This window comes from Perca flavescens, chromosome 19 (assembly GCF_004354835.1).
Source record: "Perca flavescens isolate YP-PL-M2 chromosome 19, PFLA_1.0, whole genome shotgun sequence".
Taxonomy (NCBI): Eukaryota; Metazoa; Chordata; class Actinopteri; order Perciformes; family Percidae; genus Perca; species Perca flavescens.
The window spans coordinates 22,953,180-23,075,075 of NC_041349.1; the positions used below are offsets into that span (position 1 = coordinate 22,953,180).

At 41.2% G+C, this 121,896-nt stretch overlaps 2 protein-coding genes across 3 annotated transcripts; one reads left to right on the plus strand and one right to left on the minus strand.

The window, feature by feature from the left end:
- Positions 1-29,054: 29,054 nt before the first annotated feature.
- On the minus strand, positions 29,055-40,581 carry LOC114546057 (B-cell scaffold protein with ankyrin repeats). The gene is made up of 9 exons (XM_028564713.1): positions 40,529-40,581; positions 40,063-40,278; positions 38,275-38,337; positions 35,716-35,897; positions 30,096-30,159; positions 29,863-29,892; positions 29,542-29,621; positions 29,330-29,364; positions 29,055-29,217 (listed from the first exon to the last, which is right to left on the minus strand). The coding sequence occupies exons 1-8, from the start codon at positions 40,542-40,544 to the stop codon at positions 29,332-29,334; spliced, it is 684 nt and encodes a 227-aa protein (XP_028420514.1). The 5' UTR covers positions 40,545-40,581; the 3' UTR covers positions 29,055-29,217; positions 29,330-29,331.
- Positions 40,582-56,741: 16,160 nt separating this feature from the next.
- Positions 56,742-121,332, plus strand: LOC114545488 (serine/threonine-protein phosphatase 2B catalytic subunit alpha isoform). Of its 2 annotated transcripts, XM_028563774.1 has the most exons (14): positions 56,742-57,033; positions 84,843-85,043; positions 95,644-95,768; positions 96,322-96,433; positions 96,893-97,038; positions 97,894-98,033; positions 101,497-101,574; positions 102,622-102,716; positions 110,429-110,554; positions 111,114-111,185; positions 112,713-112,739; positions 113,766-113,850; positions 114,272-114,369; positions 121,033-121,332. In XM_028563774.1, exons 1-14 carry the CDS (start codon positions 56,973-56,975, stop codon positions 121,233-121,235), a joined length of 1,569 nt encoding a protein of 522 aa, XP_028419575.1. In that variant the 5' UTR covers positions 56,742-56,972; the 3' UTR covers positions 121,236-121,332. The 2 variants fall into 2 exon arrangements, with proteins under 2 accessions (XP_028419575.1, XP_028419577.1); XM_028563776.1 differs by lacking the exon at positions 112,713-112,739.
- The last annotated feature ends 564 nt before the right edge of the window (positions 121,333-121,896 follow it).

The following is a 121,896-nucleotide window of genomic DNA, read 5'->3' on the forward strand; positions in this document are numbered from 1 at the left end:
GTCTCAAAATAAAATAACCATGTACGTGTAAACGGGGCATCAGACAAAGCTTGGAAAAAGGCACTCCCTCACCCCCACTAAGTCCTGCGTGCCTATAGAATCATGCTAATGTTATTTGATCCAATAGACAATGAACAATTGAGGAAGATATCATATTGCTGTTTGACATAACTTCAGACTACACCAAATACATTAAAAAAAGGTCTGTCCTAAGGCCTTTCTGACGCTGGGAAAGTGGAAAAAAAACCATACTTTATCTCTGAACTATCTTTAACCAAATAACACATATAACATAACACATAATATATAGGCTATTCCATGTGATCTTCTTTTGACATAATGTGATATCTTTTCAATTCCTTTCACTGAGCCTCCCCCTGAAACCATTTGGAGCACCTCTGGGGAGGCCCGCCTCCCACTTTAAAAACCTCTGCACTACGGCCCCATGTCTGAGAAATAAACCTTCATTTTGGCATCCGAATATTTCAAGGCAAATGTAACAACATATCTAAAATTCTTAAAATAAGTGTTATTCCGCTTTTTATCTGACTCTTCACATATGTGCTCCCCATGTTTCCCAACACTGGGAGGGAACATTGTTTAGGATTTACCTACCATAGCATTAATTAATCATCGCACATCTGCAAGTGTGTATGCCCATTTTGGTGCCTGTTATGTTTGTTGACTTGTGTGTGTTACATTGGTACTGTGGCACTTTGGCACCTGCGCTACATTATAAACCTAAAGGCTTGGATAATAAGCTGCAGGTGCACTCCTGGCAAACAGAGAGGAGATGCAAGGGGTGGCAGTGGTGGAGTGGTGGAGTGTGAGTGTGTGTGTTCTTGTGGTCGCCTGCTGTTGCCGGTTGGCACTCTATATTAGCAAGTATATGACATCACCCTGGCTCCTATACTTCGCTCTAAACAGCGCGTCTACTGGACTTTTTTTTCAAACAGCGGAAACTACTCTTCTTCCAGGAAATTGGCTTCAAAGCCCTCAACAAAGAAACCAACTCTTTTGTCCATCATTGCCTCCAGTATGTGGCACTGTCAATTATTGATGTTAATTACCGCGATGATTAGGGTAATTTCTTCATAGCTGTGTTGGCAGGTATGCAAAGTAAAGATGGGCTGATAGAACAGACCACAGAAGGGGCTTCTCTCATTGACAGCATTGAGTCAAAGTGACACCCAATAAGGAGGCAATCTACTTCGTGAAATATCTAATTACATGATGAATGGTGCAACGTATAGACTCTGGCACAGTAATATTGCACTCCCACCTGTGAAAACACTACTGAAATAATTGTTTATGTTTGGGGGGGGGAAGCTACTTTATGTATATAATGCAGGCAGGGTTGTGTCAGTATCTTCAGTATGGTATCCATAAACATCTGCCTCATGTAACCAAGCTAGATTGTAACCGCTGCATATATTGTATTCCCTAAAGATATGGCTCCTGCAGCACATTTCTCTTAACATTTTAAAAGTGACAAAAGATGTTTTCCAGTGTGTGAGATTTAAAACAAATAGTGCCAAGCTTGAAAATAACGTTGCTGACTTCACAAAATATTTTTTCCAGCTTTTATTCTGTCGGAGATTGATGAGTAAAATTTGCATCATTATAGCTTTTGAATCCCTCACCTGCTTAACATTTACTGTACTTTCTGCTGAAGCGCTGCTATACTCTGTTAATGGCTTCCAGACTTCATCTTGGCTGAAGCATGTCGATGTGATTGAGCGAGAATTCTCCTCTGGAGCTGGAAACTGTGACTGTCTTCTAGTAAGAAATGTTTGTATGTTTAATGTGAGAGTGATACCATAAGAGTGTTCTTGGTTTAAACCTTACTTAAGGCTTTTATCTTCAAGGTTAAGGTTGCATCTCTCAGGGTTTTAATCCTACACGCCCCAACTGTTGTCTGCATTGCATTTTGGTTTTAAAATGTATTAGCGCTGCAACTGTTACCAGCTTAACGTTAACAAAGACCGTCAAGCCCACCTGAAACAGGCTGTCTGGTTGTGAAGCATATCAAAATGACAAATTTAAAAATCCTTGGTTTAGAAGTAAGGTAGCGAGACAGCACACAACATATGGCACCGCGTGTTCAAACCTGGCAACAGGCAACGGATTAACAATGAAGAATGCCTCTAAATGAAACAAAAACCCATGAAAAAAGGACCGTCATTAAAAGGGCTGCAAGTGTAACCTTCACTTTCATGTGCCCATGGGAGCAAGCGTGACAAGAGAGGGAGACTTTTTGATTCTTTCGGCTGCATTTGGAGGGAGACGGAACATGAACTGAGCTCTCGGATCTTCTCATCCACACTTTCCCATATGGCATATGGATCTGGGGGTAGATGGAAGGATAAGACGGGAAAAAAAGAAGAAAAATAAGGGAAAAAAAAAAGAGTCCCATATGTGTGTCTGTTTCTCTTCATTAGCTCCCAGCCAAACAGAAGTACCTCCTCAGCAGCTTGATTGAAATTAATGTTGTTAAAAATGTCAAGACGGACGCAGTTCATTTACAAGGACTTGACATCACAACACAAAGGTTCTCAGAGATTTTAACATTACTTTGAAAACATTTGCCTTAAATTCATAAAATATACAATGTTTAGGTTGCGTTTAAATCATTCCCCTTGATACACCTTCTGTCTAACAATGCTGTTGGTAAGTGAAGAAACAACATGGCTTCCAGTCATACTGGAGGTGAGCAAGGGGGTAAGCTTCGCTTTAGAACTCGAACCTCCTATGGCGCCATTTTGACGCTACAAAGATTAGCATTAGCATTCCACTGACTAGCATACATTTTGGCGCCACTTTGACAGTCAATAACTTTACATCTGAAGCATTTAAAGACTATTTGTCCATAGTTTATTTCTAAAGAAACACGACAATGTATAAAAGGCTCCATTACCTTGTACCTCACGTTATGGCTCCGTAGCAGACGTTTTTGTAAAAATAGGCTAACGATTGTGTCATAACCAAGTGACTTACTGTCGCACAGTAGAGGAATTACCGTATCGTACAGGAGAAGCTCGCAGGCAGTTTGGACTTACGTTAGCTGTTTAGGTTTAATTACTAATGCTAACTAGCATGTTAGTGATCAATAATTAGCCTGTGCCTATGTTCTCTCCTTACATAGCCTATACCTACGCTCTCCATCTCTGTAAGATTGGGAATGATTGATATTTCTCTTGGCACAGCTACCAGAAGACTTTCAGACACGTTGCTCACGTCACATTTACGTTGTCTCTGTCAGTTGGAGGCTGCGCAGTAAAGCAAGAGATCACCGGAAGAGTGCTTCTAATATCCTTCACTGGTCTCCGTCCAGAGCAACGGGGTCTGTTGGTCCATTTTATATATGTCAATGGAGGTGAGCAGCCTTCAGAGATAACCTGACATGACCCTGACGTGATTTGTACTGCAAGATACATCTTGATACAGATTATTTAATGGAATTCATTGAATCATTTTAGTTTTTTATCATGCAACCTTAAACCTTTGGCCACTTGGGGGCAGCACAACAAGCTCCTAAACCAAAACCAATGAGCTGAAAGACGTTAAAATGCTCTGTAGAGCTGAGGGGAACTGCAGAGCTGTGTGGTAGTTTTCTATGAGTTCTTCACTACGAGTGAAACCTTATACAGTACAGTCATTGATCCATTGTTTTTGTAAAGATATTGATTAGTGCAGCTGTGAGGCACATGATATGCCAACACGTCACATTTTCATACATAATTCTACAATACAAGAGCCATTCTCTGGATGTAAGTAATAAAAACCCGGCTGTGGTTTGTATGATTGAAGCCCCCAAAACTTGAGGATTCCAGGCCAACTACTTAAGTTCAATCCATTAATGCCGCAGCTCCATTCCCACCGCAGTGACCCCTCCCTCCGCTGGCTACCAAGCCTAGACAAAGTACCCATTGTGCCACTGCCCTCATTCTTCCTGCAACTCAACCAACACCCTTTTAAGAATTTCCCTATCCCCACCCCTAGGAACCTAAACCTAAATTTAGTCATATAGACCCAGATTTTTGATTCATTATACATAATGGCTTGCCAAAACACCACTTATCTGAGTCATACATTGGGCCTGACGTCATTATCTGGATAAAGCACTTAACAGTTACCTTTAATGTTAATGCTCTGTACTTTCCAATCAATGCCCAGTCCTGTGACTTCTTTCTCCTTGGGTTTTCAGTTGATGAAGATTCTGGAAGTAATGCATTTTTTCTTATTTTTTTTCTCTCCTGTGCAGTTTTGTTTTTCTTTTTTTAAACAGAACCTTGTCACTTGAGGTTTGAGGGGACAACTAGTGTTAGATTGGGTTGCTGTCTGTCTAGCAGGCATCTTTCTTCACAGATGATTCAGTGAATTAGACCCACGACCCCTCTAGGGGCTCAACAGGAAATTCCAGCATCCTAAACCAATCCAGTCCTGACAGCCTTCCTCTGTGTTGAAAAGCCCAATATTTCTTGTCACACAGACACCATCAATTTGCACATGGCCTCCCCCTTGACACTTTTTGCCCACATCCCTAGCGGAATGGGGATAAATCTGCTGTTACCTTGAAGAAGGTGTTGACACTGGGCCCGGACACCAATGAATTGCACCGTTGCCTCAATTAGCTACTCGGGATCTTGTGTCAGAGCCGTGAGGACAATGGGGCGATGTGATACTCTGCAGCAAGGCTCTGTCGCTTACCTGGTGGCCCCATAGTGTGTTTTACCATATGATATGCCTGTGCACGCAAACGCGAACACGCTCCCAGCTCTTTTTACATAGATTCGGCAGAAACACAGCCACAGGGGCTTCTGCAGGTCCGTGACTCCTCCTTGGGCCAGGAATGCACCTCTCTAACCCGGGCCAGGTCTGATAGGGAATAAGTTACAACTGATCGGATGTAAGATATTCTCTGGAAACTGGTAGCTGCCAGCAGGATTAAGGTTAAGCAGCATTCCAGCGCTAGATCAGCGCTTAGGGGCATCTTGTAGCTCGGAGGAAGTAGTGCCGGCAGAAGGGGGCGAGTGTACCTCCCTGTTACCCCCTAGCCACCCTCCTCCAACTGCCATCTGATGTGAGGTAACATGTGAGGGCGAGCTTCCATCTGTCCACGGTATACGCTAGCAGAAGGTGCAGCTAATGAGGCTTGATTTGCTGCTGCACCTGCCTCCAATCTGGGGGGTGATGGTGGTGGTTGTGTGTGTGTGTGTGTGTGTGTGTGTGTGTGTACTGGGGATGCTCACCAGCCTCTCCTCCTCCTCTTCATCTACCCGCCCCCTCTCCCCCTCAAGGTGTAATCATTGGTAGCTTGTATGGGAGCGCCTGCAGGTTGATGGACCCTGGGAATTCATTAGGAAGTAGGTGAGGACTTGGGTGGAAGGGCCTTTTGACCTGCCTCCAAACACCCTCACATTACAAAGCAGACGACGACTCAAAGGGAGAGACTCAGCCAGCCAACTTGTCGATGGGTCTTCACTGCTAGCACAATACTCTGCCTGTTGTTAAAAGGGAACATTTCGATGCTCATAGTGTAGCTGCAGCAGCCTCTTTTGTTGCAGCAATTAGTTAAGATACTAGCAACTAGCTGTTGCATCAGAGTCTGTAACTAATACATTTATGAAAGGCAACCAAACCAAAATATTTATTTTAGTAGTGGAAAATGAAGTTGTTCTCCTCCAGATGGTGTGAGGGGGAGGTGTTATGTCCACATGTTAAATGCAGCATGTTTATCCCCCTTCTCTGTTCCCTGTCACAGATACCATTTGACACAAGAGCTCTTCAGGGGCCAGTTATTCCAGGCCATTGAATCCAGATCAAAACCAGCCCTGTGTTTTTGTGACTCAGTGTTCAGCTCCCCTTTTTCTTCACAATCAGTAGCTCACTCCTTCTGGAGCTGAGAGGGGAAGGCAAATCCTCACCGCAGCTCTGCATTAGAAGCCACAAATATGACCAGCTCTCTCTAGAGGCAGGGGCTGCTGCAGAACATGACATCCTAACAGTGTGTGTTCAGGTCCAAAACAATATTTTGTCGCTCACATTCTTGTGAAAATGTTGCATTTGAGCACTAAAGAAAAGCCCAGACCATGTGGTTCGGTGTAAGAATTTTGCTGGAGAAAAAGAAAAGACGGAAAAGAAAACAAAAGAGAAAGGACTCCTTGCCTCCACGGCAGCACTCATAACTAGTAGTGAACATATCGTTGGGAAACCTTCTTTGCCAGCAGCGTGAATAATCCATAGGGTGACGTCGTCATCGCCGACAAAAGCTGTGTGCCACTCTAGATTATGTTCAAATTAGCTGCTCCATTCAGAAAAGACTCTCTGTGACTATATGTGGAGGCCCAAATTAGAGCTTGCATATTAATGAGTGGCCTGGGCAGACTGGTAACACATTCACATTATATCTAGAGAATATGGTTTGAACTAAACTGGACGCCTCTCCATCAACAAACTCTGTGGATGTTAACTTCATAAAAATAGCATTTTTAGTTTTATCATGTCTAATATCGGCATGCTACAGAGTCACTGAACATACTGTACGCTTGACCATGTTATTCATCAGCATCTGGAAGGAAAACCATATCCTTGATTTGCATTCCAGACACCCCACATGCTACAGCTCATGATTTCATGAATACTTTATGGCTCAAGTTTGTCCAAATGGCTCACATTTCAAATGAGTTGAACATACTATAGTATCTGACCTGACAGTAAAATGATACAATATCACACTCTCAACATCTATAAATAATGTGAGCTCCTCACAGCTCTACAGACACTCCCTAAATTGCATTTTATTCTCACCCTGTCTCCTCTTTTGGATTTTCTTTTTAAAAAAGACGTCAAATCTGAGAGCTGCTGTAAACCAGTGCTTCGTCACTAATTTGAATCAAACGCAGAGAGATAAATCTGAGGCCTGTGTTGAAATTATGAGCCAGCTCCATGGGAAAAGAGTTTATGCTGCGAATCTGAGAATGCTGATCCCATCTGGCTCATTTGTTTACTTTCAAATTCCCTCTTTTGTGTGGTTTGGAAATGGAGCAATGTTTGTGCTTGCTTTGGCCAAGGGGGGAATCACTTGAGATGCGATTTAAGAAAATGGATACTGCCCTCTTCTGGCGGACAAAATGATCACTTCTCTATGAATCTATAGCAATTACACAATTACTACAGCAATCAGAGCAATGCTAAACCACAAGTGTACAATAGATCATTTAAAATCTTGATTTGAGCTGTTTTTACCCATCAGTTTGCACAGGAAGATTCCATTCTCCTGTCATTCTATTTTTTTCTCCGTGTGTGTGTGTGTGTGTGTGTGTGTGTGTGTGTGTGTGTGTGTGTGTGTGTGTGTGTGTGTGTGTGTGTGTGTGCACGCTAGCTCCAGCATGGGAGAGAGGGGAGATAATTCAAGCCTAGATCCTGAAACAAATGCAAAATTAACAATTGTTAACCAATTTACCAGGCAGGCCATCGTGCTCTAACCAGGTAATTGTCCGAAGCTTTTAATGACCACAGCAAATCATTCATTAAAGCGACGTATAAATCCCATATGTTTCCTGCGCTGTTCTCTTGTGTATAATGGTGCTCCATTCTCGTTGCTGACGTGGGTCAGATCTTCAGGCAGGTGGCTGGGAGATTGAGGCAGATGGGCCGAGCACGCCACCACTGAATCTGTGAAGTTCTCTCTTCAGTTTCAAGCTGCACCGATGGGCCCTTGAATTATTACCGGGCCCCCCATTCATAATTAGCCCAGGCCTGGTAGGGACCAAAGCCCCACTAATGATGCCTTTGTTGATGCTGATCCACGCTGCACAATCACTGGGACTGGGAGAAGCAGTCCCACATTGAGCGATAACGTGCCTTTAGGGCAGCCTCTCTAAAACAATCACGCACGGTTGCAGCTCTCCCCTCGTTAAAGATGAGTGTTCACATGGGGCGTGAGACTGACTGAGTGTGTGTGTGTGTGTGTGTGTGTGTGTGTGTGTGTGTGTGTGTGTGTGTGTGTGTGTGTGTGTGTGGGAAAAAGAGAAGCTTGTAGGTCTTCAGATATGCCAGTTCCCACAGGCAATATATAGCTATTTAATTTCATAAGCCATCCAACAGCAGGCATTGTATGTTTAAGATGTCTCCATCATGTCTTCAAATTTTTTTCTTAGATGTATGTGCTATATATATATATATATATATATATATATATATATATATATATATATATATATATATATATATATATATATATATATTAACTTTCTTCATAACAATGGTAATCCACATGATACAGATTTAATCAAGTTTGAATTGTTTTTATTCTTGATCTAAATCAAATGTCTTTCTTGTTATAAAAGACATGACTAGCCATGAATATTTTTTTAACTTTACTTGGAAGACATGCCATTAGACAATATATATGTATTAAAATTAGGTTGCATTCAGCATTTTCCTCCGATCCTGCAATAGCAAAATATAAGGAAATAATTTGACATTACAGCCTCAAAACAACAGCTGAGTTGCTGACACAATTCTGATCAAATTCAGAGCACTACAGTTAGTGTTGCCTCTAGATTTTCATTTAGATGAGATGAAGAAAGGCATTACTATTTTAAACTATAGACAGGATGATATGTGCAGCATTATAATATAAATGTTATATATATTCTTAATTAAAACTTCGCAAGCACATTTTAAGGCAAAAAGTTCAAAATAGAATTGCAGGAACAGCTCAACTGCCATCTCATTGGCCAGAGGACATGTGGCCCTACCTGGATGATCCGAATCCTGTTGAAGTCATTCTTCAGCAGAGATGAAAAACGTATTGAGATAGCTTCCTACCAATAAAAGTATCAATATCACAAATGTAAAAATGCCCCATTACAACTAAAAGCCCAGAACTGACAATGTTAGTTAGTAGAGATTCAAGAGCAGCTAAATTCACTAGTAATAGAAAAGTACTGATTAAACAGCAAATATTATAGTATTGGATTATTGAGACATCAACATGTAAGCAGCATTTTAATACCACAGCTTGTCAAGGTAATGTTAATTTTTATATATTGCTGGATTTTTTTAAATCTATGACAATACCTAATATTTTTAGATGACAATGAGCTGGTGATTTATATTTAAAATGTCAAATAAAGAAAATAAAAGTGTTAATTTTTCCTCTTGGTCACAACAACTTGAAGAAAAGTGACAGGAAGAAACAGGAGAGAAAATGAATCCCAGGTGTTGTGAATTATTTCATCTATGTCCACATTAATGTTCCAATTATTTTACATATGAGACATTTCCTTGATAGGATGCACTTGAACATCACGTGAGCTTCCTCTACTGAAGGAGACTGAATATGTTGGCAGCTCCTGTCATCTTCACTGCCATTGGGAGAGCTGGCAACATGTCGGTGGCAACGACATCTGTCAGGAGCTAGATGAGGCAAAGGATTCATTTTGCACTTTTGGGATAAAGCAACAAAATGCTGGTCAAATATGCAGCTTCTAATGGTTCCTGATGTAGTTTAGAGATGACGGCAAAAATAATGTTTGGTACCACAATGCAGATCCAGGAGGAGCTTTTTGGTTAGTTAAAGTGTGCGGGTGCAGTGAATGCAGCAGAGGAGGTGCACATCTATCCAAGAGGGGGTGGATCCCAAAGTCCAGAAACTTGGCCCTTTTTCAAATGAAAGTGTATTTGTGCATTCATTACTCTGCATTGACAGGCTGTGTTAAACGATTGCTCTCCACCCACTGGTTAAGTCCAACTTTAAAGTTAGAAGAACAAATTGGAATACACTCTCACTGATTGAGTTCACTTTCATTCTTTCTCCTCTGAGTCAAACGTGAGTGATGTTGTTGGCTTTTACAAGGAATTCAAAGGAAATTAGTTTTAGGTACAGTATGTACACAGAGTACATCTAGTACAAATTCAGTTTAATTAAGTTGAACTTCTTAAATTTAGATGAAAGTCGAGAGGCATCTATATTTTTTCAATTTTCAATAGCCCAACACATTCTATTTATTTAAAGAAACAGTTTGACATATTGAGAAATAAGCTTACTGGCATTCTTTTTGAGACTCAGATGAGAAGATCAATATCACTTTAATGCCTATAAACTAAATAAGTTACACCCAGCAGCTAGTTAGCTTAGCTTAGCATAAAGACTGTAAAAAGGGAAACCGCTAGGCTGGCTCTGTATAAAGGTAACAAAATGTGCCACCTCTAAAGCTCACTTAACATGTTATATATTGTTTGATTAATCCACACAAAAACCAAAGTGTAACGGGGGGGGGGTTAATGTGTCAGACTGTTTCCTCGGCGGGCATAGTCTTTATGCTAAGCTAACATAACTAGCTGCTGGCTGTGGCCCTTTATTTAGTGTACAGGCTTGAGAGCAGTATCAATCTCCTGCTGTAACTTTTGTCAAGGAAGTGCCAATGAAATGTCAAACTATTCCTACCTTTTAATTATTATAAAGGTTTTTGAGCAGAAGGAAAGTCTCGGGGCACATACATACATACTATCTTCAGCATGCATCCCATATTGCTAATTGAATATTATATTATATATTGAGACATTTTTTTTTAGCCTTACCAGGGTCCACTGTAATTTGAGTTATGCCCAGAAATGTGAGCTTTTAAAACATTTTTTTTAACTAAGGTCTTTTTTTTGGATTGTTTCATAAATGTCTTAATGTCAGCCTGGCATGCTTTCCAAGATCTAATAATTCAACCTTTGGCACACAACTCTTTTGAAACATGATTGTTAAGATGTCACAGTTGTCTGAACCTTGTGAATTAACAATGTCTGAGCAGCGTGACACACTGATTACATTGAGACTAAGATGCAGGTAGTCAGCTGTGGAGAAGCCCTTTATGGTTTTTGGCATGCTAGAGAGACTGTTTGCAGCCAATTGTTGAAAACTCTGTTGTTTAACAGATCTGAGCAAAGAGTAGTCAGTGATGCAATGAACTGATAAAAAGAGCACCATAGGTGTAAGCATAGTTGTAAAGTACAATAAGTGAAATCTCAAAAGTAGCAGTATTATGACTCTGTAGAGAAAAAAAAAAGATTTCTCCCAACTTTTGATAAATCACATGTTTCTGTTTATCACATGGCTAAGTTAAACACCCCGTGGTACTATTTTAGAAAGAGCTTGCAATCAGACCAGAAGCTAACCGTTTCCAGATAAAATCCTTCCTTTTACCGACCCAATACTTTAAGTCCCCCCACTGACCTTCCTGTCAGTAACACATAACATTTACATGGTCAACAGTGTAAGGCTTCTTAAAGAAATCTGAAAATCCATAATGTGAAATGTGATTTCCTCTTGTTTCCGGACATACTTTCGGGGGGGGGGGCGGGGGAGAAACAGGGCAGACAGCCACAACTGTACCTAGTAGATTAGACTTCTCCACTTCTTCCTGTTTCATTCCATCCAGGTGCATACTGGGAACGCTGCCATGTATATCCCTCAGTGCACAACAGTACAGCGCAGCTGTGGAAGCCACCTAAATTTGATTCCTCTCGTTGTAGCCTAGCAACGGTGGGTATTAGCGCACACAAGCTGGATGGGTGCAGTTCTGGTGCCAGAGGCAGGATGGGCGCCTGGTTGCAGCTCATTGGCAGATGACATTGAGTGAAAGCTGGCATTCTGAGATTAGGGGATCAGATGCTCACAGTGCTCTATGCAGGAAGTAGTATGAAATGTAAAATCAATGCCAGGGGGGCTTGACAGGTTCTTAACACTTGACGTACAGATGTACACAGATACACCATCCATTATGTTGTTATACACCACATAAACCCACATTACATTAACTCTGTTTTAATTTGTTGGGATACTGTGATAAGCTTTTTGTAACAATCCAGCATCGCGTCTAAAAACGCAATATTTGCTGATGTAAAACAAACAAAAAAAGACCATTTTAAAAATCTGCTATCAGGTCTTGGCTCCCGTGGCAGATAAGAAAAGTGGCCCAGGATTTGAGCAGATGTACTGGCATCTTTCCAGCAAGCACAAATTCCTAATGTCACCTTTGCTATTGGTTTACTTTGAATAAATAAACTACTGTTTGGACTTCTTGTGGTAGGAACTTAGCACAGGGGGACGTCCTGGCAGCTTGCTGGTCTCAAATGTGTGTACCATGTAAACATGAATCCCTGGTTTGAAACCAGCCCAGGACCTTTGTCACATGGCTGTCTTGTGTCTCTACTACTCTTGTTTCAGGCTAAACCCCCCCTCCCACAAAAATAACCTTAGGACAACGCAGCCAAACAACACACCTCTTGTGGATTTAAAACACAAGCCAGTAGCATTTCCACTGGCTTGAGGCCGCTGAGCGGGGGAGGCAACTCTCCCCTGAAAGCGTTGGCAGCTACGCTAGCTTCTGTTTGCTAGAATACCAGATGCCTCACGCCACATGCTTCAACCACTTTGATTTCATCTCTGTGCAGTTGTTGATCAGATCTGTCTCTGTTTGACGCAACCTGCCTCCCGTCTCCCTCATAACTTTCATCTTTTCCAAGCCGGGCAGGCAGGCGGCCGCGGCTGTCTTGAGATGTCACCCGGTGACGTGCAGTGTCCATCTGGTATACGTTGTAATGGGCCTGGATGAATGAATGGCCAGCCACTTCACTGCTCCCTTTATGATTCTCAGCAGTGGCGCTGTCCAACTTTGATTCCCCAGTTATTAGGGAATCGAATTCCCCACTGAGGCGACGCCCAGAGGAGAGGAAAAGAAAGAGACACACAAAAAGAGTGTGAAATCCGTGGTAGTGCTACAGAACATACTGTACAGCCCACCACTGCTCTCTTCCTGGAGCCTCTTCTTTCTTTGTGTTTCTCTGTAAACATGTCAGCGCCACAGTCGGCACTCTCAAACTGGAATGTTGGTAAAGATGTAGCAGCAAACCAATGTGTAGCATAAGATTCGTAATCTGAGGTGTTGAATTGTATGAATCTAGGTCTTTTGGTGAAGTGAAATTTTAGGCTTGTTTAAAGAGCAGCAGATCAGAAAAAAATCAAGCACCCTACGCCAGAGACGGACTACATTTGGTAGAGAACTCTCTGGGGATTTCCTTCATCTTAAAAACTATCGACTGTTTCCCTCTGAATTTAAAGGGCTCCTACTGGATCCCATCACAAGGGGATTAAAGAGGAAAAGGGCAACTGGGATCACTTGGAGAGCAGACCCCTTCCACTTGAGCCAACACTCAAGCAGGGATGAAGTGGAGGCGTAGAGACGACCCAGAGGGAGAGAGCGCAGAGGGAAGGGAGAGACTGGGAGGTGGCATAGTTTGGATTCCCAATATGTGTCCGGGGATTCCGAAGTGAGGCCAGATGGCACAGGCCTGCCGGTCTTTGGGAATCACAGCATACGGCAGCGGGATGCGTGGCAGAAGGTAGCGGGAAACAGTGCCGGGGTCAGCTCTTGATGTTGGACGCTCCCCGCAGCGGTTCCTTCCATCCCTTTGAACAAGAGAGCATCTCCTCACAACTGTGCCGCTCCTCTGCTTAATGCGTCAGTTGACTTCAAACGCCGCGCAATTCCCTCCTGCCCTAAGCCTCCTGAGTTCTAAACATATGTTATCAGACCTGATGAAAACACTGTGCCAATAACATGCCACTGAGCGCCACACATGGACATATGTGTTCTGTTTTCGCCGCAACTTTCATCTCGTAGCCTACAATTTCATTTGACTCATTTGTGAAACCGCCATGTGGGAGCTACGTCACGAAGAGGCAGCAACGCTTGTGAACGCCTGTCATGCCAGTGTGCTTTGCTATAGAGCGAAGCGCGAGATGATGGCAGCCAATTATACCAGTCAGCTTTCTGAGGCAGATGTCCCTTATAACCTGGTTAGTGCTAATAGGCAGATTTTTAAACAAGAGTAATTATTCATCACTCACAGACCAGTAAAAGAGACGGATGCTAATATCTGATGCTGAATGTGTGTGACAGGTGTTAGCACCATGTTCCCTCAGTGTCCTGTGGCAGCACGCGCTATGAAAACATCTTAAAACACGTCTGCATCCACATTGTAGTGATCTCACACATTTTTAACACATACTCTTTGACTTTGGAGGAAAAAAAACAATTCTGCATGTGCATACTGATTGTCTTCCTTTATTTCTGTCTAAATAACAGGTTTTTTTTGGAAGCCAAGTATGGTGTTATGATTGTTGTTGCATCTCCATATCCGTGTATAGACTAAGATCCCCTCGTTATTCTCATTAATGGTCCATCTGTCATCTTGGCAGAAGCCCACTGGTATATAGTTAGCTATGATTAACATTTAATCTATATGGTTTTCTAATGAAAGCGGGGTGTCACACTCAGTAATGATTGATTTGTTCCCTTTCTTTAAAAATGGCTCCAATTGTTGAGGGAGATGTTCAACTGTGTGCTGATTATGATACCATTGTTTTCTGACTTTCACACAGGGATACTTCTTAATATGAATTTGTCAACTGTTGAGGGGTGCAGTTATTATTGTTGACGTACACACTGCAGGGAAGATGAAATCACTGTTACTCAACCATAACTTTTAATAATCTTCATTTCTCATCGTTAGAATAATTGTATTGTATGTAGTTTGCTCATTCTGTGTGTATGTGTAAGCGCCGAACAGTCAAAGCTCGTTTGGCTGAATATATATCTGAATATGGCTGAATACATCTAGTGCATGCTGGGATGCATTCCAACCTTGTGACCTCAAAGAGGAATAAGCAAGTGAAGAAAATTAGATAACACGCGTTTCCTTTTTGCAACATTTAAATGAGTGCTTTTTTAAAAACATTCCATTAGGACTGAAACGTATGATTATTTCCATTATCAATTAGGCACGTGATTATTTTGTGATTAGTTAATTATCTGTTTAGTCTACAAAATGTCAAATAATAATCAAACATAGTCAAGTCAAATCAAGTCAATTTTCTTTGTATAGCTCAAAATCAAATTTGCCTCAGAGTGCTTCACAATCTGTACAGTACACAATACCCTTAATTCTTACACTCTTGATTTGAATACGGAAAAACTCCCTCCAAAAAGCCTTTTAATTGGGAAAAAAAAGAAGAAACCTCAGGAAGGGCAAAAGAGGAGGGATCCTTTTTTTCCGGGATGGAAAGACATGCAGAAGATGGAGTATGTATAGAGTAGACAGAAATAACAATAGTAAAACAGCATGACAATATTAGGGTAGAAAAACATATGAAGAATACGGTCCAGGGGGAAGCCATTGAGCAACTACTATGTGCTGCCAAAACAGGACCTGGGTCAGACAACCTCATCTCTACCACCCACCCAAAAATCGCCATCACAATTTACAGGAACCCATGATGATACATTCTTTGTTTTGTCTAACCAACAGATAAAAACCCAAAGATATTCAAATGAAAACAACATAAACAAGAACAATGGCACATCTTGACATTTGAGAAGCTGGAGCCAGCAAATATTAATATATTTAAATATTAAGTGCTAAAATCAGTGGGATGCTACTGTAAGAAAAAGGATAATAAATGATGAGAACATAGTGGTTCGCAGGTGTTTACTGTCTTACTCTTCTAACTCCTACTAAAAAACGATATTTTCAGATTAAATGAACTGAAAAGTCCACCATATCAATACCAAAATAATAAAATACCTCCACTCCTCACACACTGCAGATGCCTCAAGACAGACTTGCGTTGCAGTTGTTGTATGAACAACATAGATCTGTAACCTTCCATAGGCTCACCGAGACATCTGCCATACATGGCAACATGAATGGAGCTGTTGGCTTGAGTTCAAGCTTTCGAGAGTGCCTTTTGTCTGCGAACGGCCCATTATGGAAGGATAGGAGGATGGTGTTTACGGTCGCCACTACCTCCGTGGCCCCCATGAGGACAATAATGAGATACAGTTGTTATCAGTGACAGCCGGGGGAAACGAGGAGTTGTATCGGCCTGGTGTCTTCGTTCTGATCCTCCCATGGTGAGAGGGAAGATTGGGATGACACTAATGTTGAGTTGCTCCTTAGTAGAAACCACACATCATAGCTGTTATATATATATATATATATATGCTGTTTCAGATTGTAATTAATCAGATGGTCCAGTTGGTGAGGGGAATTTAAAGGGACTTACAATACTCTGTTGACTGGATAATGTAAAATGTAAGCTGTGTTGAAAAAGTAAATTACTAAAAGTAATAATTTTACAAATTACTTAGCAGCAAGAGTAATTAGTTACATTACTTTTGTTATTCAGGCCAGCGCTGTCAAATGGGCCTTCAAACAAGCACAAAGACTCCACACGCACATATTCTGTTTACCCGGATGGTCGGCCCATAGAGAAACGGGCACTAGAGACCTCCACCGGCTGAGCCGGCTACCACCGGTTTTGAGCTCCGCTAACTTGAATGGGGATTTAATGATTTAGTTGTGCGGCTCTTCAAGACTTTCCAAATGTTATTGGACCGAATGGATCATATTCTAATAGTGAAACGAGTCATTTTGTGGGGGTTATGATGCTCAAAAATATGTATCCACTGAGTTACAGTTTTCTTTCGCCATGTATGTCTGTTGGAAAATGTCTTTTTGGGCCAGAGTGAATAACGTGACAACCCGGAAGTTGCAATTTCACCGCTTGGCCGCTATGTTCAATTTGCTTTAAAGCCCGACGCACTTCCTGGCACTTACTGAAGGTTTACCAACCAAATGTAGCTAACGCTACAGAAGCTTGCAGCTAACTCAAAAGTTATCTTGTAAATAAGACAACTTGTGAGTCACTGAGAGGTGCATTTTTCCTCTCTTAGGCTTCCATAGACCTCCAGCCCCTGTGCCAAGTTAACACGCCCGACAAGTTAATATCAACCCTCCTTCAAACTCGAGATAACAAACAAGCCAACCCGAAAAATCTTGAAGTATTGGAGCATCACTAAGTTGAATTTAAAATTGTTATCTTTCACTACTCGTTGCTGGAAAAAAAGCATTTGCATTACTGAAGTGTGTTAACGTGTTACTGTCCAACACTGACAAATTTGGATCTGCAATATACCTTTGTTTGAACTTTGACCTTTCTGTTACCCAACCAACCTCCCCCTACACATATATGCTATTCATTCTTATCTCACTGCTCAGACCAAACATAAAAGTGAATCAGTGGTGGGGCACATTATCCAATATCCATGCTGGATGTGGCACAACATCTTAATTGATTTGTTCCAAAACCAGATGAAGTGAGTCACAAAAATCTGCTCTATATGCCCCCAGATAAGTGCAAAGAAACACCATTTTTGCTTTGAAGAGTATCCAGCAATTATGTGTTGTATTTGCGGACAAACACTAGTGTTCATGGAATTTAGGGTCGAAGCTGAGGCCCTTACAGATGATTTATGTATTCAGCTGGGGATGGGGGTGGATAAAATGGGCAAATTTCATCTGGCTGTAGAAAGCTCCAGCCCAGCGGGCCTAGAGAAGGCTTAAACATAAGCAGGACGGGTGCCAGGTCCTCTTCTCGGCCATTGTGCTTTAATTAACCTACATAGGAGCTGACTGCTTAAATGTGCAGTGATAGATAAGGCCCCTTGGATGATTGATTTATTTACTGCACATGCTAGTGATTTCCATAACATTACTACCCCCAATTACTAGCCATATGAGGCACAAAAGTCATTAACAACCAGCCTCAATGTATGTATGGGCATGAGTGTACTGAGGTACAGTAAAACATCTATTACAGTGGATATTAGCTACTGAAAACATGACAACGCTTCATGAAAGTGAAATCAGGAAGAAAAATCTCTCTGCATCAAGATCAGCCATGGTCAGGGATGTTTTGGTGAAGGACAGCGAGGGACAGTTACATTAAATGATTAAGAGATGGTGGTGGAGACATTGTTTTACTGGGTCTGGCTTTGTCAAGTGAAGTCTGGCATGGGCCCAGCAGCAGTCTGAGGCTGTGATTGCAGCAGGACGTCTCCATCAGAGAGCACTAAAAGGTAACGGTGGGATTAAAATGGGCACTGCTGGCACATACAGGCGGGCAGAGTGTTTCTTTCTTTTTGCTAGGCCATTGTTCCATATGTGCTCCACCTGCGCCTCTCAGAGCCTCGCGCCAAACACACGGCCGGCAGGCTCCACCATCCTTGCTGATTGGAAGTTGCCATGGTGACGCTGGAAGCCGGCACTGAAAATGGGGGGGGTGCGCTGTAAATCTCAACATGGTATTTTTTTAATTTAGGAAATTGGCAAAGGAAGTGTAGTAAATGAATCGTCGTTAATAATAATTCACATATGGGACAAAACACAATTAGTCTGTTTTTGGCTACAGGCAAAGAGCAGGCAGCTCCCTCTAAAATGTGATCTCATCTCATCAAAGGCACTTCAGCTCTCCCAGTAGTCCTGAGTGAGGAGATAGTAAGTCTTGATCTCATAATGATGTTTATGGAAATAATATCAGTCAAGATTATCATTGGACACAGAGAGCAGCGAGATGTAGACATCAGTCATGTAATAATGTCCCATATATTGATTCCTTATCAGTGCATTCGAATGGATGGTGAGAGTGATTCAGTGCATTGGCGTATTAGGCAACTCACAGAAAAGTCATATTTATTTTTTTCCCCCTGGGAAGCTTACCCACGACCCAACGCTGTTTTGTTTCTAAGTGTTGGAGTGCAGAGGAGTGTCGAGCAGCAAAGCTCACCCGTAGCTTTTAATAACACGATGGCCACCATCCAGCATCAGACGAGTGCTGGGATTGGCTGATCCCTTCACACCCTGGCACCTGGAGCAGCCAGGAGAGAGAAAGAGAAAGAGAGAGAGAGAGAGAGAGAGAGAGAGAGAGAGAGTGTGAGAGAGAGAGAGAAGGGAGAGGTCGAGGGAGACTGTCATTGGTGGCTGCACTATTGGAGGCGTGACATAACGAGAATCAAAGGCCCTCACCTGCAACCGAGTGAGAAGAAAAATCATTAAAATGGTTTCCGGCCAATAGCCTTTGCATAAAATCCAGAAACTTTTAGTTTAAAAAACACTTTCTCCTTGGTGTTAAATTCCAAGTTCAAAGTACATTCAAGTAAATTCTTGGCTTGGGTTTTGGTATTTGCAGCCGGTGTCTAAGGAAATATGTGAGGAGAAAAGAACCTCCCCGTTTAAAATCTGCAGGGCTTGAGTTTGTATGAGACAGACAAGGCTGCATTGATGCTCACCGCTCGCCATGGTGACCCACGTATTTGCCTGTGATTAGCAGCCCCTGCTGAAAACGGCTGCGCAAATATGTACATTTGTGTGTTTGTTGTCATTCATTTGACCATTAATCCATAATCCAAATTAAACTGGTGGTACACAGCATTGTGTGGATGTGTCTTTGATTGTTCAGCTGTGGTTTGCAGGTTCATCCAGTGGGTTTTAATGTGCAAAATACGAGCTTCGATAAAACAACATTGATAAAGATGAATTCAACAAATTCTGCCCTTTCCTGGCACAAGCTTTGACAGAGAAAGTAAAAAATGTTACCAATTTTGATCTCAAGATGTCTTTTTAAGTTGGTGCTGCCTGTGGGGCTCTTGCACAGGCTTATCCAGTGCGGATGTGACCTTTCTGAGTCATTGAAAATGCAGAGTAGCCACAGACAAACTGACCTGCAGAGGAATTAGCCGCTGCTCCTTTCGTCTCCTGCAAACCCAACAGCTTGAACACGCCTGGGCGCTGCCTCACAAAGGCGCTCTACAGAGGAGGCCTATTAATCTTCCCAAAGCCTCAAAAAGCGGAGGAGCCAGCATGGGCCCCTGAGTCTGGTGCCTGGGGCCCACAGACAGGGGCCCTTGGCAGGCTCGGCGGGGTCACTCTTGGCCCCCGATCAAATAGGCGGGGGCGGGACAAGGGCACAGGACGGTGTACCTGTGCCCTTTAGCAGATGCCAGGCTGAGGCGTGCTCCGGGGAGAGGTGAGAGGATCAGTCCTGGTGCTGCTGGCCTTCACCAACATCAATCAGGATGTAGCTGCTGTTTCTCCATCATTAAAGAGGAGATAGATGGAAGGTAATCTGAAAGCAGTGGAGCTTTTCTCTGGTGGTCAAGGCCCAACGTGGAACTCGAGTCAATAAGCAACTCCTGTGGCATCACTTTTGCCGTGACTGTTGTCTTTGTTGTTCAAATGATCATGCAGAAACTAGGGATGGAGGGGAAAACATGATACAGCATAGCATTGCAATGTTTTTCGTGGCAATACTGTATCGATACACAGACGACAAGTGTCAACCTATTATTATGTGTGTTGGTCAGTTTGTCTACTTGACAATCACATTTTGCAGCAATAAAATTAAAGTGAGATGAACAAACAGAGAAATGTATCTTTTTAGATCAAACAGATGTTGACAAAGTTTTCCTTTTGGGGACATAATTTGAAGTTGGAAAAAGGGTAATAAATTGCAATATATCGCAGAATATTGCAATGTGTTTAAAATCACAATAATATTATATTGTGACATAAGTATCGGGATGATATCGTATCGGGAGGCCTCTGGTGATTCCCACCCCTAGTAGAGACATGTTTGATCTTTTGATACAAGAAGCGATAATACCTGACAGCACAACACATACATTGTGGGTGTTTGCTTATGTTAGTAAATGAGAACATTTTCAAGCACAAAATGGACAAAATGATCACTTCCCAACAGAGTATTGTATTACATAATGTAATGAAATGAACAGCCCTATTGCCTTTATGGGTAGCAGTTGTACAATTATCTTAAGGATAATTTGGGTAAACATAATAGGATAGTATATGTGTTCATCTGCTACACACTGGTGACAGGCTTTCACTGAAATGTGAAGTCGTGTCTGGTATTCATATTCTTCATTTTTTTATTGTCAACAAATCCAAGAAAAAGACCAAAACCAACAATGAATTGATGCTACTAAAAAGTATTGTATATGTCTTGAAAGCCTGATATATCTTATTTCTCTGTGACATGTCCCTTAGTGGCATAGTGGTTGGTCAGACAAAAAAAGTGTCCCTACAATGAATGTCCAAAACTATTAAAAACATATCAATGAGCCACTGTGTTGCACTGAGTAACACCTTCCTTTATTATAATGAACAGGGGCACTTCAGTTTATGCGTCAATCGAACGTACACCGGCCTGCTGCAAGAAATGCTCACAAGCACACCAAATGTATTAATCCACAGCTGAAAATAGTCCCCAAAAATGCACTTTACTCCTGTTCAGTAATGTTTGCTAAAAATGACAGTGCCCAGCAACTAAATAAAGGAAACTATACAGTTGTGAGACGTTTTTTTAGGAACCAGTTGGCCAGGGAGTCAAAGTATTTAGAAACAGGCGCATTCATGGGATTTCTTGACAATAAGAAAAATATAGAATGATACCAACCTTATTCTTTGAAATTAAATTCATAATTCTTTTTTTTTAACTTATAATTCATATTTTATCACAAAAAGGAGCAGGTAGATTGAGTTGCAGCCTTCAACAATAAATGACACTGTCAATAAATGACGCAGAAACATAACAAAATGTCCTCAACATGTGCAATCTGGAGCAGAGAAGCATTTTTATGCTCTGTGAAAAGTACAACAACACCATCTGGACACAATTCACCCAGAATGCACAGAACCTCAGAATTATTGGAGGCTCCAGGAAATTTTAATGTTGCTTCCTTTAATGCAATGATATTAATACATATGCATGGTTCAAAAGGTGTATTTTAAAATATAACTCATCGCATAAACCTATTACTCTCCTCCTACCATGTTCAGTAACATAATAGTAATGTAATCTGATTATTCCCAAGCCCTGACACATGCATTCTCATGGGGAGTCTGGGACTAATACCAGTTTCCTACCAGTCACAGGGGTGCAGTTTTGAATCCTAAACTTTGATCTTTGCTGAGGAGGTTACGGGAAACCAGCGTTTCACCTCGGAGATAAAAAAAAAAAAAGATTCACATTGTTAATATTATCTACATCCATTAACCATTTCAAAGCGATGTGTGTAAAAAGGAGTCACTGTAGGAAATATAGGCAAGGTGCTGCCCTCTTTGAGAGAGATTTCCAAACTTGCTGCATAAATCACAATTAAAAGAAGGGAGAAGACTGCAACTCTGTGCTCTCAAGTCATTTATCAACAGAAAACTGTGATTTAAAATCTTGTGTTTCAATATTTTACTCCCAGGATGTGAACAACGGTTTGCTCTTATCTCGCCAGAATACATTTTTCCTTAGTCACAAGTCAACATTTATAAAATCAAAAACAATAATCAAGTTTCCACAGTTATTAATGCTCAAACAGCAAGCAGGAAACTTTCTATTTAACTTGATTACCTACACATCGTCCAAAAAGCAAAACCACAAAATGATCCTGGTACTGTGTTAAAGCTTCAGCATCCTTCCCCCGGGTCTATTGCCTGTTAAACAAATAGAGCTTGCTCGGGCTTTTCAGTGTGTGTAAGGACTTGTCAGAATAGATGTACCCTGCAGTGGCTGCTGCTCTTTTCACCCCACAGCCTGCGAGGACCAAACAGAGCTCTACTGTGCCTCAGCGGACATTGAAAATTCCCCCAGCGTTTGTACAGTGAATTCCATTTCCTTGCCTTTTGATTCATACTTTTTTTCTCTCCATTTTTTTTTTTTTTTTTTTTTTTTTTGCTGTGAAGTACCTTTTTGTCCTCTGTTTGAACTTCATTGAAGAATTAATCTTCAAATGGAGGTTGGGGTCAGACAAAATGGATGAAATGAATTACTTGAGAAGGGGGAAAACTTTGAAGAATAATGGCATGCAATGACTTAAAAAAAAAGTCTCTAAAACAAGGGCTACTCCTGTCAAGGCTGTGACGAGGAGTGGGCTGTTTACACAAGTGCAAAATGGAATTCACACTTCCTAATGTAACTTGAAATGATTTAAAGGTCCAATATGTAATATTTGTACTGTAATCAATCCACAAATGACACCAATGCCTCATCAGATATTAAGCAAACATGTTAAACTGAAATACTATCTTTTCTGACAACAATGCTAATTTCAGTATTTTTTCTTTTTGAAATTTACATTCCGTGACGGAATTTATGTTTATGTTTTGGTCTGTGTGTTGTTATCAACGGCTCAGTTTGACAGACAGGCCGGGTTGCCAGATATACCTGTAAAAACGTAAACCCAGCACGCTACAGCTGTAACGGTGGTACAGCCATGAAAGCAGCAAACAAACGAACAGGATCAACGGAGATAGATTCTACATGACATAAAAAAAAGAAAACAGCATGTTTCTAACAGTTGCGTGACCAGAGACGTAACAACCCCCTGGTAAATATTGGAGATGTATTTGAAAGATGGAGACAGCTTAGATCCCAAAAGGACGCAGAGTTGGCTTATTTTCTCCTGAACAGGTAAGCATTAGCTACAGGCTAATTTATCACAGCTACTAGGGACGGGCATTTTTTGTCTTTTCAACATTTGTGTATTCACACTGAATTATATAGCTAGAGTAACCAAGTTGGTTACTCGCAAAAACAATTGAGACATAGCCAGAAAAGTGATCCCGACTGGTCCTGGCTAACGCCGCCATGCTAACCCTGCTAACTGTTAACGTTACCAGGAGGACCAGGCAAGCAGCCCATGGCTGTTTACAGCGTGTAGCCTCTTAAGCGGCTGGAGCCGACAACGGTGAGTTATTTTAAACCACGAGAGGGGGGCTGTAAATCGGAAAGAGAGGACTGTGAGTTTGCAGTGTGTTTAGCGATTGTTGCCGTAATTCTAAGCCAATGAAGTGTGTTCCGTCGGCAAGGTAGTGGTATTTTCAGCGTTTCGTATTGTAATTCTAAGCCAAGGAAGTGTGCCTTACTGGCGTGTGGAGAGGACAGTGAGGTTGTTGTGTTTTTAGCGGTTCATACTGTAATTTTAAGCCGAAAAAGTGTGTCTGTCAGTTGGTTACAGAGCTCCGCGTGAGCACGGGCTTTTATGACTGTCAATATAGCCATCATCTACCGTTAGCTACTCCGCTGTGCTGTGGAGTAATGTCTGGCTATGTGAGACTAGCATCTAACGTTAGCTACTCCGCTGTGCTGTGGAGTAATGTCTGGCTATGTGAGACTAGCATCTACCGTTAGCTACTCTGTTGTGCTGTGGAGTAACGTCTGGCTATGTGAGACTAGCATCTACCGTTAGCTACTCTGCTGTGCTGTGGAGTAACGTCTGGTTATGTGAGACTAACATCTACCGTTAGCTACTCTGCTGTGCTGTGGAGTAACGTCTGGCTATGTGAGACTAGCATCTACCGTTAGCTACTCTGCTGTGCTGTGGAGTAATGTCTGGCTATGTGAGACTAGCATCTACCGTTAGCTACTCTGCTGTGCTGTGGAGTAACGTCTGGCTATGTGAGAAAAGCGTCTAGCAACATTGTTGTGAATGCTGCGGTCTCAGCCTGGCAACCCCCGTGAACTTTGAGTCTGGGCAGGAGGGGGCGGGGGAAATGACTCTCCAGTATTTTGAATTGGTAGTGCAGTAACTATTTTAACCGCTAGCTGCCAGTATTACACACAATATTACATATTGCACCTTTTAAATGTGCAATCAATGAGTCGTGGAATTTAGTTTTTATTGACATTCTGAAAATCCAACCTATTAGTTGAATCTCAGATACCATTATTCACAAAAACACTTTATTTTTTTACTTTACTTCTGCATTAGCTGTGATCCTTGCTTGCAAGACTGATGGCTGTTGATCAACACATAATTAATTTATTAGTGGTTTAAAAAGCAAGTGGAAGTCAACATGCTGCATTGGACCGGGCACTTCTTTCTGCACCCTACAGCTGGGCTGCTCAATGTCTCTATAGCCAATCGAAGGTGTCCACATTGACCAAGGGGGTCAGCTCAGAACAGCTTGTTCTCATCGCAGTGAGGCTCATCTATACTGTATGCGGGGTGTGGATTAGGGGATGAAAGAATGCCACTGACTGTGAAATTGCCTGATTTTTATCAGGGATGTTGGGGAGCAGCTGTGCACAATCCTCTGCCCTAATCCTGGGGTCTGAGAGAGGACTGAGCAAGAAGGGGAGGTGTGTACGTGTGTTTTTGCCTCCCTGTGTTTGTTGCATGCATGCCAAGGTGTATAATGGGGAAGTTCCGTAAGGTTGTGTTTATCCATGCTCCTTCAGTAGACTAGTTATCCCTGATAACGTATCCCAGTGTTTGTACTCTCGTGAGTGTTTTTGCAGCAGTGTGGAACCAGCGGCGTCACTGGGATGCAGGACGGATTCAGCAGATGACTGAGGCGACAGCTAGGCTTTTCATGTTTCAATTGGTAGAGGCCATCACCAGTTAAGAACTGTGTCATAACAATATTATTGATGCGTTGACGGTATAAGCCTGTCTCTCCACTATCTGAACAAGCCTGCTGCTGGAAAAGAGAGGAAGAGGAAATCCAATTAAGAAGTTTGTTGAATTTTCAATTCTTCCATTCCCTGCAGAAGGGAAACTTAAAGCGGCACTATTTTTTATATTAACAATGTATCAAATGATTGAATGATGTGTAATGTGAAATGAGTCGGTTATAGTGAAAAACCCACAGATAATTATCACTCAACTCTGCAGTTTCCCTCAGATCTATAGAGCGTTTTAGCATCTTTCAGCTCATTGTTTTGGTTTAAACGGCCTACAACTTTACTGCTTTGAGCAGGGAGCTGTTTTCAGCAACAACGCTGATAAACTGTAGCCTGACAAGCCAGACCCACATCTAGATGTTGGGTCTGGGAACTCACCAATGGCAGGGCTCAACTGGGATAAACTGTTGTCTTTCAAATTCCCTCTGCACTCGTAGCCAACCAAATAAAAACGCTAGTTGATAGACTCAACTCTTGCCGTATCTGGTCAGCAAAACTCCGAACACATCTTCCTTTTTTAAGAATGACTTCAGTGCTTAACTCCAAGTCTTCCAGAGTCGCAGCCAAAGCCGATTCGAAAGGCCACTGTTCGCCAGCAGCATCAGCCATCTTCTTTGTTTTCAAGTAGCAGGGAATTCACACGGAACCATCGCAACTCTGCCGTCTTTATGTTAAGCCTGCCCACGATGTGATTGGCCTAACCAGAATTGGGTTTTTCTAGCTCGCAAGCCAACGGAGAGTTGCTAGACTGACCCTGGCTGCAAATTACATTTGCTGCTGCTAGGGTGCGTCTAGATTTCTAGGCTAGATAAACTGATAAACACACTGATCGGCAGACAACAAAGTTAGCAACCTGCTCGCGAACATGGTGGGGCATTTACCTGCTAGAGCCATATATTTGTCTCAGGAGTCGGTGGAGACCAAACAACTAAGCTAAAAAGAGAGTGAATATTGGACTTTCTTTCATCTGGTTAACAAGCCCAACTTTGAATGAATGTAAATGTTTTGCCCCTGGATGTGTAAATGGGCAACTCCTCGCCATATCAACATTATATGCTGACATGATAAGTAAATATTTCATTTATAACTTGTTCCGCTGCTGTAAAGGTGCCAAAAAGTCAGTAAACACTGCTCTGTCATTTTATTTTACCAGCCTGGTCGCACAGAATTCCGTGAAATGATCACGAATTGTTAACAGCGCATTACGTGTTGGTGGCACAGAATGTTTGAAAAATCCGTGTGGCCACCACAGAAAACAATGCCAATGCAAAGTCAATGAGAAGATGAAGGTAGCAAGTAGTATGTAAGGCCAAAATTCCGCGTAAAGAGGTTGGTTGGGGTGGCGGATGGGTCAAACACAGGACTTTCACCCAGGAGACCGGGGTTTGTGTCCCGCATGTCAAGTTTCCTAAAGTCGCTTTCTTCTTTTCCGTCCCATTCTTCCCGCGTGTCCGGAACCGTAAGCCCACCCACAACCTTTTCCTAAACCCAACTGTCCCGTTCTTCTTGCATGTCACGGAAATGTAAGCCCACCCATGACCTTTTCCTTAACTTAAGAAAATCTTCCATGGGCCCATCACGGAATTTCCGGCGATACGTGTTCATTTCACGGAAGTCTGTGAGATCAGGATGCAATATTTCATTTACAGCTTGTTCCGTTGCCGTAAAGGTGCCAAAAAGTCAGTAAACACTGCCGTGTCATTTTATTTTAAAATATGAAATCAAAAGTTGATTTAACTCAGAACTAAAGTGAGTCATCCATACAGGTTCATACAGTAGATGGTGGAACGTTTTAAAAATGTTTACTAAAGATAAAGTTACAATACCATAATGGCATACACCATTAAAAGTAAATTGTACGTAATCAAAATAAAATGAACCTTTCACATGACCTATCATAACCCTTTAAGATGTATTAGTTGTAAAGTGTTAGAAAATATAAATGTTGAATAGAAAAAAAGTCTCCCAAAATGGAAAAAAAAAACTTGTAAAATTGTACCTAAATAAAGTACTTGAATAAATGCACTTTGTTGTAAAAACACATTTACAGGATGGAAAGACCAAATGATATCATAATGAGAGTTTGGTTGTGGATACACAGCTCAGGGTTTTGAAAAGCAGTGAATCTTTGATCCCTTGTCTTTGATGTAACGCTGCCCACATATTGAAGCATGTTTGGTGTGGGCGACACATGCCGCTGAAGCTCTCTATCTGCTCGTCTCTCTGCGACTGGGGAATCATTCCTTGGTGCGGGGCTCAGATGTTTGTATACACGACAAATCAAGGCCTATCTCGGTGACCATGCCTGACGCACAGACTGAAATATACTCAGCAGGTGACAGGCAAACATATGCCTCAAATGCCATGGGGTCCTGAAGCCGGATCATCTCCAAAGGCTAACTGGCAGGTCTAAGTAGGGACGGCATTAATACATATTATTCACAAAGAGCATGATTGAACAAAAAAATGTGCCCGGCGTGTACCCAGCTGCTTTGTTGGCACACAGCTCAGCCTCTGCCTGGGTTTCAAGACTGAGCTTGGATTTAGCCATGCATTCACTGAATTCCCCATGCAGCTCTTATTCATTCATTCAGGCCCGGGCTGGGCTGTACCAACAAACTGGTATCTGTGTGTGTGAGACAGACCGTGTGCATTTGTGCCAACTCCTGAATAGTTTTGTAAATCACAGCAAATTCTGATTTTTGACAAGTAGATAGAGGAAATGTTTATTATTCCGAAATTCAATGAATGCGATTTAAGAAGGCCTCTTTAAGCTTTTATTTATCAAATGATTGTGAAGCAGTTTGTCACACGCAGATGCTTGCACTATACGGCGGCGGAACAGAATGAGTTTTTCCAGGAAAGTTAAGCCTTTGACCTTTAATTTTACACTCACTTGCTGTTACAGCACCCCTTCTGTGGACATTTCTATTCACCTCAGTGAGCTGAGTTATAATAGTCCTTTCATTTTATTTAAATTATTCCTAATTAGTAGACTCGATTTTGACATGTCTCGGCTGATGCAAACCAAAGATTAAACACGTTTCCTGTTTGTAACCAGGCACAGTGAGAAGCACTGCATTGCTGTTCTCATCTGCTGCATGAGTATTTTAACATTCCGTTCACATTCATAAACATGTATGGATACTTATTTATTTATTTTTTTACCAGAGCTTGCCTTCAAGCCATCAGGAGGTCAGCAGGTGCTTCTGGGCTTGCCAGATGTCTTTGGTTGCTTCACACGGTGAGTGTGATGAATATATCTAGTGATACAGCGCCCTCTAGAGGTAAAGATGTAAAGGTTTTTCAGGCAAAAAAAATTATTCCCTTTCCCTGGAACACAGACCCATGGAAAGATATTACACATTTTAGCTGTTGATTACTTACATTTTTTCACTGTTCATGAATGTATTACAATTTCAGTATTGCCAATAGTGTTGCATTGAATTCAATGTACAAGAAATAGCTTTTATATTTAGTTTACTTTTCAGAATTAACATGGTAGTTGTTGCCATAGAAACTTTCATGAGAGACACAAAATGAAGATAAAATGATACCGATGATGTAGATTTGTTTTCAAAAGTAAAATTAGACATATTATACATTATATTTGTGACACTTTCATACTTAAACCAGTATTTACTTCCATAATATCTTAAAAGAGGCAATAAAAGCTAGGCAAGCAGTAGGATATACATTTAAAAAAATCAGTAATTTCACTTCTTATTACTTTGACATACAAAACTTTGTTAATAATACAAAAAAATGACAGACCATGTATTCAAACAGATTAAACCGGATATAATTGGTGGAAGAATAGAGTCTTTGTAGATTCATGGAGCCTGTAAATATGGAAAATGTGACACAATTTATGGGCTTGAATAGATCTGAAAATTAAGTGCAGTAGAAATTATTAATAGAAAACTAGATTAGATTGATTGATTGATGTCTTACCTTCACCGTTTGTCAGCTTTGGAGAAGAAACCTGACTGCAAAACAAGTCAGAGGGATGCTTGTTACAGGTGTGTTTGGCCTTTATGTTCGTTTACTGGAAGTTCACGTCAACTCCAATAATATATCCTGATCAAATATCATGTAAACGTTATATCACCACATATATGCTAACTTCTGCCAAGCTTTCCTTTTGTGAAGTAAAGTAAACTCACATGATGTCCTTTAAATGGCTTGCTGTAAAAATCAGACTCCACTGCTTTGCTTCCTCTTCGACTTTCACTCACTGCAACACCTGGAGGGAAATGAGTCAATATGCTCAGCTGAACAGAGATATGCTCAGTAAAAGAAAATAAAAGGCTCCCATTTAGTGCAAGTGAAACTCACTTCATCAAAACAGGGCACTGGGGATTTGATTAAATAACACTTCCCCGAGGATTAATTCCCCACCACTGCAACTGGGACTGGAGAAACTACAAAGGCATGCTAACACAGGGTTTCTCTCTGCACACTGAGATACGTTTTTAAAGACTCACTTGGCGTGTGATGAACGATGTTGATTTTATCTGGTGGGGAGAGAAGAGTTTCTAAGTCATTTACAGTACACAGTTTGATACAGTCATTTGTAAGGTGTCTACTCACTCCAACTTTAACTGCCCTGCATACTATTTATTTTAAAGTTGAAATTCCAGGAAAGCTGAGCTCTGTGGAGCCTCTCTGTGATGACAGCAAAGCTTAACCCTCATATCCAGGATGGAGGAATATTTACCATAGACACAGTCATCATCCTCTCTGTTGTTGACGATACTGGCTCTGAGCTGACTCAACTTTTCCTGCAGAGTCAAGATCAGTGCTTGAATATTAGACACACAGAAAATTGCCATTTATTTACAAATTATGAGATTTCCATAAAGCTGTCTTTTGTTTCCACAAGCTGAAAAAAGGAACAGATTATATGTTTGCTAGTTCGGGCATAAATCTTTTGGTACCTTCATGGAGGTCGGCTGGAAAACTGACTGCAAATAATGTCTAAAATATGCAGCAACCACAGAAGCATGACAGAGTGAAGGTAATTCCACTGATGTTTTTGATCAATAGACTCACTCGGTGCTAACAAGTACATTTACTCAAATACTGTACGAACGTACAATTTTGACATACTTGTATTTTAACTGAGTATTTCCTTTACCGTTTCCTACTCCATTACATTTCAGAGGGAAATGTGCATTTTACTCCACTAATTTTGTACAGCTATAGTAACTTGTTACTTTTCCAATTTCACATGTCAAGTCAAGTCACCTAGGCTGAACAAAGTGCTGTACAAAGTTATGTTATAAAAACAAAGGAAGACAATACAAATATAGACACAATGAACATCATACAAACAACACACTTCTATACAAATGTCCCTAAACTAAATCATACGCCAAAGAATAAAAATGTGCTTTAAGACGAGACTTAAAGATCTCGGCAGTAGAGGAGGACCTAATATGAATGGAAAGTTTGTTCCAGAGTCTTTGGGCCACAACGGAGAAGGCGCAATCACCCTTTGTTTTCATCCGAGACTGTGGAATAGCTAAAAGGAACTGATTGGACAATCTTAGGTTCCTGGAGGAGTGATGTAGGGTAAGGAGATCGGCAATATATAAAAGGGCCAATCCATGTAATGCCATAAAAACAAGTAACATTACCTTAATATCAATTCTATATTTGACCGGTAACCAGTGAAGAGAAGCCAATATTGGGGAGATATGATCCCTCCTTCTGGTACTAGTCAACAATCTAGCAGCCGCATTCTGGACAAGCTTCAGGCGTGATAAAGATGATTGGCAAATCCCAGAATACAAGGAATTGCAGTAGTCAATACAAGACAAAATAAGAGTATGAATAACAGTCTCCAAGTCCTTACAACAGAGTAAGGATTTTAGTTTAGCAATAGTTCTGAGATGAAAAAAGCTACATTTGACAACAAAACTAATTTGTTTGTCAAATTTTAATGCGGGGTCAAAGATTCAACCTAGATTTCTGGCAAAAGAGCGCACACTTGATGCTAAAGTCCCCAAATTTTTCGGAAGTTCGTCAACTGAATTTGGGGGACCAAACATCACTTCCGTCTTACTCTCATTAAGTTGGAGAAAGTTGTTAGCCATCCAGCACTTAATGTCTTTCAGGCAGTGAAAAAGGGACCTTAAAGAGTTGGTATCACCTGTTTATAGAGGCAGGTACAGCTGTGTGTCATCAGCATAACAGTGATAAGATATGTTATGTTATGTAAAATTGGCCATAAAATCTAACCTTGAGGTACACCGCATGTAATCGCTGCCGAAGAGGAGATATTTCCAATTTCAACAGAAAAGGATCTATTTTTTAAATAAGAATTGAACCACTGTAGAGCAACAGCCTGGATCCCTACCTTATGCTGAAAGCGAACCAACAAGATGACATGATCAACAGTGTCAAATGCAGCACTAAGGTCCAGCAAGAGTAAAATAGCACAATTTCCTCCGTCACCGAACCGCAACAAATCATTTAGCACTTTAAGAAGTGCTGTTTCTGTGCTATGGTGCACTCTGAAACCAGACTGAAAATTGTCCAAGATATTATTTTCACTTAAAAATAAAGAGAGCTGAGCAAGAACAACCTTCTCCAAAATCTTTGACATAAACGATAATTTAGAAATAGGCCTAAAGCTGTTAAAATCAGTAGGGTCAAGGTTGGGTTTTTTAATTAGAGGCTGAACCACAGCATGTTTAAAGCTAGATGGGACTGTGTCATTCATAAGAGAGCTATTTATTACAGACAAGAGGCTGGGACCAATAGTATCAAATACCTCATTAAAAGACGGGAGGGGACAATATCTGAAGATGAATAGGTAGGTTTCATGTGTGATACAATATCCATCAATGCTGACAGGGCCACAGGCATAAAATAATTCAGAGAAGCAGGGCACAGGATTGATTTAAAAGGGTCATGGTCAGTAAGTGAAATACAAGATCTGATAGTGACAACCTTGATAAAAAAGCTCAAAAAGTGTTCTGTGATTTCAAACGTAGCATCAGGGAGTGTAATAGCATGATTTAGTGCAGTATTAATTGCACTAAACAACATTTTATGGCTATATGCATTTTTAGCTATGATATCAGAAAAATGCTTTGCTTTAGATGCTTTGACAAGGATACCTGGTGATCTCTCAGTATCTCATAGGACACTTGCAGTTTATCTTTTTTTCCATTTCATCTCTGCTTTTCTACACTTTTGTCTAAGGGCACGAGTGTCACTGTTAAGCCAAGGTTGGGCTTTGACTTTGGGTCGCTTCAGTTTAAAAGGGGCAACAATATCAAGAATATCTGTGACAGTGGTAGTAAACCAAGTAACTAGCTCATCTGTAGACAGAGAGGCAGAGGTTATCTCTGCAGGGCTAGCAAAAAGACAAGCTATGAAAGCATCAGAAAATTGCCTTGGAGTGGACGGGTTCAGTGCTTGGATAGCGATCTGGCAAGCAAGGTTTAGGTAATGGATTAGAAAGTGATGCATTAAAAAATCACAGGTTCATGGTCAGATAGACTAGCAACATCCAGCTCAATATTTAAAACAGGAAAACCTAATGAGAAAACAAGATCCAGTGTATGACCGTGTTTGTGTGGGTCAGATTGAATGAGTCCACAAGTGTATTAATTAAGTGTCAATAAGCTATTAACTTTTGTTAAAGATGAAACCAGTGAAGTTTGGCTTGTGACACATGTCTAGTTGGTGCTCCTTGCTGCATTTTAGATATCTGGACCAAATTGGATTAAACTACCAAACACATAAAGTAGTGAAAATCTCACCTCTACCATCTACAGAAGTAGAATACCAATACACTGATAAATGTATGATATATAAAAAACATATTAGACTGCTTCTTTTACAAGCATAAAAGCCTCAACCTTTGACACCTTCTTCCCAACCAAAAGATTTGACTTGTCATACCAATAACATTAACAATGGAGCAGCTAAATGGAATTCAGCCATCATTAATTGTACTATTCAAACTTGGGTTTTTCTTAAAAACAAATGTGTTCCATTAAAAAAATGCCTATTAGGACAGCTGGAATCCCAGGACTTAAATGCAAATTCACAAGCACTGTTTAGTTTATTTTTGTACCTTTTTGTGCCATTAGCCATATCTGACTGTTCTAACAACTCCTGTCATTCTCTCCACACCCAGCAGGTGTACTCAGCTCTTCCCACCATTCCCCAACCACCTGATCGTCCCTTGCCTGCACACCTGTCCCTCATTCCCCTAATTCGCCACTTTGTTTATATACTGGCCTACTTTTAGATTGATCTTGTTTTTAAAGAGCCCCTATTATGCTCCTTTTCAGCATCATATTTGTACTCTTGGGGTGTACTAGAATACGTTTACCTCTTTGGTGTTAAAAAAACATGCATTTCTCATACTGCCCATTGCGGCAGCTCATCTGCCTGAAACACTCGGGCTGCGATTGAATAGTCAAGTATGCTTGGGAAGGTTCCTAATGGAGTGAAATGACCCGGAAGTAGTTAAGTGGCTGCCGTGATAAGAGCCGTTCGAATTGTCTAAGTGATAAAGAAAAGGTGCTTTAATGCTTCCTTTATCATCTCCTTTAGCATAAGATACACTGGACCATCCTTTGCGAAAGGACAGGACATGATGCCATCCCACACATCACCATTTGGCCGTTCATATTTTAAGCAACTTTGAGTCTATGAAAAGCGCTATATAAATTCAATTTATTATTATTATTATTATTATAATCAGAATATTAAAGTGCGCAGTGACGCCAGCAGCCAGAATCCTGTACACACCGTGCGTACATTGTATTTTCTGTGAGACATTGCAACCCATAATATAATTATGATAATGTACTTGGTGGCACTGTTTGAGTGGTTTAATAAACTGGTTAATGCGAGAACTTTACTCTCGTCTCACTCTGACGCATAACAATTACAGTGAGCATGCATACAGAACTGTGAATGAATGGATCGCTGAATCCAAAGTTACACAGCACACTGAATATTGGTTTATTTTTAACTGAGAGCAGTGTCTGAAACAAGTTCAACTGTTCGCCCCTCAGTGGCTTTTTTCAATATATGTTTTGTTGAAAGTCACTACAGATATGACTACATTATTTTGACCATGTGTGAAAGTATGAATATTATGTAAGAATGCACAGATCAGCTCTGACGGTATCCGAATCAATTACCTTAAATCATCCACCCACACCCAGCCAAATAAGTTATTTTCACTTCCTCTATTAAGTCCCTGTAGGCTATTGCTTTTTAAATTATGTATTGTATTGATTTATGAGTGTTTTCTTTAAAGATTTACTTAGATGATTAGAGAGGCTGTTTTCAGTAACTGTAAACATTTCCAAGCATGCAGTAATGTCACTGCAGCTGATATTGTGGGACATTTAAACAGCAAAACTAAAAACTGTAGTTAGAAACTTGACAGAGAAGGCACAACTCAACTTTTTGTTTCTGGAATAATCAATGAAGTAACGCTGTTGACTGCTGTCCTCGTGCATAAATGTGCACAGCAGCAGCGGACAGCTCTGCTCTGTTTACAGTTTAGAGAATATTGTCCTCATTAATAATGTATTTCTTTCACCCACCTGCAACCATCTCACCCTTATGTACAATAGATTTGTAGGCCTAATACGTTCTGCTTATCTTAACAATTATTTTAATACAATAATCAGGATTCATGTAGATAAATATGAGTAGGCAGGAAAGTGAGCCTGAGCAGCCAAGGTTAAGGAAAAGTGATTGGTAAAAGACTTTTTAACTTTTCGACCACAGCTCTTGGCCCCCCTTCCTGAAGAGCCCAGTCTGCTCTGATTGGTCAGCTGGCCCCTCTCTGTTGTGATTGGTCACACAGGCCACCATAGGTGCTCAGGCAGCACTAATGGGCAGCACATGTGAAAAACTGGGTTGGCATTCTCAATCAGTGACATCACTAATTGAGGAATTTCAATCAGGAATGTGGACAAGGCGTTTCAGGCGGTTGACAAAAAGTGCTGTCCGTGGGAGATAAAGCTCCATTTGGAGTGACATGTGTTTGTTTTTTTAACTTCATACATGTATTACATACACAAAACAACGACATAACACATTGAAAGATGGGGAAATCCCAAAAAAGCACAATTGGGGTTCTATAAAGCAGCTAGGTGTTTTAATAAATAGCCATTTCCTTTCCACTAAGGTAGATGCTTTCTTTTACCTTCATGCTCTGCTGTGAGTAGATTGATTTGCAGCTTGGCATAGCATGAGCAACAGATGGTTCTAGTTTTATTAGGTTTAGGTCCTGCATGCTTTTTTCATTCCAAGTCCAGTGTGAGTGCGATCACAGTGTGTGATAGTCCTACCTGCTGGACGCCATCCATGCCCTTCTGAACCCGCTGCCAGTCACTGAAGCGCTCCAGGGCCCCGTCCACAGTGAGTGAACCTGCCTTCACCCTCTGCTGGAGCTCAATGAGCTGCTGGAGCCCGTTTATCTGGTTTGGCACAAAGGTTTCATAGGTGCAAGAGATGTTTTCTCGCCCGTGTGCTGCAATGAACAACAACTCAATAAAAACATTTGAAATAAATCGGACCAAAAAGTAGAAACAAAACATAGAATAATCACCACACATGTGAGGGCAAGTTAACAAGCTGGATTTCATCACCAACGTCATAAATTAAACTGTTAATTTCTGTGACGGAAATAAGACAAGACAGGGTATAAAGCCACTCCAGATGGCATTCATAGAGGGGATTGGTTGGTTATGTGATTTTGCTCAGCACATCTGTAATGTCAGTGAGTCATGAAGATGGTAAAGTAATTTTCTGGGTGACTGTGATGATCTTTGCACCTGTCACTCAGTGTCACCAACAGTACAGCAAAGCAGGAAAATGGCTTTGTATCTTCGTAGGTGTTCAATAGCAGCAGCAGCTCTTTCACACTATGATTTTTTTTAACATCATCTTGGCACCCAAATGTGTTTAAATCCTTCTTTTTTTTATTGCTTTTGGGTTTGTGTGCCTGTTACTGCCGCAATAACTTACTTCCCCATGGTGATCACTACAATTTTAATTAATTTAACAAAGCAACACAAATGATCTAAGAATGTCAACATTAACTACTATGTAATTCCATCAGGTAATCAATCACGAGAGAAGTCAGCAAAAACCATTGGCACAGTTACTGTCCTGCTGTTATGAGTTAAAAAATTACAATCTGCAGATCCCAAAGTAATAATACAAATTCTGCCCAGAAAGGGGAAATAAAGACATGAAAATGGAGACAGTGCAAGCAGAAATAAATGACAACTGCCTATTGTAGCTGAAGGGGCCAGAGTGTACCTCACATTGTGTTATTTTTGCTCCAGAATTGATGGCTGCATCTGTCTTTTTGTGAATGATTGATAAAGCCAGCCCCCCCCAGACTAGAGCAGAGTGATAATTAAAGCTTCAGTGCATTAATATGCAGATGGAAACTCTCAAGTCTAAGAAAGTGATGGTATCCTGGTGGCCCACCGTTTAAGATTTCTGCAATGTCCCCCAGTTTGGTTCTGACCGGGACCTTTTGTTGCATGTCACCCCATTCTATTTCATGTATGCTTCTCTACTGTATCCTCTAAAGGCATTTATTATAACTCCACGGCCTCTTGCTAGTACCGGGTTGGACTCCCCTTTGCCTTCAGAATTGCCTTAAGTTTTGTGGCATAAATTCAACAAGGTGCTGGAAACATTCCTCTGAGATTTTGGTCCATACTGATATGACGCAGTTGCTGCAGATTTGTCAGCTACACAACCATTTTGCAAATCTCCCGTTCCACCACATCCCAAAGGTGCTCTATTGGATTAGATCTGGGGACTGTGGAGGTCATTTGAGGACAGTGAACTCCATGTTCAAGACACCAGTTTGAGATGACTTGAGCTTTGTGACATCTCACATGGCGCATTATCCTGCTGGAAGTAGCCATTAGAAGATGGGTACACTTAACCTGACTCCACCAGATGGATTGCTTTGCGCTCGCGAGATCAGGACGGTCTCACGAAGCTAGGGTACACTGTGCTCATTAAGAAAAGGGATGGACATGGTCAACAACAATTTTTACGTAGGCTGTGGCATTTAAATGATGCTCAATTGGTACTGAGGGGCCCCAAGTGTGCCAGGAAAAAAATCCCCCACACCATCACACCATCACACCACCACCACAGCTGTCTGAATTGGTGACACAAGACAGGATGGATGCATGCTTTTTATGTTATTTACGCCAAATTCTGACCCGACCATCTGAATGTTGCAGAAACATTTGAGAGTCATCAGACCAGGCTACATTTTCCCAATCTTCTGTTGTCCAATTCTGGAGAGCTCGTGTCAGTTGTAGCCTCAGTTTCCTGTTCTTAAGTGACAAGAGTGGCACGTGGTGTGGTCTTCTGCTGCTGCAGCCCATCTGCTTCAAGGTTCAACGTGCTGTGCGTTCAGAGATGCTCCTCTGCATAACATGGTTGTAATGAGTGGTTATTTCAGTTACTGTTGGGGGGTTAGGGTAGTCTTGTATTGCCAGACCTATCTCCACAGTACTGTGTCAGCTCCGGAGTAGGGTCTGGCTGCACCGCCTATCTATTCTGGGATAGGGGAAAAAACACTTTGGTATGTTTGTATTTTTTATTCCTCAGGGATAACACGCTTTATCACAGCACTCTACATCTGTTGAGCCAGACTAGGATTAGGTTAGATGCTATTGAGCAATTTTGAAGCTATATCCATTTTAGGGACTACAAGTCAAGATATGTCGGCCTCTGCTGCTTAGATATCAATCATTCTTTTTGTAATCGGTCTCTTGTGAGTTCTCCAACTATATGGAAGTGCAATACTAAATGGCTGGAGTGATGCTTTAAGTGTGAATCAACCTGAGATCACGTCACCTGACACTCACCTTGTTTAGTGGGAAGTGAATACAGATCAGCATTGTGCTGTGGTGTCTTCTTCTTCTGGAACACTGTAAACACAGAGGAGTTTACAATAACATTAAATAGCCTATTGATCTTGCATTTTTACAATTCCTCCACAAGATGGCGCCATACCCTAAACTTAACAAACTGACTGGAAAGCTAAAGATGAATAGCCTGCAGAAACAAACATCCAATTTATTATTTCAGAAAAATACTAATATAATTGAATCTAAATATCTGTAAAATAACAGCTATCCTGGTTTGTTTTGGCAGAGCTTAAATCTGTGTTTCTCTCAGAGAAAGACATATTGTACACATTCAGCTCTGGATTGAATTAAACACCATGAATGATGCTTTTGGTTTGGTAGTGAACGCTCAGAATGAAAGGCAACACTGTTTAGCTGTCAGAGGCAGTGGAGCTGTGGCTGTGTGACCAACACTGGATTGAAATTCAACATCCACACCCTGCAAGATAATCCCACCTCTGACCATTTCCTCCATGACAGCGTCTCTCTTTTCCACTTCATGTTCAAACACAGCTTGCTCATAATACAAGCCTGGCTTTATGGCTTAACTCAAAATAAAATTGTGAGTTGTACAGCTCAGGGGCAGATCCACATGAATGTAGCTTTGCCTTGCTTTACATTTCCCTCCATGTAGTTTACATGCATATTAATTCCACTCCGTAAGATTGGATTTCATTTACATTACAGCATTTCAGTGTCATTGAGCTCGAGACGCTGCTGCTAACAAAAGAAAACTCCTCATTATTTCCACTTGTGCAGTGGACTCCAATAACTGGCTCCTCGCCTAATCCTCCACCAAGCCTCATCTCTCCTCTCACATCTTTTACTGCGGCAGTGGGAGTGAGGAGCAAAATGTGATCCTTGTGTGGTTTTGAAGCTCCACTGTCTCAGTAGATGGAAACCTCAAAATCCCTCTCCTTTCTCTTGTGCGCTCTGGGGACAAGGACGATGGAAAACATGTGTAATGACTTATTCTGGCTGTCTTGGCCTTGGTCTGGCCAAGATTGGTTGCAGATGGCAGCCTGGTGGTTCCCTCTCTGTTACTGAGAGGATGGTTAGGATGCAGAGAGTTCAGTGGTGCACTCAATTTCTTTTTTTGCTTTGTAGGTCCCATTGGGCAGAGAGTTAGCTTACTGGATACAAGCAAGCTCAATAAAAAGCTGCATAATGGAGATGGGCGCCTGTTGCACACTTATAATCATTTGTGTGTGTTTTGAATGCGCAAGTGATGGTTAGCAAGGGACGAGTGTAATATTATCGGTGGGAATAACAATTAATTGCGGATGCATGTGTGCATGTTTGCATTTGCAAGATGAAAAAGAGAAGTCACAGCCACTTTAATGATTTAAAAGCCTTAATAATACCAGTCACTTTTGAATGTTTCATCTACATAAAATATTCACGCAGCTGAAATTGAACAGTTAGCGACTGTGGGCTCTGGATGCAGGCAAACGGGGCTTTCTCTTTCTGCACTTTTGTGTTTTGCAGTGGAGGGAGCGACCATGTTCGTGTGGTTTATGGGATCAAAACAAACTGCATTGCAAAAAGCATCTCGGCTCTATTCAGCAGCACTCCACTGACAATGGCAATTGCACATTCCAGGCTTTTCCTCCCTCCCACATGATCTCCCAAATTCCCTTTCAATACTGTGCCTCACTGTGTTGTTTTTACTCCAAATCAGCTCTATCATATCTTTGCTTTGGAAGAAAAGGGAGTAAAGTATGCAACAAAAGGTTCATAAATTACCTTGGGTGATGTAAGGGGTTCCGCTCTCCATCCCTTGGGTGATCTCAGGCCGTGGTGTGGGTGCTGGCGGCCGATTAGCAATAACCACTGCTTTTGTTGAGTTCAGGATGGTGTCATATTCATCATTCACCCTCAGTGGTGCATAGATATCCTCCTCCTCCCCCTCTTCATCCCTTCCTTGTTGCTCTCTCTCTTCATGTTTGGTGGAAGGAGTCCCTAGTGCACAAAGTGTTTACTGCACTATTGCTTGAGTGTCATGATGAAGTTCTGCATGTTGCTTTTTGCTACCATCATTTCACAGCTAATCGGAAGCATTGCTACATGCTGTGCCCATCAGCAAGGGGAAAATATTCAGTGGTTGGAAATGAACAGCGACCCAGCATAATGATGTGCTGGGGGGAAAAAAACAATTCCATTACCGGCTTTCCTTTGTCCTCCTTCCACTTCCCATCAGTCCTTCACTCACCTGCAGTGCACATCATTTCGTACACACTGGCATCACCATTGTCCTTGCCTGAGTTGAACGTATTCTGCAACAACAGAGCGTGGAGAGATGTGTTTTATGCCTCACTCAAACCACAAAGAAGCAGCTCAATAGAGGCAATTTAGAATTCAAGGGAAGAAATGTTTTATCTAGTTATTTTCAAGCCAGGGGTTTACTATGTAAGAGTGGATTTTTTTTTCTCACTATTCATGCATGTTTGACAAATCTTGATACAATACAGGCTGATTTTTGTAAGAATATGAATCTGTCCTCGGCTGGCTCACTACATCCGTCGGCTCATTTTCTCACCTGTATCCTCCTTCCAAGGCACAATAATAAAACATAAAAGCAAAGATGACTATCAACTAAGCACCCTTTAAGCTCTGTTACAATATAGGCTCATAGCTTACTGAATGCCATGGTTTAATTTTCAGTGTTTGCATGTCAGATGTGACAAAAGATTGAGATTCTTGATTGAGGGTTCTCATCACATCTGCTAGGACTGCAGAAAGCAGTTTTCCCTCTGACAGCAAAGCTGCTGCAGAGTTGGCCTATTTGCTAATAGCATGGTGAGGGGTATGATCAGGGTAATTATGAAATCAGACGATCTTCCCCTTTCAGTCCAAACATATCATTTAGTGAGCAATTCAAGACCCTTGGCTTGATATCTAGACAGATCCGCAATTAGATTGAGATCAGATTGAGATACGGACATTAATTTACTGCCATATTTCAGCTTCTGATAGAGATATGAAGAACTGAAGAGTTGCATGCATCATTCATTTGGAAATGACTTCTTGTGAAAATCTGCTTCTTAGAGTAGTTATTTTGACAGGGAAGCAAGAAAGGGAAAAGCAACAAAAGAAAATCCTGTTTGACGATGTACATAGATGTTTTCTGAAATTTGCGCAAACCACTTTATATTTTAAATCAAAATGTATTTACTATGTATTAAAGCAGACGCTGAGCTGTATTGTAGATTTTGCCTTCAAAAAGATTATGGCAACAACATACTCTATTATAATACTAATGCCTTATGATTACATTTTATTCTTTTATCAGTTTAAAAGATATATTCTGAAATCAATAACAGAAAGCCCAGTCAGTTATATAAATCTTTGCAGAATATATGAGATACAGCTCACTTTGATCACAATATCCTCTATATAACCCGCCACGCTCTGTGTGCAGTTTCCAAGCAACACAGCCACTCATGATGACTCAATTACAATATTACACTGTTCCTAGTAGCCTACTGAAAATTACTTATTGGTTGCCATGAATGCATTACTTAACAGCGCAGGTTCATAACAACCCTAACGGGTAGAAAGGACGGGTTAATTACCACCGCAGCTTGAACATTGAATTATAATAGTTGGATGCTGTGCTTAAGCACAGTGTGGTATTTTCAGAGGTAATTTCTGTACAGGAGAGGGGAATTTATTTACTAACCGCGAATGCTAAATCATTTTACAGATGTCTGAAACTACAGGAGCCCCCGGGCATTCCAGACAAATTCAGTTTCACCGCTGCAATCCAAGCAGCAGTGCTTCAGATGAAAACAGCAGGCATGATTTTGTAGAGGGATTGCAAATCTTAAAGTGAATCTAGTATAAGATAAGGAGTGTAAATCTGTTTTTTAAACAGCTGATATGGTCAGTTCACAGGCCGGCTTGCCTCGACTCTTAGTGCCAGCGTGATGAGTCTCTTCTGACAGTGGTTTCAGGATAATACTGTAGTGTTCGATGCATGGCAGATTGTTTTTTTTTTGGGCATAAAAGCCCAAATTTGGTGGCCTCTGGCACATTTTAATGCCACTATTCCATCATATACACTGATCTTAATTATTGCATATTTTAATGAGTTTTCCTCGCTGATTGTAAATGTGGTGAATTATTGTAAAGGAAAATTAGGCTTCTTGTGTGTTTCAGCCCACACAGTTTGTAAATAGCTATATTTCAAAACACGCTTATTCCTGACTGATCAGACCTTTTGTGATAAGAATCATTAGATCAGATTTATAGCATCTAATATTAGCAAAATGTATTGTTTTATATAGGTATAATACACATTTATCAAAAATAAAAAAAATATGCCCCAAACGAGTCCACTGAACAGCAGTGCTCAAAGTGCATACTGTACACATGCAGTAGATTGCAGAAATTGAGCCTCAGCATCTATATCACTAAATCATAATGCCATGTAAGGTAAGTGTTTTATTATTAGCATGCCTTACAGTTTTAAGAAAAAAAAAAAAAAAAAAAAAAACATTACCACTTGTCTTTTGGTTTTCATATTAAACATGTACCTTGGCCTCTTGTGCTCCGCGGAGATCCGCTCTACAGTCTTCTATTTGTTTATTCTTTTTTACGTTGAAACACAAGAGCAGAGGATATTAATGATAGTGTAGTCTCGCTTTGCCAGACCTTCCTCCACAGCGCTGCGGAGGAGGGTCTGGCTAGTTGGCATTTCTTTAAACCAATCACAATTGTCATGGGTGGTGCTAAGCGCTGCACAGAGCAATGGCACCTCTGCAAAATAGCCTCGGAAGGGAACTTGTTTTGGTGGAACATGTGTACGTTCAAAAGTTGTTTGAGTTGTGCAACAGAAAAGTCAGATTGGACAGATAGTCTAGCTAGCTGTCTGGATTTACCCTGCAGAGATCTGAAGAACAGTTAACCATAGTCCTCAGAAATCCACCGGAGTTTAGAATGCCAACACAAAGAAAGCGGAAGGTAACGGATATCCGGCCTAAATGAGTGAAATCCGGCAGAATTTCTGTCAGCAGCGGAGAAATCCCGGAAGTGGAACGTCGTGGATATAGACTAATGATCGTGTGAATCACGCTCATAATTCTGCAGCAACGGTGCGCACATAGCCTGTGATGGAAGTTTTATAACTCTGTCTGTCAAGGGAGAAAGTCTAATGCAATGATAGGGTTAGTATGTTACCTTTGCCTAAAATAGCGGCCTTTTCTTATATACGGCTGGTTCTGTGATGTTGGCAATTCTAATCAGATGCATGCAGTGCGCAATAGAATCAAATGAGGCACGTCAGTTATCGCTTTCAGTGCGTTTATGCCTTCATCAGCGTGAGAAATAGAAAGTGTGGCATGTGAGCGTGTGAACTGGTTGAAATGCGTGTGTCTCATGGTGAATGCGTGAGACTTGAGAGCCCTGTTTCCCAGGTAGAGTGTTACCCACGCCGACTAATATTTTAGCATCTTAGCATGCTAGCATTTGCTGATTAGCACTGAACACAAAGTACAGCTGAACCACAAATGTCAACCTAGTGGCACAAGAAAAGTCAGAAAATCACCAAAGTCAGCAGGATTCTATCCATTGACTAGATGTTGAGATTTTTTCACTGGATTTTGCCCAGTTGGTGGCACTAGATAAGAAGTCAGGCGATCAGTAAACTCAGTAGGCTTCGGGCCCTATTTTAATGAGCTAAGCGCATTGCGTGAAGCGCCTGGCACGGGTGTGTTTAGGGCATGTACAAATCCACATTTGCTAGTTTAACAGCGGAAAAAAGGGTCCGTGCGCCAGGCACATGGTTCAAAAGGGTTGTACTTAGTGTCTTAATTAATCATATGTGTGTTTTGGGCGTAACATGCAATCAACCAATCAGAGTGTCATCTCCCATTCCCTTTAAAAGCCAGGCGCGTTTGTACCTTGGCGCATTGCTAATATGATGGAGGATTTGCTGAGCAGGAAGGAGAGATTTTCAGGAGAAGAAACTGATCTGCTTGCACGTGAAGTGAAAGTGCGCAAGCAGATCATATCACAATACTATTTCACTTTGTAATATTTTTATTTTTAATCTTCTGCATGTTTGTGTGCTGCTCTGTGTCCCTGTGTGTGTAACAAGCATAGTGTGCGCGCGTTGTGCACGAGCCTAGGCGCATATTACTAATGCGCTGGACGGGAAATTGACAACTGCGCCAGTCTTAAACTAGCAAAGACGCTTGTGGCAGGCTTTGCGGCAGGCTTTGCGTCAGGCTTTGCGCTGCGCCGGGTGCAAATCTGGCCCAAAATCTTCTGGAGAACATTGAAATACCAATCCATCCGACAGTTGTTAAGATATTTTAGTCTGGAACAAAGTGGTGGACGTCACATTGCCACCACAAAAATATTGCTGAAGACAGACTCAAAATGAACCATATTTCAGTAGTCCTGCAATACAGACGTAACATATACCACTGAGGGATTTTAAAAAATGCGGATGGCCCTATAATTCAAATGACAAACAAATCTCCAAACAAACAAACCAGTGGAATCAACAAATCCCTGGATTTGAGTGACAGGCGTCCACGTCACCTAATTTGGCTCTCTTGCATTTGGATAGGAGTTTCCTTTACACGAACACGTCATGCAGCACATAAAAACTCTTTATAGTCTTTGGAGGACCATACATGCAAGCTGTATTTATTGAGCCCTGCTCTGTTCTATCTGTGGGCACATGATGGAATCTTGGTAGGGGCACAGAGTCCATCTAAATGCCGAGTGACACTCAGCCAAATTTGTGACCCTAAATTAAAATATTAAATAAGGACAATGTGTTTGTGTTAGTAATTGCGATGATAAGGCACAATATTGCAGTCTGAGGACATTAACATGGTAGATACCAGTGGAGCATTTTCTATATTTGTATTCTAGTTATGCTCTCCCTGAATAATTTAGTTTTCCCCTCTGGAGCAGTTCACAGCTAATTAACAAAGAAGTGTGGTGCCAGGGCAGACTAGTGGATCTGACGCAGGCCCTGTGAGTGATTCAGTCTGTGCATGAAGCAGGGGACCCATCCATCTAGGATTTATTGACAGAGTGTTGCTACACTGACGCCCAAATCACTGATGCATCATGGCTTGATTAATTGGAGGTGGGGGAAACACTGCAGATAAGTAAATGGAACTGCAGTGCAAAAAAAGGAGCAAGAACAAAACCCCACCCCACATACTTCCTCTTTTATACTTCCTTTAAAGTGGCCATATTGTGCTCATTTCAGGTTCGTAATTGTATTTTGAGGTTTCATTTTCAAAAAACACCATATTTTTGTTGTACTGCACATTGCTGCAGCTCCTCTTTTCACCCTGTGTGTTCAGGTCTCTGTTTTAGCTACAGTGAGGCATCGCACTTCTGTCCCATCTTTGTTGGGAGGCGCACATGCACAGTAGCTAGGTAAGGATCCCATCAGATAGCTGTTCGTTTCTACAACTTCAGTTAGTAGAAGGCAGGATTAGCTGGGAGAATTCTTCTAAACAAGGGCACACTTCCAACTTTGCGTGGAATACCTGCAGAACAGGGATATTGTAGGTAGTTCTTTTGTAGATTATGGTGAACTAGTGTGTGTTGTAGCAGTGTTTTGCCATTCAGAATGAGTTAGCCACCTCGTTTCGGCTAGTGACGTAGAAAGCCCTGCCGATTTTGAACAGCTCACCGGAAGACTGAAGGCAGGATACATTCAGAAACCCGTATATCACTCAAAACATCATGGATGGTTTTTTTTTCAAGTTTGTATGCGTGTGGAAGCACCACAGACACAAAATAACACCCCAAATCCCAGAAAAAGTGATTTTTTTCATAATATGGGCACTTAGTTTTAGCTTTTAATTGCCCTCCATGAAAACCGAAAATGTCAGTTGCTTGCGCATGTCGAATCTGTCTGTTATGTTACATGTATAAGCTTGTTGAAGTCCCTGTGGGGAGACCTCTGTTTGACTCTACTGCTCCCCTGTCAGCTCAGCCGACTCACTGCAGATTCACAGCGGGCACTTCGACTCACTAGAGCAGTCTTATCAAACCTTGCTCCATCTGCAGTCACTCTCAATTAGCAGTGTTGCTAGGGGGATAGATACATTTGCAACAGCTGTTGGAATGTCTAAATTTCCCTCGAGGGGGAATTCTCTATAGGTTGATCCAAGCCATCAAGTTAAAGGTTGTCAGTATTATAAGGGAAGACGGGAGATAAGAGCAGAGCGTTTCATGAATGAAAGAGCATTATGCTACTTGTAATTTCTACCTGCCAAATGGACTACAGATGGAAATTAGCCTTTGGGCTACAATCTGGCACTTTTACGTGTACTGCTGTACATGTTCATTAAATGTGCATTGGATGCTACAAATTCATGGAACTCAAAAGGGGATTTTAACTGCTGATACAAGCTTGAAAGGGTGGCCCTAAAACAATGGAGGTTAATGGAATTGCTTGTGCTCACAACATTGAAGAATTACATTGAAAAACTTCTGCACTTGAGTGCAATTGCAAGGTACTTATTTCAGAGGTACTTTTAAACTTCTCAAAAGCATGTAAAGTAGTTAAAAATAGCTCCACATTAACCTCCTAATACATACAAATGCTGTTTTTATGTTAGCAAGCTATAGAACCTGCAGCCGCTTAGCATAAAAAAATCAAACAGGGGGAAACAGTTAGCCTGGTTCTGTCCAAAAATAATAATGTCTACACTAACTAATTAACATGTTATATACCAGTAACTTTGTGACGTTTCCCCTAGTTGCCTGGCAACCTCACACTGACAACAAGACTCCAGGAAGTTATTGCACCTGGCAAAGAAATAGTCTGGCCATGGATGTATATTTTACATTTCAGTGTTTGAATAAATTAAACAAATGAGAACGTGGAGAAGGTTGATTTCTTTTGCACTTTTTTAAACCATTGTACAGAGCCAGGGTAGCTTTTTTGCTCTATTCAAATACAAACTGAGGAACTGTCAGTATTCTTTTTTTTCCATAAAAAAGGGATCATGTGCATCTGCAATATGTGGTTAAGTATTTGGAAGACACTTTAGAAATGATATGGTGTTTTCAGCCTGCCATTTTGGCTAATGTTATACCACTGGGCCGCAACATGTCTTTCTTTTAATGATAATGTCCTCACTGCCTAAGGAAATTAGCATCGGAAAATAGCATTGGAAAATACACGTTCATCGTTGTGTCTCTAGATTTATCAAATAAAAGGATGTGCATGCATGAAATGGATCTATTAAATTTGTATTGCAGCAAATGTGCTGCTCCTGTGTTACTCCACAATGAAATGGGAGGTTGATCAGGAAGAGTCTCTTCCTTTTTAACATGGGGAAATGGCAGCCATTACGCAAGAAAATCTCAACATTAGTGGCTGAATTAAGTGGCTGAATGTATGCTGACGACCTGCGCTCTGAGTCATTGTGCATGCATGAACAAACACAGCCTTTCTCGTCTTTGTGGGTCTGTTTCATTAGGAACCTCACAGGCCAAACATATTCAGGATGAGAGGAGGGGAGCGTTAACAGGAACCCACTATAACTGTGCCCTGAGCTGGATGTAAAGACACTAGTTAGTAGAGAGTGAGGTCGCCCTTGACGTACAGGTCACTCTCTCCCTGCTTTCCATCTTTCTATCCTCTCTATTCTGTTCATTATTGATCAAGCACTACTTAGTCACTCATAGTCCTAACGCTGTATTGGTGTAAGTAAGAGTATTCCTGAATGCTGCACTGCATCCCCTGGCTGTCAGATCTCAAGAGCCAAGGTGCATTGGGTTGTTTTCCTCAGCTGTCAGCAGGTAACTGAAAACTATGGGATTCCATGAGGTGACATTGCATCCAGCCAGGTGTAGATAGACAAATAATGTCATTGGGTGGATTTAATTAGCTCACAAAGCAATGAACATGAGAAGCTGTCATCAGATATTGACATTTTGTCCATTGTATGGACGGTCAATAAAGCTAATACAATATTTTCTAGGACAAATAACAACTGGAGCACAGTGAAAATGATGAGAGTTGCAAATAGTTAATATGGAAGTAGTTACCAGTGTTTCCTTCAATAAGATGTGAAGCTCTGTATGGCCATGGCTCTTGGCAATCTGGATGGGAGTCTGTCCATGGCGGTTGGCGGTGTGCAGTGCTCGCTCAGCACCTGGACACTGCAGGAGCAGGCTGGCGACGCTCTTGAATCCATACTGGGCAGCAAAGTGGAGGAGCGATGGTGCATCTGTATGGTGAAGCTCTGATGTGGATATTTACCAGTTGAGTCAAAAATTAAAATTGACAGTACGAACAAGTCCAGTTGGGCCTAAAATTTAGCATTTGTACACATTATTTCCTCTTACAGCAAATATTTCACCACTCACCAATTACTTCCTTCGCAGGTGATAACTTGAACCCTGGTGTAAGCAATCTAACACAATCAGGAGAGTAAAAGAAAGACGGCTTGGAGGCACTTATTGACCTGTTTGTCATGGAAATATTTCCCTATGCTCTTTTAACAGAGTTAAAGATCAATCTCAGTACCTGATGAAGTCATTAATCTCCCACATAATGAGCCAAGAAATGGTGGAAGGCTTTCTTTTCATGGTGGATTATGTGTATCATGCAACAGGAAAGCATTCCAACTGTGAGCCTTATGTTCTAACCACATTGTTGCATAATGTTTGCAGGTAAAGGAGTGAATTAAATGGTAAGGTATTTACATAAATGATGCTATAATGTCTTGTATTTAAAACAACGCATAATTTCAATTAAGCATCATCTGTAACAACATGTAAATGATAATTACTTAAGGGTAGATTGCAGTAAGTGTTTCATCATAATTGGGGATTGTATAACTACTCTGCTTTGAGTACCTACTGCAATGATTTTACAGAATTCCTGTCAAGTACAAATAATTTGTGATATAATATACTGTCGGCTATATAGTTTGAAATATTTGATTATGTATCCCTGAACGTCCAGATATAATTTAAAGAAACTTTGGATTTTTCTTTCAGTGTGATTACTCAGCAGATGTTTTTCAATGTAAAGGTCTGAGTAAGCAGTCCTACAGTGCTGTACCTCTTTCAGGTATGTTTTCACACTGCAGTCCCCGAAATCCTCCTGTGGGCATGCCCTCCAAAAACATGGAGGACAACTTCTGATCCAGCTTCTCCACAGAGGACTCCTGAAGAGCCTGAAATCCAGAGAGACAGAAACTTCACAAGCAGAACACATTTTAAAATAATAATGTTGAGGCAAGGAAAGTCCGCACAAGAACAATACATACAGCTTAAAGTTAAATTTGATGAGCAAATCCAAGCAGCACCTAAAGACTGTGTGTATTTCATGGTGAAATAAAGTGTCCACATGTCAAGCTGTGTCAGTCCAGACTTTTAGTTTGAAACGCTCTTGGCAAATTCTTCTTTTGGCACTGCCCAAGTTTGCCTCATCAGCAAAAGTGACCTAATCTAATCAAGTGTTCGTGTCACAAGGAAGGCTGAAACCTGCCGTCGCTTCACTTCCAGAGAGGACAAACATCAGCAGAAATACGCTGATTCAATTAATTTTCTGTTTTTTTGCGTCTTTCTAATGGCTTGAAGTGGATCAATAATAAGCAATGTTTTTGGGGCAGCAATTGACTAATTTCTATAACTGAGTTGCATAACCATGAGTCATTAAGTAACAGACGACGTTCAAAGTGCCTCAGACGTTATATAGGCGTGTGTGTGTGTGTGTGTGTGTGTGTGTGTGTGTGTGTGTGTGTGTGTGTGTGTGTGTGTGTGTGTGTGTGTGTGTGTGTGTGTGTGTGTGTGTGTGTGTGTGTGTGTGTGTGTGTGTGTGTGTGTGTGTGTGTGTGTGTGTAAGAACTTTAAAGTTTGAGGTATGCTCACTGCTTGCTCTATACAAACAATATTCTATTTACTTTTTTTACCGAAAGTAACATTACATAAATAAAGTTTAGAAATATGAATGTACATCTTTATTACGATGTTGCTGTTGAAAAGTTTGGCTGTGTTGCCAGTTAGTCTGCAACTGCAGTAGCTTGAAAAACACTCAGTCCTACATTTTCCATAATGCAACTCCATAGCATTTATTTGTTAGTCCCTAGTCTCGGTGATAGGTCTGGCTACACTGCCTATCTATTCTGGATAGGGGAAGAGCCGATGAGAGACGATGTCTCTATAAACCGATAGCTGCATGTAAATGCAAATACTTTTTTTTTTTTTTAAGTTAATAAAAAACTAAATTGTTGTCAGATGATAGCCGATGGGTTCTGAGATTGCATTTCGGCCAATGCATTCCGCCTCTTTTGCTCTTCAAATGGATAGTTACCTGCATTCAGCCAAAGCCTGCTCAAACTTGATTGGTCAATTTTACTTAGACTACAAACGGACTACAGTACAAATGGAAACCAGAGTGCTTCCAATACCAAAATCGTGTCCCGTTGCCTACAGAATCTGCATTCATATGCAAACATCTGTTTATAAAGATTAGTGAGACCCTCCCTGCCTGGTAAATACTCATTTGAAACAGCCCTTTAATGGCTTTACCTGACACATGAAATCTACAGGGTCTGCTGCCTTTGCCAGAAGGCAGGTTATTTCCTCCATGTTGCTGTAGTACTGCAGCTGTGTCTTGATCAGTGGCACCCCATTGCTATACACAGTCACTCTTACATATCCTGCTGGAAAATCTGCAATAGAAAACATACAGAAACCGTACGCAGACAGGGCTAAGAAAGAATATTGGTGACTAAAGATTATCATAATAAGTAATTTAATCATACATGCATTATTTTGTTATTATTTTGTTCACCTGGTGCATTGACACATAGGATCCGCTCATTCCAGCAGACAGGCTTCAGTCTCAGCGTGTGATTCTCACCAGTGAACTCCAGCTCAGTGTCGCTGCCAGCCGACTCATTTTTCAAAAGAATGAACACTTCCATAGAGCTCTGCCAAAGAGACAGTACAGTAAGTGTTAGGGATGCTTTATTTAAAAAAAAAAAAAAAAAAAAGAAAAGAAATGGCTTACTACTAACTGAGTGACTCACCCCACATGGAACTCTGGAGGGAATGGCCACAATGCTGGATCTGACACTGTGGGCTCCAGTTGACTGCATTTGTTCCACCTTTTGCTGTGATCCCAATAGTTTACGTGTGAAGGGGTTGACATTTGCCGCTGAGGCTAACGCACCTACAACAGATGGGAGATTGAACCTCATACTTAATTATGCACCAGTGATATCTACAAAATGGGTTTCAGAAACCATGAGATGTCCAGGGGCATTTTTTTTAAAATGGCAATGTTGGTCAGTTGGTTCAAACAGTAGGCCTAATATCTCGCCAACTAAAAGATGTATTGCCAAGAAATTTGACATTTATGGTCCCAAGGGGATGGATCCTACATACTTTGGTAATCTTTTACTTTACCACCACCAACAACCGCTATACAATTGCTATACAATTTGATGTCCCTCTCAGGATAAAGGGTAATCCTTAATCTTTTTTACTGAGCACCATTAACAGGTCAACAATTCAGTGAACTAAATACCTGTAAAACTATTGACATTCCCATTAGCCTTTGCTGTACTACTTTGTGATTAATGAAAATAAGCAATATAGATAAGAAATGTTAACACCTGCCTAGCACAATAACATTGTCAATGATTTTACATGCTAGTGAGCATGTTAGCATTAGCTGAACACACAACTGTTGCTCAGTAGCCTCACAGTAGCATGGCTGTAAAGAATCTTCTTGAGAATCGGTCTTGTTATTTAAAACTGAATTAGGTGGAAAAACTCTGGTGTGTATATATATATATATATATATATATATATATATATATATATATATATATATATATATATATATACACACCAGAGCTACGCAAAGAGAAAATAGAAATATAAACGATCTTGTCATTTTCATCACTGTTGATTTAACTTCTTCAGTTACCAGAGAAACCAGTCATGGAGTGCACTTTCTTCACCTGTTTACATGGAAACCCCGTCTGTTGCATGTGCTAACAAACAAAAAGCATAATCATGTATGAATAGGGCAGCCAGGTACTTGTGGGTTAAAATATAACTGTTTGTGGGATCCTGGCCTGAAGCACTTCATTGTATCAGTGCAATGAAGTGATGCAGAGTGCACTTGAATTTGCATGGCTCACGAAGAGTAGTCAGTGGTGGCCGAAGAGGAAAGACTGGCTATTTGCATCAGATGTTCCTCCTGCACACACACCTGTTTAAATACAAGCCCCCCTCTTCTGCTTTATAATTTTATACAAATAGTGCAATTAGGAAACACAGTGAAGGAGGCAGAGGATAATTGGCCGGGCCAATGAGGACATGCTACAGATACACACAGTTTCACCAGAGCAGTCTCTGCAGCTGGTACTGTTGAATATTGCACGTCAATCTTTAGCACACACAATTCGCGGGGAAAAAAAGTCAGTAAACAGGTTTCCAAGCTGCTGCTCAGGCATTCTCACCAATAATGAGCATTCTTTTCCCCTCGCGTTCATGGCAGGGGAACAGCAAGGCCATGTGAAATTTTTCCTGAAGGAAGGGCATGCTGAGGAGGGTGATTGTGTTCTGGGTGTGCAAGACTAGGATGCACACTGTGAATACATTGCAGTCTGTTTTACTGTCATGCATTAGGACAGTTCAATTAATTATTCATGAATTAGTTTTATTACAAGGATCATTGTATTAGAGTTTAAGTGGGCGAAATAATAATGTTGGAAACTGCAGCATTCAGATTGGAATAACACTTTTCAGATTAGAATGTATTGAATATAAGTACAACATACTGGAGTTGTGGGGAAACTGAGGTGGGATTTCATAGCTCACTGGTTTCTGAAATCAGGGCAGGGACCTCCAGGATTCTTTGTGGGCATCCTAGGAGGCCCCCAATAAATTGTAATAATTAAAAAAAAATTATTTGATTTTACTATAAATTAACTGATTCTGCAGAGGTTGGTAGAGGTCGAATAATGTGAAAGAAAGAGCATTTATTTTGCACTTTGAACTTGCTTTCTATAGCCACAGCCAATACTAAATCATATCTAAAGCCAAAATCCTCTCAAATGGTGCTCAAGACAAAATGTTTTCACACACAGATTGTCAGGGATATTTGGTGGTCAACAGAAACACCACAATAAAAAGCTTTTAGGAGCCAATGCCCTACCTTTTCTCACAATATCAGTCACAGTGGACAGGTACTCATGAGCATCTTGTTCACTGGAGACCTTCAGGCACTCGTCACCGTTCAGGGGCACCAGCTCCAGCAGTGGGGTCAGACTCTCCACCCCACACAGCAGCACCACCACATGAGATGCAGGACGCAATACACGGGCCAGGAAGAAGCGCCGCTTCTGGCACAGACCCTCCAGCATGCCCTTGGAAAGGATCAGGAGCTTGCAGGTGTAATGGGCCAGCCTGAGGAAGTCGTCCTGCCGGCTGGACACTGCGGCGATGTCATAGCAGCAGATCCCAGTCTCTGAGATTGGACCGGTGAAGACTGAATGCAAATAGGTGGCCCATTGTTCTGCCTCCGATTCATAGATAATTAACAGCTCCTCAGCTGCAAGAAAAAGTATTCACATATTCGATGAAAGAAACTCCATATTCCTCCTACCTGAACATCGCATCGGTGTTGCTTAGGTTATATTTATAGCAAAAGAGTCTCCAAACCTTTCTTCAACTGACCCACATAAAAAAATGTACTCTTTGCTGTCACTTTCAGTGTTGCATCTTAAAAAGTAACCTACTGTTTGTAGAGGATTCAGTAAAATGGCTTAACTGTAACACAAATCTAGATGCTGTTAATGTTGCTTCAACATTGACTCATACAAAACTTTTTACTACATTTTTCAATATTGTCCCAAGATATATATTAAATACTGATCAAAATGTTGCTCTGAGCATTGCAAACAATCACATATCAGCAAGACTCATATTTCAAATCAAAAATGTAATGGATACATAGACCAATAATGCAAAGGGACAGCTTACCTGAATGGCTCATGGCTACAGTGCTGTTTGTCTGAAGCTCTGACTTCACAGTGACATGGAAAACAGCACTGCTATTGTCAAGAGGAGCTCAGATAAGAGGGAGTTTCCTGCTCCACCAAAATGGACAAAGAAATTAAACTATGTCGTTGTTTTTAAAGTGGACATAAAGCCTGTTCTCTGGTCTGGTGAGAAAGAACACGTTTGGATGTGGGGGTTTTCACAAACAAAAATTTACCACAGCACTAGTTCCATGGCAGCCATTCTAAGTAATTTAATCAGTGGACTTAAATGTATTCCATGTGATTTTAATGTGATGGAAAGTTCCCAAAACTGATTCTGTGGTTTGGATATGAAAAGCCTGTCATCCAAGTTTAGCTTTGCTGTCAACATTTTTACTGGTACTGGCACTACCAAACCTGGCTGGTACATAACATGGGTAGTTATAAATGTGTAGTCATAAAAAGCCAATGACTTGATAACATTTATTCACTAAAGAGGGCGGCACAGTAAGATGACAAAATGGTCACTGTTTGCATAGTTATAATATTTTGAAAGTGAATTTCTGAGTGATATATACAGTATTTGTATATATCTTTATGTCATAAAAAAACACCAAAGCTACTGTACAGTGGAAGTAGTCTAAGCTTAAAAACATACAAAATAACAAATAATAAAATGATATGCCATTAAAAAGACAGAAACAAATCTGCAAATAATAAACACAAAGGTCGCTGTCAAGCAGATCAGAAAGAAAAACTTGAGTCACAGACTTGACCAGAGTTTAATTAGGTCTGCCATGGGTGCCAAAGCAGAGCACTAGAACCAAAGGTGTAGCCTGACAAGCCAGGCCCACATCAAGATGTTGAAAATTACATTTGCTGCCGCTAGGGTGCGTCTAGATTTCTAGGCTACCTAAGGTGTGTTTGAACTAATTATCTGGTGTGAATGTCACCACTACAGGCAAAGATAAAAAGGCTGTGGGATGTTCTGACCTACTATGCACAAACAACAAACAAACACACACACACACACACACACACACACACCAACACACACACATACACACAGTCCCAGAGAAATGTTAAACTCAGGGCTTCATTAACTGCCTCCTCCTGCCACATAACTAACTCATACCACAACAGTGTCTCACTAATAGCAGTTTGCCTCCATTTATTTCCTTTGAGCAGCAGTGGGTTAACTGAAATGCACAACTGTTGCATAAAAATGAGCAGGTGAAAGCTAAGGTGTCCTTCAGACAAATCGCCAGTACCATGTACCTGATGATGACTCACCATTTCCCATGCATGCAGATCCACACTCTTCCACTCACTCACATTTTCTGTATGCCTCTGATCTGAGCACAAAGACAGGATGTTCAACTCTCTTCTGGATCAGTAGTGAATTCAACTGAGCAGGACAAGTCCTCTATAGCACACAAAAAAACAATCAAAACCAGCTACTTTTCTGTACCTTGTGACATGGAGACAAATAAAATGGCAGATTAGTCATGACCTCAATACAGTAAGCAATGTTATTACCAGTGTAAACAAACAAGACTGAAGCTGCTAATCTTGTCCTGAGGGTGGCACTAGAGGAAAAGTATTTAACTAACTAGAAAGATCAGCAGTTCACCAAAACTATCAGGATTCATCCTCTGGGAACTATGAAAATCCACAGCTAATTTGAAAGGAAATGTGGCCTTTAGGTAGAGTTTGAGATATCTTTCTACTGCTATTGTTGTGTTGACTAAAAGTGGATACAAATAAAAATGATAGAGATGATTATATTTTTGAATGGCCCTGATATATGGAACACCAATTTGGTCCAATAAAAAAAGTAGGAAAAGTTTGTGATGACAAAAATAAAAATAAACATATTATTTACTATTTGATCATTTTGACTGACAAATTCATAATGTTTAATTTACTGTCTGATAATTTTGACTTTGTATCTAATGATTTTGACTTCTATCTAAATTTGACTCTTCATCTCATAATCTTTTACTTAAAAAATGTTTGACTTCTTAATGTCATAATGAGTGACTTACTTTCTCATAATAATTTTTATTGGAAACTTTTTATCCATTTCTTCTTCTTTTTTTGGTGGGAATAGGCTTCCATATTGAGAATATATTTCCACAATTCATTCAAATACAGTCCAAATACATTTTCAATAGATAGATGATTTTGTGTGTGTGTGTGTGTGTGTGTGTGTGTGTATGTGTTCAATGTAATATATTATCTGCTTTTGTTAACAAATATTAGGTAAAAAAAAACTATTCATACCAGGCCACATTGACACAGAAACAGCCCTTTGATAAAAGTGAATGTACAGGCAGAGTGGCAGCCTGCCGCTCTCCACCTATAGAAAGAGTCGCTGTGAGTTGGGGGCGGGCCCTGTGGGTTAGCATGTTTGACTGCACACTGCGCTCAGACAACTTGATACAGAGTAACAGTAAATCAGACAGAGCAGCTCCTACAGCACCAGCAGTGAAATTGTAACCCCGTTGCAAGTATTTTTGGCCGCTGATAGGACCGAGTGAGATCACTGCGGTCTCTTTTCTCGGATAGACTCAAGAGTTGTTCGGCAAGAGCAACGTAGGGACCGTTTTTAGTCTCATTTCTGCTATATCTCAATATTATATCACACTGGAAATGTCCGAAAACAAGCCGAATGATGAACCGAAGTTATCTACGACGGACAGAGTGGTGAAATGTAAGTGTAATTTTTCATGCCACGCTGAGCGAGACGCTACCACAGCTCTCTCTGTGACCAGCAGCAGCAGCACACTTTGAAGAATTCTCTTTCGTAGCAGCAGCAGCAAATGTAGACGCAAATTGTTTGCTTGCTATGGAGGAAGAAGGGTGTTAGCCGAGCTATGACAGCAACAGTAAACTAGGAAGTGAGGGTAACTCCAGTTTGTAGACCGGGGCAAGAATATTTCTAGAAATGTATCACATTGTGCCTGTGAGGCGTGATATAGCCGCTTGCATGTATATGCATCGTTTTCACAACAGCCAGCAGTGTGCGAGATGCATGATCAGTTTAATCATATAGCAGGATACACAGTGCACAGCTTTACAGTAGGCTATGCATGCAGATATTGTACAAGCAGTGCATTCAACCCAAGGGCGGTTTTCCCTCATTTTGCATGCATCACCAAGCATAGTTTTACCAAGGCTTCTTTTCTTTTTCCTTTTTTTTTTTTTTTACCATTGCATAATACTGCTTGATGTGTATGTTTTGTAATCTCTCATTTGAGTGTGTTCATCGTGTGCCTTTTAGTGTTCATGCCATATGGGGTGGTTCTTCCTGCCTTGTGTTTACAGGTCTGACATTCCACCTTTGCAGTCTACCATAAGAATGCCATAAAGATCATATCAAGTCGACCTACCCCGGTTTGAACAGGGAATAGGAGCAATGTAGCCTACCCAGTTTCATTTTTGACTTTTAATGTTGACTCAACGGCAGCACTTCACTTAGATTGCAGCGTTATAGACAGTTTCTGTTAGAATATGAGCCCTTTGTGGTATTCTAAGTGAAATGTCCCATGTTGGAAGACAAACCCAAAGCCTTTCCTCAGAAGTGAGATGACAGAATGTGTTTATTTGTGCTGGTTGGTTGTGATCCAGCACTAGCACAACCATTATCCTTTCCAGCTCCAGCACATCACACCGGGCATGTGCAGCGATCACATTGTGCGCAATCACAGGAGGGAACCGTTGAGTAATTTTATTCAGGAATTTCCCCAGTGTGGGATTAATAACGTCTATCTTATCTCAGTTGCAAGGGTTCAACCGGTTGAAATGATTAGATCAGTGAATGATCAGTGACCATTAAACATTAAGATTTTGTTGTGAGAGGAGGAAAGGCAATGCTGCAGTGTTCAAAAGACCATGACTAGAATCATTGACTATATTAAAGGCAAGCCCGAGCTCAAGCTCGCCAAGCTCTATCGCAAATCTGCTTGATTGCTTTCTCAGGCTTAGCTTGTGCCATTTGAAACGTGGAAGAAGAAAACAAGTTTAACAAAGTCTTTCATGTACCAAGTCAAGAGCTAACCAGTTGTTTTCTGGCTACATTTTGCTCAGAAAATGGGGTTCGGTGTTAAAAGAGAGTCACACAGCATGTCTTGGGTGCTTTTGTGATGAATATTTCAAGAGATCATCCCCCTACAGTCTCCACCAACTTGAAGGGCAATGAAAAATAGATATGTCAAGTATGGGTTTGAAAGAGATTTAACATTATCACAGGGAGACATGGCCGGTCTCGTTTAAATACAGATCTGAAGCTATAGGCTACTTTTGGCCTTTGTCACGCTGTGGGGATGCCATCCCATTGCATCGTACTGCTCTGCGTTAGTGAAGCTTTGCTATGGGCTTAATCATGTTAAAATGTATTGATTAGTCATTAGAGAGAATTTCAGGGAATCTGAGAGCCCAGCTTCTACTAGGGCTCACTCTTGAACCTGATGTCAAGATCAGCAAAATAATTGAACTCATTATTCATTCAAGTTTGGTGAAGTCAATGTTTTGGTAATGCATCAGTATTATGACAACACAGACGCTGGCTGTGTACAAAGCACCTCTCCAAAATAACTGCAGGCTATAGGTGTGAAGTCATTTTCAGGTGCCGAGTTTGCCCTGCTACAAGGTGTCAGTCCAACTTATCGTAAGTGCTTTGCATCCACCGGTTTTCAAAATGCATTTCCATAATGCTCCTGAAAGCCAATGGTGCCGCATAGTAATTACTCATAAGAGTTTAATCAGCTGAGGCAGGTGAAGTTGCATAATGATAATCATGTACATTTTGTGCCAGACAGAAAGAAACGGAAATATATGAGCCACTTTCAGCATTTAACTATCCCATTGAATGAGCTCTGTCACTTTTCTACGTGAGTGAGTTGTTTGGTATTGCTGTTGTGTATAGTTCCTGCTCGCTGGTTGAGTGTTGCAGCTGTTTTTAAGTTTACCTTAAGCAAAATTTGAGTAAGTAATTATGTTGTGACTCAAGTCACAATCCTGATTATTTGGTCGTGATTTTGTTACTAGTTATTAGCCAAACGGCATCAACTATCGGCTATTTTCGTGATTAATAAACCTGTCGATTAGTCTCTGGTCCATGAAATGTCAGAAAATACTAAAAGAAAATGAGGAAAAAAAATCTGAATTTTCCACAACCCAAATTTACATACTGAAGTTGCTTGTTGTGTCCAGCCAACAGTCTAAAACCCAAAGACGTTTACCTTATCATCATATAGAATTTGGATGAAAATGAAAATATTCACATAAGGCAACCTGGAACCAGTGAATTCTCTGCACTTTTGCTTAAAAAATACAAATCAAGCAATTTCTTAAACTCAAATGAGCAATTATTGTGCATCATTCATTGAAGTTGTATCTCAAATCAACATCAGTTGCAGCTACTACAGTCTTTTGAATATATCATTATTGCCAATAAACTATTCCTGCTATTGAATGTGGAAACAAAATATTGCTCTACAGTTGTATACTGAATGATAGTTTGTACAAGAACTACCCTCAGTTAGATATAAAATAAATAAATAAATAAAGAGTTAGTAATATGGTCGTCATGGTGCAATCATGACAACCACCACGCTCCAAAGCAAAAGGAGCTCAGTAATGGTGTTTTTCCGTCACCAGCTAAGAAGCAGGGCCTCCGAGCCCCCGATGGTGGGTCCTTCTCTGTGAGTGGGGATGGATAACATCTGACATTTGACTTTTGAGGAGAGGCCCCCATGCTCAGACATGCGTGGGCTGGAGAGGTGGTGGTGGTGACAGCGGCGCAATGCCAGCCACTGATCCCAGCTGGATAGCCGAGTCATTTATAGAACAGAACATTAAGTAATGCCACATACTTGATCCTTGCCTTACATGTGATCACCTGCATATGATTTTGCTTCTTGTTCATAATCTGGCATGTGTGCAATCACAGTGTTTCTTACAAATGCAGTGTAAATACAGAGTTATGAAATGACCATTTGTCACGAATTTCCCTTGGGGTGTTGTCATTCGCTGTGATGTTTTTTTCATTAGCATGCAAAAACATAATCATTAGCTTTATTTGCAATAAGATTTAGATTATAAAGTATATAAAGTTAAGTGATTTATAATAACTGCTGCAGCTGTGATTTGAATCCTGCTCTGTTGGTAATTTGTAAAGTTAAAGTTTCCGTAGAAATAGCCTGCCATGTTTTTGAGAAGTCAGATGTTCATTGGTGTTACTAATCCTGGGTGACTCAAATTGTCAGTAACTACATCCTTATGTTTTTTTCCACATAATTTTATACTTTTGCAAGACCATCCGTTTTAATAAAGAGTGAAACATGATGTGCGTGTGCTGCTCTGTGGGACGGAGACAAAGCACAGTGACACTAGATGACATCAGACTGTCTCTTTATGCAGCTGGCTTGCCAATATTCTTGGGTGGTTGCAAATAATGTGCCTGGCTGCTCAAAAAAAGTGTTTATTGTGAGGACACAAAGCTACTGATCATTGAAGCGCAGCTCTATTAAGTTTCTTTTCCTCTAATGGATTTGAATTGATCTCCTCTCTAGAGAGTTGTCTAAGAATCATAAGCTCATTCATTAATGGTAGATGCTTTAGCGTTTACTTTCTTCTAGAAACTGTGAAAGGGAAAAAAAGGCACAATCAAGCCAAAAAATAATGAGGGTAATATTATAAATAAATATTCCAGTTATTAATCCATCTTTGGGAACAGAATTGTTTTATTTGAGCAGAACGTAATACTAGAGCTGAAACGACAGAAAATGTATTTGCAACAGATTTGATGATTGGACAAAAGAAGCAATTTAAAGATGTCTGATTGGGCTTTAGGAAATTGTGACGGGCATTTTCTGAAAATGTTATAAACGGATCTCCTTAATTATTACTTATATAACAATGATCAATCTCCAGATTAATTGATAATACAAGTAATCATAGATTGCTGCACTCAAAAATATGAATACTGCTAATAAATATTATTATGCTTCCACAGCAGCAGCTAAATGGATTTAGCGGTCTATCCATGCAGGTGAAAGCCTGTTTAAGAGGCAGAGTGGTTAATTAGAGCCTGTGATTGGTCAGACAGTTGACCTGGGAACAGATCTGCTGCACCAGAGTCCTTAATTAGCAAACTGTCAATACCATACCCAATCAAGTAAAATTTATTTGCAGGAAGAAAAATCATGATCACAATTATGGTGCGTTCTTTTTGTCCACCGAAGTCAATTTACGAGTCGTTTTGCGGAGTTACGAACCGGAAGTTGCAAAAAGAACGCCCCCGAGGTCGTATATACGACTCGTCAAGTCGTCTGAACTCAGAGGACCACGAGTTCACTTTCAAAGATGGCTACATCGTGCATCACACGTAGTAAACATTGTGGTTTTCTACAATTTTAAGCACTTTTGTCTTTGTTGTAACCAAATGAAGAAGTCGTACACATAGCACTGTATACTGCTACCTATAGGCATGTTACTACAGTCTTATTACGAGTTAAAAACTGCCTAATTACTTATTTTGTAGCTTGTGCAGCTGAAATTGGCTAGAGACGCTCGGTTGCTATATGACAACAACGGCTTTAAGCCGAGTCTTGAGCAGAAAGCAGAGCAGTAGCCTAACATTAACGTTAATCAAAACGTAATTTTCATGTATCAAACTGTGAAATATATTTGTGTAATATGTTAATAACTGGGTGAATAGAATCCTAAATGTTACAAAAATCCATCTTTTCTCCGACTCGTAGTATTGTGTGACAAAAAGAACGCAACAACCCGCAGTTATTCGTTTTTCAACATGAATGTGACGTCACACTCAAGCTACTAGTCGCGATTACAAGACAAAAAGAACGCACCATCATTATTAATTGTGCAGCATAGTGTGCTGTTTGGTCTAGCTTTCAGCTCCTGGCCTCAATTTATTTCCAGTGTTTTCTTTCCAGGCTGCAACCTTGCCATGAACAATGAGCGTGCAAGATTTAGGTTGGTTGTGTTGCTCTGTGGGTGTTATTTTCTGAATAAAAAAACAACAAGTTAGTGTAATAAGTCTTCGGGGACTGCTGTCATGTCTCCTTTGCATGTGAAGATGCTTCCTCAGCATCTTTTGACAGCAGACCACTCAACCAGCTCGACCTGGAAATGTCGCCTACAGCAGAAACTGTAAGTTACGTTAAGATAAACCAACAAGCGATCGAGTCGTGTACAGGATCTGCTTGCCTAGACTGCTGTGATGCAAGAGACTCTTTCGGAGATTTTTGACAATAATGTATTGCGTCATGGCATGGCACTGTAGGGAAGACCTGAACTACCTCTGTTGTGATGTGATGCTGAGATACACAGTCCGTGGTATTCTGAACCTGAGTAAGTGCACCTTTACCGCTCATTAGATTAAAGAGGAATTAGGCTCTGTTGTGGATTTAGGGCACAGCAAAGCGGCGGATTTGGACAGATTAAGCTCCATATTGGGGGGATAAAGGCGGCTCTGCTCAGAGGTTGTAATCTGACTCCATGCATTAGCTGCTGCTCTTGCTAATTCGTGTGAACAAATGGATGTTGGGTCTTGATAAAGCAATATGTGGAGAAAAACTGTTTACCTACCTTGGCATTTTTAGGTTGTTGCTAAGCCTATGAGTACGGTTCAGGGATTTTTGCCAGCCTTTAAACTCACACTGTTGATACGTTTGGACCAGTACAGTTAGTTCATCAGCAGTTCTGTAGCTTCTGTGTCAAGGGATGGAGTTTTAATTCAGCTTTGTACTATTGTGTCATAGGTACCTTACATGTGCCACATTTTTCTCTTCAATCAGAGGACCAAATTGAAAATTACCGCTCCTGATTGCCTGTACCCACAGTGGCATCCATCGGACATGGATCATAAAGTTGCGCTATCGTATGTGGTCAAACTCGGCCTTTGTATAAACAAACTTTTCGCATTTCCCATTTTACGGCTGGCAGACACCAACACATGGTCCTTTTGTCAGCTACAGTGGCTAACAAAAGCGTTTTGGAACAAGGACAGGATTCGTGTGTCATTAGATGCCTCTCTGGAGCCAGTCACAGCACAGTCCCAAATCAATCAATACAGTGTCTACAACACGTGTAACTACATCCCAGTGAACTGGGAGCAACTGGGTTGCTGGGTTACATTAGAGGCCAGTAGAGTAGTAAATCACCTCAAGTCCCAAGAAATGGGATTTTGAGGGTTGAGTATACACACTCATGTATAAATGAATGCCCATGAGCTACATCATGGGTCACTTTTTGTTCATTTAGGAAGTGGGTTTTCTTCAAAATTCAAATATAGAAAACCATCTGTCACAGGATTGTTGCCAAATGCTGTTAAAAGCTAAAACTGAGAGCAAATGCTTTGTCAAGGGCTGTGAATCATTGGCTTAACAGAGACTCAATTCAATTACCAACTCAGTGGATGATGATTTGGGTCAGGAGCGATTTGTGATTTATTTATTTGTGCATAATTTGATTCATTATTTTGCATGGTGAATCGGAAAAAGACAGCAGAATTATATTGAAAACGTCGTTGGCAAGGGGAATAAATGTGTTTAAAAAGTTAGTTGGCATTTACAAAGCACTGAACATTTCAGCTGAACTTTTCCCTTGGTAATAGTACCACTAATAGTAGTCGTGACAGTACCAATTTCACCTTAGTAGAGGGGGAGGGAGCAGGTTGGGGAGTGAAAGCCAATGAATGCGGCTGAGGGGGTGCTGTGGATGACCAAGTGGTTATGAAGGCAGACTACTACTGCTCCAGCATCAGAAGTTAGCCAGTGGAAATACTGTGCCACCTTTACAGATAAACATGCATAGATTTTTAGCAGGAGCTTTTCATTAGCTTTGCAAAGTTGACCTGTCCCATTCCTTTCAGGGACAGGAAAGGCTGGGGATCTCTAACTTTAGGCATCTTTCGGTAGTTTTGTTCATCTGCAGTGCTTGTCTGTCATTTTTAATAATAACTATGGTGATGTATTGACACCCAGGATGAAGTTGACCCAACGAGAGAGTAAATGTATGGTGCTGAAGCCACATTGATTCATTCTTTAGCAGATTGATGCATCATTTAAAATCAATGCATCGTTGTAATGAACCAATCCTTAAAGTACATCCATAGCTTCACCATTAACAAAAGAATTGCAGTCTGTTTACATTTTGAATTGCCTGAACATTTATTTAACCGCAGCCCACAGGTATGCACACACACTTCAAACCGCATGCTAAATGTAAAACTTTTTTAGCGGAACTGAATAATGTTTTTGTGCCGTAGAGTACAACAGCAATTTTTTTACATCAAGGACAAAACTTCCTCAGTTTGGGCGTCCGTTTTCCTGCTATACTAGACTTACTACTCTATTAGAAGGAGGAGGAGGTTCCTTGTAGTGCAAACATACCTGTATGCAAAATGGGAGACTTGTCTTCGTGGGTTGGGACAAGCCCCTGCAGGCTGCTGTGTGACATATGCAAACATAGACACACTCCTGTGTTGTGCCAGGCGATGGTTTGTATTTAAATATGGGTAAAATGAGTAAAGCCATATGCGGGCTGCCTGTAAATGGTAGATTAGTAAGCAGAGAAAAGTCACCGCAGCGGGAGGGATGTTGTAACTCTTGTGTGAGATCATCGACTCAGTGCATGTATAGGGGGGAATCGCATAGGGGTGTGCAATATCTCCTGGCAACGGTCGAGTCGAGATTGCCTCTTCTCTGCTATCATGTAGGCAGGTGGGTACTACACACACACACACACACACACACACACACACACACACACACACACACTCTGAATCGGATGCAAATGCAACCTGATGAATATGCAGATTTCTTTCATTTTCAGTATGTGGGCATGTGTGTGTGGGAGCACACAAGAAACGCAGGCAATATACAACCTGAACATTTTATCGGGCACTATGGGTGGACAAGTAAAGTCAAACCTTAGCTATGAGGGAGTTTGTTATGATGACCTTACTGTGTCTTTTTGGGGAATGACCGCCAGTGAGGCCTAATTTTCTCATTTCAGCCCAATGTTGTCTAATCATTACTCTCAATTGTTTTCTTTTTATTTTTTTTAGGGTGTTTGAGCAGAACAGTTATATTCAAGTTGTAGCGCTTCGGTCCACTGCAGCTTTATTTTGGCGGGGGTTCGGTTTGACCGATCACTGAAGCACAGGCGCAGAGAACGGCATCAGCCAACATGGCATCAGCGCTGTGCAGTCAGACGATGTGCCCGGTGGTTTCTGGCCAGCGACGGGCTTCAGGCCGTGAAATGCAGGATGACATATTTCAGGGCATTTTCAGCGCTGGCAGCTTTTCACTATAAAGCAGGAGACCTTTTTGAAGTGAAGTATGTGTGGGAATTATAGTTAATGTCGTGTGTACCAGCTTGCCGGTTGTTTGCGGCACTATGAAAGAAGGCAGCGGAGGGTTAACTCCACTTCCTCACCTTTTTATTTACCACTTCATCATTTCAGCTGCGGCTCGAGAAATTTATCTTATTATCAGACATGGAGAGAGATCGTGTTGTATGCACTGTTCCTTTTTAATTATCAGACCAATCAATACTTTTAATGAAGTGTTAATGGAATACTTAATTAAAGCCCTGAGTAACCGTGGGGCCAAGAATAAGAGACCTTTAACCACTGGCTGTCTTGTATGATGTGATTTAGTATTATTAGGGCATTTAAGAAAAGAAATGTATTCTCACTCTCAACTGTGCAAAGCACAGGCTATTCTCAGGTTCTGGGTGGAGCCTTTTTTAACCGTTTTTAGTTCTCAGCTCCATTAAGCAAATTAGCTTAATTGAGGAAAGCCCTTAATTACATTTGGGTAAATAAGCGTATTATATGCCACGTTGTTTTTCTGTTGTTCACTCACTGTTGATCCTGCTCTGTTAAAAGACAGCCCGGGTGTATTTTTCCTTTCTTTCAGGTGTTGTTAACTAACTAGCTAAAGTACCCAGTGTGTGGACGAGAGAGAAACTCCAGCTATACAAATACAGCTGGAGGTTAGTCGAGGCCCCAAGGTTTATTTACACTCATTCACACACGTTAATTATAGACCACCTGGCTGAAAATGAACCCTTTTATTCCACGTGGTGGTGAATTGGGTTGGTGTCTGCTTGTCTACCATAGGAAAAAAAAATTATATTTCATTGGATATCAGCTTGTTCTGTAATTGACTTGACAGGATGTTGTTTGGGCATTTGTGTTACTAGAGGAAACACTACTTACTGGTGTTGGCTAACATGTTTCTCATCCATATATTTATTTCCAGAATTTTAGTCAATCAGGACCTCATTTAAAAAATTGTACTTGCAAGTCTGGATTATGATTTTTTTTTATTATTTATTTTTCCGTATGTGAATGTTGCATGAATTTACAATCAAGCCTTTTTTGAGTTGGCTAAAACCTTAGCTTATGGATCTCTCAAAATGTGTCATGAGAAAACCAGGCAAGCAGGGGTTAAATTTGCCCCAGAGCTGATGATGGCAGGCCTCTCAGTCACAGAGGAGAGGAGAGGAGAGGACAGGACAGGACAGGACAGGACAGGACAGGACAGGACAGGGACCGGACGGACCGGACCAGCCCATTGCCTGGGCCCACTCACTCAAAACACACTTGTGTGTGTGTGTGTGTGTGTGTGTGTGTGTGTGTGTGTGTGTGTGTGTGTGTGTGTGTGTGTGTGTGTGTGTGTGTGTGTGTGTGTGTGTGTGTGTGTGTGTGTGTGTGTGTGTGTGTGTGTGTGTGTGTGTGCCTTTTCTGTCTGTTGAAACAGGCCCTAAGGGTCAACTCCAAAAGGACCACCAGGTGACATTTCATTCCTGGTAATAGGCCCTGAGCAATACATTTTCTCTGGGAACGGTCTGCTAGTGTTTGCAAGTTAAAGTTATCTTGGTGAAAGTCAGATTTAATTGTCAATAGAGGGTTGTCCCCGATAGACTGTAGTTTGCCAACACGAGGTTGGTCACAGACAGTCACAATCCCCTGCAAGTAAAGCCAAGTCGGAGTTGGCCTCCACAGTTGCCAGGCCAAGGGGAGCGCGATGATAGTGCAAACTGATATCTCATCAGTCTGAGCTCACAGTGTGCCTCTGTTAGCCATATTGTGGAGAGGTTAGTGTGGCCCAAGGCTCTGATTGATTTTGTGCCTGTCTAAACCGCACCGGAGAGCCTTAACTTACAATGATCAATCATTTGAGCGTTAATGCCGTCCAGCTCCCAATCGGACCATTAGGAGGAGAGGGAGGGCTCATGGACTCCTATTGTATCTTTTTGCTGTCAAGTGGGCCTGCCACTTATGAGCGGTTGCATTTTGCTTCATTGATTGCATGCAGAGAATTCCTGTTTCTCAGTAGACAGTGGTTGAGTGATGCACTAGTTCATTGTTGTGCATGTTCATACATGCATCCGTGTAGTTTCATATGTGTGGTGATGACTCTAAAGAATGTGTCAAACTCAATGAAGCAGTAGGAGCCTCCCATTCCTCTCATTTACACACACACACACACACACACACACACACACACACACACACACACACACACACACACACACCCCGGACATGACAACTAACGAGCTGTAATGTTTTTTGGCATATCATGCAAGCCTTTAATAGTGGCCCAGCCCCCACAGAAACTGGCAAGGTTGAGAAGTGACACACAAGCTTACTGGTGTTACCGCTGTGAACACAAGTATGGGTATGTCCATGACACACTGTCTCAAGAAGACTAAAGACTACAATGTCTTTGACAGCTTTTCTACCGGGGCTCGACAGTTACTAGTCGACAGTTTTTTTTCTGTCAAAACTTTGAGACCCTACGAGGCTGATTTTCTTTTTCTTTTTATTTTTTTCACTGGATCAACTATTTTCTGTCTCTCTGTCATGTATTCCAGTCAGCCTCCAACAACATATTTCTTGACTTTTTCCTCTGTTTAGTTTTAGCTTCGGTTCTGTCAGACCCATGTTGTAAGACCAAAACACCCATAATGCTTCGGGCCCGTCTCCCTGTACAGAACGTAATCCAATCCCCCTGGAGGAATGTGGCAAGCCTCGGGGACGCCAAATCGAGGTACAAATCTGCCAGTCAGCCGGCAGATAGTGTATCTCCGAGTGATTTTAAGCCAACACTTCGGCAGCTATTGGCAAGAATCAAATCAATTTAGCATTCCACCTCTACCAGACCAAATTCATTTTTTTTCCAAACACTTGACAGTAACGTTGGCAGGCAGTAGTTGTAAGCTGTGTTAAACATTTGTTGAGTACTGTCTGTTTTGTAGACTGCCGTTAAGAGGGCAGGGACTTCTTTTCAGCCTAACAGATGGTGTGTGTGTGTATATAGTACAGAGCTACGCACTTTCACAGTATTAGGCTGCCGCCCTGCATGGGATGTCTTTATAAAGCCTATTTTCTTTTGATGAAAGCAAATATAGTGTTTTAGAATCAGAAAACTGCCAGGATATATGGCAGCGTATGCTTTTGTGCTTCCGTTTGCATTTGGTGAAAGAAATTATTATTATTATTAATGTAAAATACAGTTGTTTAATACAACTTGTCCTGCATGTTCAGTCTTTTAATATACGTGTAATGGTCATGTAATAGTAATAAATGAGAGACACCAACTGAGGCTAAGGGTAGCTCTGCAGAGGATCATACTAGGGCTGTGCTCGATTGAAGAAATTATTAGTCAACTAACACTCATTCAATTGTATCAATTAGTTGATTTAATCGACAGATCTGTAAATCTGAGTTTCTCTGCAAATAGTCATGCAAAAGCACCACTTTAATTCTTGTGTTTACCAGAGATCTGCTCGTACATTTCTTGGAAATAAGTCATTCAGCATGAAAAAAGCATAAAACATGACTAATGGACTAAAGAAATCTAAGTTGACTAAGACCAAAACGACCGATTAGTCGACTAATCGACTAAGAGGGAGCAGCCCTAGATCATACCAAGTGGGAATGTCTTTAAAAGTTTAGAATTAAAGCCAGTGAAAAAAGCTGAGCTACTGTATCTGGTCTGTACATGTAAAAAGATATGCATGAACAGCAAAGGCCTTTGACCACAGCAGAGGAGAGTCTGGGAGTCTCCCTTCAGGCAGTCAAGCTGTCAAGTGTTCCTTTCTGAGTCCTGAATTTACTCACTGACATGATCCTCAACGACACATGACCTTTGTGGCAGTTCTGTTTGGCCCAGAGGGATCAGGGCCACGACCTAGGCAGTCCTCTACAGCTTGACCCACACTACCCAGCACTACCCAGCCCCTTACTTACATCTCTTATCTTTGATCGGATGTTGACTGCAGAGATGGCTTTCGAAAGTGATGCTTTAACTGCCTTTAATCTCACGTCCGCTAGTAAAGCCTGCACAGATGGGGCCTTCAGCATAATACTCCACGAGTGAATTTTGAAAGTGCTTTCTCTGCAGTATGGAGGTCAGGCTGGCGGCAGGGAAGGATGATTTACGTTACAGTCACTTTTAGCCCAGAAGGGTTGCATAATAGCAGCTACTTCAGGGGTTCCGTCACAGCGTCTCCTGATATATAGAGCTCATCGTGTGTGTGTGTGTGTGTGTGTGTGTGTGTGTGTGTGTGTGTGTGTGTGTGTGTGTGTGTGTGTGTGTGTGTGTGTGTGTGTGTGTGTGTGTGCTGACTCAGAATTCCTTTGTTCATTAGAGAAGTAATTCCTCCGTTTCCCTCCCTCCATCCTAGCCCAGCACAGTGTCATTTTCTTGCTTTTCATTCTTGGCAGTAAGGTGCCCCTGCTGGCAGGAGAACCCACCACACCCGCACAGTCATGGCCTAGAGGTGGGCGTAGGCAAGAGGGGGAAAGGAAGCAATGGCAAAGGAAAGGGGACTCTTAGGGGCCTTGTTGTCTTGGCAAGAGGTGGGAGGAGGTGGCTGGCTGTGCCATCCCATTGCCTTACCACCTGTCCCTCAGAAAAACCACAGTCAGGCTGCCAAAAATTAAAACTCAACCATGGATCTCTTGGACACAAACATTTGATGCCAGAAAGATGCTTGTTACAATATTAGATATTTCTTATTTATACTTCAATGCTAATCCCTCAGTACAGTTTCAACTGAGCTGTTTTAGCTTTATTTATTTGATTTGTGCTTGCCATTTCTGACCCTCCCTTGTCCTTTTTGACACAGCATTGAGGAATGCCCCTTCACATATGTGATGGGGCTATTCTAGTATGGTTGGGAGGGTTTGCCCCAGTTTACAGATCATTGTGATAGTGGCAGAGAGGTATTCACTTTCAAGTCTAGCAGGTAACCTCCCCAGCTGAGAGGAGTAAGGGAGGGGGGTTAATTAATAATGAGGAATGTTCAGTTCAGGCATTTTTTTTTTTTTTTTTTTTTTTTTTTTTTGAGTCAGCCTCAAGTCTTGTATGCTCCGTTTACCAAGTGTGGGTGAAAATATAGACTGGCCTCAACCCCTCTGTATGCGTCTAGTAATTGCATTCTAGAAATGCCAACATCTCGGCTGCCAACGAGCCCTCCTTGGGAGGTGTGATCACGCCTGTTGAGGCATATTATCTCAGAGGCAAGCTGTGAATGACTACAGAAAACACTGAAAGCCAGTTGGAGTTTCTGCAACGTAACAAAATGTTCCTATTGATGTGCATATGTATGTTGACTGTAGCAGGCAGTGAAATTGATAAAAACATTCAGTAGCAACGTTTAACAGCAAATCCCAGGTGCAACATGTAGAACTAATTCACTTTTGGAACTGACCATTTTGCAAATGTTGCTTCAAAGCTGTCCAGTTTAATTGTGGTAGCGTACTTTGTTGTAATGGTATCATTATAGTATTGAGTTTCACATGTTAAACTTAGTAGTGAAGCTTTCGAAGTCAAATCTTTGGTTTTGTGACAACTGCAACCCTAGCTGAACTGCACACAGCGGATCTGTATCGTGTCCAGCCACCCGTCTGTATGTCACTACACACTCATAGAACAAGCAACCAACAACAACGCTTTGTAAAGTGGCTGTCTGCGCTCTGGCGAAGCTCTCTAGGGTTAGTGGGGACATATGTTCTCGATAGACCTGTTTCGTCAGTCTTTCCCAATACAAGCGCCAGTTGACAGCATGATGGAGAGTGGTAAAGGACTCACACAAAGGTGGTTCTGTGCACGAGTAGGGACAGGATTTTGTCCAGACTGGAATCCAAATGCACCTCCCAATCCTTTCTTAGCTGCCTGACCTTTCTGTTTACCATCTGAAGAAAAGGTTGAAATTGTAGCCTTGAAGCCTCGCAGAAAGATGCCATCATTGAGGCCAAGACCAGACACGTGATAGCATAGACCTTATGGGGTACCCTGATTTACTTTAATTTGATTTATGAATGACAATTTAGAGTTGTGATCAGTTGTCAAATTTGAGAACACTGAATTTTTGACTCTCACTTTGTGCAGTTCCACAAAAAAAAAGACTTAAGCCAACAGCCAGTTGACCCAGTGAGCATACGTTCTGCACATTGCTTTGCTTTGCATCAGTGTTAGCTCATGGTCTTGCTTGCAATCTCAGATTCACTTGTCCAAACAACAACACGCATATAGCTTTCTCTCTTATTGTCTGTAGACTGCCAATAATGGTCAGAAAATGTTAACAGCAGCTGACTGTCTGCTTGTTGTGCGAGGGCCTTAAAATGACAAGTCAAGGAATTAGCATGTTGAATTTGTGGTGTGTTTGTCATGATAGCAGTCTTTTAGGTGTAGTACATAACACTGGGGAATATGCAGATAAGTGTGGCTAGGAAGCTGTCTGGCTGTAATGTGCCACTGGTTCCATTTGTGGGAATAGCTTGCATACACCCGAGCATGCACCCATAGCACCCCGTCTTCCAGATCCTTTCAGCCTCCTCCATTGTTCCGTCTCTGCTATGCTCCAAAGCTGATTACAACGCCTTCTCTAATGAAAGCTAATCCTGTGTCACGGCATTGTGGAGTAGGAGGAGGGGGGGCAGGCCTCAGCGTGGCAAAGCTAGCAGGGAATATCTTCTTCAGTGCCTGTCAGAGTGGCTTTCAGAGGAAATGCCAGAGAGTGTTAACATCTCCACAAACCTGAAAAGCTGCAGTGTTTTTACATTGAGATTGAGCATTTTTTGTGCTGGCCTGTCGGCCTCGAACACCTTTTTACACAGTACGGCCCAAACTTTAAATGGCCTGCATAATTCACTTTAACTATGTTAAGTCCAGCCATTCATCATAGCTTCTTAGTACAGTAGTTGGAACTGACATGTCTAAATTACTTCTCTTCAGCTCTGTCTGACCTGTGTTGTGCCTTTACCTGTACTGAAATCTGAACCCTTTCTTTCAAACACTTCCTATGTACTTGGTCTAATTACACAGAAATATTTACACATCGGCCCAGTTTCGGTGATTCAAGGTGATTCTTTGGAAAAATGTATTTAGCCTAGGATAAGGCTTCACACTAGTCAGGAAAGCCAGCATTGCAATCATACCAATCGCACTTCTTGCTATAGATTGCTTGCACTTTTGTTTCCATGAGGTAAAAAAGAAATCCCATCCTATTTACAATCATTTGAATTTGCCAAAGTCTTTATATATTTGTCTGTATAAGTGCAGTTTGTCTTCTAGAGATGTTTTTGAATTTTATTTTGATGTATGTGGCAACTTGTATAGAAATTGCGGTGGTGTAGACATTATAATGGCAAAAACTCAATGTCACAATTCTCTTGACCGTGTGTGAATGCATTTTTATTTCATCGACTGATCCTTTCACTCTCCCTGACTCATGCACCTCCCCCACTTCAGCTCCAAATCACCAAAGTCATTTGCCAGCCGTGATCCAGGGCCCTGCCGGCCTCTCGCTGTGTCATTGATCGGCTGCTACACTGATGGCTCGCCACCCCCAGAAAACTAGTGTAGGAACGTCCCTTTAAAAAATGCCCATCCACCCCCCGCCAAATCATCCGCCGCCCACTCCCATCTATCCATCCTTACATACATACCCGTACATTTATCCATCCCTCCATTCACCCACGCCAGCCTCCCACGCTTCAGCCCTAACCTCACTAATTAATCAGGGACTTACTGTAGTCCGAGTGCTGTCTGTGCAGCGGTGCATTTTGATCACCTGCTGCTGCTAACGCTTTCTACATCTCTCATGTAAAATCTGTTGAGCCAGCAGCAGGATTAACGTTTGCTTGTCACTCACTCTCAAATTGCTGTTGCCCGGGTCTCTAAAACTCTGCCATGGGCTATTGTCTGTCAGTGTTTGATGGTCTTTGATAACCCTGACAGCCATGGCAGGATGGATGCAGTTCTTGGGTGTATTGTTGGCTTTTTTAGTGTTCGACCTGTCTATCTTAATAACGAGGATCCCGTCATTGATGGGAACCTCTGTGGAGACCGCCACATGTTGTTGCAGTGAACAGCTGTAGTTTCAGATGCACCATCACACTTCTTATGTTTGTATTCCTCACCTTCTGCTATACAACAGTGGAATATGTATGATAAGGCTTCTGCTCCGATTTCCAGCCTTGGATCACGACGGCGCAGGTTCTAACATGCTGCCGGCGACTCATTTTTAAGCCAATAGTTTGATTGACGAAAGATTCAAACTGAGACTCTTCAGTGCTGTTTCCCTGGCAACCCTTTTTACTCACTTGTATCTAATATCTCTCCTGTTTGTTTATGCGATGTAAAAGCTTATACCGCTGCAGCAGATGATGATGGTCAGCAACTCCAGTCCACTGGTAGCATTTAATGAAAGTTATGGTCATTACAGCTACAATTAGCTATGACATTGACCACAGACTATTGATTATATTGAAAATGTGCAGTATACACGCTTTTAAAGCTTACTATGTGTTATGTACATACCAGTACAAACAAATATTTCTTGTCTTTCTTAAATGTGAAGTAGTTTAGGGTAATGTAGATTGAAAGATATTAAATATCCAAGTTGCAGCAAGTATAAGGGGTGAAATTTAGATCATTTGCATACACGTATAAATATAAGCACACATATAGGTATAAGTAGCCTCAAATTGAGAATTTGCGAACATGAATTTACAGAACAGAAACTTATTCCACAAAATAAAAAGTGGGGTGACAAAGATAAAAGCGTTGTGTTAATACCTGAAATAGATCGCCCTTTTTTTTCTTCTTTTTTTGCAAAATCTGAATTAAACTATTAAACCCAAGTGGCCCATTTGTGCATTACACAGCAGCGTCGGTTCTCCATGTAACCAAAGCTGAGCAGCAAACCGTGCAAGGAGGAATGCTACACCATCCAATGTATAAACCCCATTTCCAATGACGTTGGGACGTTGTGTAAAACGTAAATAAAGAATGCAATGATTTGCAAATCCTTCTCAACCTATAATCAATTAACTACACTTTATTTTTTTGTTTTTTTTTGCAAATATTAACTCATTTTGAATTTGATGCCTGCAACATGTTCCAAAAAGCTGGGACAGGGGCAACTAAAGATTATGAAAGTTGAGGAATGCTCAAAAAACACCTGATGGGAAGATTCCACAGGTGAACAGGTTAATTGGAAACAGATGAGTGTCAAGATTGGGTATAAAAGGAGCATCCCCAAAAGGCTCAAGGATGTGGCGAGGTTCACCACTTTGTGAACAACTGCGTGAGCAAATAGTCCACAGTTTAAGAACGTTTCTCAGCGTTTCATCATCTACATTCCATAATATCAAAAGATTCAGAGAATCTGGAGAAATCTCGTAAGCCAACATTGAATGCCCGTGACTTTCGATCCCTCAGGCGGCACTGCATTAAAAACCGACATCATTATGTAAAGGATATTACCATGTGGGCTCGGGAACACTGCGCAGAAAACTATTGTCCGTTAACACCATTCATCGCTACTACAAGTGCAAGTTAAAACTCTACCATGCAAAGCGAAAGCCTTATATCAACAACACCCAGAAACGCCGCCGGCTTCTCTGGGCCCGAGCTCATCTGATATGGACTGACGCAAAGTGGAAAAGTGTGCCGTGGTCTGACGAGTCCACGTTTCAAATTGGTTTTGGAAATCCTGGACATCATGTCCTCCAGGCCAAAGAGCAAAAGGACCATCCAGATTGTTATCAGCGCAGACTTCAAAAGCAAGCATCTGTGATGGTATGGGGGTGTGTTAAGGCCGTTTTATGCTTCCTCGTCAAATCGACAGCGTACCCCCGCAGACCCCTCTGCGTCTACGCCAGACCCTACGCCGTAGTCTGACGTGCACCTCTTGAAAATGTAACTTCACGTCGCAGCGACCACATCCCTCGGCAGTGGCTGGGTAGCGTTGGCCTGGCTCCGCCCTTCTACGTACTTACGCTCAATTTTAATTTTTTGCATTTTCTGCTTCAAAATCTTTTACGGTCCAATCAGCGAACAGAGGGAGCGGCTGAGAACGATGACGTTGAGAGGACGTGCACTAGAAAGATGCGAGCGAAGCCATTTGGTCCGTTGTGGCAACTCTGCCAAATATCCAGAAGTTAAATGGCATGGGTAACTTGCACATCTGTGAAGGCACCATTAATGCTGAAAGCAGTGTTTCCTCTATGTCCACCACGGGCCGCCACTAGGGCTGCCACCTCGGTCGTTTTGGTCTTATTCAACTAAGATTTCTTCAGTCGATTAGTCATTTTTTAAGCTTATTCATGCTTAATTACTCATTTCCAAGAAACTTATGAGCACATTTATGGTGAACACAAGATTTAAAGTGGTGCTTTTGCAGGATTAATTGTGGAGAAACTCAGTTTTACAGATGGTTTAATTAACTACATTTATATTGTGCTTTTCTAGTCTTAACCACCTCTCAAAGCGCACAGCTCTGTCAATTAAATCAACTAATCGATTAGTCGACAAAACTGTATAAGTGTTAGTCGACTAAGAATTTCTTTAGTCGAGGACAGCCCTAGCCGTCACTACATCAGAAATAGGGCTGTACAAAAAAAAATGTAGTTGCAGTTGCCTTTTAAGTTATCGTGCCGCTCACATTGCAATTTAACAACAAGTAGAACTATTGAGAGGTTATTGGACGTGTCCAGTTGTTGTTCGGACAGACCTGCCCCCACTGCAAAAAAAAAAGAAATCCTAAAGGAAACACTGCTGAAAGGTAGCCTACATACAGGTTTTGTCGCTACATATGCAGCCATGCAAGCAACGTCTTTTTCAGGGACGTCCCTGCTTATTTCAGCAAGACAATGCTAAGCCACGTTCTGCACATGAACAACAGCGTGGCTTCGTAGTAGAAGAGCGCGGGTACTAGACTGGCCTGCCTGCAGTCCAGACCTGTCTCCCATTGAAAATGTGTGGCGCATTATGAAGCGCAAAATTTGACAAAGGACTGTTGAGCAACTGAAGTCGTACATCAAGCAAGAATGGGAAAGAATTCCACCTACAAAGCTTCAACAATTAGTGTCTTCAGTTCCCAAACGCTTATTGAATGTTGTTAAAAGGAAAGGTGATATAACACAGTGGATAAACATGCCTCTGTCCCAGCTTTTTTGGAAAGTGTTGCAGGCATCAAATTCAAAATGAGTGAATATTTGCATGTTTGAACATTAGATATCTTGTCTTTGTAGTGGAGGATTTGCAAATAATTGTATTCTGTTTTTATTATTATGTCCCGACTTCATTGGAATTGGGGTTTTTAACTCAACAATTGTATAAGACGAGTGTGCTATTAATTAGAGGAAATTAAGTCATTTGAAGGCTCAATTTTGTAATTTTAGGGCATGAATTATTAATTACAGGGAGCAAATTGAGTAGTGCAGGAGCACAAATTATTAATTCGAGGACACGATTGATAATTTGTATGCACAAATGATTAAATAGGTTATCCTTAACTGGGCTCTGTAGCCTTACTTGTCTTCAAGCACAATGTCCCTGAGTTTTTGTTGACAGTTCTGCTCTGTCCCCTTTTGCATTTTTATTTCCTCTGACGAAGCCAAGTCTTCCCTTTTCTCTCTCTTTCTGTCTGTCTGACCGTCTCTGGGAAGAAGAGTGCCGTAGGCTCTGCTTTCCTTCCTGCCTCAACCACAGAGGTAACCCCTCCATACTGCGCAGATATATTCGGAAGACTCAAAAGCACTGAGCTTCAAAGCTACGCTCTGTTAAGCGTTGTGTTCAGGGCCAGCTTCTATCCCTACTAATGCATGGTAAAAAGGTTCACGCCAATTTCTAAGTGACCTTTTCACCATTAGCCCTGAAGCCCGCCTGCCTTTTTAAATCTCCAGTCTGTCCTCGGCCAGATGGGAGGCTTATATGTTCTATAGGTTGACTTCCACGTCTTCATATAACATAATATCTTTGCTGTACAGAGTCACAATTACCAATACTAGGTGTATGGATTCAGGTGTGCTGCTTAATCGGCTCAATTATGGAATCCAGCCTGTTAACTCTTGTTTTTTTGCAGAATTACCCAACAACTTAAACTGTGCAATCAAGCACTTTTCATTCAGACAACTGCTCATTCAGTTTAGGATCATTTTTTAAGGGCTACCTTAAAAGACCAAATTTCCCTTGTCGTCTTCGAATGCAATTCTTTTATTATCCGTCAAGGCACACAATATTGCTTTTCTGAATCTTACATGTGGAAAATGGTGTATTCTATGCTGACTCAGAGCCGTTTTGTTCACAATAGACTCTTATTAAAAGAGAGGTTGTTTTCACTGGATTAGCCTACCATTCATTCCTGTTTTATGATTTCTTTGCTCAAGAATCATTTCTAAATTAAAATGGCAGCCTCCTAAAAAAAAAAAAAAATAAATTGGATATTGCAATACACAATTTCTACTGTGGGCGTCATTGTGTAACTGGAATGTATTCATTGTATGTAAGGGATGCATTGTTTCTATGGACTTATGAATTATTGATTGACAGTGTTTAGGCTTACTGGATGGGTTGGAGAGGGAGACGGAGTTGTTGAAAAACTTGAGGCACCAATTTCAGACCTGACATTGACATCACACTGGTTTATCCGGTGTGTGAGATAGTCAGTATTGCAAATAATTTATCACCTCGTGAATTAGTGCATTATATGGTTCAGCTGCTGCAGTTCTTTGTAGTCCGCAAAGATAGCCTTATCGTTTGCATTATGCATGTCAGGTAATCAGCTTCTGAATGGACTCCATGGTGGTGTAATAGTGAAGCAATGAAACTGCTGCCAGATGACATTTGAAGTTGAGGTGCTTTCTGATGTACAGTATGTCCTTTTGTTTCCTACCGCCTACAGAAGCTCATGCGTTCTGTTCATCCTGGACTCCTAAACATATCCCGCTCTAATTAAATGCGAAATTGAATTAACAAACCGAGGCTATCAGTGGAGAATGACTTGCACACTCTTGGTGCCCCATTCAACACTTGGCAGTCGTCCTCTGTGTGTTTACCACACACAGTGGATGCTTTATAACTAACTGGCTTCCAACGGAAATAAAAGTCTGAGGGTGATTGAATTTTTTCATTTCTGTACTGTCAATAGCAGATTCATCTCATGCATATAGTGCAGCTCCATTATACTGTTCTTTCTACACTTGTTGATGTGCTACTGGGTGTTTTTTTTCTTCTTTTATATATGTTGCCTATTGCAAACAAATTCTGCCGCATACCCCTCCACTTTGGTTGTGTTGTCTTACCCATGGAAAGTCCCGGTTCCATGCGAGTCTGGTACAGCTAAAAGAAATGCATAAAGATAAGTTTATTGTCATTTATTTTGAACATACAGTAGTGCAAGTGTCAGAGATGGACAAAATCATTTGCTGGGGACAGAGATAGCATTATAACCACTGGTGACTTTGGTTTGCTATTTTCATGATTTAAAAAATAAGGAACATTTCAAACTTCGGTATTACACTGTACGAACACTGAACAAACTTTCCCAAAAGGTCACAATAGGCCATAAAACTAAATAGCATCTCTTATGCTATGAAATTGAAAATACCAAAATACATGGAATAATACAAAATAAAAGCGTGTTTCAGTTCGTTCCACCTTGGCTATATTTAAACAAAGCACCCAAAAAAAATGTCATTCCTGTGATCATCCCATCTGGGCGATGCTGCCGAATGTGCGTTAGCATGTCCGATGTGTTTCCTTTCACATAGCCTACAAGGGTGGAGCAACGCTGACACACTTTCCTTGTCTTATACACAACTTTCTCTCTCTGTTGCTGTTGTAGCTGACCGGGAACTCGCAGGCAGGTCTTCCAGCTCCAGCATTTCATTTGCACTCATTATAGTGGGATTGACTCACATGCCAATCCGCGCGTTGTGCTAACCTCAGCATATGTTTCTAATGGCGTACAGCTATTGGGACCTTTGGTTCTACATTACGTGAATCAATTTCCATATCATGTTTTCTACGTGAGGCTGTCTGCACCAGACCGTGACCTCCGTACCGTGATGGTTCAGTAGAACTACACAAACTGTTACAGCCCCAAAACAAAAACGGAACGTCCACAAACGACACGGCTGCGTGGTTCTGTGCAGGCTTTGTGTCTCTTCCAGCCTGGGTGTTTTGCATCGTGTAGGAGTTGTGGGGGGGCCTTTTACATATCTGTGCCAAGGAGCCCGTTGTGTCATAATCCGCCTGGCCCTGGTATTTACGTACCAGTTGATCAGATAGTGAGTTTCAACTTCTTGCTAATTCTGCCAGCCACTTAACCTCGCCCGAGGATAAAGAGCACAACGCCGTCGTTCGAAAAAAAGGCAAATGGATCAGAGGAATTGTGACTGTTGTTTTGTGCGCGTTAGGAAGTAAAGATCCCTATCGTGCTTTAGATCAGACGGCACACTGCCTTTTGCATAATAATGTCTGACCACGCAGTCAAATTACTTCTGGTATTCTATGCTTTGTATGAACTGACCTTTGTTGCACTCGCACATAGTTCTGGAGTCTTTGTTCGGCCTCAGCTCCCTGTTGGTCATGCTGAGATTTCCACTGGCCATGCTGAGTCTTGGGGGAGGAAAATTGCTGGTGTGGTGGCTTGTCTGGTGGAAGGGGGCGGAGGGTTTGAGGTGGACAGTGACACCCCGAGTCTCGCCCACGCTTCGCGAGGGCTCCCGCTGCATCATGCGGCGTCAGCAATTTCTTGGGGGTCAATTTGGCATCTGATGGAAAAATGCTGTGCATCGCGGGATTTATGTTTCTGGCCCTGGAATTGTAATAATTTATTATAGGTTGTCGCCTTTCTCGCCAAGCAGTCTGCTGGGTCTGTACGGTTTTTAAAGGAATTCATTTGTTTAATCAATGCCCACTTATTGGCCAGAGTCCCAACTCAGCTTGGACAGTGCTGACCTAATACAGAGGCAGTTATTTGCAGATAGCTTGCTCTTCATGATCGTCTGGGGCAGCCACAGTCAATGTTTGCTATAGGTATTGCTGTGCAGCTGATAAAAATAAACCACCATGGCTGCTACTCATGGCACTAGTTAGGTATTAATTGACTGGCCATATTGTGTGAGCGGGAGCTGTGTTACCGCTTTATCAAAAAAAGCACTTCTTAAACAATTTCTGATGTTATACAGCACAAAGTACAGGCATGTTGTTTGTTTTTTGCTCAGTAGTTGCCTTCTGTATTCCAGAAATCTCTCCTGAATATCACTGAATGTGACTGTACTGTTGTTTATTCTGTATTTCTAATGCAAGGTGTAGCACACACAACTTTCAGACAGCTGACGAGGCCAAGAAGGGAGAAGATATGCAGGAATTGTAGACGTCAGGCCTGCCAGTTCAACATCAGGGTTTCACTCTGTGTTCTTCACTAAATGAAGCCAGGGGCTGTTCTGTGAGCTCTACAGCAGTCCGTCTCACTTGCTCCAATTAGGCTGATCTATCCAGCACCATACGACTGCGCACCTCCTGCTGTGTCATTCCTCCGAGAGATCGCATAAGCTCTGAACTACATCAACCTGAACATTTCAAGCTGCCTATTTCTCAGCAGTTTAAGATGCACTGCACCCGGCGTCTCACACCTGAATGTCTTCTATACTCTGGGATAGTTATTCTACTCACAAATGTTGCATGAACAAAGGTGGCTGCCGGGGTTGATGATCTAAAGCTTTGTGAGTTCAAGACCTAAAACTCGGTGCTAATCCACCAAAGAAGGAACTCATTAAATATTGCTCTAAACCTTGCTGACCAACACAAGATGGTACACTTTCTTTAGATCAACTTTAAAGTTCATTTAGCACACCCTCCAGACATTCAGCGCTTTAGTAGTCTAGTAATCTTTAAACCTTAAGGCTGATGGATGGCTTTAATTTGTGTCTTGGAAATTACAATACTAATCTGAGACAAATTACCAGGTAAAAACTTTTTTTTTCCATCCTCTCTGAACCTCTCTCACTTTCTCATCATTTCTCTCTCATGCGAGATTCGATGCTGCAGTGCAATTTCACAGTTACATAACAGAAGGGAATAGAGAATTGGAAAAATGTATGAAGACAATGGCAACCGACTAATTAAGACTGTCTTTGAGTTATACTTGGGTTTCAGGCCGATAGCCTCGGGTCAGTTTAACTATAAAGCTCTGTATGGAAGAATAGATGCAACAACTGCTGTGGGGGAACGTTCTGATACTGCTGTTTGGGAAGAAAAGAGTTGAGATTTTTTTCTTTTCTGTTTTGACTGACAATAGCTCATATTTGAACGGTTAATTACGGCGATGACTGACAAAGATGTGGCCCGTTCTTTTAATGCCATATTTGACATCACCATTTATTTTCTTGTTCAAACAACACAACAAAAGTTTGACGATTCGGTTCGGTCTTGACGGAGTTGTTAATTCGCATTATGCTTTTTCCTTTGCTCAGGACTTTTAATTTTTGTCATGGGGGTAACGCCTTTTTTCTTTAGCGTAGAACCAACCATTACAATGTGTCATGTAATGTTTTGGCAGTGGTGGGTGTTACTCCTTTTAATAGGAGGGTTGTTAGAAATTCCACAGGGGAAGAGTTCACAGTGTTTCCATTGTCAAGACCGTAGGAAATGGAAGGATGATGTGTTAAAAGGATGCCAGGGCGCCAACAACCACAGCTTTCACGCGGGTTATTTCTATTAAAGAATAATGTTATTCCTCAGTGTTTTTTAATTTTAGGACATGTTATGTTTTGTCACTTTGGTTCGAGCAGATGTGGTCAACGTCCACGGCTACTCTGATGCTACCAACTGTTGCGCTGTTCTTCTGCTGCACTGAGCTCCAATCTTCTGCAAAAGTGCTATATATTCAACTCAAAGGCTGACATTGGGTCACATGGCGATATTTTAACGGTTTGAGTGATGCCGATTTGTTTTTCTTGGAAATAAAATTCCCAAACCCCCTCCCATGTTGTTACCAGCTACCTCTCCACACAGAATATGTTTAGTTTTTTTGCAGAGAGAGTTAATAAATAACTTGGTTTAGTCTCATGAAGCTCCGATTCAAGAGCAGTGTGGTTGCGGCAGACTGCATTGGGAGTTTACCGGTCATTTCAGTAATGCCTAATTGGCTAACAATGTGGGCGAAGGAAAATACTGTAAGTACCGTACCCTCTGCCCTTATCTGACAGCTCTTCACATTTACATGGAGTTTATCATGACAGCCAACTCAAATCGATACCTCTAATTTGTGACTTAATATTTTGCATATTCGTGAGCTTGTCATGTCATTCAGTTCTTGAGGAAAATGGCCCCCCAAACAGGTTCGTAACGGTTCACACAAATGTTCACGCTGTATGTCTCCAACATCTCAGGGGCCAGTGTCGTGTAGTCGTACAAGTCAAAAGCCCCAAGGACCTGGCCTCGGGCTACAGTTGCACAGCAGGTGCTCAGGGGAGGCCAACCTGGGGCCTTGGGTAATTCTATAGCTCTATTTCTGAATGCCCCGTATAACTTCTGGAGATTTAGGCTGATATTGTTTTGAAAGATTTGTTGAAGCACATGGAGTATTTATTTGGCTTGAACATAGTTTGTGTTAAGAGCCCATTTTGGTCTTAAGTATGCAGATGGTGGCTGGAGCAAAGAGGAAAAATAGCTTACCAGCATCATAATGTTGACTCTCAGATATCAGAAATAGGTTTCCACTTCATCTGTTGTTGGCTTTAGGCAATGTTAAGAGTTTTATCTAAGTGGATCAAGCATTATATTTTAGAACGAGCGTAGAGAAATGTATACGTTCTCATCAGTCAGATAGCCTGCCTCTTGTGCCTTGGGGATTTAGACCGTTTAGTAATGCTGAAAATATTCAGTGGTACAAATCTGCAAGTCCAGTTAAATCTGCAATTTCAACACACACCTGTTTTAAAGCTTCAGATACTGTAGTTGAGATCCCAAATATCGACTGTCACTAAGCATAGTGTGACACCGATAAAGTGCAGGTCTGATTACCGCTGATGTCACCTTTGGGAAGGATGGATGTTAACACAAACACTCACACACACATAGCCACCAACTTAACAGTATTTGCCACTGGCTTAGTGCATTAGTCACACCCTGTATGCTATGTGCCAAGTCTGCATATGGACGCTAATTAAGAGCAAGTCTTATTTTTTAATCTGCTGAATTTAAAAGTCCACAGGATGTGGTGTTTAATTATGTCCTTTTTGTACCTTTGCTGTCAGTAAGTAATATGCTCATCAGGGGGTTGTAAGAAATGAAGTATTAACAGACTAGGCTTTTGTTAAGGCAGAGTCCACTAAAAGTACCTTTTTTAAATTATGGTTTTATTAAGTTCCTTTTTACCTGTTTGATGTCAGCTGCTAAAATGGCATTGACATGAGGTCTATTTTAAATTGTGGGGTTTCTGCTCTTTTGTTACAAGACCACGCTTTCCATTCAGTGTCCGTCTAAAGACTCACTGGGCTATTTGCATAGAAAATGTGCACCATCTATTTCTTTGTGCTGTGATTAGATTGGAAAGTTCACTGTTTTAAATGAAAATGCATGCAAACAGCTTTCAGGCTTTGAATGCATGGCTTGTATCCAAACATTGTTGGAAGACATTGGATTTCTGTGAAAAACTATCCTTTATAAGCCACTAATTAAATTGACAGTAACAGAGATTTGTTGTGGATTTGTTTAGTCTAATTTCCACGATGCCTTCAAGCCTCTCCGAAATAAACATAATTTTACTCTTTTAAATAATTGTGACTGACAGATAAGTAAATGCGTGTCACACTGAAGATGATGTCTCTCTTCTTCTAATCACACATATAAAACTGAGCATGTTTAAATATAGAAGTTGTTGCATATGCAAGATAATACTCAATATGAAAGGCTTTTTATGTTAATGAGAGCATTTTTCTTCTGTGCTTCATTTTCAAAGTGTAATCTCTCTGGCTTGCCAACCAAACTAGAAACTGTGTGGGTCTGTACCTGCTAATCAAACATCTTAAATGCCTTTTGCCCAGTGGTATGGAATTAACTGTGTATCTTTTATAAGCCTTTTGTCAATGAAAAGTATAATAAAGTGCTGTAAATATGTAATGAAAGCAGCCGTAATGATGATGTTTTTTTGTTTTGTTTTTAACCCTTGCAGCTGTCCCGTTCCCTCCCAGTCACCGACTGACTGCTAAAGAGGTGTTTGACAGCGATGGGAAGCCCAAAGTGGACGTGCTGAAAGCACACCTAACCAAGGAAGGCCGCGTGGAGGAAGCGGTGGCCCTGAGGCTCATAGGAGAGGGCGCCACAATCTTGCGTGCAGAGAAGAACCTGCTGGACATCGATGCCCCTGTGACAGGTCAGTAGTCCCATTTAGCACATTGGGTTTGTCACCAGAGTCGAGCTTAAACAATGATTCCATTAGTCAATTGACTGAAAATTTGTCCGCAAATATTCTGATCATCAATTATTTCGTTTAATACATTATTTCTAGCAAAAATACTGAACCTTTATTGATTCCCACCTCCAAACTGTGTGGAGTTTACTGCTTTTCTTTGTGACAGTAAACTGAATAGGTTCTGGTTTATACTGCTAGCCAGACAAAACAAGACATTCGAAGACGTCCCCTTGCACCGTGCATTACAGAACATTTTAATTAATTGATAATGCAAATAATCGGTAGTTGCAGCCCTACAGAAGTCCTACACAGTCGGATGCCTCCAGCAACAAATATACGTATAGTATTTTTCCCAGAGGAGACGCTGGGATGTGAGGCCACTGAAATTTGTCCCCTCAAGCACTTCATGGATGGATGGATGGATGGATGGATGTATGAACATTGCTTATTGCCATTCTGATACTGTCAATACTGATAACACTGGTTATTTTCCTAGATTTTTGTTATTTTCATTGTACGTTTTCAGTTTGCACCTAGGCACTTGTATTTATTGTTCCTTTGTACTGTTGTCACTCCAAGGTCTTATGCCTTACTTATTTCCAATATTAAAAGTTTCGGACCGCTTAACAGTGCTTGGTTTTCATTTTCAACAAATGAGAGATGATGATCCACTTTAAGAGACAAAAACATGCATGCAGACATTTACTTCCTTGTTTGTCACTGTGTTTTGCTAAAGTCAGGTGTTATTAGGACTGCCACAGGGACTAACTAGTCATGGGTCCAAATCCCAATCCACTATATCTTAACCTAAAATAACTTGCGTAGTCCGAACCGTTTGTTTGATGTATTAGGAGATTTAGACAACTTGCAGATACACGTGTGTTAGATTTGAAACACACACACTCTGGGTTATTTTAAGAGAGGACTGCATGCTTACAGTCAAATGAAAACTTAACTTAATTTCCTTAATTAAGTGAGTCATCGTGCCTCTAGGCTACACATGGGCCATGCAGCTAGCCATAGCAGTGCATTTTATTTTAGGAAACACAGGTTTAGTGCATCCAATTAGCCAAAATGAACAAGCTTGGTTAAACTCACTCAATTGGCAGCTTCATGCATTAAAAACACAGTTGGGTCACAGACTTGACAGAGCTGACGGTTTTGATACTCAGCTGACTTAAACACCTTTTAACCTTTTGGAAGAAGGTAATATCATGAATTTCTCTTTTTTTATCTGAGTAAAGTAAAGTTATTAACTGTGAAAACGGCATCAGCATTTCTTTGTGGCTAGTAATTTTTCAAAAGATTTCTTTTTTTTTTTAACAGTTGAGCTATTATTCAGTCTCAAAGGCGCCCAAGAGCTGAAGTTGATCTCATTAATGCCTGCCTAGGTGAAGGAACATACTGTAGTAGGATGATCTGATGCATATGCACAGATCCAGTCCATCTATTGTTGTCTTTCTTCCTGGTCAAGTGCCCTATTCCTCCATTAGACTTTCTGATGAGGCTTCTTTTGATGTTGTAATCAGAGCCACAGACCTACTCAAAGCATCTATGGCAACCCATCATTTCCTAATACGAGATCATTCTCAAAATCCAGTCCAGAGAGGCCTATTCTCATATTTGGAAGGCATCGTACTTACTTAAATTCATGAATGCACGGCCCTTTGTAAACAAAAGTGTGGGTCTCATATGTTTAACAGCCAGACAAAATATCCTATTATCATAATGGCCTCAGTAAAGAGAGTGAAGCTTAACAAGAAGATGCAAACTGGTTGGACAGGCAATTTGTTGCCTCTGTCTTCGCATTTCCCGTCACATAAGCATGGGATTAAGAGAAATCCTGTTCAACATAACTACATTTCTGACTGTTCAGCCATATATACACGTAACTGGCTTTCATAAAGGGTTTTGAGTGATTCATGTGCATGACAAAGAACCGCTGTGGACCCAATGTAGAAGGGTGAAAGGAAAAACTGAACTTGTGTATACAAATGATTTCAATTCTACGTCAGACTGAAACTCAACCAAATTGTATCAATGTTCGAGTTTAAAGTAAACACCACTAAATAAGTTCATTTTCACAGTGAAACAGTAGGCTATTTGTGAAATGTAAACACATATGCACAGTAAGGAAAAGCTGTGATCTTTCTCAGAGCCTGTCCTCTCACTGTGCTGGAGCTCAGAGCAAAAAGAAAGATGTTTATTATTGTGTTAAGATGTTTATTATTGCTTAATACTAACTACTGACAAATGATGTCATTTGTGTTAATCTGACATGTAAAACTATATTATGATGTCCGGCCTTATCATCATTAATCTGGTCGCTTGGGTGCGATACGTGCTTGAACGCTGACCTTCCAGTGTGTTCAGAATGCCATTTCTGAGAAGCTCTGTCACAAGCTGACATGTCTTGATTTTAGATTTCACAACAGTTCTACCTGTGGTTCTGCCAGTAAACCTCCTTCCTTTGTTGTGTTACATATAAACAGTGGACACCACCTGTTCTGTGTGTAAGATGAGGATCCTGAAGCACTTCTTTCCCTCCCACTCAACGCCCCTGTCTCAACCCCTCACCCACTCAGTAGGCCTTTTCAACAAGGATTTCTCTGTTACACGTGCTCGTGATCCTGCTGTGTTTCCCTCTCATGCGTGCTCCCAAACTCACACAGCATTCTCTATAAACCTTTCTTTTGTTTCTCTCCGTAGTCCTCTTCCCTCCGTCTGCCATGTTACATCCCTCTGTGTCATGCTCAGGGACTGGTTATTGTCCCTCTCTACTGCTCCCCCCCCCTCCCCTCCCCTTAGCACACCTGCAATTCCAACATGACACATGGTCAGCAAATTAGTAAGTCAATATTTATCATAGATGTAAAGCACCAGGACATGTCAGCTATCTCACTCTCTCCCTCCGCTTCTCACATCCACATAGTCACTTCCTGGTTGGGCCAGATGGCAGGTGGGGTTTTCGTGGAAGGGAGGGGAGCGTGTGACGAACAGAGCTGGCTTAGGCCACTGAGTACAAGCTGCTCCCATGGCCTTCGCACACCCATCAATAGAGCTCCTACAGCCACATCACCAGGCAACAGCGAGCTTTTACACTGTTCATACACCTGTTTGCAGTGCGGGTGCTCGACCCTGTTGGAGCTTGGTCTCAAACATACTATAACACTAGAACTAGTATACATGTTTTACTGAAGCCAGAAATGCTATTTTTCATTAGATGTTGGGGTAACCGGTAGAATCTGAAATGCTTCCATGGTTCAGTCTTTTTAGCCTTAGCTGTTTGCATTTCATAATGTTATATATTTCTTGTGAAATTGTGATTTATTCTTAGTAAGGACATGTTAAAGGTCCCTCGGCATGAACATTTCACTTTATTAGGTTTTTTAACATTAATATGAGTTCCCCCAGCCTGCCTATGGTCCCCCAGTGGCTAGAAATGGCGATAGGTGTAAACCGAGCCCTGGGTATCCTGCTCTGCCTTTTGAAAAATAAGCTCAGATGGGCCGATCTGGAATCTGCTCCTTATGAGGTCATAAGGAGCAAGGTTACCTCCCCTTTCTCTGCTTTGCCCGTCCAGAGAATTTGGCCCACCCATGAGCAAGAGACATCATGGCTTTCAAACAAGCAAAGTGGAAGTTGGTTTTTTTTTACACTCAAATATCCAAAATCCAGTATCCAGTATATATAGTGTCACCATTGTTTACACCAGTGGTTCCTAACCTGATGGTCAGTAAGTACCCTCTCAGGAGCTCGCAGGATAAATCGGAGGAGTTTGCGAAACGATAGATGAGAAGGACAAAATATTCTGCTGCACAAAATGATGTGCATTTATTTCTAATTTTAGTTTTATTCAAGTGAATTTCTGGAAAGCGTTACCTCTTCATAACTGTACAATGAAATGATCCAAAAAGGGACCTGCTCAGAGCTCATAGACATACAACACACAAGCTATGACAAAGGGCCACAATTTGTAAAGGGTTGGGAACCAGTTGTTTCCACCAACACATCAGACGTCATTTGAAGTTGGTTGAGCTCTTCAAAGTCCAACTCTAAATCCGACATTGTAACATTTAATGTTGCTCTGTAGATTTCAGCTTGTTAAACATCACATACAGTTTGATGTTCATAACCAATTGCAAGCTCCACCTCTGCCTTTGCATAAATGCATAACTCTGCAGGATGTAAGCTGTCAGAGACTGCCATGTTAAAAACCGGTGGTATTGTTATCATCCAGTCTCAATCAAAACATGATCTGGCACAGTCCACCTCACCGTGGATTTCTCTCGCTCAATGAGCCGGGCGTTTGAAATGGCCTGTGTAGGTTCTGAAGCCAGGTTGTGTAATGCCCACCACCCACTCAATAGCTGCTGCCCGCTGATATGCTGCTACTCAGGGAGATCACTTTAGCGCACAAGCCGGAGATGGCCAGAACGAATTGTTTCTCACTCCAGATAATGTACTCCCACCTGCTCTTCTTATGTGGGCTCTGGTTCTCACCTCGTTTTTGTGTGTTGTGTGACAAGAGGGAGGGAGGGAGGCAAAGCATGTCTGTAGGTGTACTGGAGCGATGGATGGATTGTGCGTTTGCTGTGATAAAGCAGAGCTCGGAGCCGGAGGAGTGAGCCGTTGTAGCGTTTCTGTTTGTTTTCCATCGACCAGCATCGTCCGCGCTCGCACAGAAGTGGTTACTACAATTCACAGTGACCATCACATCGGGTCGTTTTGTCCAGTGATTAAACTCTTGCCATCACCGTGTCACCCCACTGTTTTCTTTGCATGCAAGTGACCGCTTTCCAAAAGGTCAGCTGGAGGTGCAGTCCTCCCACACACAGTGTGTTTGACGGTTGCTTCAGGTGAAATTACAGCCTCTTACTCCCTCGGCAGACTCCCTCCTGCAGAGCTGACTTCTAAAAACATGAAAATATTGTTAATTTCCCTGTGAACAATGTGAGCACTAAATTTTCACAATAATTGCTCTCTTGGTGGCCATACCTTCAGACAGTATTGTACTCTGGGGCACGGTGTAATGTGAGTGTTTTTACAACAGCTGCTTTACAGAGGAGATGGCTGCCTGTTGCCTCCATCTGTATGTCAGTGGATACATTGCATTGTTGCCATTAGTGACTCCTGTAGATTATTAGGTCAGCAGCAGCTTAGATGTGCTTGTTGGGGGGGGTTTTTCAGTAATATATAACCTGCCATTGTTGTAAGGATTTGATAATTCGTTTCCATAGCAATAACCAGCCTCAGCATCACGCACCTTCTGGATAACGCCAGATGAATCACTTGGATTGCCTAGTTGTGTTTTCACTTTTCATCCTGATGTTGAGTAGTACATTAACACTTAATGTGAATAGGTAATGGTGGCCAGGATGAAAAAAACTGGATATTACAAAAACAATATCTGCAAAGAGTGTCCTTTTGCTTTAATTGCCGTTTCTTTTTATAGTTGTACGCTTGGGTTTTAATGCAGCTTTTGCAGAAGCAGGTTTTAGTATCCTTCGAGTGTCAGACAAATGCATGGTTTACCCCAATTCAAACTTCATTCAAAAAGTTAAATTAGCTTTTTACTTCACCACCCAAGTAAACCAGGTATTTGAATCACAATTTAAATAACCACACGCACATTCTTTGAAGCGTAAATGAGACCACGTCACCAATGTTTCTCTGAATTTGTCATTACTCAACAAATCGCCACATAAAGGTCAAAAGATGAAGCACAATAAATTTTAAATTTTAGGCCTTTGTTGACAGGACAGCCGAAGAAATGAAAGGGGAGAGAGAGGGTGAAGGACATGCAGCAAAGGGCCGCAGGTCTGAGTCAAACCCGGGCCTGCTGCGTCGAGGAGTAAACTTCCACACATCCTCCACAGCTACTGAGCCATCCGGACGCCCAGTGACCACAGACTTTAACCTAACTGATTTTTATTACAGAATATGATATTTACATGGCCTGGGATGAATTTTAAGTGCAGGCTGCTTACAGAAACCTATTGTTGATTTAAAAACAAATTAGAGGGATTGGTTTTGTAAAGACTGACATAACATGGGAGGCATGCTAATATAGAGTAACTAGTACATACAGTTAATGAGCCAATAAATAAGCATTAACCAAACACTAGCTACAATTTAAGTTCTCTTCATTCAAGCATTGTTGGGGCCATTTTTGCTCCAATAAATAAATTTCTCAGGAACCTAACAACCAGTCTAAAATAAACCAGCGCTACATGTTTGTACTTGACTTGATTGCAAAAGGGAGTAAGGACATCTTAGAAATCATCTCTAGAAATCGGACACAAATAACAAGGCTCCATTCTGAAGTTGGTCCCCACTGTGGATTTAAACAGTTACACGGTGTGGATTTAATAAAAGAGAAATGGTAAAGCGGAGGTTTACGATACAGTCGAGAAGAGCAGATTCTCAGAGCCGTCTCACGAGGCTCGTAACTTGAGATAATTGCTCTCCAACGTTGTCCTCCAGCTCCCACTAATTGGGTATCTCTCTGAAAGATGTTTTTTTTCACAGGCTCCTATTGTAATTCTTCCTGCTAGATACAGCGACAAACAGCCTCGCGAAAAGAAAGTCTGTGTCCTTTTTCAAATTGGATTTCAATCTATTCACCCTGTTGTTAATTACTTAATTAGCCAATTGCTTAAAGAATAGATGAATTGCGGCACTTTGGCATCAAACACGGATGCCATGCTTATCGTTGCTGTCACTGCCATAGTGTTCGCATTTGATATCGCTGATTTTTGTCGTCGTGCTGTCTCTTTATTACAGCTCTCAGGTAAACAAAGGTGACTTTTCAAACTTGTTTACTGAAGTGGAAAGGCCTTATGTCAGTTAAGCCGGTGAGTGTTAATTGGTGGTTGATGGCTATATAGATTTAATTCTGTGCAGTAAATGTCTTTGCATTTGCCCACAATGCCAGCAGTCATGGGCAAACCTTATTATATTAGACACCTTTTGACAGCCTTTAAATGAAATGGGAAGCATTGCATTAAGAAAATACAATGAACCTACAATTAAGACCTAAACCCATCATTTAAAAAAGCATGAAAACCATTGCAACAGTAATTACAACTAATTCAGGCTTATTTCGTCTAATTAAGAGTAGAGATGTTCCGATACCGGTATCGGCTCCGATACTGCCTAAAACGCTGGTATCAGTATCGGGAAATACTGGAGTTTATGCACCGATCCGATACCACGTAATAAAGCCCTAAAGAAAATCTACGTTAAATTAGTTTTTTTATGTTCTTTTTCCGTTATAACTGATTGTCAAACTGGAGAATAAAAGAAAGTTCTGTGGCATTCATTGTTTGTATTTGTTCATGTTTCACAAAGAGTTTAACCTGAGCCAGACCGACAACAAAGATAGAAATCATATCACATCCATACAGGGATAGTAGTATACAGCTGTTAAAACATAATGAAATATATGACACTCTGGTATCGGATCGGTACTCTGTATCGGCCGATACGCAAGTTCAGGTATCGGAATCGGTATCGGGAATCAAAAAAGTGGTATCGGGCCATCTCTAATAAAGAGTCTTTACAGCATCAGTAAATTGGCCTGATAAAAAGAACAGCGCTGAAAATGAATAAAGAGAATAAAAGTTGTTTTCAAGCCAGGTTTCAATCCAGCTTCACTGCATAAGACCTTTTTTTTCCCGTTCTTTTTTGCATTCATTGTCAATAAAAACGATTTGTGTCTTGAAAATTTCAATAACAATGTTTCCAAAACATCAAAATACAATTTGTCTGAATATTTGGACAAAATATAATAAACATTACTATGAACATTAACACAACATTAAGATTGATTTATATATTGATTTATTTTATTATTCATCACCAGCTGTGTGGATAAATATTGTTCAGGATCCACAGTTGAGCTTTCAGGTACTGCTTTACCCTTACAAAGGCTCATGTGTTTAAATGCAGAGAAATACACTGCATGCAGATGAATGCAGATTTTATAGGCAAACCTCCACAGCACCGCAGAGGAAGGTCTGACTAGTCCACACAGCATTCCGGGATGGGAGAAAAACGTGCTCTGGTTTATTGGCATTTCTTTAAACCAATCACAATCGTCATGGGCGGTGCTAAGCGCCGCACGGACCAACGGCGCCTCTGCAAAATAGCCTCAGGAAGGAACTTGTTTTGGTGGAACACGTGTACGTTCAAAAGTTCAGAAAACTCAGATTGGACAGATGGTCTAGGTAGCTGTCTGGATTTACCCTGCAGAGATCCGAGGAGCAGTTAACCAGAAGTCCTCATAAATCGACCGGAATTAAATTTCCAACACAAATAAAGCGGAAGGTAACTGACATCCGGCCGAAAAGAGTGTCATCCGGCGAAATTTTCCAGCGGCAACAGAGCAGTCCCAGAAGTGGAACTTCGTGGATATAGACTAGGTACACTGTTACACACAAAGTCCAAATTTAACAGTGAAATGATTTGTAACCAGTCCTGGAGCTATCAATCTTTTTTTTTTTTTTTTTTTTTTTTTTTTTTAACCTTGAAGTCTACTTTTAAAAGGAATTGCTGTTCTGCTATCGCATAAACTACTAAGTTGAATAAATGTAATTATTATGCTAATTTGTTTTAATGTTCTGTGGTTAAAATCTAATTTTATTTATGCTGAGAAATCCCAGAATGGAACCATGGTCCAAAAGGTGTGTCAGCTGGGAGCCACCAACGAGGAGCTTTGTCAATATTAAATAAGTTCAGCTGTAGTGGACCCTTTGAACCAACCTTTAGAGTATCTACAAAATTGACCAAAGGCTGTTAAATCGGGTGACCTCCCATGCGCCCTGTGAGCTAATGGTGGTGGCCTTTGCTCCCCTTGTTTCCCCAGAGAGTAACGGAGCACAGGGATAGGAAGCCAATCCAGTTTGAGTGAGTTGCGGTTCCTGATTTCTGACGCAGATGGGTTTGTCTCAGACCACTCCCTTGGTGCTATTTAACTGCTGCAACGCTGTTAGTAGCTGTACAGAATGGATATGACACAAGCTAAATTTAACAGTGGTGCTGAATATACTGGAATTCCTGGAAATACCGGTGGGGACTGTCAGTGCTATGAGGACGAAGTAAAAGTATTCTCAGAAATGATCCCACTGTTCCAAGAACCCAAACCACTCGCAGATCCACTTCAACATATGCCATAGGACATATTGGACTCCTCAGAAGAGATGTGTCTCAAAAGTCATTCCTACGTCTTGTTGCACGTTCTGTCAACCTGAACAAACTGGAACTTTCCTGCACATGGTAGACTGCACACTGGGAGTGTGAACAGGTGCATGAGTTTTGGAATAAAACAACAACAATAATATCTGATCTGATAGGATGTTGAATTCCTACTGACCCGATTGTTTTGTTACTCAATGACGACTCTAAATTACATCTGCCCGAGAGACAAAAGAAAGTTTGGTTAGCCGGCTCAAACGTAACCAAGAAAATGATAGCTCAGCGCTGGCCGTGGGGGGTGGGAGAAGGGGGTTGTTCCTGTTCAAGTGTGTTTTTGTTCTGATGTTTAAAATTAAAAAAATGATCTTCAAAAAAAATTATCTGTTTGTAATTGCTATGACAAGCCAGATTTGTAATCGCAGTTAACAGTACGTGTCAAGAAATGGATACAACTGAAAGCTTTCCAATTGTTTCAGCCAATGAACTTTCAGTGTATTTGGCAAGGATAGGTGTGTTCAAATTACGAGCCAGTTGAAACGCCTCAAGGTTATAAAGAGGCTGAAAGAGGATGTGGTGGAAAAGCAAGGCATGAAAATGCACACTGAAGCCAGTTCTTGTGATTCCATTCCATATTGGACAACCAGTTTATAATGTGCACTTAAGGATTGGCCATTTATGATAGTTGAGCTTGTAGGAAGATTGCAAAAACACTCAACAACAAGTTTGACGGATTGTGTTTGTGATGTGATTCATATGCATCTAACCATACTGAACTGATATTCTAACATGCATCTGCTGCCATAGATACTCAAGGTTCAATGCCTGGTACAGACTGCAATTTGCAATTATATTCCCATTTTTAATTGTTTTTTTTGAATGGATTCAGATTAAAAACATCATTTTAATGAACGTTGAGTTTCTATTTGGTACAAAACCAGCATTGTTTTTATGTTTTTGGTTCTATTCTTTGCATAATTTGTGTGGGCAGTAGAGCTGACGAGGAACAGTGGTCCAACTATAACCATGCCTTTTTCAGTTACAAATGAGAAATTTATATAAATAACTTAAAAATGATATAGTAAACTACCAGATGGAACAGTGCCTTCAATAATTACGAATATATCCACTGAAGTACTGTAGGTTTTTCCAGGATACTCCACATAAGGAGGACGGCCTCTGTGGTCCTATATTCCAGGTTTACTGGGATATCGTGCATTGTCTGATGTCTTCCCATCTGACGGAAAATAGGGAATTAAGCAAATAGCCTCTCGCAGTGTTCTAGAGGCTTTCATCTTCTGTTTCTGAGCTGTAAAAATAGCAGTTCTCCTGATGTGCTTTTGTTCTTCTTTCTGCCTTATTTCAGTGTGTGGAGACATCCATGGGCAGTTCTTTGACCTGATGAAGCTGTTTGAAGTCGGAGGATCACCAGCATCCACGCGCTACCTTTTCCTGGGAGACTACGTTGACAGAGGGTACTTCAGTATTGAAGTGAGTCTGTGTATTTTTTATTTATTTTTTTGTCCTCACGAGGGCCTAATCAAGTGTGACACACTGTGTTTATTAATAGTTTTCTTTGAGCGTAGATCAAATCAGGCTGCAGATATTGGAGTAGTAATATGCTTTTGTTATAACTTCAAATGTAGCCTGGATAGCAAAATTCACCATGTATCCTAGGGTTACGTAGAGAGAGATTTTTAATATAAGGCAAAGTGCATGTAATTCATCTGCGATTGCAGGTTGGAATTTACTTATATATGTATTCATTGCCTGAAACATTATACTTTTATTAATAAAATATATTATAATGGAGTGTGCCGTGCCTGTCCTCTGATGATTCCTCTGAAGGATTGTCCTCTCTTCCAGCAAGCCTGAACCGTGCCACGAAATGTACTGCACGAATGTTTCATTATAAGCAGAATTGCTTGTATTATGCCACTCTGTGAAATTGACAAAGTCTGACTTGATGGTTCATGTTTCCTGTGTTATTTAAAGATGACAAGCTAACTGTTCCCCAATCCTTTTTTCTGCTTCTTTGTTTCAGTGTGTGCTGTACTTGTGGGCCTTAAAGATCCTTTACCCCAAAACACTGTTTTTGCTGCGTGGGAATCATGAATGTAGACATTTAACAGAGTATTTCACATTTAAGCAGGAATGTAAGTAATGTTTTGGCACTTCATTTCTTTCTCTTTTACCTTTAATCTACATTGAGTCTAAGCAGTCTGGTCTGTGAATTTGTCTGTACAGAGTGGAAGGAGAATTGAGTTATTCTTTCTAAAAAAAAAAACGCTGTTTATTATGCATCCAGTTCAGCCATCGACCTCAAACGCTCACTTAAAAGTGCCCTCTAGCCTGGTGCAGGATTCAGTCAGACTTTTGCCATTCTCGATATTTACACTTGTCAGAAGTATTTCTGTTGGACTCGGACAGAGAAAGGGGAAAAAAAAACACAAAAGAGCTGTGAAATTGTGCTGTTTTTAAAATGTGTTTGGGAAGTTTTTTGGCACTTCAGAGAGGCTTTCCGTCCCAGTCTAGCACACTACCCCAATGTATGAGAGCTGTGTTGTTTGACTTGGCCTGCTCTCCTTTCCCTGCCCTTTTTCCCCCCATGACAGGTAGAATTAAGTATTCAGAGAGGGTGTATGACGCATGTATGGACGCCTTCGACTGCCTTCCCCTGGCTGCACTTATGAACCAGCAGTTCCTGTGTGTACACGGAGGACTGTCTCCAGAAATCACAAATCTTGACGACATCAGGAAAGTATGTGTCTGATTCGAGACCATTTTCTTTATAATTTCATAAAGCTACAGTTTGTGTGTGTGTGTGTGTGTGTGTCTGTCTGTCTGTGTCTGTTTATAACAGCAGGTGGCCGTTAATAGCTATAAATATACAATCAAAGCTTCCTGTGCGCCTCATGTATTTTCTGCATTCATTCAAAGTTAATGAGGAAAACACTGTATTCGTTTTAGCATGATGTGCTGTGAAAATAACAACCTTAGTTGCAATGCATGAAGTGATTCTCCCAGATGTGTCTCAAACACTGCTCAGGACTTGGACATGAGGGAATGTAAGCACCGGGTCTGGTCTGGTCTTCACTCTGATTAAAAAATGTTAAAGAGTCGGATCCTGCCTTCAAACTAATTCAATAATTCCAAATGGATTTTGTGGCTGCAATCAGAGGGCATGCATAATAGAATTTGCTCTATTGAAGTGTCCATCATGCTACCCATCCAGTAATCCACAAGCTTTTGTTTGAGAAAGAGCCACCCTTGGCTGAAAGCAAAGCCATTTATGGTCATTCCTCCTAAAGAATGGTTGCTATTGAGTTAAAAAAAAAAAGAACTGAACGTACTGAAAGACGAGCGCTGTCTTTGACACGTCATCCATACTATATATTCTAAACACTCCACTCCTTTCTACCTCGAATATAATTTAAAATCACTTCAGCGAACATATTAGTTGGTGTCACGGTTTAATTATGGTCATGGCAGCAGCAGCAGCGAACGTGCCTCTCACACAGAGAGCAAAGATATTTTCTCTGCAGCAGTATGCACGCTCCATGCGCAATTTTCCAGTCAAACAGGCTGACAAGAGTCCTAACTTTTTCTTCCACAGCTAGACAGATTCAAAGAGCCCCCAGCATACGGACCGATGTGCGATCTGCTGTGGTCCGACCCCCTGGAAGACTTTGGGAACGAGAAGAGCCAAGAGCATTTCACACACAACACAGTGCGAGGCTGTTCCTACTTCTACAGGTGAGTGTTCTGTCTCAGACGGTTAGAGAGTAATCTGATGTTTTATAACATTGCTGCTTTAGAAAAAAAAAAAAATTACTTCTTTGGAAAGGATTCCTGCCAACAGCCGGATAGATAACAGCTTTTATTTACTACTAGCATCAAATGGCATCTGCAGTGTTCGGTCTATATAACTCATTGGACCGTGGAATTAAAAACATATCTGTGTTTCAAAAAGCTCATATTCTAATCAGGTGTTCTGACTGCGGTTAGGAAAAATCATCTACTGATTAGTTTTGGCTGTGCTATCTGAGATTTTTAATACAATTAACATTTTTATAACCTAAAGACAGGTATGGAAGTTGCTGAAGTACTTTGACAATCATAAACAAATGTTTTAAAAACTCATCTTGTCAAAAAGATGATACATCAAGAAACCCTGCTGCCAAAATTTTTTTTTCTCATCTCTTCATTTTCTTACCTCTGCAATTCCTTGACCGTGAGTAGGACGGCAACAGTACGTACAGAGCAATCACAAAGTCTCCTCCTTAGACCCTCGCCAGTGTTTATGTAACCCATTTACCTCCAATTGAGCTAAGTAACTGAACAAACCAGAGGAAATGCTCGGAGCAGGCAGCTCACACTGTCACAAAATGTAATGAACTGGCACATTACCACAAGGCACGGTCCTGTCTCTAAATGCGTTCGGCGCTCCCACCACTCATTATGGCCGAAGCAACGCTTACTTGGCCCCGGCGACTCGGGCAAGCCAGCAGAAGTACTCCGAAATGTCCTGAGGCTCCTGATTTGCATTTTCTCTTTTTGTTTCTCTTTTTTTTTTTCAATAACAGGTGTTTCATAACTACTGACTTAATAGTATTTTAATGTCCGTGCTTCGAAAATGAACTCCCCATACTGCTGTTGTAGTGCATTTGTGAGGACCTGATCATCTTTACATCTTCATGTGAGCCATTAACACTGGAGATCCACAACGCTCATGTTGTCACTTAACTGAAGAGAGACCCAACAACGAGAATGTTATGTAATGTTAGGTATGTGGCCTTTTTACCTCAAACGACTGGTTTTGACTGTGTTGTAGCAGTATCCTGGGCAGCCCTCTGCCATTCGGTTCAAATTCCTCTGCAGTCTTGTTTTCATCAGTGTCCCTCACTTCATCTGCCCAGGGCATGGTCGCTAATTGGCACCACGCTGGCATTCAGGATTTACGAGACAGTTTAAGCCAGACGGAGGGAGAGCCATTCCTCAACACCCCTCCCCAAAAACCATCAGCTTCTTTGTTGCTTCTGTCTTTCAGCAACCAATAATTTCCCCCAGCGCCATAGGAACGCTCGTAACTCTTTTACAAACGCAACTCAGGCATGAAATTGCACATGTTTCGAATATGGTTGCTTTCATTTTAGCCTCCACTCAGCAGTGTAGAGGAATCAGCCTAAAGTGATTATCCTTTTTTTTTTTTTTCATTTTTCATTGGTGTTAATCCAAGCTAATGATATTTAACCAACATTAAAAGCTTTTATTTTAACATAGCCACTTTAAAGATTAAAGATAAGATTAAAACGCGATAAAACTCATTTTTTGCACAACTCCTCATGTTGTCCAAGGAGCTCATTAACATCTGTGCCATGTTGTTGGACAAAAAAAAAGAAAAAAACTAGGCCAAAATGTGTCTTGTCTAGCGAACGGCTCCATATGGCATGCATCTACATCTGCTGCAGGAAATCGAGTGAGAAAAAAAACCAAAACATTTATTCCTAATTTCTCCCCCCAAAACTCATTGCATTTTTAATTCTGTCTCGGCAACCACTCCCTCCTTTTCACACCCCTCCCAGCAGATGTTTTGTTGTGATTGTCAGGAATGCATGTGTTCTCATGCCTTACATGATGGGTTTTCACCCAATTTAAATTTAGAATAATTGACCTCTGCACCAATCATGGTATCTGAGCATGCATACAAAAACAAGCCAGTCAAATTAAAGTGAATTTACTTATAGAACACTTTTATTACAAGCCTGCCCCCAAATGATAATAGTCTACTCTTGTCAATCAAACCAAAACTCCACAGCAGTCAGCACAGTCATCATAAAAACCTCAGCAGTGTTTTGCGTTGATTATAGAGACAGAATTGTGTCCAAAAACCAGCTAGTTTGGTTGTACAGCATTTTCTTGGGAAAAAAAAACAACAACACATCTCTTGTTACTTTTCCCGAGAGGTCGTAAGCCAAAATGTTTAGTTTAGTTTTGATTGCTTCATGTGGGAGTTGTTCATTGTTGTGCTCTGATTTTTGCATGGGCGTTGAGCTAGGATTACAGAACTTAATACAAAATCACAACCTGTTCCTATTTTTTTTTTGTGTGTGTGTGGTATTTTGGGATTGTTTTATAATTGTTTTTTTGTTTTTAACTGGTTAGAATTACCACTGATCAAAGTAATCACAATGACAAAGGCTTGACATTACACATTGTAATGGAGATGCCCTAAATCATCCCTATTGCTGGAAAAGCTGCAAGTGACTTTGTTTTTTGTTTTTTTAGCTCCTGTTGTTATTATTGTTGCAAAAATCCTCCCACATTCGCTAAGTCAGATGCAAGGCAAAGGTGTCACTCATTCATAGTGAGCTGTCACTCACTTTGTTCATTACACAGCATCCCACGAGTCACAAATCCTGGCGCCCACTGGGGGTTCGAATCATGTTTGTTAGAAGCAGCGCTCAAACATACCGTGGCAATGTCGTTTTTTAATAGCAACTTGTTTTCAGATCGAGAGATTTCACTAAAATGGTGTTTGCCAGTGACTTGTCTTCTGCCTTTCTCATTGTGAGCTAAGAACATTTCCAGTGAAAGCTGGTGCTAAGGAATGAAAGGTTGTGGCATGGAAAACTCTAAAACCATATAGTTGGCAGTAAGTTTTTTTTGCTCTTTCAGCTCACAGACTGAACAGATCAGCATGAGCATAAAACAGGCTTTAACATTCCCCAGCGATTGCCTTTTTTTTTCTTGAAGAAACCGTCTGTTATGAATCATGTGTCATACTTGACATTTTTTTGAGTTTCATTCTGAAATACAAAATCCACCATTTGAGAGGGATCACACCTACTCATCATACGGTATGAAAGCTTGTTTAAAAGTTGAGCATATTGTGGGTTATTATTATTATGAGTCATCATACCTTTGCTGGCAAAAAATGTTTTTGAGTTCCCGTTTTAAATTTCAGGCAAAGTTCAAAATTGAGACAAAAGTCTTCACTTACAGCCAACCTATCAAGGCAATATAGCTCTTCACAAGCCACAGATGGTTTGAAGAACAAATTTAGATTGAACCCAGTGTTGGATATCCACTGTTTGTCTGAGCCAAATCAATAATACCCATGACATATTTAGTTATTTCTATTGATCATTCCTCTTGATCTTACTGGGACTTTTATTGATGTGTGAGTAAACCAAATGTTTGTGTTTTTATTCAACAGCTACCCTGCAGTCTGTGACTTTCTACAACACAATAACTTATTATCTGTCATCCGGGCCCATGAAGCGCAGGATGCTGGGTGAGTGTTGTGGCATTTTGTCTTCTCCCATCACACTGTCACACAGCAGAGTGAGTCAGACCCGGGTATTAAATGAAAAGCTTCCCCAGTGCTCTGTTTTGGTTTTTTTTTTTTTTTTTTTTTTTTTTTTTTTTTGCTCGAGCCTGTCTGGAAAGCCGGGTCGGTGCAGGCTGAACTTTGAGAGAAGTCATGTTAATCCAAGAAATGAAAATGAATCCAGCATGAGTTAGTTGGCCGGATGTGATGTGACAAGTATTATTCATGCAGACCTTGTCAAGAACTGGCTTAAAAGAAAATTGATGGTGAAGTTTTGTCACTATATGTGCTTTACTTCACATTCACACAGTGCTTCTTGACTAGCCAACTCGTCTATTATTCATCAGGAGCTATCAGTTCACCCTGGGTTTCTAACAAAGGCACTGGAAGGCCTCTTTGAAAAGTTGGGGGTTTTTTATTTTTCAAACGGGCAGGTGGGTGGATGTGTCGTGCTGATCTCCCTCTTAGCGAGGTTAAAGCAGTGGGATGCACAGCACACAGTTGTTTACCATTGCACTCCCACAGTGTGCTCACATGGGACACCTCGCCACGTCTCCGATGAGGTTGCTGCCCCAAGCCACCTTAGACCACACATACAATAATGTTGTTGAGTTCCATCTGTTTTTGTTGGCACCTTTTCTTTTTTTTTTTTTTTTTTTTTTTTATTTTTAATCTGTACTGTAAATAGTTGATGCAAGGTGTGGTGCCACAAACAAATCATCCAAATTAAGTACTTCCTTTACCTAAAGCTCGATTCCATTCCAAGTATCCAAACCACCAAACGCAGCACAGACACTCGCTGGGAGATCAGAGCCGTTGGGTTTGAATGCTGAGTCGATTCAGTGCGATAACTACCCCAGGGCATGTTTCACATAGGGATTTACTCTTCTGAGGCCATCATCATCATCAGGCTAATCATTTCCCGAGGGTTGAACACCAATGATTAATCCATGAGTAAAAATAGTGTAATGGTTTACTAATCCTTACCTCTCCTTTTGAACGTTGGACCAGATACCGCATGTACAGAAAGAGTCAGACCACTGGCTTCCCGTCCCTCATCACCATCTTCTCTGCACCCAACTACCTAGATGTCTACAACAACAAAGGTAAGGAGGAGGAATACTTCATTTTCAAGCTTCAGTGGCTCATAACGTGAATACCACAGTGTCATATTTATGAGTTTCCTCATGGTGACACATCACATTTACAAGACAGGTGGTTCAGGGTTTAAGGATCACCGTTGCTCTCAGAGTTGTGCATTTAATTACAGCATTGGGACATTCCTAAATGCTTCTTTTCATGCCATTTTGATATCACAACAGGAAGGTAATTAATAACGTAATCTGCAATAGAAGGGAGCTTTCATTCATGTTATTAGTGACACATATGCTGTTCCTGCAATAACAAGTAAAAAATATGTGCATTGCAAAACAAAGCCAGCCTGTTTTAGCTGTGGTTTAGTCCACTTACTCCTGAGAAAGATCTCTGTGTTTTGCTTGTTTTTGACTCTCTTCACTTTGGCTCTTCATCACTTTGCACTGGGCAAGTACCATACATTTGGTCATTTTTAACCAGGATTTTATATCCGGAAGATTATGAGAGTTTGATGACTCAATTAGAAAACCGGCAAACCAAAACAAAGGAGCTGAAAGTGACTGAAAGTTGCACTGGAGAAACTGGAGTGTTGATTCTGAGTGGGACAGTTGGTACTAACAACCTTTTTATATTATGGGAGACCTTTGTTTTAACGTCAATATCAACTATATTGCTTAATGGAGTTTTAAAAGGCTTGCCTTGTCTTTTATTGGAAGTTATTGTGTGTAATTGTGTTAACAGACCTAGTTTCCACTAGTTTATATTTAATCCGAAATGGTAAAAAGGTCTTCAGGAGTCATACGTTTCACTTATACAGTGTATTGGACAACCATTTTACCCCATATCCATTGTAGACAACATTTTGGTTGCAGTGTTGCATTTGACAATTGTTCAATGGAAAAAATCTCTGCGACTGCTGATTTTGGTGAGGTCAGCTCAGGGATGAAGCTGGTGAAGAACTGAAATGGCCTGGTGCCGGTTGACTTGGCACCTGGTGGCGCCCGATGCTGTGCTACAGTGCCCACGCAGCAAGATGGGCTTGCCTTTGTGCTGTGAGTCAGCACTTTTCCCGGGAGAACAGACAGTATCTGCTTCGGCTGTGGGGGCATGTTTGAATGGAGGCGGCAGTGGGCAAACCACAGGAAATGGAAATGGGAAGGAAAGAGTGATGGTGATGGTGCTCGCTGTTTTGCAATTCCCCCGGTGATGGAATGCCATAACAGAGCTTTATACCGCAGTGCTGCTGGTGTGAGTTATTACACAAGGGAGTGAGGGTTGTCCTTTTCGGTTTCCATTTGGCCCAGTTGCACGTGTGTTTCTTTGAGTTAAGATAAGGTCTCATTTGTTTACTCTTTTCCCCATGAAATGCCTCCATGCCTCCTTCTCTGCACAATAAGGATAGTCAAGAAACAGCATGGCAGTTTGCCTATCTGCATCGTTGTTTATTATTAGGACCCCATTTGTTCCATGCCAATTAATCTTCCGAGGGCTCATAGTCAACACAGCACAACACAAACAAACAAAGTGATGTGAAGCACATGTTTTTAGTTTTGGCAGCCAATTGCCTGGCAAATCATTTGCACCTTTCAAGCTCAATATGGAACAGTCAGATTTATGGGTAATGATTTGGTCTGCACCCTGTTCTTAGCTGCTACTGGCTGACCTTCAGTTGATAAAATGCCTCCCAGAGCAAGAGTGGTTATCAGAAAGAAAACGATTACTCTTGTGTTTGTTTTTAGAGCTGACTTCATTTAGGCACACGTCTACATCTTACCTGGCAGGACTACATGTTCTTTATTTCTCTCATTATTCACTGTCTGCTTGAAAATGAGACCCACTTTTCTCTTCGCCTAAATCTGTCATAAAGTGGCAAGATTTTAGGCTTAAAATGCAAATATGAAAGCAGAGAAAAAGAGCAACTTCCAAGCAAATAAATATCCCTCAAGCTAAATGTCTTGCCAGAGATTTTATGTTAAAGCTCTTAAAACTTCAACAAGTTGTGGTTATGTAATTACTTGGTTCCCATTTCCCTTTATCAATCATCGGCCTGATGTATTTTCCCCCCACAGTTGCACAATTCCATGGAACAGGCACAGCTAACCAATACAACCCTATCCGTCCTGTTGATGCTCTTCTAATCAGTCATGTGGGTGGGGTTCACTGGTAGACCCAAAGCCTCTGTAATGAATTGGTCTGCTCTTAGCTTCGTGCCGGAGCTGGGAGCCCACTGAACATGTCCCGTGATTGATGGCCAATCAATGGGACCATAAATCTTAAGGGGGGGGGGGTGGCGTTGTTGGCATCAGTAGGTCCCATCAATATAGTGCTGGGAGTTGGCCAGATTAACCAATGAGATCTCTTCACGTGGGTGGGGGAAGTAGCGACGAGTGCCCCTTTCTTCAAATAGAAGGCGGATATCTACGAGGCACCACAAACAGGCACAGAAAAACTCCCCCGCCACAAGTGAATTTAACTTGTAGCTGAGTCAGGATAATCAACACATAAATGCTACTGAGTATATATGTGATTCTATAAAGATAGGGATGCCACCCGTCCCTCCTTGTTCTTTCAAGTCAAAATGTTGGCTTTGCACAAGTGTCAGGCGCTGACCAGCTGTCCATCACAGCTCTGACCCTTGCACACTGCACCCCCGAGCTGGCAGGAGAGCTGTGTTAAATGAAAACACAGTAGCGGTGATTTAGCAGTTTTCACTCTTTCAGCTTTTTAGTCCTGAAGTGACTGCAGTGGGGAGATGGAAATGGAGGGGGGGAGGGGAGGGAGAGTAGTTGGCAGTTGCACACTTTGGAGATTGCTTGTGGTTTTGTATTAATGGTATGCTTTCTGCTGCATCATTATTGACTGGTCCTGAAAGCCAACAATTGAAGCCTAATGTTATGGTACTTGGATGGAATAAAAGCTAAATACGTTGCCAACGCTGTTGATCCTATTTATTTTTTGTGTTGTGTTAGATCCATCTCACACCTGTTAAACCTTATGTAACCAAATAAATCTCTTGTTCCTCTTTGGTGTAATTGTTGATGATGAGGTGGAAACAAGAAAGGACTGATGGAGTGGAAACATTTTCACTTGTTTTTTTTTTTTTTTTTTTTTTTCTTTTAAAAAGTGCTAAAGGGGTCACGGAATCACTCTGGTTCACTTACAGGTCAAAACTGGACAGGGTTTCCTGCCCGCGGTCATGCGCTGATTGGTAGGTAGTAGAGATGGGTGATTTGAAAAGAAAGGAAATGGAGTGCCATGATTGGCTCCTGGCCCTGCCACTGGAATAAATAGCAGGATGGAAGCTAGGTCAGTGTTGACGCCAGCGCAGCAGGGAATTCATTTCCCCCCCTTGTCACAAGAAGGTAGCGAGCAGAGCATCCCCGGCTGCAGATGCCCACCCATCTGTTATCACTCTCATCATTACTGGGCTTCCCTTCAGTTTCCTGTAAACATAGGGCGGTTACAAAACTTTTCATGCTGCATCAAACAAGAAAAATGAAAAACGTTTTATGCCAGACAGGCTCTTCCTGTTCCATACCAACTGGGATCTTAACCTCAGTACATTGCAGTATATGACATGCCCAGGTATAGGTCATTGGTGAGAGTGTGGGGTAGGGTATCATTGAGGTTTTATCAATTCTGATTCCAATTGTGCTTATTGATTAGAACCATTGTTCCCATTCTCATCATATTTCTGATTAAGAAAACGTAGCAACATATTGGGCTATATCCGTGACAACTGAGCTAATTCTGTCCACTAAAGAAGACCATGCGGTGCGGTTAAAAGCCCTAGAAAAAGCTATTCAGTGGACCTTGAGTTCAGATGTTTTTTTTTTAAAACCATAATTTTGAAATCTGAAACAACCTTCAAGATATCTTTTATTTTTGAAGATATAAAATCAAAAGCCTCCTTCAGACGCTGAGGAAAACCATTAGATGGGCTTGAAAGCTCCAGCAAAAGCTAGTAAGTGGACCTCCAGTTAAGAATTTAAAATGTAACTTTCAGACCAAAATAATTCCAAATCAAATATGGGAGCTGCAGTTTTCTGTGCTACTGCAAATGGTCTCCTTGATTTTATGAACTGAAAATGAATTAGAAACCATTCATGCATTGTTCAGCTGTACACGGACTACATTCAGTCCCTACCAACCACATGTCTGACATCAAATTGAAGTAGAGTGCTGAATGTAAAAGGCCAAGCAGGTCTAAACGCTTGGCCTGGAATACTAATCCAGTGGAACTTGATACAAGAGGCCTCAGAGACAGATATGCAGTCAGCATTCAGCGTCAGGGCAGGACAGTGGGAATCTCCCCCTCATCTCAAAGCAGATTTAACAGTCCTTGTTACCGGGGAAACTGAGTCAAGGCACTCCCTTATGAATAATTAATGAGCGGGCATCGCCTCGCAATATCTGTGTTACCGTGGCAGCAGGCTTGGCCTCAGCTACCCTGCTTTACCAGCACCAGAGCAGCAGAGACATCTAGTGGCTGCCATGCAGTGTTAAACACAGAACTCCCAGCTGGTCACCTCAAAGGAACTGCCCTCCTGCTGTACGAGAAATAACTTTGCATGTAGTCGTGCATTTGTAGCAAAGCGTCTTCTGATAATGGGGAACCGGCAAAGTGTTGCTCCCGTCGCCCTTATTTGCATGTTTAATGCCATATCCAAAAAAGCAAGTGGGCCTTGACCCGCTCGTACCCAGAGCTCCACGAATATGTTTGTTTTGCTCGGGGGAGGTTGTCGGGTGTGTCTGTTCCTTTAAAGGGAAACCGATTTGAAGGAGGGACGGCGGGGGGCTGACCTTCTCCCCCGCTCTGCCTTTTTTCCCTCCGGGCTTCCATGGCTGCATTCAATCAAGTGCCTCGACCATGTTTATGCAGTACATGATGTTTATGCAACGCCTGCCCACGCGTGCAACTGCTTTCACGCACGACAACCCACACACATAAAACACCCACAGCCCCGTCTGAGTGCAGTGTGTCAGAGTAATACAATGCTTTTCTTATTGGACTGGGTAGTAGCGTTTTTGCTGATATTGATTAGGACGGTACAATAATTAGACAGTATATGGATGTTCCATGTTGCAGGAGCGTGTGTGTGTGTGTGTTCTGTGCAGCCTGGGATAAAGAGGTGATGGGAATGGAATATAATGCTTTGCAATACTTAAAGGACCACTTTGATTGCATAGTTACTGTACTACATGCATTGCAATGCGTTATTGATTACACACATACACACACACTTGCTATTCCCGACCAGAGGGAGGCCGAGGCAGGAAAGTCCCCCTTGGTGACCCAGCCACGGTGTCCGCTTTCCCTGGGTCTGGGCCACCAGACTGGCCTCGTGTATGTGAGAGGCTGGGCCCTCTATATACAGCATGGATATATTTATGTTGGGTGGCTCTCATGTTTTCCTCAGCACCCAAGTTCACACCGTGCCTTAATCATGGGTGAGGTCACACGGGCTATGCTGTGGTCAGGAGGTGGTTTCTATGTCAGCAGGGCACAGAGACCATTATGATCAGGCGCTCTGTAGCATAACTTGATAGACTAAATATGGCACAAAGAGAAATACTTTATACGCATCCTGTCAACAAGCTGGAATTTAGGGCTACGCGATATGAGAACAATATTACATAACGTTGAATATTGCGATAACAATATTACTTACGATAAATAAACGCATATTAAAGTGTGCTCAGTTCTACGTTTCTGCTGCTTTCAGTATTCTGCTAAAATACAACAAATTGCTGCCCTTTGCTGCGTGTCATCCCCCATCTCTCTCCCCCTTTCATGTCTATCCATTTTCAAAAATAAAGGGAAAAGCCCCAAAAATCTTAAAAAAAGAAAGGCACCACTAAAAAAAAAAAAAAAAAAAAAAAAAAGTGACTAACATTTTAAAGTGCAGTTTTCTACTGATATTTTCTTTCATCCAACACAAAAGTATCTTTAGAGATATGTCGCAGCCTTTCCCGATATGGTTATTGTGCCAGTTAATTAATATAACCGCTTCTAATTCTAAATAATTTCAAAGTATGATTAGCTGACTCTTCTTTGGTATGTACTTTATTTCCTGCCATGTACTACTTAATTTAAATGTGGGTAAATTTGATTTCTTATGTAAATATAAAGATTTTGTATATTTGTGTACATGTATGTATCTATGTGTTATTTTTATAACCAACTATTTAAACGTAGTCCTATAAATGCTTAAAATAACGCAGCACATTATATTTTAGCATTTGAAGCAGCATAAGAAGGAACACTTTGATTATGGCAAAAGCAGGGCAGTAGCTACTCATGGTCAGATTGCCTGGAAAATGATCATCATACAGTGGTCATAATAGCAGTCTATTATGATCATTACCTTAGCTTCCTGTCTCTGGCTACTCTCTCCTTTCCGCCTCGCCAGAAATTGATGGTTTTCTGTTAACTATTGAAAAGTGCTAAGCCTATAGAGCCCAAATGCTGAGCCATGTGTTTCTGTGATGTTATTCATGTATCCAATCATGTACATGACCGACATGCTTACTAGGGGCGGTCAATTCGCAGAGGAAATGTTCCAGTGTTTTTTTTTTTTGCCTAAACCCTGGTTACCTGGTCATTTTGATGCTTGTGCAGTTTTAGAGTCTCAATTTACATATCTCAGTTTGCAAGTCTGCATATATATTAGTCCTTCTGTCAGAGTGACAGATTGACAAATGCTAATGTTAATACATCACCTTAAAATGTCTTTTTGTAGGTCGTTTTATACCGGATCCTTCTATCCACTGTCATCACCCAGAGGTTGACTGACAGCATCTGAGTTACATACACTTTTTCTCGATGTTTTTTTTTTAGCCAAATGGCGCTCTGTAGCAAGTGGTGATTTTGTTTTGTCACAAGTCTGCACAGCACCTGCAGCTAATGAATCATTAACCAGGCAAGGAAAACAACAAAAACAGCCGAGAACTTTTCAGAATAAAACTCAGTGTTTATTAATGTGGCATTGTTCCATTTAACAATTAAAGAAGAAATCCTTCAGCCCCCTCAGGGAATGGCTTAACAAACCTCAAAATTACTGTTAATTAAAAGTGTTTATATCTTGGTCTTCTTTTTCTTTTTCAAATTGTATTTCCAAAACATTCCATCTACCCATTATTTGGATGTTTCCCTTTAACGTGCATCCTGTTGGCTCCTCTAATAGTGGTATTCTCCAACAACCATCCCCGTTTCTTGGTACTTTAGCCTGAGTACTTTGTGGGTAACTCTCCGGGCTAATAACATGTTGGAACGACAGAGGGATATGTACCTTGGTATGTGAAGCTACTGAGACCACACAGTATTTCTGAGTGGTGGTTTGGAACAGGATGGAGGCTGGTAATGGACCTGGAAATTACTCCGATCTGATGCTTTCTCTTGGTCTGTTGAAATATGGACTTGAGTATTGATTTCAGACTGCTGTGTACTCTCTGAGACTTTAGGAAATTGAAACGCCAAAAGTTTCAACATGTATTGTTATACACAAACACACACACACAGTCAAACTGGACATGTAGTAGTTTCTTGTCAGGGTCACTTCCATGGGACATCTGGATGTTGACCGACACGTCGTAGCTTTTTGTGACCATTCGTCTTGTGTGTCCAGGAACCGGAGAGAAAGCGCAATTTCATTATATCTAACCTTACACATTTGGACATGTTTTAACAACCACCTTCCTCGCCTTTCCTCACCCACCCCAGCGGCAGTGCTGAAGTACGAGAACAACGTGATGAACATCCGACAGTTCAACTGCTCACCTCACCCTTACTGGCTGCCCAACTTCATGGACGTTTTCACCTGGTCCCTGCCCTTCGTTGGGGAGAAGGGTGAGCACACAAACACACACCCACACGCACATACATTTCTCAGTACACTTTTGATGTTACATACAACAAATGATAACATTGAGGACAAGGAGTTTTACCAAATGTTTGCACCATTGAGTTGTAATAAACATTCAGTTTCCTGAGTCAGTACTCGGCAGTATAGTCAACTACAGTGCATAAATACTAAACATGAGCAAAGGTTTGCATTCTCTTACTGCCGTGAAGATTGTTTCAGACATTTAGTCTCTAGGCCAATGTCATATCTGTGTCAATGAATCACACATAATCATCACTGATGCACTCACTCCAGGAAGCCTATTTTGGGTGTGACCCTTCCGCACAGGGGTGTGTGTGTGTGTCTGTGTGTGTGTCTGTGTGTGTGTCTGTGTGTGTGTCTGTCTGTGTCTGTGTGTGTGTCTGTGTGTGTGTCTGTGTGTCTGTGTGTGACATTACGATGTTATGGCTAGACACACTCACCAGGTGGATTACATGCACCTACAACTCAGTTGGTATGTCAAAAAATAAGTTGGAAAATATATATTTTCTGATTTCTTTACAGTGACTGAGATGCTAGTGAACGTATTGAGCATCTGCTCCAATGATGAGCTGACGACTGACGAGGAGCTGGACGGTAAGCACGGCAGACAGACAGCCACCACAGCACTACAGTTTGATTTAGCTCCACTAGAGGGAGCCATTTGCTAATAGGAGTACCAGACACACACTCACTCCACATCTCATACACACACACACATTTACATTCCTGGTGTTTTTGCACATACCATGGTTGCTCTGCCCTTTTTTCAGAACATTCAGTTTAAATATATTACATTTTAAAACATTTTTTTTTTTACAGCAAAGCCAAATCAAAAAAAGTACTTCCTTTAGGTACCCAAGGTATCAGCGAATCCTGACAAAGTCTGAAACAGCACAGTTAGTCATACAGTATTTATGCTTTTTATCATCATATTATGGTGGCCAACTAAATCCGTCTGTCGCGGGTCACAGCTTATCTACAATGAGGTGACCAGTTTCCCTCTGCCTGCCCCACCTCTTACTGCCAAACAGGAAATGATCTCACCAGTCCCCCTCCCCTCCTCCCTCAATCTCTCTTTTTCACTTTGTGTTTACTAATGCACACAGTTTGACTCTGTAAACAGCACCCAGGGGTGGAGTGTCAGGATATCGCCAGGTTTCAACCATATTTTAAACTTTTTTTTTCCCTTCAGCTTATTGAAAATGAAGCTTGGATGCTTGGCTAATGAATAATCATGGAATATAAATAGGAAATTTGTAAAAAGGGACAACAGAATAGTACATGTACATTGTGTAAGAGTTGCACCAGTAGTAACATTTAAATGTCTTCTGAATTTAAATTATATTCTGTTATCCATACTGTCTGTGCATTAGTTTTGAAAAATAGTTTTTGTTTTTGAAACATCTTGAGGAGTGGCATTCAATTGCAGATTCAATTCTAATTTTTATTAAAACTCAACTCAAATGTACTGATTTGGACAGTGGCACAACTCACACACTATACAGTCCCTCTAATAATTAGCCGTCCTTTAACATCTCATTATTTTCCACCAACTTATTCACTCGGTGCTTTTAGTTGATCTACCTTGTTTTCACATTTCCTCCCTTAGATTTTTCTCTTTCCTCTTACGCTCATTTCTTTTCCAGGTTTACAGCCATTTCAACTCTTGTATATTAAGTTTGTTTTCACCCTGTTAACATTCAGATTCAGATGTTCTTTCCTTTCTCTTTCTCACTCATGATCTTGTTTTCTGTGACCTTATAATTATTTTGGTGCCCTGCTCTTTATCTGCTATTGTTTCCATGGTTTCCAATTGCCATTATGTTGATATTTCAAACCTCACTACTTTTTCACCTATTTCTTTTGCTCTCTCTCTCTATCTCTATCTATCTCATGCTGTGATGTTGTCACTACCTTGGTTTACCTACATCTAATTTCTCTTTTCTATGTGTTCCAGAGTTTTGTGTTCAAGGCATCACTTTTCTTTACACTTGTTGTGCTTTCTTGCCTCTTATTTCGCCGTCTGCCCACTCTCCGCCACCTCCTCTTTCATTCTACTGCCATCCACTGAACTCTCTGTCCTTTTTCTTGTCTTCTCTTCTGGGGGTGTTTCATGAGAAGGACAGCTAATATATCCCCCCAAAAAAGGTACAGACATTAGCCGTAATGGTGTGTGCAGAGGTAGATAGACTTTTGTCCGGTGCTTGCTTTCTGCGTTTCAGAAGTCTGTCAACTAACAGCACTGTTTAAAGCACCTTCTAACACTACTACTAAGTCTTTCTATTGATCTCTTTTTAATTATTCACAAAGATGTGTCAGTAATTTTACAGTTACATGCTCCTACTTCAGCTACTGTCAAGGCCAAATCTGACAAATGGACAAAAAAAAGATTTCCAGGAAGGTCATTCTCATTAGTAAAGTATGGTATTTGCTGTACACATTAAAATAAGCAATGCTACTACTGGGGATTAATCCTGCGGAAAAACATATTTTAAAGTGTATTCAACGGAGGATGAGAGGAAGACATCAGACTGTCAGCTCCTTTCTTTACCCAACCTTTCACCACACATCAGCTTCATTTCCATCCTTCATACTTCATGCATTTAACAAGCTGGCTCCCTGGGGCCTTGAAACTGTTATTCTGCAAAAAAAAAAAAAAAAAAAAAAGGTCTGTTTAAACAAAGTTTTGTTTTCCAGTCCAGGAAAATTCCTGTTTGAGTCTCCGCAACCATAACACAGCACAGGGAAATTCATATAGAGTGTGCTCATCCAACGTGCTGTAAGGACAAAAGGCATTTACAGATGATGTAACAAGGTTTAGTAGTACAAGTTCTGCCTGGGGAGAATAGTATGTAGGAGTTAAAGGGGACTTTAATTGAACACGACTAGCGGAACAATACAGACAGGCAGCATGAGTGCACTGAATGCTGAGAGTTACTCAGTTGTTGTGATGTGTGGATGGATTCAAACTATTTAGTATGAGCTGAACTACGGGCTTCAATAACCACACTGTGTTTGCATCGTGTTCATCTGATGCACTTCTGGATACAACTAATGGTCCAAAAGACTCGCTCTGTCTTAGCACATTTACTAAATGTTATGGTACACACCGATAATGCCGTCTACGGTTTAGTATGCACCAGTCACAGTTTGTCTGACCTCTGACCCCTCCAGGTGCCACAGCTTCTGCCCGTAAGGAGGTCATCCGAAACAAGATCCGCGCCATTGGCAAGATGGCCAGGGTATTTTCTGTGCTCAGGTATGCAAAGATGAAAAAAACTCCCTTGTGTACTATATGTTCTACCGTTGTCCCGTTAGCTTCAATACTATGCCATTAAAAGAGATTGAATTAAATATTTAAAGCTGCACTACTGACAAACCCACATAGTGGAGCACTTATCCACTAGAGAGCCACGTATTCCCCTCAGGTGTTGGTGGAGACCAAAAGAGAGCTAAAAGAAGATTGAATATCTGACTTGCATTCTTAAAGTGGCTCGGAACACCACATTAAATAAATGCTAATGTTGCTACATGTCTGCTGGATGTGTAAATAAGCGACTGCCAATAAGTCGGTATTAGATTGTCCAAAAGACATATTTCTGATTGTTTCACATATAAAATGAGTTTCAAGGAAGTAATACCTAGTAAATAATGTGTATATTTGTGCGTTGATATTTCAGAGAGGAGAGTGAGAGTGTGCTGACGCTGAAGGGACTGACCCCAACTGGCATGCTACCAAGCGGAGTGTTGTCCGGTGGCAAAGAAAAGCTGCAGAATGGTAAGACTGTCACTAAGTACCCCGAGACCCCCAGCTTTGGCCCCCAGAACGGATTCTCAAACACACAGAAATTCCCATCACGCAGCAATCCCCTGAATAAAGTGCTAGCTCAGTGTTCAGTGACCTAATGCGACACACACACGTTGCCACAGCCAGAAGACAAATTTTGTTTCAAAAGAAGCTGGAGGCAGCAAAAAAAAAAACACTGCTAGCTAAACTATTTAAAAATGGCGGGTTTGCGCTGTGATTAGTTTTAGATTCTCTCCGACCAATCAGTAGTCTGCAGGTTTTCACGTCACCTTTTGGTATCTCCTCAGCTCACTTGGAACCTTGACGGTGGTGATACTAAAAAAAAAAGTACCTGTTGGCAGGAAAAACATTATAATGGAAAAACAAAAACAATAGCATAGAGTAGAGGCGAGGCAAGTCGAGCAGGTACCATGTAATGGAAAAACGCCATTAGAGTAATACTGATACTGTAGTTAAATGTTTCTGGCAGCTTCACTCAGTATCCTTTCTATACATGCATGTTTTAGGTAAATACTTCTAAGCAATAACAACTGCTCTATGTAGCTGTAATGTGTCGTATTCTTTCCTGGATAAATGACAAATGATAAATTATATTTCCCATAGATAGTCTCCTCTTCCCAAACAGTACCAGATACATTCAGCAGATTTTCTTTGTCCCTTGTCTTCTCTAATGTGTCTCCCTCCTGATGTCTCGCTTTAATACCCTGTCTCCCCGTCTCTTTCTGTATTCCACTGGTTTTATCTCAAATATTACCTGTATCTTTTTCTTTCTCCTTTCTTTCTAGAAACTGCAGGTATAATCGGTTGTGCAAGTATTCTGTTGTGTTATTTTTTTTCTTTTTTTCCTTCCTTTTTTTTGTGAGACAAGTTTAGAGTTCAGTCCACCCTCTTATGTTGAATTCCAAACACTCCCTAAATAAGTTTGACAAGCAGCTGCAGCGTGGAAGTAAAGGCTTTCTGGACCAAAAAAAAAAAAACGCCTTTACAAACACATTTCAAATTTACTTGGGACTCCTGACAGTAATGGTCTTTTTTTTTTATTGTCCAAATTTGAGTGCTAGTGTTGTGGATCTCAGCAGCGCTGCGTCGGGATAGACGCGGGACTCTGCGATTCAAAGGATGAATTGGAATTGACACAAGCAACTGTGAATGAAAGGGGGATAGCAGCTGTCTGCCTTTCCTTTACAAAATAAAGCAGAAATCCAAACAACCCTCTCCTCTCACAGGTTCTCACACATCAGCTGGCACTTTCCTAAATACGCATTTATCACTTTATAAGAATAGGTACGTCTTTACTTCAAAGCCAGCGTGTTTAACATTTGCTAAAACTACAAACCATGGGAAAATGGTAAAAGCTAAAATAAGACTATTTTTTACAGTATGTCGTACTCTAGCATGCAGTAGAATCACAAGTTGTGTGAAGTTTGCTAACATACGCCAGTGGGAGCTTCTCAAGTAGCAGCAAAACCCCTAACTTTGATGGAATTGAGCGAGAGTGTTTTATCACTGATGAACTCAACGTTTTTGTTTCTAACATGAAAGAATGTGTCATTTTTTCATTTCAAAAGTTCCATAGTTTCACTTTAAAGGCCACTCGGCTTAAGCTTTAACATGTGACATTCACGTGATTTTGTTAGATGCAGTTGGCCGATAGAATGACGGAGAATTCTAGGCTGCAGGCAGCAGAAGAAATTCTCGTTGTTTCCACAAATCATGTAACCCAAACTAAACTAGGCTCTGTTTTGAAATTGCATTCTGAGTTTTGATTTGTGACCTCCTGTGGGAGGGGAAGTGGCCAAATTGGAACAAAATAGCATCTGGACAAAGGGAACAATTAGGGAGGATGGGATGCTCTCCTCTATATCAATCCCACTGATTTAGGCTGAAAAGACTGGGACTACTTTAGCCTTATTTTTTTTTACATTCAGTGAGAAAGCTACTGCTCTAACTCTAAATTCATAGGTGGAGAATATCCAATAAAAATGTGTAGTAGACACGGAAAAATAAATAGCATCCTTTTAGCCTTTTACCTTTAGCTTTTAGCTCAACATTTGCTGTATTTCTGGACTTATATAAGGGGTTTGAAACCACTAAACACACTAGCACTTCGAAAATTGTGTTCCTGCTGATGACCTGCTTAACAATGGTGGTCCTAAGGGGGAGGATATGAAAGTTAAAAGTTTGAGTATTTGTTTTGATGCTAATTTGGAAGCAGCTGACACTTAAGAGAACCCCGGTGAAGGTAGAGTGATGTTCAGAGATTCCTGTTGCAACATTGGTAGAATCACATTGCTCCCCTCCCTTTTAAGCAGACGCCAGTGTGCTTCTACTGTAATGTTGACTCCATCCGCCATTCCGTTTACAGTGTGTTGCTCTCGTGCCTTTTTCGTAATTTGTTCTCATCCCCATGGTAGTACTGTATGTCCTGTAGCCTTCAGTACTGTACTGTGCAGCCGTTACTTTGCTGTCACCTTCTGCCTCATCCCTGTCGTCTGTGTAAAGCTGATTTTACACACTTGTACTGTATGTGAATTTGTAAGCTCAAGGATGACTGTAAGAAATTGGTAAGTGGTTAAAACGGCAAAAGTTTTTTTTCCTCCTCCCTCGCACTTCACAAAAGTAAGCCAGCATTTTTGATATTTCATATCAAAAGATGCGATATCCCGCAGTTCCAGATGCTGCTTCATGTTGCACACAACACAACAGTAACGCTGCTCCATGTGTCTACAGCGCTTGGATTCTACATTAACAGTTAAAGCCACAACCATAAACTCCCACAATCACACATGCACTTAAACCTTATTCCTGTTTTCCATTCGTCCTATTTCAACTCTCTCTTCTATATGTATGCTCTTATTTGCATAATAGTACAGAACTAGTATACTCCCAGCTTTAACATGTTTTTTTTTTTTTTTTGCCATCAATGTCCATCCCTGCAGTATTAATTTTTTTTACTCTCACCACATTGATCCGTTTGTCAGACCATGTCAGACTTTTTCAAAGCACCTCAAGGACGCAATCCTCTCCACGAGGTCATTTGCTGCCACAAACGTGTCACCTTCCCTTTACAGATCTGGAACTCATCACAAAGCTAAGGCTCACCCTTCTCCTCTCCCTCCTCCTTTTCCCCTCTTCGCTAACATCCATGTGTCCTTTGTCACAAAATGTGGAGATGACGTTAACCTTTTGTTGTCGGCATTGGCTGTCTTTGCTGCTTATTGAGTTGTTCCTAGGACAAACTGAACTCCTCTGCTCACTTCTCTCATTCGTTTTGCAACCCCCCTCTTCTCTTCAGCTACTATTGAAGCTATTGAGGCTGACGAAGGTAAATGGGTCTGGCTGCCCTCTCCTGTTGCTTTTTCATGGCAATAGACAGGGGGGCTCCGCTGGGTTTTCATTCATCTCGCTGGTGCTTGAATAGTGTGTTGGGTGTTTGGGCTAACAAAATGTGTCACAGTATTAACGGAGAAAAAGAAGTAAGTAATCAGGAAATCCTGTGGTCACACAATGTTTTAAAGGGGAATGGATTTCATAGCACAGATTTTCAAAATCACACTGTGGTTTTGAGTGAGTGCAAAGCAAATACTACATGTCTTTTTTTCACGAAACATTTGCAGGTTATTCTTCTTAGCTTTTCCTAGTCAACGTGCCTTAACACCAATATAGCGATACTTTATGCTTTTCATTTCAGAAGTTTAAACATCACTGTTAATGCATCTTTCGTGGAAGATTGTCAGACAATCCAGGTTCAGGAAAGAGGTTGCACTTGAGGAAGTGCACATTCACACTCTCATAATGTGGGAGGTGTATATAAAGGGGCATCATCAGGTCATCTGGCAGCTGTAATGACTTTTTACCAGATACCAGAGGCTCCAGCTGGACAAACATACTGTATCCAGTAGAGCTAGACCCCCGACAGTATCTAGAACTCATGCAGTGCTTGGTAGATCTTGTCTAGACACAGCATTTGTGATGTTGTGTCTGGAGTACACAACCTTGACACAACACTAGTTGTGTCAAATGTTAATAACGTTGTGTGAAAGGTTCCCCTTGTTCTCTTATCTAAAGCTGAATCAAGTTTGCCAGAGAGAGGGAGTCCCTTAAACAAACAAGTATTTAATTTCAATCACTCAACATCCTAACTGTACTGTGGCTAAGATAGTGTACTCCCTGCTCCGCCCTCACACAACGCAGTGAAATCTTGCTATGAAAGCTTATGATGGAATTTCCCCTTTGAAACAACTGAAGCAGTTGTGCATTGTTGTTGCTATTGTATTAATATAATAATATTACAGTTTTTTTACGAGTTGAATCTGAATTAGTAGAGACAAACGCTCCACAGGAAACTTAAAGAAATCCAAATTGGATTCTCCCAAAAAATTAAAAAAAACATTTTTTATTGACATTGCCTTTAGCGCAAGAACAACCTCAACTGCGAGCTAAATAGTAGTTTGCCAGCTGCTATTTACGTTGGAATTGTCCGGTAGTTCCTCTTTAGCCCTATAGAGGGCAGTTCATTGTAGAGCGGAGACACGTCTCTGCTTCTCTCTCCATGTGGATCCTCTGTGGCCCTGTTGTGTCGTGTTCTTACCTGTGAGCTGCTAATAACCTGTGTCTGACCTGTGCTATGCAGCAACACAACTACGCTACCCATCATGCCCCTCTCCACGCTCCCCAATTTGTAGTCTAAAATGATGCCACCACCCTCCGCCCTTCTTTGTAGTAAAGGGTGGTCTTCTTTGCAACCCTAGTTGTTATTACCATTAAGACCCCCCCCCCAGCCCTTTATGAACGGTGGAAGTAACACAATTCTGAAATCAAACTCGATCAAGCTGAATATTTGAGTAAAAAGGCAAAACCCAAAAAATTCCATTGAATAAAACGGTGTTGAGTTGACAACTGCAATGCCATTGGATCTGTATCAGCCTGTTTTTATTCATCTCAGTGATATTTTCATGAACCGTATTTCTTATTTTTTTTCCCTCTAATTTCATTATTCAGTTCAACTGAATCTTGTTGCCATGTAAATCCTACTGTGACCTCCACCCCTCATAACCTCCGGTGAACCCTTAATTGCTGCATGCTCCAAGCAGACTAAACACGTGGTTAGCACCCCGAGTCCCTCTGTAGTGTCTTTGTACGTGAGCTCAGTCTCAACGTGGTTCTATTTTTGTGGAAGTGAATGTCTCAGTGGGCTCCACACAAGTGTTTTTTTGTTTTGTTTTGTTTTTTCCTCCCCTCGTTCTTTTTTGTGTCTTTGCTCATTCTCCTTCTTCCCCCTTTGTCGTTTTTTTAAAAATGTATTTATTTTTATCTGTGACGTGACGGGGCGATCTGGATGTTTGGGGTCCTCAGGTGTTCTGGAATGTGCCCGAGACAAGATATTCTCTAATAAGAGCCACATCTTAATGACCAATACGATGTTTTAAAATTTTCCAAATAGCAGAAACAAGATGGCCATTAGATGGTCCAGTATTGTACTGTAGAAGTCTTTTCACAGATAAGAGATTAAATCATGGATTGGTGGCACAGTGAAAACCTGTTGACCCTGATTCCAGAAGCACCCGCTATAGATTTAGAAGAATTATTATTTAATCATTTTGTCTGTGCAGTTATATCATTTTGATACTCTGATAAATGGTGTTAATGTGTTGTCATTTCATAAAAATGAGTTCTATCCTTTTATATTAATCGTTAGATCATTTTAAAAACTACTTAACTAACGTTACTCACGATGATGAATATGTAAATATGCTGTACGATATATGCCGTTAAAAAATGCTCATACTAAACACAACACATTGAAACAATTATTTCAACGGCTGAAGATTTAGTTCAGCCTCATGAATACAGTAGTATGATGTGTGCATCATACAAGTGTCCACTTGAAGGAATAGGTGGACATTTTGGAGAATGTGCTTATTCCCTTCCTTGCATAGAGTTAGATGAGAAGATCAATACCACTCTCATATCCGTCCATACAGCTGCTTAGCTTAGCTAGCTTCTACTAAAGTGTTACGCCTTGCCACATTTAATTCCACATAATGTCACAAAAATGTTTTGTTACACATTGTTGTTGTTTTTTTATGGATTAAACAAACCCAATTTACCATGTTAAATAGTGAGCTTTAGAGGTGCTGATAGGCTGATTTAGTTGCGTTCAGACACAGAGCCAGGCTAGCTGTTTCCCTGTTTACAATATAGATGCAAATTATCATGAATTCTTCTCATCCACCTCGACCTAAGAAAGCGAATGAGCGTATTTGCCAAAATGACAAAACTATTCCTTTTTAAAGTAAAGTATTCAGGGATCAACATGATGCAGTTATTGTTAGTGTCAACAAGCCCATCAGTTACTCATTTTTCATGGATGACTTGCAGTTGAATTAGCCAACAGTGCCTCAGATGCCGTCTGTATGTTGTCGTTTTCTCAGTTCAAACGCTTCCATGAACCAAGTCCTAACCAAAGATAAGCCAAATCGTGTGATGTGTGCGTGAATGTGAGCAAGTGTGACCCCATTCTTTTTTCTTTCTTTTCTTTAAATCATTTCATCTCTCCCCTCTAAAATCGCTCCTGATTTCTCCTCCTGTTTTGTTTTTTTTTTCTCTTTCCCTTTTCTTGCATCTCAACAGCCATCAAAGGCTTCTCGCCCCAGCACAAGATCACCAGCTTCGCCGAGGCGAAGGGTCTGGATCGCATCAACGAGAGGATGCCGCCGCGGCGGGACGCCTTGCCCTCCGACGCCAGCCTCAACTCGCTCAACAAGGCCCTGTCCTCGGAGACCAACGGCACGGACGCCAAGGGAAGCACCAGCAGTGGCAGCAACATCCAGTGAAGGCCGGCAGCAGGCGCCACTTTGGCCGACAGGGCTTCATCACTACCCGCCAACGCAGGGAAGGGTCAAAGGGGTAAAGGAAATGAAAGGGAGTGTAGAGGGGATTGGGAGGGGGGGGGGGCATCTATGGCTCACACTGGGGAGACATCTCACTTTCTAGTCTTTGGATATGCCTTCAAAATATTAGTTCATAGTCAAATCTGCTAAGTTATTGCCGGGTCACATTTCTGACCGGCCAGGCCTTTCTTGTGCTCGAGTCTCCACCGCACCACAGTATGTCCGAGAGAAGAAGAGGGATGGAGAGATCTTAAAGGTGAATTATTTTATTTCTTGAAAGACGCTTGCTCATTTACACCGAAACGGAAAGTCGTGTAACTTCTTACTAACTATTGTACGTTTACAAAAATACAGCACTAAAAAGGACAGAACATGAGATAATGTTTTTAACATATAAGGGTGTACAAAGTAAATAAGGACTATTTATTGATAACTTTTTTTTTTTTTTTTTTTTTTTTTTTTTTTTTTGCTACTCTTATAAAAAATAGCTCTGAAATTAATTAGGCAGTCTTAAAAAGAATGTTGCAATGTTGTCGAAATGCCAAATAATGGAACGTTTTATGGTTTTGTACATATTATGCTTACCTCAGGTTGTTTTGGTGTG

Bases quoted from the DNA above. Each gene is read 5' to 3' on its own strand.
- LOC114546057 (XM_028564713.1), bottom strand. The intron at 38,338-40,062 runs GTAATTTATGAA...CTGTGTTTACAG, and splicing joins AACCCCTTACATCACCCAAG to TGTTCCAGAAGAAGAAGACA. The intron at 29,893-30,095 runs GTAAATATTCCT...TCTCCCCACCAG, and splicing joins GGATGATGACTGTGTCTATG to ATAAAATCAACATCGTTCAT.
- LOC114545488 (XM_028563774.1), top strand. From the start codon at position 56,973: ATGTCCGAAAACAAGCCGAATGATGAACCGAAGTTATCTACGACGGAC. The intron at 112,740-113,765 runs GTACAGACATTA...TGACCCCTCCAG, and splicing joins AATATATCCCCCCAAAAAAG to GTGCCACAGCTTCTGCCCGT. The intron at 114,370-121,032 runs GTAAGACTGTCA...GCATCTCAACAG, and splicing joins CAAAGAAAAGCTGCAGAATG to CCATCAAAGGCTTCTCGCCC.